Raw genomic sequence first — 140,250 nt, 5'->3', positions numbered from 1 at the left:
AGGGATTTTCACTCAGATCTTGGACCTCTGCGGAAAGTCTGCTCCACCCTACCAGTCCCGTAAACTAGAGGGGGCTATTGAGCCTTGCAAAGGGTTCCGACAGGGTGTGGAATTATTGCTATATATTTATTTATTTATTTCTGAGACTCCGCCTCCTTTTGCCGGACCCCTCCCCACTCTGTGTGCTCAGAACAGGGCTGAGGTGTGTCTTCTACAAACCTTGTCTTTCAGCTGAGACATCAAAGCTGTGCCCTGCCCCGCCCTGCCCAGAAGGTATCCAGTCTCTCCCACTACTGAGTGTGAACTCCTCGGGGGAGGGTCCCTCAGCACACAGTTCCTCTTTGACTCCCCCTAGCACGGGTCGGCCCTCCGGGAGAGCTCTCCGGTAGCTTTAATGTAGCTCCAGAGCACTCCGAGCTCCCCTCTCCCCACCGGAAATCAGTTAGGGGTTTTTCCAAACTGAGGCCCACAGAGATCGTATCTGCCTCCCAGAAACAGGGAGTTTACCTGGGGCCGACGTCCAGGGTGTGGTGGAGAGATGATCTGGGCGGGCTCCTCTTCCCTGCCCTCCCGATGCTGGCCGGGGGCTCCCCACGCTACCAGCCCCGTCAGAGATCCGTGGGGAGAGTGGGATTGTAGGCCGGTCCACAGGCCCCGGGGTGCCCCGCGTCGAGGTAAGCAAGTGGCACGTCTCAGTGAGGAGCCGTGCCAAGCAGAGATGGCTGGCCTGCCTGCTCTAAGCCGGCTGTCTCCGCCCCCACCCGAGAAAATGGAGGCAGCTCTGTGGTAGGCAGGAGCCAGGCGGGTGGGGAGCAGTCTGGCTTCGCTCCGCAAGTGGGGCTGGGCTGGGGGTGACTCACAGAGCTCGCAGAGTTGGGCTGGTCTGGCACCTTCCACTCCATTTCTATGTCGTCTCTGCTGACTTACTTGGCCTTTGTTGTCCCGGGCTGCTCGCTCGTACCCGCAGCAGGGCTTGGGCGCTCTCAGGAGTCTTCTTTTGTGTCGGCCCTAAAACCTCGAACGTGTTGTTGCTTGTTTGTCATTGTAGGTTCGTTGTTGAAAGATTTATTCGTTTTTTGTTGCTCTTGGAAATGCAAATAGTACTCTGGTATCACAGCGCACACTTCTCAGGGTCGCGCTGTCTCCTGGCACGGCCGCTCCAGACCCGTCGCCATCTTAAAAGCCATGATCACATACTCTTAACCCTCGCCTTCAATGTATCCCTTATTCCTTACAAAAACAAAGACACACTCCTGACAATAAAGGCTACAAATCTTATTTTTTCTCCAAAGGCTCTCCAAACTATAATTTCTCCCCAAAGGTCATGGAAAAGTAATGAACATAATTCAGGAGCTGGATACTTGACTAGCCAGAGGTTTCCTTCCTAAGCCAAGTTCCTAGGAGGAGAACAAACCTTGAGCAAGAATCCTGAACTAGACCCCCAAAATTCCAGATGTTCAACACTCAGATTCTATAAGGATATCTTTAAGAAGTATGAGGAGTTTAGCATCTATACAACGGGGGTCCCCATCTGTATGAAACAGAACAGCCACCTTATACTGACACATAAATGTACCACTTATTTTTCATGTCACTAGAGTCATGTAGGCAACAGGAAATCAACATTTTCAAATGTTAATTTGTCAGCATTTTCAATGTTAATGATGGGTTATTAAATAGAGAATAAAGGATTACAGTTTAAAATAAGCTCTAATATCTAATTTAAAAAAACTTAGTAAGTTAGCTATAAAGAGAAGATCACTCATTTTATTAAATGAGTGTGTTTTAATAATGTATTTTAACTGGACTCTACTAATGCAAAGAACAATTGTACCTATCTTGTCATGTTATGTCATAAAGTCAGGTTTTAAAAATGAATATGATTAGTAGATTCAAATTGCTAGGTCTATAATGGATAAAATGACATATTATTGCACAGGAATTATTTCATTATTAAAAGTCATTTTGTCTTCTATTCCTGCTGATAATAATGATTTGGCCTAAACTACATTATGAAAGAGCTGAAATGTGTTTGAGTATTTCCCTTCTCCTATCCTGTCCACCATTGTCTCCTGCAAACTTCCTTTCTCATGCTGTTCCTTCAAGGATCAAAACATCTACTATATAATCCTAACTAGACTTATTTCTCTCTAAAATAACCCCTTACTCGATCCTCCTTCCTCTCTATCTCGAGAGTAGGTATATGGAGCAATTAAATTTTCCATGGAAAGTGCTCTTTGTGTTCTCACATCATATGCTAAATAAAGTTCAATAACCAGTAATGCTATCGTGAATATAGGGTGTGTACTCTGCTGAAATGCTCTGTAAAAATAAGACATCTTTGATTATATTCATTTTCACTAAGAATCCTCATTATAACAAAGTCAGCAAAGACTGTATTGAAGGAAAGAGCAAAGACTTTAGAGGCAATCTTGGATTTGAGCTTAATTTTGACCCATACTAATTGAATGATCTGGTGGAAATTTAAAAAACTTTCTGGGCTTTAGTATCTTTATTTACAAAATGGAAATAACATCTCCTTCTTCAGGATTTTTGAAAAGATCAAAATGAAATAACATATGTAAAGTGTCTACATTTAATAGTGTTATTATTGTCATTATAATTAATAATAGCTAATGATTGAGATGAAACTGTTCTAAACACTAAGATTCACAACAACCATATACAGTAGAATTTTTAGCCCCATTTTACAGATGAAACCACTAAGGCACAGGGGATCTATCGAATTGAATCAAGGCCACACAGCTAATTTGTGACCAAGCTAGCATCTGATTACAGACACTCCTCTCTCTCTCCAGGGTCTTTATCTTCACCACCCTCCTACCCTACATTATTAATTTTAAGGTTAATGAACCCTGTGTTGAAATATTTCTTAAATATTTATTTGTTAACATCTAATATTGGGAGTTAAGCACAGAGAAAGTGAAGCAAGTTTTGGTTTGTTATGAGAATTTTCCTCTGCATATTCAATTCTACCCTTAAAGAAAAGAAACAGAAGTTAAGGCCAGATGAACATTCAGATAGGAAGCAAAACTGTATTGAGTTAAAATGCATTTTAAAATAAGAGATATTTTATTCCTGGTTAACACAAACAAGAGAGAATAATAATCTATCTCCCTAAATGTGATAAAAATTTAAACCAATAGTAGCTGATATGGATTGAATTTTGTCCCCCAAGTTTTATGTATTAGAAGGTTGATCCCCACTGTGACTGTTAAAAAGGTGGAAAATCTTATTGTGGTAATTCAAAGATGGGGCCTTGAACAGGTGATTAGATTCTGAGGACCATACCCTAATGAATGCATTAATAATGGTGGCCATGGGTGTGGTTCTGAGGGCTTTAAAAGGAGAGCACGTGAGAGTCTCTCTCTCTCTCTCTCTCTCTGCTTCCACCGTCTCGCAATGTGATGCCTTGTGTTGCTGAAGCCACTACCAAGGAAGACCCTCGCCACATGCATTCCCTGGACTTTGGACTTCCCAGACTCTGAAACTGTAAGCAATAAATTTCATTTTCTTAGATATAAATTACCCAGTTTCTGTTATTTATGTTACAAGCTACAGAAACTCGTGAATACAGTAGCCAAACCGTTACTCCTGTACCTGTCTTGTGAAGAAATAATTTAATAAAAGGCCAGCCTCTAGTGTTGGAGATAACAGCCTGTAGAGTGGAGGATTAGAGAGAAGACAGCTTTGCTCTAATACTCAAGAGCTGGGTCAGGGATCAGAAGTACTTAGAAAGTCTGACCTGTCATATATTGAGGCTGCTGTTGGTGATGGTATATCCACCTCTGGAGCTTAAGGATCTGAGATTAAATAATAAGCCCTCAGGCTTGCACCCACATGGGAAAGATGTTACCCATAGGGCTAAGCCTTGATCTAGGAGAACCATTAATTCCATAGCAGACAAGGGGTAAAAGGCACAGCTTGCCTGGATCTTCTTCCTTGGGATCAAGAATTGGAGAATGGTAGGCTTGTGTATATGGAAGGCAGGAGGCAAGTAAAGTAAGGGGAAGTGACTCTGGGATATCCAGTACCATTTCTGTTTTTCCTATCTATGTACCAAACAGACTGGTGATTCTGTTTGTGTATATACAAATATACATAAATAGGGGTATTGTTTCCTATTTTTTAAATTGATTTTTCAAAGGAATTTTGAAAGACTAAGAAAAAGTTTCATTTTATAGCAAATATATATTGCTTCTAGAAACCCTACAGGGGTATTAAGTTATTAAAAGAACTATAAAAACCTTATGTAATACAGAATAATCTAAGAGATGGTTTCTCAGAATGACCTTGGGAAAATTATTTAATTCCTTCAAGAGTATTAAGGCAAATCTCATGTTCCCTATATTCACATCCTTCATTGCTGTGTAAATTCTAAAATCCCTTCTTGGCCTTTGTCTTTTAAAAATGAAAGTGTGTATATATGCCTTCCAATTTGCAATAACACTATTTGTGAGTAATAATGCACTCATTTTTGCTTCATGTAGCAACCCATTTTCTTCTGCTCTCTTTTTGTCATCTCAAAAATGGGTAATATCAGTCTCTAAAGAAAAATGCAACATATAAAGTATGAGCACACTCTCTGGGGATGATCTGACAGTGTCTTGTGATAGATTATCCCAAGCAATACATATCACTGTTCTTATCTTTCATCATCAGATCAAATGCATCATTTATCTAGGGTTTATTCTCTGTGAAGAGTAAGTTCCAAAAGAAAGCAATAAATATCACTTGCATTTTGACATGTATTACAAATGTCAGTGGAAGATCTGTCACATGCCAGCCAACAATGCAACTGAGATACAATAAAAATTAAAATTGCAAACCAATGTTTATTGCTTACATTATTGTTTAATATTTGATAAAATAAATATATAACAATTTTATATTTACTCAGAAAGCAATATTATCGATAGTGATTATTATAAATGTAACCTGTCATTTGTTCATCTGCTTTAGGAAAAGGGAGGAAACTACATGTAACTGGCTCCCTTAATGCATTTTTTTTTTCATGTAAATATCCCACTGCAGTTGAAATGGGATGTGTCCTCAGCATGACTTGTTCACAGTAATTGCTTACATTACTAAATTATCATTTTTTATGTTTAACATGTTTGTTTACATCATTCTTTCAATTCAAACCTATAATCTAATATGTCAAACTACAATGAAGTCCATATAACAATATGCAGCGTGCATGTAATGTGAATTTTTCTTTTCAAAGTAAAACAGTAACACATGCTTTTAATGCACATTTGTTTTAAAGAGAGAAACAATATTTATTTTCAAAAAATGTTCCTCTTTTGTTATTGAACTTTATTATTTCTTGAACGCCTGTCAAGTCTTAAGTGCCATATAAATACTACAAATTTCAGAATATGATCCTTTCCTACAAATATTTTCTTCCTCATCCCTTATTTGACCCTATTAGTGCTAAGATAACCTTCTGTATAAGCATATTCAGGAGGAAAGGGGAAGTAAAATGAGGAGAGTGGAAAAGCAATGGCTAAAATATTTAACAAAAAGGAAAATAAAAAGTTATAATCCAGCAAAGATAAAGAAAACAAAATTAAATACTAAGAAATAAGAGAGTAATTGGAAAATAGGGATTGTGGAACCAAGGCGAGGGAACCACAGCCTAGAGTTCTCATGAAGAGGCTACAGTTCAGAGACAGCTACCTTGATGTGCCTATCCACAGAGAGACTAGAACTAGGAAAAAAAAAACAGGTGAGCTTTCGAACAGCAGTGAAAAGAGGAGCTAAAGGTAGAGGTTCATTAATCTATACAGAACAGCTGACTCCCTTTCAGTCCTGCTGCTCATCACTATCCCTAGCCTTACCACACTACTCCTGCAACATAGAATAATCAAGAGCCAGACATTTAGGACCTGGAGGAAAAAAATGTTCACTTCTAAAGAAATCGATCAAAATTCTGAAAAATTAAGAAATAAATCAATTAGTAATTAGTATTGGAGTTGGTGCCCTGAACAAAGTCCCCCCTGGATTCTGGCATTTAAAAGCCCCAGAGCAATGATCAGCCACACATCCACTCATCATATACCAAGCTTACCAGAGGACATTCCCAACTAATCTATGCAGAGATCCAACTCAGATTTTATATTGAACCATTCATAAAAGTAAACATAAAATCAATAACCAGAAACTATTTCCAGTAATATTACAGAAGAGAACATATTTTAAAAAATAAAAGCAAGACTCCAGATAAAAGAGTAGTGTCAGGATCAAAAGGTAATACAAAAAAATCTAGTTATTATCCTTGAAGAATATATTGCATTCATTAAGATCTATTAAACAAGAAGAGGCGATCACAAAAAAAAAATCAGACAACAAGAAACTGTTTTGAAAGCAAATGTATCATTCTCAAAACAAAAATTTCTAGTAAAAATGAAGATGTTAAATATGACAGGAAATATAAATAAAGCACAGGATTAGTTCAGGAGGACCAACAAATAACTAAGAGTTCCAGAAAAAGACAACAGATAGACTTGCTATTAGCATCATTGGATGCTAGAACACAGCAAATCTATTCAAAGTTCTGAGAAAAAACTTTTTAAACCTAGAATTTCATTTTTGGCCAAAATTGAAATTAGCATGAATTTCACATTTTCTTAGGAAGTCATTTGATAAAGTTAATTCGCAAAATGAAAGTGAATCCCAGAAAAAACAAACAAAATATCCACCCAGGAAATCCACAAATATAAGTGTCAGAGTGATACTTGGTCAGCAGATCCGGACAGTAACCACACCTAACAGGGCTAGAGGGCAGAAAGGTCTAGGAGGAAGATCTCCAGGGAAATGCAGCAGCAGAGAGGGGTGGACTTAATTAAATAGACAATATGATATGATTGAGAGTCTGGGAAAACTTTAGTACATGGTAAAGGAACATAACACAAAGAAATATAAACACAAAGAGAATCTTAAGGAAAATAAAAAGCAGCAGAGGAAAGTCAGCATCAAAGTACAAAGCAACCAACTCTCAGAACAGGAAATAGTAGACTTCAAAAGAAGAATGTAATGGACTCCAGGCAAGAGAATAAAGCATGTGTTTTTTCTTCCTACAGGAAATTAGAAAGGTAATTATACATCTGAGTGGAAAATCTATACCAAAATAAAAGCATGATACAAATACAAAGAAAACTCAAATCTGGCTAGATTTTGAGTGTTCAGTGAGGTGTAAAAACAAGACACTATCTGTGGACATTCTCTTTTGAATAGCCCCAAAGTTTTGACATAGAGAAAAAAATATGTATTTACAGCACACTTCTTAGTTTTACAGCAAACAATATTTAATCCAAGTAATTAAAAGGAAATGTATTAGTATTTAATTTTTACAAACTACCTATAGATAAAGTACAAAAGATTTAAAATATTGGTTACAGATTAGAATGTAAATATTACCAATCTTGAAACGTGTAAAAAAAAAAGCACAGCTGACAAATTTTAGGAAGTGAAAGGGGAAATGAGAAGAAGAGGAATGGAGAGTGTGCTCTTATAGAGGAAAGACACGAGAGATACTACTATAGCTGAAGAATCAAAACATAGGGGTTTAAGTATATTAGTTACTATTAAGTGTATTACTTTATTTACAATAGAGGAAATAAAGATGGTGATACAACTATACAAAGAGAGAAACAAGAAGGTTAAAAGTGTAAATAACCTAAATCTTCAACCAACAGAGCAGGATGCCAATAAATAACAGCTGAAGTTGATAAATCAAGAAATAAAATATAGGAATATTAGTAAGAAAAGAGATTTCATTACAAAAAAAAGAAGAAACACAAATATTTAGACATAGTTGCCTCTCAAAAGCAAAATCTGAGGTGGCTGAAAATGGGGCTGAACAGTTATAAGCCCTTGTGTAAAATTTCACCTTTTTTTTAAAACCATGAGCAAGCAGAACACCCAAAAAGTATTCAACAGCAAAGGACCCAATGCCTAGCAGAGTGAAAGAGCAAGGGCCTCAAAGGCAGTTGGAAAAATCCACTAGACTTCTTCCTGAAAACACTTCAGGCTTTTGCTTAGCTGCCACTTTATGCAGAAAGCCTTTAGTGACCCCACCCTCCAAAAATCTAGAATCATTATGTTTCTTTGTGTTCCTTTGACACACTACACTTCCCTCATTAGAGAAGTTTTTATAATTGTTTTGTAATTATTTACCTCTCAACTGCTTAGATTGTAAGGCTTAAAATTGACGCCAAAGATGGGCAGGAACTGTGTTTGCTTTATTCACTGCTTTAAAAAATATTTAGGATTGAAAAACGTTAAGTAACCACCTGTTGGTGTTGTACTAAAACACTGATATGAAAGAAAGTTCAAAACTACCTTCAAGCCACTAAATAAATGCCAAGTTTTCTTAGTTAATATGCTCATTTCTAACTTAATTTTCTATCTTAAGAGTAGAAGAAATGTTTTGTTTTACAAAGACAGAGGATCCTACAAAGTGAGACAAGTTTTCAAAGCAATAAACACTTTTTAGTAAAGTAAGAAACTGTTAACCTGATTCTTAGTCAAGTCTACTTTTTTACTACATCACAACATACAGATAGCACATTCTACCAAGAGTGGAGCAGTGACATCAGCTATTTATATGCATACATAGTACACTAAGAATAAACAAATTAGAGCTTACCATTTAGAAGGATCTAGGTCAAATAGCTTATCAGCGATTATTACTTATTTTATATTAAACTTAAATCAAACTGTTTTGGCTTCCTATTTAAGCACAGTGCTTAAATTTTTGCATTAGGAATAAATCACAAGGAATTTATCACTTTTGTGACACAAAATCATTTTTGTGCTAAATTAATCATCAATAGTTCTAACACAGAGGGGAGAAAGTCCCTAAACACGTCATTGGGATATTCATTATCATGTTTTAAAATAAAAACTTGAAAACCCAAGTCATAATCTTATTCAAGGTATAACTTAAACTAAAATTTAAAAAAATTAAAATACATTTTTAAACATAAAAACTAATATTTATAAATATTCTCTTGTGAAAAAAGCCATATTAATTCAGGAACTAATCTGAAAATCATGAAGAAATTTTCAGATAATCTACTTAAAAAAATTGGATTTAAAAAAAAGACAAATGTTTCCAAGTAAATAATGCTAAAAGAAAGCTAATATTTCCGCTTGTGATATTCTTATTTTTTATAACATACCATATGTGAAGGTTAATTCTAGGTGTCAATTAGACACCTATAATTAGATTAGATTAAGGAATGCTGAAAAACCAGGTAAAGCTATCTTTTAAGGTTTGTCCATGAGGGTGTTTCCAGCAGAGATTAGTATAAGAGCCTGAGTGCACCAGGTGGGAAAGACCCTCAATGTGGGCAGGAACCATGCAAACCAATGGGGGTCTGCAGAGAACAAAAGACAGAGAAAAAAGGTGACGCACTCTCTCTATCTGCTGGAGCTGGAATACACTCTTCTCTCCTGTCTGTGAACATCAGAGCTCGAGACTCTTCAGCTTTGGGTTCCAGGACTTACACAAAGGACACCATCAGTTTCCCTAGCTTGAAGCCTTCAGACTTGGACTGAGCCACGTTACTGACATCCAGTTTAAAGACAGCCAACTGTAGGACTTTTCTTCACAATCACATGAGCTAATTCCCCTACTAAATCCCCTCTCATATATTTATAACATATCCTATTGATTCTGTCTCTCTGGAGAACCCTGATTAATACACCATATTTTTTAGAGCTTCAAAGTTCTAAATCTGTATATATTATATAGATTTATAATAATCTGTATATATTATAAAAACAATCAAAATGTGTCATACCTAATGGCACAATTAAGTTAAGAATATTGCTTTTGTTAAAAGAAAACAAGGCAAAGGAATATAAAGTACAGGAATTTCCAAGTCTAAATGATTTTGAACTGATATAGTGCTATCTGCAGCACACTGTAATTTTAATGATTATGTAGGTTAGAGGTAATAACAGAAAAAGAAATGTACACTAAATCCTTACAACAAAGCATTCTGTAATAGCTGATTTGGAACCTTACATTTCTATAGTATTGTGTGCTTGCTAAACCAACATTATCTTTGTTTGAGCTTCCTAACATGGCCCCAAAGAGTATAGAAATTGTTGAAGGAACTTTGGAAAAGAAGCAGCTCGTAGATAAATCTGGAATAAGATAAATGCACATATGATGGCTTGCATATTTAAATATTTGAAGAGTTTTAGTAAAAAGCAGTAGCAGGCATATTCTACATAACTCTGGAGAGAAATCTAGGGGATATGGGGGAGCAGACTCTACAGAATAAAGAAAAGCAGATGTCTGACTTTCTATTCTAGAATAGACAGGGCTGTCTCATGAACAGTAAAATACCTCGCTCTTGGAAATGACCATAAAGAAAGGATGCTTCACTAAACCAAAGTATAAAATAGATACTGATTATCTATTATGAGTTGTACAAACTTTTTTTGTTTCTCAGAACATATAAAAGTTATGTTTACACTATACTGTGTTCTATTAAGTGTCTAATAGTTATGTCTAAGAAAATAATGTGCATACCATAATTTAAAAATACTTGATTGCTAAAAAATGCTAACAATCATCTGAGCCTTTAGCAAGTCATAATCTCTCCTGGTGGAAGGTCTTGCCTTGATGTTGATAACTGCTGAGTCATCAGGGTGGTGGTTGCTGCAGTTTGGAGTGGCTGTGGTCATTTCTTAAAATAAGACAATGATGATGTTTTCACATCAACTGATTCTTCCTTTTATGAGAGATTAATCTGTAGCATGCAATGCTGTTCAATGGGATTTTTACCCACAGTAGAACTTCTTTCAAAATTGGAGTCAATCCTCTCAAACCCTGCTGCTGCTTTATCAACTAAGTTGATGTAATAGTCTAAATTCTTTGTTGTCATTTTTAAAATGTTCATAGCATCTTCAATGAGAGTAGATTACATCTCAAGAAACTACTTTCTCTGCTCATCCATAAGAAGCAACTCCTCATCTGTTAAAGTTTTATGAAATTGCAACAACTCAGTCACATCTTGAGGCTCCATTTCTAGCTCTCTTGCTAATTCCACCACATCTGCAGTTACTTCCTCCAATGAAGTCTTGAACCCTTTAATGTCATTTATGAGGACTGGAATCAGTTTCTTTCAAACTCCTGTTAATGTCAATATTTTGACCTCTTCTCATGAATCACAATGTTCTTAATGGAATATAGAATGGTGAATCCTTTCTAGAAGGTTTTCAATTTACTTTGCCCAGATCCATCAGAGGAATCACTATCTATGGCAGTTATAGCCTTTAAAAAAAAAATAAGATGTGACAGTAGAAATTGCCCCTTGATCCATGGGCTGCAGAATGGATATTTTATTAGCAGGCATGGAAACAACATGAATCTCCTTGTACATCTCCATCAGAATTTTTGGGTGATTAGGTGTATTATCAGTGAGCTATATATAATATTTTGAAAGAAATCTTTTCTGACCAGTAGGTCTCAAGAGTAGGCTTTACATGTTCAGTAAACCATGCTGTAAACAGATACTGTCATCCAGGTTTTGTTGTTCCATTGATAGAGCACAGGCAGAGTAGATTTAGCATAATTCTTAAGGACGCTAGGATTTTCGGAATGGTAAATCAGCATTGGCTTCCACTTAAAATCACCAGCTGCATTATCCCCTAATAACAAAGTCAGCCTGTCCTTTGATGCTTTGAAGCCAGGCATTGACTTCTCCTCTCTAGCTGAAGTCCTAGATGGCATCTTCTTCCAATATGAGGTTGTTTCTGTACATTAAAAATATGTTGCTTAGCGTTGCCACCTTCATCAATTATCTTAGCTAGATCTAGATAACATGCCAAAGCTCCTACATTAGCACTTGCTGCTGCTTCTTTCCTTAAACCTCATGAACCAGCTTCTGCTATCTTCCAACTTTTCTTCTGCAGCTTTCTTACTTCTCACAGGCTTCACAGAGTTGAAGAGTTAGGGCCTTGCTCTGGACTAGGCTTTGGTTTAAGGGAATGTTGGGAATGTTGCGGCTGGTTTGATCATCTGTCCAGACCAATAAAACTTTCTTCAGCAATAAGGCTCTTTCACTGTCTTATTACTCATGTGTTCACTGGAGTAGCACTTTTAATTTCCTTCAGGAACTTTTCCTTTGCATTCACAATGTGAATAATGATATGACACAAGAGGCCTAGCTTTCAGCCTATCTCAGCCTGTTTTGACATGCCTTCCTCATTAAACTTAATCATTTCTGGCTTTGATTTAAAGTGAGAGACACGCGACTCTTCCTCTCACTTGAACACTTAGAGGTCACTGTAGGGCTATGAATTGGCCTAATGTCAATATTGTGTCACAGGGAATAGGGAGGCCTCAAAAGAAGGAGAGAGATGGGGAAACAGCAGGTTGGTGGAGCAACCAGAACACACAACACTCTCCGTTAAGTTCACCGTCTTATGTGGGCATAGTTAATGGTGCCCCAAATTAATTACCATAGTAACATCAAAGATCACTGATCACACATCACAGTAACAGATACAACAATAATGAAAAATCTGAAATATTGCAAGAATTACCAAAATGTGACACAGAGACAAGAAATGACCACATGTTGTTGAAAAAATGGTGCTAATAGACTTGCTCAATGCAGGGTTGCCAGAAACTTTCCATTTGTGAAAAATGCAATATCTGTGAAGCACAATAAAGTGAAGTGCAATGAAACAAGGTATACCTATCTAACTGCACCCCTGAGAGAAATCAACTTTTAAAATGAAGAAAAGACAATATTTACTGCAATAATGAGTGAGAATTTTGAGAAATGACAAAAGATATGCTTCCTAAATGGAGGAATCATAATTTTTCAGGGAATAAATGAAAATAAATGTAATGGCTACTATAGTAAAACTGCTGGACAAAAAACAGACAGAGATGAGATCTTAAAACAGTCAGAAAAATGAAATTAATAAATTTATAGATAAATCTAAGTAAGCATTGTCTTTAAAAAGTAAATTGCCTTTATAAAATAACAATAATTTCTATTTTGTAATGTTAAAAAAAATTACCAGACAAAAAAAATATGTAAATGAGGAGGTTTTGATCTGAATTAAAATTTTAAATATCTTTATATTATTCAAATAATTAATTATAGATTGTACTACAAGTGCATGCTAAATTTTTAAGGGTAAACAGTAAAAGAAGAGAAAAATACTTGGTAAAAAAATCAAGGTATTATAAAGCAAGAAAAGAGAATTAAAAGCATAAAAGGCAAGGTAAACATAAAGCAAAAAATAAGATGGTAAAAACAAGCACAAATACATTAATAATCATAATAAGTGTAAAACATTTAAATAAATGAATAAAATCACCAGATAAATGGAAGAGATTGCCAGCTATAGGCTATTTTTTAGATATAACAACTAAACAGATCACAGAAATGTTGAAAATAAAGGGGTGGAAAAAAATAAAAGATGAAATAGCTATAAAATAAGAGACAAAATAGACCACATGACAAAACATTACTAGAAATAGAGAAGGTTGAAGGAATAAGGAATTAATGTGTAGGAAAAAAATGAATGCAAGGAGTAGGTTTTTAAAGGAGAATTCTTTATATTTCACTTTCAAAACAAAGACTAGAAGAAAGACTTATTTATACTTTTTGATCCAATAATGTCAATTCTTGAGTTTTATCAAGAAAAACCAGAGTGATGAAAAGAGCTTAATATGCAAAAATTGACTTCATAAAATTGTTTGAAACAGCAAAACAATGGAAATAACCAAAATTAGTACATATAGGAAGATAAAACACATTATAAAATTTCCAAATAATAAAGCATTAAGACATTAAATACATTGTTCCTAAAAATACCTATTACCACACGAAGTGCCCTTGATATGTTGTTAAATGAAAAATGAATGATAAAAAACTGTATATAAAAATGTTTTAAATTACATTAACATTTCACTTGAAAAAAATGTATAGAAAACATTATTCCTATTTTATCTACTCAAATATGTACCTTACATATGTGTAAAACAAATAAACAAAGTTACTACAAAATGATAAACATTTCAATCCATCTGATTGATATACCAATTATAAACAGATATGCACCTAGTAAAATAACTTCAAAATGTGTATAGTAAATACTGATGAAATTGTTAAAAAAAAAGGACAAATGCATCAACTTACTGAATTATTAATATTGACCAAAAAACAGTACAGATACAAAAGATTTGAATTATACAAAAATCAAACTATACAGAATATGTATAGAATTCTGAGCCCTCAAATTAGACAATGCACATTCTTCTCAAGCACACACATTTACAAAAATGGACCATATACTAGCTGATAAAGAACCTGAATTATTAGAATAAATGTTAAGCTGATGAAACAAAGAGATCTCAAAAATAGAGTGGGTTGGAAAAAAATAGAAAATTATCCTCTTACAAGTAACTCTCCAAAGGTAGGTGATCAAAGTTAATGCAGAGCTGGTCAGGATTCCTTCCCATTTTTGTTCATCCATTCTATAAGGCATTTTTCTGGCCTATATGGTCAAAGATAGGTTACATCCATATCTTTGTTCCATATCAAATTGAAGGGAAATAAGTATAAAGCAGATCAAACCTGATGTTTCTTTCAGAACCAGACCATGGAAGTGGCAATGTATCAGTTAGTTAGCATCATATAATAAGCAACCACAATACCTCAGTGGTATACAAGAAGAAGCATTTAACTAGCTTGTGCATATGTGGAGGTCAGCTGATATAGTCTGGGCCCAGTTATGGCAGCACTGATGTTCATGTCTCTCATTATACCAGAAGCTAGCTGAGATGAATTCTTTTCATGTCATTAGTAGAGGTGCAAGAGAGCAAACCTAAATGTGCAAGCACATATGAAGCTTCTGTTGTGTCATATTTCTTAAATTATCACTGGCAAAAATAAATTACATGCCCCAGCTCTGCATGGCCATGGAAAGTAGAATCCTTCCTTGGAAATAAGGGGAAAGAGTAGATATTTCTGAAAAGTAATTCCACAACCACACACCAATTAAGTGCACATTCCATTGTCAAAATTTAGTTTCATGGTCACAGCTAGGCATAAAGGACACTGAGAAATATAGGTGTCTAACTATATGCTCAGCTATATCATGAAATTATAGGAATAAAGAAAACATAATTTGGTGGAAAACTAGCAATAGTTGCCATAACAAATCCCAAGAAATTTCAAGAATTGGTTTCATACAGCCCTTGTGCTCTGACCACAGATTTATTTTAACTACAAATATATAGTAACCAAAAAAAAAAAAAGATAATCCAAAACCCGTGCATATGTAAATTCGAAAATACCCTCTAAATAAACCATGAGACAAAGAACAATCACAATGAAAACCTTAAAATACTTAAAACTGAATAAAAATTAAAATGCTACATGTAAACACCTGCAGGACACAGTTAAAAGAGTATTCAGGAAAAATGTATAATATTAAATCCTTAGAACAGTAGAAAGGCCAAAAATTAATGAGCTATGTATCCAACTTAAGAAGTTGGAAAAAGAAACAAAGACTAAACCTAAATACTATAGACAAAAGAAGGTCATAACAATGAAAGCACAATTAATAAAGAAAAGAACTAAACATAATAGAGAATCATAAAACCCAAAAGTTGGATCTTCAAAAGTACCAATAAAATTCAAATATCTCCAGGAAGACTAATGAGAGGTGAGGAGGGTGTAGAGGACAGTTCAAAAGGAGTAAGAGAAATAGAATTCAAAAATAAAAACAGACTACTTATGAATCTATTTGAGATTTAAAAGATAAAAAACATGATAATACTTTTATGCTGGTCAATTTGAAACTCAGACAAAATATTCATATTAACATATTATTTTACTAAAATTTATTAAGAATAAATAATCTCTACAGTTCTAGTATACTAAAAAACAATCTGAATTCATAGTATAAAATCTACCCGTAAATACATAACATTTCCAATTAGCTTTACATTTCTACCACACATTTAAGTAACAAGTCTCCCATAAAGAATAGAATAGAGTGAACATTCCCCAATTTACTCAGTGATAACAAAATACAAAAAGATGGTGACTAAAAAGAGAAATTAAAGACCAATTTTATTCTTAAAATAGAAATAAGCATCCTAAGAAAAAATAGAGAACTAGATCCAGTGATATATAAATCAGTTAACACATGATGAATAAGTTTTATACCAAGAATGGAAGAATCTTTACATTAGAAAATCCATATCATTTACCCCATTAAAATATTAGTGGGAAAAGATAACCTCAGAAGCAGAAAATTCGATATTCATTCATGATAAAATCTTAATACTTAAACATGATTTTAAAACTTGACATTCATTTATGATAAAAAAAAATTAACATTCACTCATGATAAAACACAAACAAACATAGCAAATATGGAAAGTTAGGGAACTTTTTTTAACCTGATGAAGAATAGTTACTGAAGATAACAAATGTCATTCCCTATATGGAAACATCACAAGCATTTCCTTTTAAATCATAAACAGAATAAGAATGCCTACTCTAACTACTTCCATTTAACTCCTTTATGCAAGTCCTGGACAATGCACAAAGACAAGAAACACAAATATAATTTTCCAAGATTGGAAAAGGAAAATCACAACTATTATTGTTCACAGATGATATCATTATTAACAAGGAAAATGCCAAAAAACCTACAAACTATATAAATAGGGAGTTTAGCAAGGTCACTGTATTTCGGATCAATCTATACAAGAGCACTTCAAAAAGTTTTTGGAAAAATAGCATTGCAAGATAATACTAATTTTTCCACAAACTTTTTGAAGTATCCTCCTAGTAATTGAATGCATATCTAAACAACAGCAACAAAGAGAACACTTTTTTTTTCATTTATGCATTCATTCAAATACAGTATTTACGGGATACTTACTATTTGCCAGACATGTCTTTGGCACTGGGAACATAGCAGTAAATTAAAAAGATAAATAGGCCTGCTTTCATGGAGCTTACATTCTCATGGGAAGAGATACAATAAAAAAGATATGTAAGACATGTAAGGAGAAAAAAATAAAGAAGAAAAGAAGTCCAGGAAGTGTCAGGGAATGAGAGGCAGCATTGAAATTAAATTGGTTGACAATGGAAGGGCTCTCTGAAAAGGTGACATTTGAGTAAATCTTGAAAGGCAGTGAGGGGATGAGCCATTAGGATATCTGAGGAAAGACAACCCAGGGAGAGAAAAACCTCAAGTGCAAAAGCCTCAAGACAGAGGCATGCCTAGAGTGTTCTATAAATAGGAAGCTAGTGTAAAACATGAGTAAAACATGAAAGAATAGCAGGAGATTAGGTCAGAGAGGTAAAAAAAGGGGGGCTAGATCATATATGCCCTCAGAGTTAAAATGTCTTTAACTGTAACTCTGAATAAAATAGGAACTCACTAAAGTTTTCAGCAATGTCTCGGACAGACATGTTTTATGATCACTTTGGCTGTTTTGTTCAAAAAGAGACTCAAGGAAAACAAAGACAAAAGCAGAGACAGGTTAAGAGGCTTTTACAATAATCCAAACTAGAGATGATGGCAAAAACAAAACAAAACAAAAAACAGCAGGCAACCGTGCTGGTGGTAAGAAAAGATGAAATTGTAGATATTCTTCAAGTATAGACACCAAATAATTTCTTTTCGTATCAGATGTGAGTTATGAGAGAAAGATATGACTCAAAGATGATTCCAGAGTTATTTTTTTTTTTTTTTGGCTAAGTAACTAGAAGGATAGAGTTTCCAATAAGATAGAGAAATATTCAGAGACGTAATTATAGTGAGGAATCTACATCGAACTGCAGGTGTCTAGTTGGCAGTTGGATACATAAAACTAGAGTTCAGAGACGAGATCTCAGTTGAAGACGTAACAAGGAGTTAACATATAGGTAGAATTTAAAGCCATGAGACTGAATGAGATCACCTAGGCAGTGACAACAACAAAGAGAAGAGATCCAAGAACTGAGCCCTGAACACCACAACATGCAGAGGTTGGGAAGATGAGGAACAAACAGCAAAGGAAGTGAAAAGTTATAGTGCTTATTGGCAATAATAAGGCTTAGGAAACGACCAGGGAAGTGAGTGGCTGAAGACAGATGGAGAACAGGATCACTGGAGAAGAGGCTGCCAAGAAACTGAAAGTCCAGAATATGAGAAGGATCATCCATGTAAATATTTAAATCATCAAGGATTATTGCAGAAATCATTTTTAAGAAGTGACAATATCACAGGGATTCTTTACTTAACTTCACCATAAAATGGCCTGAAAAGAGAGTGGGATAATCTGGTGTATGAAATTCAAGGAAGGATGGGTTCATATAAAAGGAAGGGAGAAGGGACAGAAAGCTGCAATGAAAAGCAAAGGGACACTTATCTGATCTCCAGGGCCAATGTTATGATTGAGTGTGGAGTAGAGCAGTCACCCTGAAGGGTGCTGCTGTAAGATATGGTGTGCTGAAGATGGCTCATACTGGCTCAGGAGAGTTGACTGCAGACATCAATTCCAAGTTCCCCATTGAATTAAGACGGTAGCTTGAATGACTATGGTGTCACTTGAATGACTATACCACAGAAAGTTTTTTGAAAAATACTATAAATCCAGGATTTTTTTTTTTTTCCAAAGAAGTGATTGTTAAACCTTTACCAGAACACCACTGGCTGCAGGAGAAACTATCACTAACGGAAAGTTAGATTTCCATTAGCATAAAGGTGAAGGGAACATTCACAGCAGAAGATGAAAATACAGAGGATTTTGCTGTTCACTGAACCTTGAGTTCCAGAGAGTGTAAAGAAAGGGGTTTGGGAGTGAGGAAAGGGGAAGAAGAGATTGGATCAGAAAAAGTGATATATGGAAGCTTAGAGAGGATTAGAGTTCTGGAATAAATGATAAACTGGGAGTCTTGGGCTCCTTATGAAGACTGAAAAGAACATGGATAAACAGTGTTGGGTTGATGAAAGAGAAGATTAGAGGATGACAGGCCAGGAACATGTGGTGATCAGAATCTCCCATTTGGCTCCTGCTGACACAGGCATGACATCCTGTAGATGGACGGTCTTATTTGGAATGCATGTGCACACTGTTGTCTCTTGCCAATGGTGTCCTGCAGAGATGTGGTCTTATTCCAAGTTGGAGAGTACCCTCTCCACTGCTTCTGATGGAGGCGTGGACTTTGACAGAGGGCTGATCTTGCTCTGGGCTCAGAAACTCCCTCTTGATCTCTGTTACAGGAGGCCTCAAAGCCGACAAAGGAACAAATTATTTTATTTTAAAAGATACCATTTACAATAGCAAAACTATAAGGTACTTAGAACTACATTTAACAAAACATGTACAAGATATTCATTGAGAAAATTATTAAAATGTTATTGAAAGATGTTAAAGAAAGTCCAAATATATTGCGAGATAAACTATGTTTAGTCATTCATTGAAAGACCCAATATCATAAAGATGCCAGAATCGCTACATTGATCCATAAAACTAAAGATATTCCAATAAAAGTCCCAAGAAAAAAATTTTAAATAATTTGACAAGCCTATTTTAAAATTATAAGAAAAAGAAAGGCCTAAGAATATCTAAAACACTTCTCCAGAATAAGGTTGAGAAAACTGCCTTTAGACATACATAAACTTATTAAAAACCATAATGATTAGAAAGTATGGTACTGCCACAGGAGTAAACAAACTCACCAATGGAACTTGAAAGAAAGACCAGAATCAAACTTATGTATATATGGAAACTAGTTAAATGACAAAGCTGGTATAGTAGACCATTGAGAAAAAGAAGAACCATATAATAAATTGTGCTAGGGCAAGCAATTATCTGAATAAAATAAAATGAAACTGGATTCCTACTATATTTCACATTTAAAAACCAATTTCAAGGTAAATAATTCAACTAGTTTGAAAAAGAATACACTGTCTAATAAAATCCCCATTCTTAATTCCATTCCCAGGTTATTGTCCAAAGGAGAATCATCTGCAGGTGCACATGGAATTGTGTACAAGAATATTCATGGCATCATTGTTTAAGACCAAGACTTTGTAGATAACCTGAATATCCCTTAACAGAACAGAAAAGTGAATATTGTGAAATGAACTACAGCCACATACAACAACTCTGAAGACTCTTAAAAAAATACAAAAAAAAATCAAAAAAGCTAGTTGCAGAAGACTACATATGTCACATTTTATAACTTGAATTTCTGTTATATATATTTAATTAGTATACAAGGGTACTTCAAAAAGTTTTATCATATTATCTTTTAATTCTATTTTTCTACAAACTTTTTGGAGTTCCTTCATAGTTATGTATTATATTCAAATTCACACATAATATATTTCAATTAAACAAATATTAATTGAACATATTTATGTTTTAATTTTGGTATATTTAATACACAAATCCATAATTTTTCATAAAATTAATATTTAAAAATATAGATACTGCAGATACTTATATCGACTGAAATATCCAAAATGTTGTAAGTCCTGTGCATTTTTTTAATGGAATTTTATTTTTATGTTTTCTAAATTATCCATGTTTCTGTATGCAAAATTCAAATTAAGAGTTTAAAACCTGAGAATAATTAGTCTTTAATTGCTTTTATTTGATCCATACTTACTCATTTTTATGTAAGCAGCATATTTAGTGTAATAAGTATTTTTATTTATTTGATTTTCTACTCAGAACACAATTATAAACAAGTTGACTTAATCCTTGTCTATTTAACATTGTACAATATTATGAATAAATATTTTGATTAATATATTTCCTCAGGGATTTTTAAATGAATTATTTCAACTGTTGAAGACATTCAAAATTATTTTCAAATTATCAGTATTAAAATTCCCATTTGCACAAGATTATAGACTTTTTAATACCTTCCATATTGTCAAACTCTGAAAAAATACAAAACTAATTTCTTTTTTAGGAGCTTAATATATGATAAATAGAATAATTTAACACTCTGATGCAATATTTACAATTACCGGCAAAATATCAACCAGATCCTTGGTTGATGCCAGAGTCATGATAATACTTTAGGCAAAAAATAATATTAATAGCTGCTTAGCAATATTCAAAAATATTGTACTAAATACAACTAAACTCACTGCAATAAATGCAAGGTATCAACACTTAAGTGGACTAAGTACTCTTAGAGTGCACCATTGCCATGCCAATGTAGTATAACACAACACAATGACATACACTGTCATATCAGAGTTGAAGGGAACCTTTCTCTCCCCCCTCACATTTTCACAGGGTTATATTTAAACCATAATCTATATTATATAATCACTGGCAGACATCATGACAAAGATATTAAATAAGATTTCATTTTTTCATTAAATGAATCAAAATATAGAATAACCCCTAAACAAGTTGAGTTGTGTACAATTTTTATGGGTATACAAGTACTTTCAAACATATAACAAGGGACATGCAAACATCAGAACATCAGAATTAGCCACCATAATGACCTAATCTCCATATTTCTGTTCATATGTAATCTGAGTTAGGGAAACTACACCTACAATCAGGGAAACCCTTTGCTAAATTATTCATGTCATTACTTAAAGAAATGACTAAAACGGTTTAAAAAGTAATGAATCGAGAAGACTTTAAAAGTCTTCTATTCAGTGTAACTTATGTCACATTTAAAACAAAAGATAAAAAATGTACTAAAAATTAAAAATAATTTATCTTACCCTGGTAAATAATCTTTGCTGCAGAAATGCTATTATTACTTGACTATGAATTCTGTCATAGGCACTGTGTTAGACATCTTACATATATTATTTCATTGAATCCTGACAAAAACTTCTTTGATAGGCATATTATTCTTCACAGTTTATAGAGATAGAAACATATAAGTAATGTACCCTTGTTTGTACAGGTAATAAGTGGGAGATCTAGGTTTCAAATACAGATTAGGCTTCAAAATAATTCACACGCTATAATAGCATCTGCCAAATTACGTGCTACGGTATGTTAAATGACCTTATGCTGAAGGAAAATGGATTATGATAGTTAACTTATGCAAGGATAAGTTATGAAAGTATTAAATGACAGCTAAAAACTATCATTTTGTTTGCTTAACAAAAAAATATTATATATAAATACCTAAAGGAATAAAGATAAATAGTAAAAAATAAACACTCATCCATAGCTTATGAAAACTCACTCATAGCTTAGGAGAAATATGTATTGTTGATTAATAAAGTTATAAAATTAAATGATTAAAAAATAATGCATCTGAAATTATTAATAGGAACTAAAAGCTGTTTTAACAGGAACTATCTAAACTTTAGCAAAAGTTTTTTCCTATGATAAGCTATGAGTAATTGTTGCTAAACCAGCCTTTTCTTGGGCAAATAATCTAATAATTTTAGTATAGGCTTTTTAATTGCTCCTCTAAATTTTTAAAAATTTTCATTTAAATATGAAGATGATGTGAATATTTCTGAAATATAACAGGTATTTCTCTTTTTAAACTTTGACATTTGAATTATTAAGATATAAAATATTTTAAAAATTTTTGTTGTATATCCTCTAATGTTTATATATCCTCCCCAACACGTCCTCTGTTACTATCCACATGGAAAAGAAATATCTATTTTTTTTTTCAATTTTCTTATTGTGGTAAAGTGCACATAACATAAAATTTACCATATAAGCCAATTTAGGGGTATAGTTCAGTGGTATTAAATGCATTCATAACATTGTGCAATCATCACCCTCACCCAGCTCCAGAACTTGTTTCATCTTGTAAAACTGAAACTCTATACCCATTAAACAATAACTCCCTACTTCCCCTGCCCTCTGCTCAGTCCTGATAATAACCATTCCACTTTCTGTATCTATAATTTTGCCTACTCTAAGTACCTCGTATAAGTGGAATCAAACACTGTTTGTCTTTCTGTTATGGCTTATTTCACTTAGCATAATGTCATCAACGTTTATCTGTGTCGTGGCATACAAGGGTACTTCAAAAAGCTCATGGAAAAATAGAATTAAAAGATACTATGAATTTTTCCATAACTTTTTGAAGTACCCTTCCTTTTTAAAGCTGATTAACATTCCATTATATGTATAAACCACATTTTATTTATCCATCTGCCAAAGGACACTTGGTTATTTCCACGTTTTAGCTATTGTGAATAATGCTACTATGAACCTAGGTGTACAAATATTTTTTTCAACATCCTGCTTTCAATTCTTTTGGGTATATACCCAGAAATGAAATTGCTGAATCCTATAGTAATTCTACTTTAAGTTTTAGAGGAACTACCATATTATCTTCCACAATGGCTATATCATTTTACATTCTACCAACAGTGAACAAGAGTTCCAATTACTGTATATCCTTGCCAATTCCTATTTCCTCTTTTTTTGTTTCTTTGATAGAAGCCACCCTAATGGATACGAGGTGGTGTCTCCCTGTAGTTTTGACTGGCACTTCCCTAATTATTAGAACGTTAAGCATCTTTTCCTGTGCTTACTAGCCATTTGTACTTCTTTTTTGGAGAAATATCTATTCAAGTCCTTTGTCCATTTTTGAATTGGGTTTTTTGTTGTTGCTGAGTTTTATAAATTCTCTATATATTCTGGATATTATCCCTTATCAGATATATGACTTGTAAATATTTTCTACCATCCTGTGGGTTACCTTTTTACTGTGATGATAATGTGCTTTTATGCCCAAAATTTTAAAATTTTCATTAAGTCAAATTTGTCTTATTTTTTTCTTTTGTTGACTATGATTTTAGTGTTATATCTAAAAACTCACTGTCAAATCCACGTCATGAAGCTTTTGTCCTATGTTTTCTTCTAAGAGTTTTATACTTTTAGGACTTATATTTAGGTCTTTGGTCATTTTAAGTTAATTTCTATATAGGGTATTAAGTAAGGGTCCAACTTCATTCTTTTGCATGTGGAGGACTTATTTTCTCAGACCATTTGTAGTAAGACTGTCCTTTCCCCATTGAATGGTCTTGGCACCTTTGTCAAAATCATTTGACCATACACAGGAGAGTTTATTTTGGGGTTCTCTACTCTGTTCTGTTGGTCTATAAGTCTATCTTTTTTTTTTTTTCCTTTTTGTCTTTTTTCGTGTCCGGCAACGAATCGCAACCCTCAGTGTCGCGCCTGTACCGGACCGGGACCGGCAACGGGATCGCAACCCTCGGTGTTGCTCCCACACCTCGCTCAGCCAGTGAGCGGGAACCGGTCTGTATGTAGGATCTGAACCCTCGGCGGGAGCGCCACCGCACTCCCAAGCGGCACACTGTAGCAGTGTGCCACTGGGCCGGCCCTATAAGTCTATCTTTATGCCAGCATCACACTGTTTTGATTACTGTAGCTTTGTAGAAATTTGAAAATCAGGAATTGTCAGTCTTCTATCTTTGTTCTTCTTTTTTCAAGACTGTATGGCTCTTCAGTGTCCCTTGAGATTCCAAACAAACCTTACGATGGATTTTTCAATTCTGGCTAAAAAATGTCATTGGAATTTTGTTAGGGATTGCACTAATCTATAGATTGCTTTAGGCAGTAATAATATCTTAATAGTATTGTCTTCTAATTCATGAACATGGGCTATGTTTTCATTTATTTATGTCTTTTTCAATTTCTTTCAGCAATGTTTTATAGTTTTCATTGTCTAAGTCTTTTACCTCTTTGATTAATTTCTAAGTACTTTATTTTTGATACTATTGTGAATGAAAATGTCATAATTTCCTGTTCAAATTGTTAGTGTATAGAAATGCAAATGATTTTTGTGTTAGATTTTTGAGTCTGGAAATCAGATTCTCCTCCTTCTCCAGGGTTTGTTGTTTTTTGTTATTGTTTTTGTTCATTGTCTTTATTTTATTTTTTATTGTTATCGGCCATCTCTGGGCTGAGGATCAGCCTAAGGTGTAAATGTAAGGTTTCTTCAGGTCTTTTCTGAGCCTGCACCTATCTCTGGGCTTGTGTGGTCGCTTTCTATTTTTCTCCATATATGCAGGTGTTTTTTGCAAGTCCCAGACTACAATGTTTGGATCCCAAAAGGAGATAAGGAGAAAAATGAAGGGGAAGAAAGGAGCTCTAGCCCTTTAAATCCCCTGGAAGTTACCTTAACTGGAGAGGGAGGCATTGGAAACAATGGAGGGGAGATACCACAACACTGGCTGCTAGCCTCTTTGTCTGCACCTCTAGAATAAGCAGTAGTAATAAGGGATCAACACATAGATCCCTGATATTTGGGGGACAGGCTGCTTTTTGTGCACCCTGGCTCCTGCAAGCTTCCTGCAAGCTGTTCTTGGACCTCATGCACAGCTGCCTGCTTCAGGACTGGGATGGGTAAAGGGTAGCTGCTAATATGCTAAAGGCTAAAATTGACCAAAGTTTACTGTCCAAGCTATCTTATAGAAATTGCAAGGCTTCAATAGACTCCAGAGTTCCAAAGGAGTTACATCAGACAGATTCCACTAGTGCTATTGTTGTCTAGATGAGGAGACATCCCTGGTGCTTTCCACTCTGCCATCCTCCCAGAATCCTTCACTCTCTTATATTTTCTTGGTAACATCTTTACCACAGTTTAAAAAATGGTTTCGAGCAGAAATGCATAAGGGGTGTGAGGAATATAAATCTGTTTACAGATAGAAACATAACAATCTAGATAAGATTTTTTTCATTAGAGAAGAATTTTGATTTCAAAGACTATGTCTATTCCCCAAATCAAAAGAGCATAAGAATTAATTTGGGCAGCAGAAGGATGGAAAAAACAAGTTAGTAGTCCCTTACCTTTTCTAATTTTCTCCTTCCTTTCTTAAAATACTTTCAATGGTATTGTTTTTTCACCTTTCCTATGTGATCACTGAGTACTTAGGTCAAGACGCAAGGTGAGTGGCAGTTTTTAATACATAAAAATTGTAATCTAGCTCCAAGTTAAACTCTACAAGGAGTCATTAATGTAATTAATTTAAACTACAGTGGATGCCATATGATTCATTTTTCCCTCTAAAATTAAAATAAAATTCATATAAATATTACCTTTTAAAACTATTCAAATCTATATTTGAATATAGATTCAAAATATATTTTTCATTCTGCTGCTCCTTCAAAATGTCAGCACATTGAAGGTTTCACATGTATGATCACCATTCAAAGACTCAATAAAGTAGTAACTGTTTTTCTTTTAACTGTGGTGTATGTGACTGCAAAAAGCATCCAATTAATCACATCATGACTCTTATTTCCTTTAGGATAAAATATATTTCACATGTAGAATGAAATTATATTCTAATGTACAGTTATCCTTACAGAAATGAACACATTCACCATCTCAATGACCAACTGATTGGCTTAAGGACTTTCAGAAGAAAACTGCTTTCCAATGTTTACATAAATTGTTCCCCTAATTTGAGAGAAAATAATTTAAACCATAAGAATTGATTTTAACCTACAATCTAATTATGAACTTAATTTTATAGAAGGAATAAATAAAATAAGATTTTATAATGTTATGGAAATATATATAGGAATTATCATGGCATACAAGAAAGCCAGATACCTAACTGGCTTAAGAAGTAAAGATATACAACTGTCTAAGGACAATTAGACTAGTTTATCGAGGCATGTTTTAGGAAGAGTTATCATTTAACAACACACAAAATTGGCTTTCAAAGGACAGTCTAGGAGGCTGCCAATGTGGTCCGTGGAGACCAGATTTAGAAGGGTGGGAGTGAGAATTAAAAGAAAACAGAAGCGGTGTAATAGGAGTTTTGGGGTGGTTTTAGGAGGTCTCCCATAATAGCCATCAGAACACCCCCCCCCCCTGCACACACACAAACAAACAAATTCAACCAAAACAAACATTAACCTAAGTAAATTTGTTCTGTGAGTGAAACTTTAAGATAAATCCCTTAGCCCTTTTCCAACAAGATTTGAATCCGTAACCCCACACCCCCATAGAGAAATTCAGAACCTGCCAATTAATGTAGAAAAGGTATCAATGGGAGCTTCAGAGACTCTGGAAAGAACAGAATTAAAGATGAAATGATAATTTTGAACTGAATGAACTGGTAGAATACAGACATTCTTAGAAGGCATTTCAGAGATGATGAAATTAACCTACTTGTGAAATAATATAATGAGTTGTGAATTAAATCATGTTAATTCTGAGATGATGGTAGTATCTCAAAATGAAAAGTCCTCTAGATAGCTACAAATATTGGTGTAAAGCTATAGTGTGGCAATAGGTAAGTTTTAAAGTCATCAGCAAAGAAGTGAAATTTGAAAATATAAGTTAGGAAAGTCGTTTTAGGAAAACCAACTCTATTTTATAATATTGATTTTATAAAGAAAATAAATTTATTCTGAGTTACAAAAGGATTATAGAATGCAACCCAATTCGATTTGTTTAATCGATAGCACTTGTCAAATATTTTATCTTTTAATATTTTATTTTGATAACAAGAGCATAACGAAAAGAACATCTGTCTGTCTATCCACACACACCCACACACAAATATATATATACACTTGAATGTCTATCAGTAGGGGGATGGGTGAATTATAATATGTCACAATAAAACCTAGCCATGGAATTAATTAAAGATTCTGTTAGGATATGAAAAGAACTACTCCCAAAGAACTTTATGAGCTAGCCAACATATACCTGTGGGTGGCAAGAGAGTACATCTAGGGCTGAATCCTGAGGCTGTTGAGACAAGGGGAACACAAAGTTGAACAAGGGAGAGTTTATCAGTATGCGAGCTCTCACCTATGATACAGGATTTAACATCCTGGCAAGGACTCTGGTGTTAATATGATGCTAGGATGGTTCTTAGAAAAGTGATAGCCAAACTAAATAAGATAGAAATGTCTTGGCTACCCTAACAAATGGTAGAAGGAGGAACAAAAGACTCAAGAAAGTGAGCATGTGAGAGTGGATATACTATGCAAGGCTGAAGAACCCAAGAGATAACCATGTCCACAGGATGACCAGAGGATACGCCAGTTAGGAAAGCACTGGTGAGAAGGGCAACAACATCACTGAAAAGCTCACTTGTGATGATTCTCTATGATGATGGTAGGAGATATTATTAGAGAACTAGGCTCCCTGAAAGCAATGGATATTATAGGATTCTAAGAAAGGAAAGGCCAGGTGGAAGCACTTCAGTGTCAAAAGCAAGGTGGGCACAATTATGGAAAAGAGCAGCAAAGTCAGAGTAGCCGTCAGGAAAGCCTGAAGCACAGATAGCCAGGGAGATCGTTAATAGAATACATAATATCCTCGGAGACCAGAAATACGGGAAGTCAACAAGGGTAATGTTCAATCTATACAACCAGGAGAAATTGAGAATGGATGATCAGGATGATGAGAGCAGGCACCCTGTAAAAAGTCACAATCTCTTGCCTGGTTTCCAGATGAGCTAGTTTTCACAACGCTGAACCTACTGACTACAGGAGAAGACAGGTCAGAAGTCAGAGTGTAGGAGAAAAAAGAATCCTGCAACACCGTAGCAAGTGTATATAAAGATTCCTCTATTCTTTCCCCAAAGGTACCAATGACCATTTATGTGGATAACCATAAACTGGAGAAGAAGAATTACCCAAATATTGTGAGACTGTTGATGCAGAGTCTTGCATGGTATTGATACTTGGGGATTTGCAGAGTTATGATGCACTCCCCCCTCCCAGCCCCATTTGAGTTGAGGCTGAAGCATATAGGGACAAGGTAGTAAACAGAAAACTTGCCCAGGTCTGGCTCACAGTGAGACTGGATCCATGAACCCATCTGGTGGTCATTTCCTAGCCTCAAAATGAGTAATTTGAAAAGTCATACTTGATAGTTGGCAGACTCCCACATTCGTTCTTAATCTGTGGGTTACTGTAGTGGGAAATGCCATGTGGAAGCCTTTAAAACTGCTCCTTTCCCTGATCAAGATAACCAATAATAATATTGCATACTAGAGACGTTCGTGGGAATTGGTCAAAATTAAAGAATGTAAGTAGATGTAGTAGTTCTCATCATAGTTCCATGTAATTCCCCAGTCTCTCCTCTATAAAAAAACAGAGGTCCTGGAGGATGACAGAAACAACTGCAAACAACCAAGTAGTAGCCTAAATTGTAGATGATCTGCCTGATGTGGTATCTCTGCAACAACAGACTAACATGTCTTTGGGTACATCGTGTGCAGCCATTGATCTGGCAAATGTGTTCTTTTTCATCCTATCAGAAAGTAGGATAGAAGCAGTGTTCAATCACTTGGGACAGACAAGAGTACAGATTTACGTTCTTGCTCAGGATAACATTCCTACCCTCAATCATAAAATAGTCTGAAGAGATTTATACTGTCTGGAAATATCATAGAACATCACTAATCAATATATTAGGTTCATCAGAATGGATAAACAATCTATTCATAATACTTAACTTTGAATTTCATAATTAATATACAAAAGAGCTGGTTGGTGCAAAAAGGACAGTAATTCTGGCCCAAATTTTTTTGACTATCTACAGATGGGCTTCAGGAAAGGTATAATTTTTTAATGTCAGAAGAATTTAAGGCCCTATAAAATTTTAATAGGTATCCACTGCTACCACTGTGACAACTCATTCAGGTTTTATATCATTCATGAGTGCATACCACTATTCAAGATGATTCATATGATTTTTATGTACAATAATTAAGATCTATAACTTTTTAAACAAATGAACAACTAATTTAGATATTCAAGCCAACCCATAAGACCCAAATTGTTTTTGCATCTCATTATGAGAAGCCTAGGGACAAGCAGAGCAAAAAGCTAAGTCAAGATGGGTCTTGATGACTTAGCAAGATACTAAGTACTCTGCGACCTTAGCATCACATTTTTGTGATAACATGAATAATACTAGCAACATTAACAATACCTTTGTATTTATATAATGCTGTTATAATTTACAAAGCACTTGTACATATACTATATTACCCAGTAGGTCAGCTCACTGTGAAATGAGGTTGTCAAATCGAACATATGGGAGACAGGAACAAAATCTTACTGTACAACCATTATTCAAGAATTCAACCAAACACACAGAAAACAGTGAGATACAAGACTGAGAATATCATCTTAGGATCTGTAACATACAGGATGGGCTGTGCCATATGTGGTATCTTAACTGGAACAGATCAAAATACCCTCTTAGTACTTGTTATGTGGCTGCTGATATGGTGAATGTTTTCTTCTTGATTCTGACCAATAAAGACAGTTAAAACAAGTTGCCTTTGCATGGCAAAAACAGCAATACAACTTAACTCATTTGCCTCAGGGCTATATAAACTCCCCCACTCTCTGCTAAGATAAGATAATCCTGATAATTTGTATATTCCACTAAATTAATAAAATCACCCTAACTGGGCCTGTTGAGTAGGAAGTGGCAAATACCCTAGATGGCTTAGTAGGACACACGTGTGCCAGAGAAGAAATAAACATGAAGGAAATTCTGAGGCTTGTAGCATGTTGAGATAATGCTCCTAAACAAAACATAAGTCTCTGCATCTTGTATCTGCCATATTGAGAAAGAACATAGTTTAAATGATGTTTGGATCAAGAAAAGGTTTGCAACAGTTGGTTCAGGGTATGATGTAAGACATCCTGCCCTTGGTGCAGGATGGTGCTAAAACTATCTGTGGAAAATGAGGATGTTGCAGAAAACCTATAACAAGCTCCAGAGTAGGAGAACCATAGTACTGACCTCAAGGCATGCCTACTTCTGTCAATAACTATTTTTATGTATTCTTTTAAGAGTCACCTCCTAGCATTCTCATGAGCTCTGGTAGAGACTAAGAACTTATAATACCAAGTGACTACATGGCCTGAATTGTTCATCATGAACCAGAAGTGTTATTTGATCCTCCAACCCATGAGTCTGAACATGCAAAAAGCAATTCATCTTTAGATGAATTCCTTTTTAAAAGGAAGAATTTTAATTGAAATTGTGCTTGAGCCCATCAGAAAAGCACAAATAAATTACGTGAGCAGGTGGCTTAGACTCCCAAACTTATACGCTTGTTTCAATACCACATGTTCCTTAATTATACTAATGGCTTTGTGGGAAGTTCATCTTGACCAGCTGTCAGAGAGCAGAAAAAATTCTAGCTTGGTTTCCAGATGGGCTTGTACAATATGCCACCTCAACTCTGCTACAAGTGGACATTTATTGGATTATAACTCTGCCAAGGGGGACTCTGAAAAACAGAGGTGAATGGAAAGCCTTCATGTGAACAGAAATTTGGGCAGTATATCTGGTCATATATTTTGTATGGAAAAACAAACAGCATGGGGAATTGATATATACTTATTCATTGGCAGTGGTTATCAGCTTGACTGATTGATTAGTGGTTTATAGAAGAATAAGACTGGAAATCTTGGCTAGTGGCTGGACCTCTCAAAAAGTGCAAAAGCGAGTGCACTCATTACAAGACATCCACTGCAGATGAGGTTTTCAATAGTCAAGTGGATAACATGCCCTCTCCTGTGAATGTTGGCCCTTTTCCTTGGTCCCCTGCTGTGTGTTAAATTGGCCCATGTAGCCATTGTGTCAAGGATAGAAACTATGCATGGGCTCAATAAAAAAGACTTCCCCTAGGCAAAGCTGATCTGGCTACCATCAGCTTGACAACAGCAGAAGCCAATATGGAACCCTTATTATGTCACCCTACCATGGGAAACCAGCCAGCCACCTAGTTGTAAGTTTATTATATATATATATAATAAGTTTATTTATATATGTGTGTGTGTGTGTGTATATGTATTTATGCATGTATGTATTCATTGTATAATATAGGGTACATTCAGTAAAACAGAAATCTGACTGTAAATCTTCCTCCAAGCCTTCCCCAAAAGGACAGTGGCCATTTACAAGGGCAGCTCTTTTACCTCAGAACTTTGAGAGATAATTAGTAACTGGCTCTGAATGGATGCCCTTTTCTAGGGACCCGAAACACCATCTACCAGTCAAACTAGGGTGGCTTATAATCACCTCCTGATCGATAGCGTTGTGACCTAAGTCTGTTTCACAGTAAGCCCAGTGGTTTTGTGGACCCAATCCTTAGTTATTTCCTCAGTTTCTGATTGTGTACTTGGACTGGATACATTAGTCAACCAATAAAATCTCCTCATTGGCTCCCTAATTTATTAAGTAAGAGCTACTATAGTAGGAAGGATCAAGTGAAAGTCTTACACCTTCCCATCCCTACCAAAAGCAAAATACATTCCTGTGTGAACTGTAGAAATTAGTGCACCACAGAACACTTGAAAGATACAGATTATAAACACCCATCACATCTCCATTTAACTTGCCAGTTTGGCCTCAGTAGAAAGTTGACAGAGTTTATAAAAACGAATATGGATTACTATAAACTTGGAAAGGTATAGTCTACAACTGCAGCTACTAATCCAAATTGGAAATTTGTCTTCACTGCTCTCAACGCCCTACCTCCACATATTTACAAATACCCTTATTTGTTGTTATGGAATACCACACACAGTAAATGATTCTGATCAAAATACACATTTTGCAGTAAAATAAGTATGGTTATGATCTAACATCCACGGAATTAGTGGTAGACCATCATCCAGAAACAAATGGCCAAATAGAAAAATGGAATAGCTTAATAAAAAACTTACTGTGTTAGTTTAAAAACAATGTCCTCCAATGTTGTTCATACATAGTCATGGAAACCAAGGGGTTACAGAAGTAGAAGTAGCCCCTATCATTATTACATCTGAAAACCAACGTGGAGAGATTCTGCTTCCTGCCCCAACAACCTTGGGCTCTGCTATTGGATGGCTTAATTCAAAAGGGAAAAATGCTTCCATCATTGCACATAGGGAAGGCACCATCAAATTGAAAGTCTGCCATCTAATGACTCATGGATCTCTCTGACAGTTTGGCTCTCAAATACTAAGTAGAAATAGTGTTGCTACTAAATGGTGGTTTGTAGAGAACCATCTAGAGCCCAGAAAAAAAAAATCTGGGGTACATCCAGGGTGTATCAAATAGAAAATGTCAATGGAAAGTTACAAAAATCCAAGATAACAGGACCACTAAATACTCAGATCTTTGTAGACTGAAGATATGGGTCAACCCACCAGGTAAGAAACCCTAACAAGCCAAGGTTCTGGCTAAGCAAAGGCAAACATTTAATGATGACTAAAAGAAGGAAGAAGCATTTTACCTATATGCCATGACTGGAAATAAACTGTTAAGGTATGAATATTTTTGTTCTTGTTCTTCTGCTAGCATTGTATGTTAGAAGTTCCTTCCCTGATACTCATATGTCTTCCACGTCTCCATCTCCTACGAAAGAGCCCCTTACTCAACAGTACCAACTCCTACCAGATGGCCCCAGCTTCTGGATTCTGGTAAAGCTTGTTCTCCCACTGTGCCACCAATACAAAAGATGGTGGCAGTGTCCTGCCATTACCAATCTTTGAGCTGTCATCCTGTCCCCTATTTGATATCTCAGTTCTTCTATCACCTGGGTAACCACTTTCTTGTATTAATTTTGTTCAAAAGATCTAAAGTAGTTCCATTTCCTGACTGAAACCCTGAACATTTTCCTGACTTAACTCGAATGAAGATGCAAAACATCAAAGAAATTCACCAAACAACTGCTTGCAGAATTGCAAAAGCAGAAAACTGTTCCTCCTTCCTATCTCTTCCTCACTTTTATACAGAGGATACTAGATGATGCTTTTGCACACAGACTAAAGCTGTTCTCTAAGTAAAATGGGTAAACTATCTTGGGCGATATGCATATGAGTGCTGAGACTGGAGAGAAAAACAAAGCCTGAGTAACACTATCCCCCCCCCTGCAACCCGCCCCCCCCCCGCCTCCCTCCAAGTTCTGGCACCTTACCATCTGGTAGGGTGTGGAAGGATATGAGGGTGGGTGTGGGAGAGGAAAGACAACATCAGTAAAATATATGACTGCATTTCAACCTCAAAGTACCATAATTGCCCTATTTATTCTATTCACTGTGGGGTCTGCATCCTGCCCAGCCCTCCTGCCTGCTCTGCTCCAATGCCCTTGGAAGCTGACTCTACCACTGACTAACAGAGAGCCTACAGTCAGACCTCACACATCCATCACTGCAGAACACACTCAAGCCAGTTAGGGGTTTTGATTATGACACAGAACAGAATATCTTATGAACCCAAGAAGTTTATAACCTAATCTAGTCCCTAATGCATGAATATGAATTCTCGACCAAGGATCATTAGTCATTTGAAGAAAAATAATAAGGACAAAACAAAATAAAAGATAAGGATGAAGACAAATATACTCTGGAGAAAATTAAGGAGAAAATTCAGGGAACAGAAAATCATTTTTGAAAAAGTCTAATTATCATCTTTAAGGGTATTCAAGTAAATATTACATCATGAAAACATAACTGGCTTCTACAAAAAAAGGAGTAATTGGAGAACACAAAATAAATCTTGGAAATGAATTATAGAATTTTCAAAATAAAAACAAATTCAATGGATTGACAGTGATAAATTGGATAAAGCCAATTCCTAAACAGTTACCTGAAAGGCAAAGCTGAGAAGACATATTAGAATGCAAAGTAAACAGATGGAAACATGGAAGAAAAGTAATGGTTTATGAAATATTGATTTAAGAAGTTTACATTTATCTATTAGGAATTTCAGCAAATGAAAAGAAACAGTGAATTCAAATACATAATAGAAAAGAAATTCCCTGAGCTAAGGGAGCACACTAGGCTTAAGATTGAAAAGTTCTGTGTGTTATATGAGAGATAAAAAACAAAAGCAAATAAATAAGAGCTTCATCTAACTACATTCTGCTGAAATTTAACAACTCTTTAGAAAAAAAAAAAGAATACCTAAAAGAAATAGAGAAAAGAAGGATGAGGATATTAAATCAGAAATTTCACAGAAGCACCAAGATCCGGTGCTTTCTGTATTCCAAATAAGTATTAGAATTAGACCACTTGCAAAAAATTCTAAAGGGTCTAACTAAAAACAGTTAGTTGACTCTTTTAAACTTTCACACACATCAAAGATATAAGAAGATGAAGAGGATGGAAATAAAGATACGAGAGGAGGATTTGTTGAGAGAAAGCCCTCAAATGAGTCCCACCCCTCCAAGGCTTGAGGAGGCAATTCAGAGTTCTAGACCCAGTGTGAGGTCCTCTAACAGAACCCCCAGGGAGACTGATGTTTGTTCTTTGTGGTTAGAAACGGTGGTGAATCAGTGCCTAATTTGTAGTCTGTAACAGCATACATACAAAGAGCATACTCAGGGGAAAAATCATACTCCACTTCTTACAATAGATACCAGTTGAAATATTGGCCTAAAGTTGTTTTTTAAAATATCCAAGAGGGAGCCTGACAGGAAAAAGAGACTCAAATAGAAAGAACTTGTGAGGTATACTACTAGGGAGAATGTGATGAGGTTAGCCCACTGGGAAGCATTGATCTTAGAAAAGGGAGTTCTTTTGAGGAGTTGGTAGGTGCATCTGAAGGGCTCATGATAGTGCCCATCAGGGCAATAGCTTTTAGTATCTGTAGGTCCAAAGAACTCTAAGCCACCATAAGGTAGTTCGAGTTAAATAATAACTTTTCAATTCCTCTTAAACTTCCTCCCTTTTACTCCTCAACCTTGCCAGTTAACAAACTAGAGGAAAAGAAAAAGAGAAAGAATTAGGAAGGATAACACACCACTCCCATCATGATCCCTTTCCCCCTGCAAGTGTCTTACCCAAAGAAGGTCCCAGCTGAGGGATGGAAGATTTAACATTACATCAAATGTGGAGTTTTGTCGTTACATAAAGCTGGACATATCTAATTACTGATGTGAGACTCTATTTAGTAAACTAACGTGAACACAGACTAATTATCACAAAGCCTGAAATAAATTTTCACTCAAGGGTAAAGGTTGAATTATCTCTACTAAGCAGCTTAAAGTGTCAGTAGTATGTCACATAAACAAAACTGCTTTTGTGATTATACCTCAATGTCCTACTTGTTCAAAACACTGGCCTACTTGTACACTTTATTGCATATGGTAATTTGTACTTCCCTTCAAAAGAACAAGAATCAGACCAACATTAAGTATTAGTACCCTTTAAGATGATGAAACAATGCCTTCAAAATTCCACTGAAAAACTAAGTTAAACCTAGTACTCTATATCCACCAAATATTAAATCAGTGTAAGGCAAAACAAGAACAATTCAGATTTGCTAACAATGAGATAACTTATCTCCATGGGTCCTTTTTGAAAATAACTCCAGGAGATATTCCAAGAAAACAGAAAAAGCAATTCATAAAAGGACAATGAGAGAAACAGATGAGAGGCAGCTGAGTATAGGCAAAGGAAGTAGAAACAGGTGGTTGGATTTAAAAGAGAAGACTCTGGATCCGTGCACTTCAGATAGTCTCTTTCCTTCTCTATGGTCCTAGTCACATTAGTTAAGTCTGCAATAAATCATATTTACTTAAAAATAATGCACTTAAATGCTATTTTATGGAATTAAAATTTAACATTAACTTACAAAGCACAGAAAATAAATCAGTGCTACAGAATAAATGTAAATGTTATCAATTATGACAATATGCATAATAATATAACTCAAATTAGTGAAGTACTCTAAATGCCTCTTTATTTCTAGAGGGGAGTCAATAGGTATAACTTGAAGTGAATAATACAAAAAATAGAAATAGAACTCAGCCATTTGCTATAAATAATAACTACAAGAAAATTAAGAGAGAAGTATTAGCAAAAATGATTACTCAGTGAGTGTGAGGATTCACTTTATTCTACACTTTAGCCCTTTTATAAGGCCTCAGTTTTTCTATTATATTGTAGGTATTACATTAAACATTTTAATGCAATACCAAAAAAGAACATACTACGCATATATATGTAATCTGCTTGTCCTGTATGTTAGTAGCTTTTTGTCACATACTCAACCTTGCATTATTAATGTCTTACAAGCCATAAGCACTTAGTGAACGAATCAACAAATCACTTCTAAGCATGACTTACTGCATGAGAGAGAATGCCTTTACCATTAGATGATAAAAAAGCTCTTGATGACACTCCAATGAGCATCTACCTCAAATACAATAATTCATAAACTAATAGTGATGATAGAGAAACAGCCAAAACACTAATCTGAAAAATCACAAAAAAGTTTATTATCAAAACCTTAGTATAACCTAAAAGGGTTTTGTCTTTATTTGAATATTTTATATACCAGATTCTAACACATATGTTAGGAAAGAAATGTTACTGGTATTAGCTAAGTAAATGTTATGATTTGAATTCATAAAAGTCAATTCTTTTTCTAGAATTACCACAACTAAAAAGATATTATAATGGCAAATATTTTGATTTTAAAATAAATGCCAGATATTTTACTCTACCTTAAAGTAACAACTACTGTATAAGAAAATCATTACCTCAGTTAGACTTTTATGCAATTTTCGTACAAGAAACTAAACCCTCGTAGGTTTTACACAATTTTCTTTCTTCTTCTATTTGATCTCTCTCACCAGATATTTTTAATACTATTTTCTTTGTTCATTATGAAAGATTTTAAGTACTGGTCTGATTGCAAAGCAAAGGTATTCAAAATATAAGGAGATTCTTAAAAGGGACATAATTCTATTCCATTTGACTTTTTAAAGAAGACTAAAAAGTTTGAAGTTATGTTATGAGAAAAGAAACAATAGGAGATGATCTGGGAGTGATTTCTTTTGGATAGAGGTCACTTGAAGCAGAAAAGTAAAAAGGTGAGAGACATGGCCATGATTACATTGGGATAGGTGGCCAGGTCATTCATTGAGGTATCTCTGCCACTAATAAGCATGTGTCCCTGAATTAGCTAGTTACTTGTAACATTTGTGGACCCCCATTGTCCATCTGTAAACCAAGAGGCTTGGAAGATAAATATAACCTCCAAATTTTTTTCCAATAAAATAATGATACCATATATGTACATGGATCTAAAGATGTAAGAGTTAAGTATAAACTAATGGAAACAAAAATAAATATCATACCTTTGTATTGTCTTTCATTTTTGTTTTACGTTTGTTTTGTTCCCTGGCTTCACGAAGACCTTTCTGAGTAGGACCTTCCAATGTATTTCCTTTTTCACAATTGTGAGCAACTACAAGACAATACAATTTATTCTTAATATTTGTGCTGTTTATCTGTGAAAAAATGATTATAAACAAAAATATGAAAACCACAGTCTTAATAATACATGTACTTTTAAAAGCATTAATCTAATGATATTCAAACCATACCAAAATGCTTTTAATGGTGTCTCAAAATTCAGTTCCCCAAAGTGTAGGGTGACATTACTGCAAGGTTTTTGAAATGGCATGGAAAGCCAGTTACAGAGCAAAGGAGCCAGTCTCCAATCAGGTTATTTCCAAATTCCTGATATCATGAGGTTTTGTGCGTATAAACAAAGCTGAAGAGGGCCAAAGGAGAGAATGGTAAGAAATGACAAAATTTCCCAAGTGGATCTGGATAATAAATAAGATATTTTTAACAACAGAATATTGTATTAATAAAATATTATTGTCTAAAGAACAGAAAGGGGAAAACACAGGATAATATTCCAATACAGTTGTAACACTGGCCTCCTCACACTCCTGGACATAAACAGCAGTCCTAATGGAATCATCTGAGGGGAGAAAGAAGTAACAGAAAAAACCTCTTTCACATCTTTTCATATACATATACATACTTAGGTACACATAATTTCCTCCTGAATTTCTAAACAGCAAACTGATTTCAAACAACTAAAAAGGTTATAATCACTAAGACATAAATAAAACAGCAATGTTGTAAATTATAACACTAGATTTATAATAGAGAAAAAATGATCAACACAAAAATTACTGGATGATTTCAATGTCAAGGCTCTCTTGAAGAATACTAGGATTATAAATTCAAGAAAGCACATTGCTGGCCTTTAGTTTTTTTCCTGATCTAATTTTTCCTATTCAGTACCAGCTCTAGAAAATGTCTAAAATCCTCAAAATAACCCCTGCAATAAGATAAAAACAGAATGTTCCATAACCCAGAGATACATGAAAGTATTTAAAAGACTCGGGTGTCAGGACTGCCTGTCCTCCCTCAGTGGTGCTACGAATTAGGGTACCACAGCCTCTAGGATGCCTAAGTGTGGGAGAAAGGCAGCATTTACAGCTTACTGAGATTAAGGGGAAAGTTTCACGTCTAATTCTCTTTTTTTTTGTATTTTTCTCTTTAAAGACCATGAGTGTCAACCTGATAATGATAATAATTAAAAATAATAAAATTAGCATGCATACCTCACTGATATTTTACTATGTAACAGCCACTGTTCTAAACAATTTACATGTATTATTTCATGCAATTGTGTCAATAACCCTGTGAAGGTCACTACCTTTTGTTCCCCTTCATATATGAGAAGAAGAATGAATTATAATATCCACAGAGAAGAAAGAAGAAAGCAGTGGGGAGAGAAAGGCAAGACTTCAACAGATAATTCCAGAAATGTGAGCAGATCTCATGTATCATATCAGACATTACTAAGCACCACTTCATAAGAGAAACAAAATTAAAAAGAAGAAATAAACAAACATGGAAAGGATAATAAATGAAAGTGGAAAATCCAAAAGGGCTCGGTTTGTGAATATATGTTGCTCCATAAGCAAAATGAAATTGCAAAAATGCACACTTTAATAAAATTTTAGAAAAATATTCAACATTTGGAAACAAAAGTTGAGACTAAAGATTGCAGAATGTATGTGGTACAGAAAAATAACACTTCCTAATTATTTCTCAGTGTAACAAGAATAAACATGATTTCCACTTTATATCAAATAAATATCACTTTTACTTACACAAAGATTTGTAGAACAAATGAGAGGTTTAGACATCAAAGAATGTCACATTCATGGTTAAGTACATATAATTCTCAAATTCCATATATCATTTCTTAATGTTCAGTAATATCCCAGCAACATCCATGCTTTAATCATACAATCTTCATGCTTATTATCTAATGCTTGTTAATGACTGGTGTTGTGCTGTTTCCCAAATTTTACTTGGGTACAATCAAAATTTTAGGGAATGTATAATTCCTTAAGAATAAACACATACATCTTTATTTACAGAAATTTTATTTATTGTACCTTCTAGCACTAAATTTCACCCATTCTATCATTCCTTCATGTATACACACATTAATCAATGTTACCTGAACATGCTCAGGCCACCAGATAAATATCAGAGATACATGAATACTTTCAATTAAGAAATACTTATTAAGTACCTACCCATGGCAGTCCCTTACTCCTTTACACATCAAACACAACTGAAAAGAGAATTATTTAACTGAATAAAAGGTTTTGAAGAAATTATTCATAATTTAGCCCAAAGGGATAAATAGAAAATATCTAATAGATTAGGACACATGTAAGCTAAAATGAGTAGACCAAGCACACATCTATTTGGAATTCAGAAAATGGTAACAGAGTTAAAGGGGAAGATAGTATATTTGTGAAGATAGTATCTCTTTTTAAATTAGACCATAGAGTCTATATGGTCACACAGAATTGGCATTTTATAATGTAGTTCTAAGCAACAACAAAATATTAAACTTAAAAAGCAGCAATTAAACTATAAGATGTAAGGAGTACTTTGGTCTACTACGTATATAGTAAGGAGTACTTTGTTTTACTGTTAATTTAAAAGTACTAAATTAAGGGGCACTTTGCTTTACTGTATATGACACTTATTTCCTATCTAAAGCTCTGAAGTCAGCTTTCAAAATTTTTAATTTCAAACATTTCCAACTTCTAGCTGTTCATCCTGAATTCACAATTTCCTATGACAAATTATAAGATATGTTAAAATATAATTATATGTATCATAATGATCTGGTAAATAGGCATTATTTCATTCAAACTGCAACCTTAAAGCAACTCAAAGTAATATTAATTAATAACTAATAGAAGCATAACAATCAAAACCAGCATATTTCATAAAATTTTTGAAATTAATTTGTAAAAATTAGTTTTATTTCATAATATGTAATATTAAAGTACTTTCTGTATAGTTTCTTGTAAATTTTGATATATTTACCCTTCATAATAATAAAGTAAAACGTATTTGTCAGCTTTATATATAGCCAAAAATAATTAACTATTGCATAGTTTCTTCTACATATTTTTCTATTATTCTACCTCCATACAAGAATAAACATAGAATTAAAAACCCTTTTCAGATGAAAAGGTTAGGTACTAAATTACTAATATTCTCTATGTGTACTAGCAACTATAGATAATTCTCTAAAATAGATTTTACCAATGTCTAAATTTTCTATAATAATTATGTCACTTTGATAGCCAAAAAATAATATGTTTAAAATTCTTCAATAACTCTGCTCCAAATCAGTACAGTTTTTGTCTTACTTCCTAAATTTGGAATAAATAACAATTAATCTGTCTTTTTCCCAAAGTTCAGAGTAAATGACAATCAATTTGTTTTTATTAACTTCATAGTGGCTAACATTTATTTAATTTGAAGAATCTCTACTGCATACAAACTTCTGCCCAAAATAAATGGATGGATGGATGGATGGATGGATGGATGGATGGATGGATGGATGGATGGATAGCAGAGAGAGTGAAAAAGAGAGAAAAAATAACATTTTTAAAATTAAACTAAAATAAGCAAGTGAAGAAGGAGGGAGTAAAATATAAAAATAATTGTGAATTATTTCGTACATATGAAAATAATTGTGAAGAATGGCAAGATTTATAAGAAACAAACACTCAATCAACAAACTGACTTCTTATCCAATTACAGCCCCTGGCTAAGTAGGATCCCTAGTTCAGCCAATCTGTGATGACTCAGTCTAAGATCACACAGCCAAATGCTGAGACAAGAAGCTAAAGGAAAGGTACTGCAAGTCCTATATCCAAAACTAGAGTGCATGTTTATAAGGAACATAAAATTATTCGGTATAGAATTTAAGGAATTAATTATATTCAGATAACTGGGACATACAAATCAAATAACTTATTTCTTCATGTTGGGTCAGAATTTATTCCTTTTGACTAAAAGTCACTTCAAAATATAACAGATCGAAATACAGTTACAAACTTGATCTTCAAAGTAACTTGTAAATATCAGTCTAGAAAAAACATGCAATATGTTCTTTTATAAATATCAGTAAAAGACTAAATACCAGGAGATAATTTCATAAAGGAGTTATCTGTAAATCATCAGTTTATTTAAATGAAGTGTGAAGGATAAATATATAAAACCGTAAATTATTAGAGTAGAATGAGTCGATGCACAAAGTCCCTCAACACTTATACTTGTATCTATTCTTTGTCACAATCTTTAATCATTTGGGGAATTAGACTTCCTGAGATTATGACTGTTTCATACCATCCTTTCATATTTAAATCTGATTGTATTCTTCTTAAAAGTTACCTAATATGAAAACATTTTTTATGTTAACAGAAATACATATTTTTCATTAAAAATACAGTAAGGAAAAAATGTAGAAAATAGTCACATAACAGAGAAAATCATCTTAACATTTTACTGTGCATTCTCCAATTTTTTTTTTTGCATATATTTGACAGGCATGCACTTATACTATATAAATGTTTAATTCTTTAAAATTATATTAATATTATAACATAAGAACTTCTTATGTATGATTTCTTAGAGACATTGTATTATTGTATGATCAACTATACTTTAACCATTGATTTGTACTTAAAAGTTAAGCTTGCTTGCATTGTTGTGTTACTATAAATATGACTCCAACAAACATTCTCTTGCATAGTGTCTTCAAGCATCATTGAGCAAAACTGATATTTCTTAAACATAAAAGATTAGGAAAGTAGGGAGGATAGAGGGATGACTAGGCAGAGCACAGAGGATTTTTAGGGCAGCGAAATTACTCTGTATGATACTGTAATATTGAATGCATGTCATTACAAATTTATCCAAACCCATAGAACACACAACATCAAGAGTGAACGCTAATGTAAATTATGGACTTTGAGTTAAAATATGTCAATAATAACAGGTAGTTTCATCAATTGTAGTAAATGTACCCTTGTGGAGGGGGATGTTGATAATGGGGGAACCTATAAATATTTGAGGGCAGGTGGTATATGGGAAATCTCCATACCTTCCATTCAATTTTGCTATGAGCATAAAACTGCTCTAAAGAATTGTCTATTTAAAGACACAAAAAATAAAGCCAGCCCAAGAAAGATGCAGTGACCACATCCTAGGGATATCATGTTTCTGGATCTAGTTATGTCTCCTCTTCCTCCCAGCTATCTTATATAGAGAGAGAAGGAAGAGAAAAAAATTAAATATGAGACTACTACTTTTAAGCCTTAATTAGAAAACACAGTCATCTGGAAATAATAGAATGTTAATTTTATTAAGGAAATTCACCATTTTGCAGTCTTTCTATATTTTAGAGCTTCCCATCTTTCTCTTTAAAATCAACTTTATTGAAGTATAATTTAGATACAATAAAATGCATACATTTTAATTGTACAGTGAGGTGATTTTTGACAAATATAAGCAGGCATATAACCACACCAAAATCAAGATATGAAACATTTCCACCACTCTCAAATTTATTTTATCTTTTACTTTTACATTCCTAACACACATTACCTCACAATATATAATATTTGTTTTAATTAGTCAGTGTTTTTAAGAGAATAAGAAGAGGAAAACTTAGTTTTTATTTTAACCAGAGTTCAACATTTCTAATTCTCTGTATTCAGTGCTGTGGATCTTAGTTTCCTTTGGGCATAATTTCCTCTAGGCCCAAAGAAAGTCGTTTAGTATTTTCTGTACTACAGATTGGCTTACAACATAATCTTCCAGCTTTCATTTATCTTAAAATGTCTGTATTTCACTTAATTTTTGAGGAATATTTTATTGGATATAGAATTCTGAATTGAAAATTATTTCACACTTTAAAGGTGCCACTTCATTCCTTCTAGCCTCAATTATGCCTTTATTTGTGTTATTGGCCGCCTGCATATAATACGTCTTTTCTTTATTTCTGCTTTTAAGACTTTCGCACTTAGAACTGTTTGAATATGATGTGTCCAGGAGTGGCATTTGTGTTTATGGTTAGCTGCTTTTCTTGGATCGATACATTGATATTTTACATCAAGTTTGAGAAATTTTAGGCCTTTATCTATTTAAATATTTTTATATCCCATTCTCATTTTTCTCTTTTATTGTGAGACTTCAATGACGTATATATATTAAATAGCAATTTTTCTTTAATCTTTTTCTCTCTCTTCTCTAAAGTAGATAACTTTCATTGGTCTCTCTTCAAATTCACTGACACTTCTATCATCTCCAATTTGTACTGAAGTATATCCAACAAAATTATTTTTTTATTTATTGTAGTTTTCAGTTCTAGTACTTCAGTTTGCTTTTGTGTGTGTGTTTCCATTCTTCTGCCAAGATTTCCTAAGTGTTCACCTATTAATATCATATTTTCCCTTAAGTTTTTGAACATATATAAAAGAGCTGCTTTAGCATTTTTTAATCTGCTAAATCCAATACCTGGGCCATCTTAGGGTAGGTTTCCATTTATTGCTTTATGTTTTGTTGTGGATCACAGTTTCCTATTCCTGAATGCATCTAGAATTTTTAAATTACATACTAGGAAGTGTGGATAACACTTTTTCTCTGATAAGCATTAATATCTTTTCTAGAAGGCAGTTCAATGTTTGGCTGATCACCTTAAAATTCTAGGCTTAATATTATACTTTTTTAGGGTGGACCCATGGAAAGCCCTAAATGTTTCCAAAGACACTCTAACTTGTCAGGACACAAATTCCAAACTCTGTTTCCCTTAAGAATCCTGTGTAAGCTTTGTTTCTGGTTTTTATTGGGTGGGTATAGAATGCTGAATGTTAAACTGTTATTAATAGGATATGAAAGAGGTCTCTCCACTCAGGCATGGCCACACCTACGATGTCTCCCTTATCTTACTGCTAGACCTCTAGAATCTCTGATCTCCTCTTAGTCCTACAGAATTTTCTCCCTCTGATAAGGCTCAGGTAGTCTTGTGATGCATGTGCAGCCTAGCCATCAGCTAAGGACTTACAGCAAATTCCCTCACAAACTGGCCATTCCTCATTGCAGCTCCCTCTTTTCTGGTGCCATTTCCTACAGATTCTAGTTGCTTCAACAGCCGTGAAGTATAATCTCTGCCTTTCCAGTTCATCAGGACTTCCATGCCTTTCTTGTATGTATCTCCATGAAGGTTGGATTGGAAACTCCCCTAGGCACAAAGCCATGATGATGGTGGAGCTCACCTTATAAATTCTCCTTCTGTCACTTGCTTTCTGTGACTTGCACTGTCTGTTCTCCAGTGCCTAAAAGAAGTATGGTTCATCTGCATAGTATAGTTTCAGAGCTATTTATGAAGAGAGGCTAGTCTGGTACCAGGTACTCTATCATGGTCAGAAGTCCTTCCATTATGGTTGACTCATATTTTCTCCTAAAATGAATCTATACAGTATCATATCTATAATTCCTCTTACTCTTCTTATTAAATTTTTAATTTGTTAAATAGTTAACACACTACTTGCTCACTTTTAGTATCTCTAGAATGTTGATGAATGATAAGTTTAAAAAACATCAAACCAATATTAGTGTGTCATCACATTATACATTTACCTTTAACTTCAGGAACACGGTAACTATGTCCTATTTTCATGTTCTTCAATGTTCCTTGAAGTTCAGAAATCTAAAAAATAAAATGTGAAGATATACGGTTATATACTAAAAAAAGGTTAAATAAAAATACTTTTAAAAGGTTAGATAAAATGCAATGTTTAAATATTGATTGCAAAATGTCAAAAATATCCATTTCTTTTGGGTTAATGCCTATAATTTTTTAAAAATCAACCATGAATTTTAATAGGAGGAAAACATAAATTTAAGTTAATATTCAATTCCACAGGCAATTATTATTTATCTGTTATAGGCAAGCATCTGAAACACTTATTACACAATACACTTTCCTGAATCAAGAATACTCATTGCACACTTTGATAATTATTCAGTTCTCTAATTTGACAGAGGTTTCCTCTGTTCAAATTGCTTCACAGCAACTTATCTTTATATCTATAAAATATGAGGTAAGTATTATTTGAAAAGTAAAATATGAAAAGGCTATTTTTATTCCCAAAACTCTTAGCTCATTTTCCAACCACAGCTACTCCCTGTTTTATTAAACATGTCTTATAATTAAGAACCTTGATAGCTTGGTGGCATACCATTTACGAGTACTTCCCGCACAATAGACTTAAATTTAAAATTCAACCTTAAAAAGCTATCTCAGGGCCGGCCCGGTGGCGCACTGCTACAGTGCGCCGCTTAGGAGCGCGGCGGCACTCCCGCCGAGGGTTCGGATCCCACATACAGACCGGCCACTCACTGGCTGAGCGAGGTGCGGGTGCAACACCGAGGGTTGCGATCCCGTTGCCGGTCCCGGTCCGGTACGGGCGCGACAATGAGGGTTGCGATCCGTTGCCGGTCACGAAAAAAGACAAAAAGGAAAAAAAAAAAAAAAGCTATCTCATCCTCATTGTATATGATTATACCAATACAAAATACCATCTGTTTAATTATATACAGGTACATACATTTTTCTACTATCACTATATATTATAGTAATAGTTCTTTATTAATAGAAAATAGCAGATAATAAATTATAACCTATATATTAGTGCTCATGAAGTACCTGAGTTATAAAAAACTGACAGATTAATAGCTATTCTTAGAGGCCAAATGGATTATACATTTTTAAAATAAACTTATTTAGAATAGCTTAAGATTTACAGGATAGTTGCTAATATAGTACTGAGAGTTCCTATATGCCCGATAACTACTCCCCCTGTTAACATCATACTTTAAGAGGGTATATTTGTCACAAGTAACGAACCACTATTGATACATTATTATGAACTAAAGTCCATATTTTGTTTGAATTTCATTAAATTTTCCATAATATCCTTTTTGTTCCAGGATCCCATCCAGAATCCTACCTTACATTTAGTCATTATGTATTCTTGGCCTCCTTTGAACTGGGACAATTTCTTAGACTTTCCCTGATTTTAATGGCTTTGTCAATTTTGTGGAGGTCAGGTAGTATTTTGCAGAATGGCCCTAAATTTGGATATGTTTGATGTTTTTCCCATTGTTAGACTAAAGTTACAGGTTTGGAAGAAAGACTATCAGGGAAGAAGTGTCATTATTAGCATATCACACCATGTGGTACATGCTACCAACATGACTTAAAATGGATGATGTTAGCCTTAATCACCTGCCTGAAGTAGGTTGCCAGGTTTCTCCACTGTAAAGTTACTTTTTTCTCTGTTTCCATCTTACTTTTGTATGCAAGTAATTAAGTGCGGCCAACACTTAACAGCCAAGTTGTTAAGCTCAACTTCCTTGAGGGAAGAATTTTCCCATATATTATTTGGGATTCTTTCATACAGGATATTTGTCTGTTTTCCCCCATTTATTTACTCAACCATCTATTTATACCATTATGGAATCATAGATATTTATTTCATACTTCGGGTTATAATCCAACACTATATTATTTATTTTGTTGCCTAGATTGCTGGAGCAGGTTTGATCACTGGGAGCTCTTTTAGGTTGCATTCCAGTGATGAGGAATCTGACATCGTTTTTTGATGTTTGACTGCTAGCAGCTTTTAAATCTTACCCTCTCCCTCTTCCACTTGTGCCCCACACGTGGGCAGGCTGATAAGAATGCTTGGGTGCTCCTTCCTTTCGTATTGGTGGGAGATTCGAACGATGCAAGCCCCTCCCCACACATGAGAATTCTCACCCTGGCCCTAATCCCCAACCACAGTAAGAATTCCAAACCACTTCCTCTCCCTGCTCTCTCTTGAGCCATTTCCGAAATGCTTGAAGGCATGTGCTGCTCTCCTCAGAGAATTCAATTATATAAGTAATAAACTTTTTCACACCCTTTTGGTATGTGCTTGGCATCATCAATCCGAACATCCAAACCAAATCTGGTTGGGGATCCATCTACCTGTGCAGGCACCCACTACAGTTCATCTGTCCTTTGACAGATGAATTGCTTTGTAGATTTTCTTTCTCTTCTTTTCTTTTTTTTTTTTCCCACTTTTTGAGCATTTCATTACTTTCTAGCACAACAAAATGCTCTGCATGCTCCAGGCTCATTCTATATTTTCCCTGTCTACTTCTCCAAAGAGCTTTTGCTTCTTTTCTTTTTATTAGAGAGTGACATTAGAAACCAATATCTGAGCACTGGGTATGCTCATTGCTGCCAGAGTGTCACTACTTCTAGACCCTCTCAGCAAACAGACCTAGAAAATATATATATATATATATATATTTTTTTTTTTAGGAAATATATATTCTGAATTAGAGTCCCATGATACAAAAAAGATAAAATATAATTTATAATACATATATACTAACAAATCAGTCTTTTTGGGATCATGGAGTTCTAATTCAGAATTTTGAGCAATATTTTCAATAATTTTGTAAAACTGAAAATAATTTAAATTATGTTTTTATTTAAATTTTAAATAAATTTAAAACAGTTGCTTCACTGTTTATTATCTACTAATGCAACTTATAAACACACACTTACTAGATTTTTGTCATCTCACAGTATACTTTTATATACAAACTGAATAACATTAAAAAATACTTAGATTTTTGTCATCTCACACTATACTTTTACTCTTTCATATACAAACTGAATAACATTTAATAATTCTAAATTGCAACCCTTGTTTATGTTTAATGAGAAACATTGTAAACTAAACAGTCAAAAAGACAGTGAATAACAAATGCTGGCGAGGGTGTGGGGAGAAGGGAACACTCCTACCCTGTTGATGGGACTGTAAATTAGTACAGCCAGCACAGAGATTTCTCAAACAACTACAGATAGATCTTCCATATGATCCAACAATGCCACTTCTGGGTATATACCCAGAGGAATGGAAATCATCATGTCGAAGGGATACCTGCACTCCCATGTTCATCACAGCTTGGTTTACAATAGCCAAGACATGGAACCAACCTAAATGTCAATCAATGGATGATTGGATAAGGAAACTGTGGTATATATACACCATGGAATACTACTCTGCCATAAAAAAGAATGAATACTCCCATTTTCAACAACATAGATGAGCCTGGAGAAACTTATGCTGAGTGAAATAAGCAAAGCACAGAGGGATAAATATTGCATGTGCTCACAAATATGTGGGAGCTAAGAGAGAAAGAAGGAAGGGGAAAAAACCACAGTAGAGCATTGGACTTGCAGAGGGAGAGAACATTCTATGGGCTACAAAGTGGAGTGGGAGGGAAGGGGGAAGAGGGAGGGAGGTTGGGGATAATTGGGTGGGGGACACAGGGTACAAATGCAATTTGTGGTAATGGGTATGCTGCCAGTATGAATCTGGCCCCCACATCATTGGGTCAAGGGGTGACAATCAGCTTTGTATCTAATGAATATTCATAACCAATAAATAATACACTTCTAGGTGTTTATATAAAATAACTCATTGATTTTGGAGTGAAAATTGAAAATAGTCTGAAAGAAAATCTAAAAGAAACAATGGATCACATTAATCCCATGTCTATCTAGCATGGTCAAGAATTGAGTATATTAAATGTTTTATTTGCCAGTTACCACAAATGTCATACTTGAAATGATTCTAAAAGAACTTTCCAAACTTATCTAATTATACATATTATATAAGTACAGTTCTTTGTATATCAAGTATACCTCAATAAAGCTGTTTAAAAAATAAATAAAATAAAATAAAGATAGAACCTTATCTTACCATTAAGATAAGGTTCTTAAGGAAGTGCTGATCAAGAACCCACATGTAAAACATAACATTCTTCTTAACTGCTCTTAACTCACATCCTAAAAGTTTTAGTTAGAAGTGAGTTCTCAAAGCATAACTGTCAAACACTGAAATAAAGCAATGTTCAAAAACTTAACATAAAAGTTGATAGATATATCCTCTATATTGGATCATAAAGGAACTTTTCATATATTTTAATATATTTTCAATGTACAAATATTTTGAATAAATTATTTTATAGCTTCATGACATACTACTAATAGGTTCAAGTTAAACAGCTAATTCGTGGCTGTATGCCAAGGGCATACATAATAAGTATGTGCCGACAGAAAAAAGGAAGAGTAAGTAATAAATCATTCTTTGTATGAAGAGTACCCAAACATGTTTAGTTCATTAAGTGGTAACCTTGGCTTGTTCTCCGAGACACACCTAGAGAGCTGCTAGAACTAAGATTATATTTTCTGTCCTTAATTTGGAGAACAGGCTAACTGATCCTAGGATTAGACTGGTGTAAAGAATATTTGACAGTCATTTTGGCCACATAGCAACTTGTGTTTAGTGAATTATGAATCTTCCAACTTTTGCTTTAGATACCGATATTTCCACAGCCTTTCTTCTAACTAGAATACTGACATTATTGCATAGGCAATAATCATATATACCTATTCTGGATTTTGAACAAAATCTGGCTAGGTGAAAAATCATGTAGAATACAGAATTTATCTTAAGAATTGTAGTTGCTATGTCCAGTTTCCATTGACAGCCATAAAACACTAAGAGCATCAAATGCCCAGTATTAGCATCATTGTCCATAGTGAAACCTATGGTGGCAGCCCAGTGGTGGCAGCAATGGCTTCTCCTATTTATTTATTTTATTCATTTATTTTTTTAGAGGTCTCCTTGCTTTTTCTCTTGCATCTCCTATTTAAATCTGACTTTCTCAAATTGTAGTGAATCTACCATCCTGAACAGTATATTTGGTTGAGAGAGAAAAAGCTGTTTATTAATCCCAACTGTTCCATTTTAGATATCAAGAAATAACCTCTTTAGAATTGTCCCATTAGTAAATATTTTCCAAAATGAGTGACTTTTAGGATGAAAGTAGAAGCTATTAAAAATTACCCTGTGAAGAAAACCAGCATTGGCTGGAACAAAAAGAAATACAGAGTGACTCATAACGTAGAAGAGGACAAGAAGGTATCCCATCCAATAGAACAAAGTATAGAAGTTTCTGTGCCTGAGGGAGGAGATGCAACAGGTCAGACATGAGAGTCCTGGTTTAGCTCCCGAGATAAAAATCCAAGTGGGACTAGTTGGAAGCAAAAGACAAATGAAGCCAGAGAGTTTGGGGATACTCTAAGAATAAGAGTACACTTACTTGTAGTTTGTCAGGGAATAAATAGCCTAGGAAAATAGACAACCACTTACAGAGTCTTTCATATTTTTCATTGTGCTGTAAAAACATAGTACTCTCCAGGTAGTGTTTGAAAATTCACTGAAACAGGTGTGTCTGTGCAGATGGACCTAAACTGGTTTTCAAACTGCTAATGGCCTGTATTTGCAGTATAGGGAAATCAGAGCCTCAACACACCTCAGGGAGGTACACGGAAATGTTAACATTTGAAGCACTGGGCCAGAAAAAGGTCTAGTGTTAGGACAGTGGGCCACAAATGTTAAGGAGCTCACAGAAGCCATGGATCTGGCAAGGTGTGTTGGGTTCACACTCAAACGAATCACCCAGAACCATGCACCTCAACACCAGGTATATGCTCAAATCAGTCACACTACACTGAAAATTGAAGAGAGGGAAAAGCACGTAGATTCAGGTCATACAGATACATGCATGCTCCTTCTACCTGGGATCATCTGGGGAAGAATGAGAAGAGGATGCCATTTGAAGGAAGAAATTTAACACTGATAATTATGTTTTAGCTAAACAGTCAGTTACTATAATATTCAGCCTCCCTCTATAAAGCCCAAAAAGGCTGTTTTAACCCAGAAAGATCTGAACGGTCTTCAATAGACAAGTTATCTTTTCTTTTGATTTCAACAGAAGGAGGAGTTTAGGGACAAAATAAAATCAATTGCAGATAATAAAGATACAATTCTTTGTATATTTGAATATTCAACCCTGACTCATACAGCAAGTGGTTTTAACTTTTTAAACATGTTTTCATTTTAGACACATATAATCATACGGCAATTAATTTATTAAATTATCCCTGTTTAATAGGTAAGAAAACGCACATATGTAAATGAACTGAATGTTCACATGGCTATTTTACAGCACAATTGGGATTCATACCCACTAATCCCAACCCTTATCTCTTTCCACTAAGCCAGTGAGGGGCATATCCTTCATGTTAGAGATAGGGAAACTGATAACCCTTCCAAGAAGATAATTTAGCCCTGATCACCCAGCAGATGAACAGTAGTTCCAATGCTAGACAGGGTGTAGAAGCAGAAATAAACAATCTGGAAGAGACTGTAGGCACTTGCCAGCATGGATGCCTGGAAGGCCCTGGTATCCCTGACGAGAGAGAGATCAGTCTGAGTGTTCTATTATGGATGCCAAAGCATATGTGGTCACTTGGGAATGTATGCCAGGTCACTGAGGGATTCCTCTTGAAGAAGGATAACAGGAAGATAATCATGAGGCTGGTGGGACTAAGGAGAGTAAAATGGGTAGCAAAAGTCTAAGCTGGTCCTGTGGCAGGAACAAAAAATAGAAGCAAACTTGAATCTAGCTCTCAATAACCCCCAGAATGTAGCATTATGTCTCATGTTGGGAGGCTGGGAGACAGTTTAGCTAAAAAGGAGCAAGGAGATGAAATTCTGAAGGTTGGACATATAATTTCATAAAAATTTAAATTATCAAATTCATTGTATTCAACATTACTTACAATTCAAACATTCAAGGACACAAAATTAAAATTCAAGCACAAGAGACATGGAAACAAGTGACGTTTTGCATTTCGGTAGCTAAGAATTTCACTCAAAAGACAAAATAAACTTGAATAAAGCATGTCTTAAAATTATTCAAGGGGGCCAGCCCGGTGGCGCACTCTGTAGAGTGCAGCGCTTGGGAGCACGGCGGCGCCGAGGGTTCGGATCCCATATAGAGACCAGTCCGCTCATTGGTTGAGCGTGGTGCGGGCGCGACACTGAGGGTTGCGATCCCGTTACCAGTCACAAAAAAAGACCAAAAAAAAGGAAAAAAAAAAAAAATTATTCAAGGAAGAGCATTACCATTGTGCAAGCTTTTGTAGCTTCTAAAAGTTTGGCTGAAAATGAAAATCTCCAGGAAACAATAAAAGAATGTTAAGCAGAGTTGCAGTTTTATATTTCCTAATAAACTTTCATATATTTTAATGTAGCATATAAACATTTTATTTTCTTTTTCTTGAATTATATGCCAAAGGTTCCTCGCCACTGCTCTAGGCCTAGGCCTATGTAAAAACTCTGCAGGAAGAATGGAAAAGGGTGTCACCCACTAGAAAAACAACCCCCAAAATTAAGTCATTATCTAAGAATGTCAAATAGTCATTTGAGGGAAGATTGCAGGGAGTTTTTATTCATTATATCATATAACTTTTACAACAATTTTAAAAGGTAAGTGTTTGTGGCTACATTTTATATATGAGAGGTCTGAGCTCTATGTGTTAAAGTAACTTGCCTAAAGTCAATGTTTATAGGTGTCAAAGCTGGCATCTAAACCTCAGTTTGTCTGACCACAATGTCTGAGATTTTCTTCTAACTAGAGTTTAATAATCTCCTATAAAATTATTTTCCAATTAAATAATATTTAATAATAATCTTTATAGGTTTTAAAATGGATAAAATACTTTTTCTGAACATTTTCAAATGAATCTTTTTTTCATGAAAATTGGTGAGAAATGTTTTAAAATTTATCTCAGAAACAAAACCAATATTTATACTTATGTTATAAAACAAATGGTTAAAAAATTAATTTTGAGGTAGGTTTGATTGTCTCTCTTTACCTGCCCAAGTGCTCTGTCTCTTTCCAAGGAGGTCAGCATTTTCTCCTTTAGTAAAGTGTGGTGCTTCTCATGTAACACCCTGATAGTTGGTTCATAAGATGCGTAATGTAACTTCAATCTGTGAAAAATAAAAGGTAAAAGGCCAATCTCATCTTAAAGGGTAATTGAGTTAAATAAGTGATTTACATCTAATATCTAAATCTTTTTTGTTTTGAGTTTTTGTTTTTTTGCTTTGGAATAAAAATGAATAGCCATACAAAAGTCAACATACCAGAGCCAAGAACCACAGGAAATATTATTTAGCATGCAACTTGACTGCAACCTGGGGATGGGGTGCAGTGCTATGGAAAACCACATCTGTCATAACTTGTTCCCTATCTCCTACTACCACCTTTTGCTGTATTAAGTATGTACCCAGAAGATTGCTGCTATTCTTTGAGGTTTAAAAATTACAGTTCCTTTAATCAATTCAGAAACAATTTTCAAAAATACAAGGGCCACAAAAAACAGACAATTAAACAAAAAGAGTTTCATTCATATCCAAATTAACTAAAGGATGGTCCTGAAAACACGTTTGATTAACATTACATTAACAAAATTAAGTATAAAAATAGTTTGATATCTCACAGAAAAAATAGTTCAACTCATTCTATGGTACAAATAACTTTAAAAATGTTTTTTAATGCCTTCAAATTATTTTTTTATTTTGCTAAAGCGTTATTTACATGGAGTCAAATATACAGATCTTAAGTGTTACCGTTCAAAGACTTTTGAGAAATATGAATACCCATATAGTTCCACATTGTTATAAAAACACAGAGCATTTCTAACATCCCAGAAGATTTTAGAACTTGAAACATTTGGTATCATAGAACATGTTCTCTTTTGAAACTGGTTTATTTCACTCAGCATGTGTTTTAGATTATTCCGTGCTGTCTTGTACAACAGTACTTTATTCCTTTTCATTGTGAATAATATTCCTTTGTATGTATATTCTACAATGTGTTTATCCAATATTCTGCTGATAAAAATCTGAGTTTTCAACCTGGGATATCATGAATAAGTCTACTATTAACATTTTTATACAAGTCATATATATATATATATATATATAAGATAAGTTTTGGTCATATATCTTCATTTATTTTAGATAAATACCTAAGAGTTGAATTGCTGGGTTGTATTTATACTGCTAACAGCAATATATGACACTCCTGGTAACTCTAACTCCTTGCCAATATTTGGTGATGATCAATTTAGCTAGGGTTTACTAAATTTTTTATATTTTCAAATAATCAACATCTGACTTTGTTAATTTTTTCTTATGTTTGTCAATTTGCTATTTTATTTATTTCAGCTCTTATTTTTCTTTGTATGTAATTTGCTTTTCTAAAGCTTCTGAGATGAAAGTTTATATCACTGGTTTTAAAACTTTCTTCTTTTTTAATTTAAGCATCTAAAGTTATCAATTTCACTTCGAGCTGCTTTGGCTGCATCCCACAAATTTTGATATGCTACATTTTCAAACACTTAGTTCAAAATATTTTATAATTTCCTTCTTTGGCTGATAGGTTATTTGAAGTATGCTACTTAATTTTCAAACATTTGGGATATTTCCAGAGATCTTTTTGTTATTGGTTTCTAATTTAATTTTGTTGTGGTCAAAAACACTATTTGTATGACATTAATCCTTTGCAATTTATAGAGACTTGTTTTATGGCTCAGTATATGATCTATTTTGGTAAACATTTCATGTGCACTTGAAAAGTCCAAGGTAGAATTGAAGAAATGTTAATTATGTTCAACTGATTGGTAGTGTTCTATAGACTTACAGAATTGCTGCCTACATTTTCTGATAATTACTAAAAGAGGAGTGTTAAAATCTCCAATTATGACTGGAAATATTTATTTTTCTTTTCAATTTTATCAGGTTTTTCTTCATGTATTTTGAGGCTCTTATATTAGTCCTACATGTTTAACATTGTCTTTCTGATGAATTGACCCTTTTATTAATATGAGATGCCCCCTCTTTTTCTCTGGTTCTCAGGATGCCCTTGAGGATATTGGTTCTGCAGCCCCTCTTCCCAGGCCCTATGGGCATAAAGAGGTGGCCCCCCTTTCCTAGAAAGAGCTAACCCTTCAGGTGTGATGCATGCTGCTGCAGAGTTCTCTTTCCTGCAAAGTAATAGATTCCCCTCCGGAACTGTTCCTACCTTCTCTCCTAAGTGCCAAGCTGATGGCGTGACAGGGGAGGAAAGATATTATACACCTAAACTGCTGCAGGAATTATTCAGGATATACTGGCAGGAACCAGAAGAGTAGCCCAGATACTGGATTTTGAGGTACTTGATGAAAAGGGCTAGAACGTAAAACTGGATAAACGGTTAACCTTGAGACAATAGATTTAACACCCTAAGAAGAACTCCAGTGGATGAGGTAAATTCACTGCTAGGGTGCCTCTACAAACCTGGAAAAAGTGGTAGCCAACCCTCAGCAAAGCAGAAATGCCTGAGCTTCCCTGGTGGACAATAAAGCACTCCATAACATCACAGCAATTTTAAATTTTTATGATAGACTCAATTATTCTGCAAAATTGCCTATGGCCATTTACTTGAGGGGAAAGATATTCTAATGAATTGCCAGTGAAATCCAGAAACCCAAAGCAACATGATGACCACTTGTTTAGAATAGGAATCTAAAGGAGCCTGGGAATAAGTAGGGTCCTGCCTAAAATTTGACTCAACAGTTAGCTTATTTGATCCATGTACCCACACAGTAATCAATTCCAGTGTTTCTGAGTGAATAATTTGAACTGATATACTTGACAGTTGGAGTAAGCTAGCAGAATGTGAAAGTCCACTCAGCCTCTTCTTCTCGAATTGGAAACACATAAAATAGAACACGTAATATTGTCCCAGAGATTCTCTCCGGGTTTTTTTCTGCTTTTTTTTTAGGCTTTGATAATTTCTTCCCACATTTTTTTTCTTTTTGCTTCAGTTTGATTATTTTCTATTTTCTTGCTTTCAGCTTTACTGATCTTTTCACTGGCAATGTACCAATCTACTAAGGACAATTAGTGAATTTCTCACAGTAAGTATTATCTTTTTCAGTTCTATAATTTCTATTTGGTTCTTTGTTTATAGATTTCATTTCACTTCTTAAATTTCCTATCTGTTCACTCATTATATTCATCATTTTCCATAAAATCCTACGCATTTTATAAAAGGTATTTTAGAGTCTTTATCTGTTAAGCAATACTGAGCAAAAAAAAAATAAAGCCAGATACATAATACTACCCGACTCCAAATCATACAACAAATCTCTAGTAACCAAAACATCATAACAGTGCCATAAAAACAGACACTTAGACCAATGGAGCAGAATAGAGAATCCAGAAATCAACCCACAAACTTAAAGCAACTCGATTTTTTTTTTTTTTTTAGTGACTGGTAAGGGGATCATAACCCTTGGCTTGGTGTCGCCCGCACCTCACTCAGCCAGTGAGCGCACCAGCCATCCCTATATAGGATCCGAACCTGCGGCCTCAGCGCTCCCAGCGCCACACTCTCCCGAGTGAGCCACGGGGTCGGCCCAAACCAAATTGATTTTTGACCAAGGCAACAAGAACATACATTGGGGAAAAGACCGCCTCTTCAATAACTGATGCTGGGAAAACTGGACATCCGTATGTAGAAGAATGAAACTTCTTCTTTCCATATACCAAAACCAACTCAAAATGGATTAAAGACTTAAATATAAGACCTAAGAATATAAAAGTCCTAATAGAAAAAACAGGGGAAACACTCCAGGAAGTAGGACTGAACAAATACTTTATGAATATAACTGCAAAAGCACAGGGAACAAAAGGAAAAGTTAACAAATGAGATTACATCAAACTAAAAAGCTTCTGCACAGCAAAAGAAACAATTAACAGATCAAAAAGACAACCTACAGAGTAGGAAAAAATATTTGCAAACTATGCACCTGACAAAGGATTAATATCCATAATATAAAAGGAACTCAAACAACTTAACTGTAAAAAAAACAAATAACCCGATTAAAAAATGGGCAAAGGAGCAAAATTTCTCAAAGGAAGATATATGAATGGGCAAGAGGCACATGCAGAAATGCTCCATATCACTCAGCATCAATGAAATGCACATCAAAACCACATTGAGATATCATCTAACCCCAGTTAGACTGCATATTATAAAAAAGAAAGAAAATAACAAATACTGGCAAGGATGCAGAGAAAGGGGTACTCCTACACTGTTGGTGGGATTGTAAATTGGTGCAGCTATTATGAAAAATGGTATGGAGCTTCCTCAAACTACAGATATGATCCAGCAATTCCACTGCTGGATATATACTCAAAGGAATGGAAATCATCATGTTGAAGGGATACCTGCACTCCCAAGTTTATCGCAGCTAATTTACAATAGCCAGGAGTTGGAACCAACCTAAATATCCATCATCAGATGATTGGATAAGGAAAATGTGGTAGATTTACACAATGGAATATTACTCTGCCATAAAAAAAGAATGAAGTTCTGCCATTCACAGCAACACGGATGAACTTAGAGAAAACCATGTTAAGTGAAATAAGCCAGGCACAGAAAGAAATACAGCATGTCCTCACACATAAGTGAGAGCTAAAGAAATAAACAAGGAAAGAAAGAAAGACCCCACAATCCCCCCCCCCCCCACAATGGAAGATTACTCTGCCATAAAAAAAGAATGAAGTTCTGCCATTCACAGCAACACGGATGAACTTAGAGAAAACCATGTTAAGTGAAATAAGCCAGGCACAGAAAGAAATACAGCATGTCCTCACACATAAGTGAGAGCTAAAGAAATAAACAAGGAAAGAAAGAAAGATGCAACAATCACATTAATATGTTGAACTTTCAAAAGGAAAGATCAGATTTGAAGTTACCAGAGGTGGGAAAGAGGGGAAGGTAAGGGAAGAATTGGAAAAGGACCACGAAAATTGATTACATTGTATAATGTTGAATATAATAATTATCCTGATTTGAGCATCGAAAAAAATTTTTTAAAGGAAAATAAGTAAGTAAATAAATATACCAACAAATATATGCAGCTTACCCTTTGAGGTCATTAATTAATTTGTTTTTTTCCTGGACTATCCGCTTGTGATGCATTCGATGAAAATCACGTTCTTTCTGAGTTTTCAGCAGATCTTCTCTAGCCTTGCTAAAGAAAAGAGTAATAATAACTTTAAAAAATCACTCCTAATTCTTTTTTGAAAAATTATTTAGTCTTCTGTTCAAATCCACTATGGAGCAATTAAAAAGATAATTGAAAAAGAAAGATTCTGTTATAATTCTCATCAAAGGATCACATGTAGCATAATCTGTATGGGAGTCATAATGTGTATGAGGGTGGAGAATGAAAGGGTTTCAAAAATATGATTCATGCACACTTCATTTAAGTAGATAAAAATTTAAAATATGTTACTAAAATACTTCTAAAGTATAATTCATCTGATTTCAAAAATAATTTTTTGGCTGACAAAATTGAAATACATATAAAGCAGAGTAATTCAAAATGATTACAAATAAAAGCCTTTACAGAATTGAACCCTGAATTTCCTGGAATATAAGGCTAAAAGAGAATATATTGGATTATTTAGTTCTGATAATTGGGAAAAGAAAGTATATAAATTCTGGAAAACCAAAATTTTATTCCAGTAATTTGTATGAGAAATATACACCACCAGTGGATCGGATTACTAGAAATAATTGGTAACTTGATGAGAAAGTTCTTCAATATCAGTGTTGTAAAACAATAGAATTCTTTAACTGAATATATCTCCTATAAACCCCTGGCATAAAGTAAGCAACAGCATTCTTTCTAAGCCCAAGTTCTACATGAAAATTTAATGGGAATATTTCACTCACCTCCATAATATTAGTTTCAATATGATAATGTAAAATGTAATTTATAATGAAAAAGTAGTTCTCTAAAAATCTTGGATAACTGATAAAGTACTATCGCACTGAGATTCTCACAATCTAAAAAATGGACTGAGTTAGAGCACTGACATTGGAATCAAAATGGAAGAAATCTGCTTCTCTGTATCACAATATTTCAAAATTCAGATTCACATAAAATAAATGTGCACAAACAAATTTCTGCTTTAAACTATGTCATAGCAATCACTGGGGAGCAGTGTCTGGGATGCTACCAAAGAAGTTTGTGGAATGAGGTTAGGTTTTCAGGCCCCAAGGGAGCATATGTTGACCAGTGAGACTTCTTGCTGCAAGATCAAATCACATGGAGTGTATGGTGAATGTGTCTCTGATCTATTCCTCCAAGTTTCTGTCTTTCTACCCTTCCACCCCAACATTTTTTTGAATGATCTGTATTATTCTTTTTCTTTACTGCCAATTTCGTAGTTTTCATCACATGTAAACAATGTCCAAATAACTCAGAATACTCATAGTCAACTCCCTCCCTTTAACTCTCACTTCATTTTTATACCAGCAGTCTTGTAGGTTTAAGAAACAGATGACTCAAATATTCCATATTGAAAAAACATCTGAGGAATATATCAATGATCAGATAAACAATTTATTCATTCCAGGTTTCAGCCTTTTGTGTGAGTGTGTGTGTGTGTGTGTGTGTGTGTGTGTGTGTGTGTGTGTGTGTGTGTGTGTGAGAGAGAGAGAGAGAGAGAGAGAGAGAGAGAGAGAGAGAGAGAGAGAGAGAGGAGAGACTGACTTTTTTTTACTCCATGAAGGAAAGAAAAGGCAAAACCTAAGACATAAACCATGCCTTTGAAAAGTGACAATTTTCCCAGCTAAGCTAGAGTATACCAAACTTTAAGTACTATCTCCTATGTTAACTTTCTCCAAAAACTTACTAATTTACACAACATTTTAATTGCCATTTTACATTCACACACACAAAAAATCAAGATGCCAACTTTTGGAGGCAATTTTTTCTTAGTAACTAGCACAATGGCTGCTACATACTCATGGTACTCAATGACTGATATAAACTAACAGTCTTGCAGGTTTCCATGTCATAGATTTGGTTTCTCATCTGCACACACAATTAAAATTTTTTTCTATTTACTACAAGAAAAAACTTAGATAACTTTTTAAAAAGGCTTACATTGCTATTTTACCATCAAGCTGTTTGCAATTTAGCATATCTTTTCAGAAGATATTTCTGGAAAACAGTAACCAATGAAACTGAAAGTTATTAACATCCATGCTTTCACTGACTACAAAGGTAAAACCCAGTTAACAGCAGTCTCCCAACTATTGATTCAAGAATATCTTTGGAGTACATTAAGGCCATCTTTTTATTCCCTTATTACGAAGACATTTTCTAAAATAATATTGACAATGACATTAGGTGAAGATTCAACTATTTGCTTGTTTTAAAAATGTGTTAAATATTCTATTTAAAATTTAAGCATTGTTTTAAAATACAATAGTATTGCTTCTGGCCAAGATATCTCTATTGTAAAAACAAAACATAACAGTAAATTTTCTTCAAATATTCATAGTTTATTTTCCAATGTTAGTGCAATAGTTTTATTTACTCTTTGCTAACAAAACCTAATAATTAAAACTTCCTGCTTTTAATCAGAATGCAGAAATCTGCAAAGAACACTGTCCTACCTTAACAACAACAAAAAGCCAGATGGACTACAAAATCATGTTTTTCTTGAACCCTTCAGAGAGTTGAAGTGACAAAGCAACCAATTAACATGAAATCAAAATAAGGACAAGCCACTCCAAGAAAAGATAGGAATATAAATTCTGGACAAGCAGAGGAGAGAGAACACCAGAAATCACTTAAACATTTTAAAGAACTGAGTAAGGTCAAGTGATGGTTAGCATGGCAGTTTGAGATGGCTGGGTACACCTGACAAAAGAGGAGTTTGAACTCATTTACAAGTGCTTTTCCAAAAACCTCTACTAAGAGTTCATGAGAAAGATTGGGAGCAGGCCAAGAGTACACAGAGAGCTCTCTAATGGATAAACAGTGGTGCTGGGGAAAAGGCACAAAGCACTGCTTACTTCCTAGGCTCCTAGAGAAACGGCAACACACAAGGCACAAGCAAACACACTTTGCAGATAAGAGTAGAGTAAAAGAAAAGTGGGTAACCATCTTGGGCCTGATATTCCATCAAACCAAGTAGAGGTCTCCTACTCCTAGGGTAGAGATATGAAACTCCTACAAAGACCAACTGCAGATACAAGGCAGAGTTTGGCCACAACACTGAGGAGGTGAAAAGAGGCAAGAAACGTGAAAAATTCCTAACTCTCAGGGCTCAGGCACACACGGCTTCCCTAGAAGTGAAGATGGATTCAAAAAGAAGAAAATGTCTGCCACTTCCATGAAATAGAAAGTAGTAAGTGCAGGGCCGGCCCCGTGGCGCACTCGGGAGAGTGCAGCACTTGGGAGCGCAGTGGTGCTCCCGCTGCGGGTTCGGATCCTATATAAGGATGGCCGGTGCACTCACTGGCTGAGCGCGGTGCGGGCGACACCAAGCCAAGGGTTGCGATCCCCTTACCGGTCACAAAAAAAAAAAGTAGTAAGTGCAGTAGAGAGTTTAAGTAGTATGAATGAGAAAAGTAAATGGTTGATATTTTGTTGTGAAAACAAGAGAACCTCACCTAAATTCTGCTCATTCAGAAAATGATACCATTTTCTATTAGAAGTATGGGAAAAGGCTGTCAATAGAAGAAACAAATTATTCTAAAAAAGGAACAATGAATCTGTAAAAGCATTTTGCAAAAAAAAAAGAATAAGATCTTAGAACATTGATTTTAAACTCTTATTTTTAAAAAGTTCTACAGAATATCCTGATAGGCCTATCAAAACAATTAAGTTCTAAAATGTGTCAAGTTGAATGAGCATTTATCTAAAACATATTACCACATTTGCTCTAGATCTGTAAATAAAAATCGAATATTATGTCTCCATAAATAATTACCTAACAGGTCCAGTTGCTTCATTAGAGTAATTCTAGTATAAGAGCACATTCTACATATAAATTCTTCACAACAATGTGGCCTTGGCAAGCTAGGGAACCTCTATAAATATCAGATTTTTCATCTTCAAAATGGGCACACAATGGGCCTCAAAGGCTATTCAATTAAGTATTTTAGCAAAGTGGCTTATAAACTGTCTTGCACATATAAAATACTGATGTTACTGTAATCATAATCATATCATCAGTATTATCATCGTATTACTATTACTGCTTAGTATAGTAGAAAAGATATATTCAATTCTTCCAACAGCTAGACTTATCTTCCTAAAGTAGGGGGTTTGCCAATGGGTAGTTAAATCTCCTCTGATGCACTAAAAATATTAGGATACATGGTGATTAGTAACACTGTGTATCTTCTAAAAAAGGAATTTAAACTTTTATGAACATCTATTTCGAGCCTACTAAAATTGTCTTACTTGTAATAACTTGATAAATTATATAAATTAGGTTATCTTTTATTTATCTTATCTGAAATGTAAACCCACAATAGGTTAAAAATACTTTTAAAAAATAATGCTGCAGAGTTTCTTAAGCAGAATCACAAATGTGCTGCACTGCATCAACTCACTTTTTAAATACACATTTAGAAGCCTATTTGTGCTCATCCCAGGAAAGAAAGCATAGAAATTGATTGAAGTATTAGACCTTAAAGTTTTTCTGACCATTAAATTGGTTTCAGAGACTTGCTTTCCTTTTGTGCAAATGAAGTCTACTCAGTAAAACAATTTAAATTCATTTCATGGTGATATTTCTCCTATTATGACCTTCCTGCTGTCCATGTGCTTAATAAAATAAAAGTTGTACTAAAGAATAAAGCTTAAAATATTCATATAAGCAATTAATGTTTTAAACTATACAGTATTTTCTTATCAGCACAGACAGCAAAATAAGAAATTCTGTTTGAAGTACAATGAAGTAAGAGCTATTCAGTGAAAAATCTATTTAAATTTGTATATCATAAAGAACAAAATTCACATATGCTTTGTCTTAATGAAATGGGACAATGACTATCTAATCTCCCCATTCAAGGAAACCAGCACATCAAAATCTACAATTCAAGAATGCAGTATTAAGATACACATATTCCTATGATACTATAAAACTATGGCCTAAAAAATTCCATTTTTCAAATTATATGAATGTGATTTAATAATATGCTTTAAAAAATTATTTTTAAGTGAATGCTCCCAGTAACATAATTTTATCAACTGAATAATTTCAGGTACTTTGGAATAAACTTTAATAATGAATTTATTGGATTACTTTGTTATCATAATTTGGCAAAATAAAACATATAAACACTTATCTTGTTTACCTGCACCAATCAAGGTAGGCCATCTTTGCCATATATTTTTCTCATGTGCAAACTTGAGTCAAAGAAATATCTGATAACAGTAATTATATAATTATCAAATACTTCATTATCTTTAACTGGTTATAAATGAATTAATTTAAAGCACTAAAATTAATATTGCAATAATTTTGGATGTCCAAAATGGAATTCAACCAGATTAGAGAAAAATCTTCATCATATCCTTAACAAAAAAGACAGGGGTATACCATGTCCTGAAAAAAAGCCTTCTTAATTTAACAAGCAATTACCTAAACACTAAAGCATGAAATTTTATGGGCCTCATTACTATCTTTATTTTCACAGTGTTTGTTTCTGGAAGTCATTAAATTAAACGGGTCTTCACAAAAGCTGGGCACTTTTTGACCTTTTATAAAAGTGAACTTCGTAAGTGAAATTAGGGCCCCTTAGTAAAGCACCTTAATTTTTTCTCAATATTAATTGCCATTAAATTTGCTTTCTTTATGTCTATATTTTCTGGCAGAAAGTAAAATAAAGTATTTAACTATATTTAAAATGGTAATTTTTCATCTTCCAGTTAATAATCCCAGTTAGTACTATTTTCTGCCAAATATCTGGGCTCCCCATGCACCCCTTCTGGTCTGCATTGCATTTCTTTACTGTAAAAGTCCGGCCAAGGAAGACAATACCCTAAACAGGGAAAGAGTTAGCTTTACAGAATGAAAAGAAAATGATGTCTACTCCAAAGGAATACTATGAAAGGGTCAAAAATCACAAACTAACTACTCTAAAAATTATTAAAAGCTTAACTAAAGAGCCAAAATGTTAATAGCACACAATCACTTAAGCTCCTACTATGTGCCAGGCACAGTGATAGGCCCTGGGGATATACTGAACACAGGACACAGTCCCTATTACATGCAGCTCACAATGAAACAACAATATATACACATTAGATAATTATATGTGAATACTTCAAAAAGTTCATAGAAAGATTTATATTATCCTTTAATTCTATTTTCCTACAAACTTTTTGAAGTAACCTCCTATATTTACATACACATACACACATAGATATTCTTCCCAAATTAAGATTTATATTCAATTTAATCTCAATCCTAATCTTACCCATGTCTTTCTACGAAAATTGGGAAAGTAATTCTAAAGCTTACATGCAAATACAAAGCATCTAGAATAGCCAAATTGTCTCGAAAAAGAACAAAAGTGGGAGACTAACATCATCTGACTTTAAAACTTACTTAAAACTACAATAATCAAGAGTGTGGTCTTGGTATAAGGATAAACAAATAGATAAATGGAACAGAATAGAGTACAGAAATAGACCCACACTTACAGAGTCATTTGACTTTCAACAAAAGTGCCAAAGAAATTCAATGAGGTTTGAAGAAAAATGTGTCCAAGTAATGGTGCTGGAAAAATTGGATATTTTTATGGAAAATAAAATTAACTTTCAGCTCCTACCTCACACTCATATATAAAAATTAAAGACAGATCATGGGCTGAAATAAAAATCCTAAATCTTTAAAGGTTTTAGAAGAAAACATAGGAGATCATCTCTGTGACCTAAGGGTAGGCAATGATATATTAGATAAAGTATCAAAAGCAGTACCACAAACAAGATAAATTAGACTTCATCAAAATTTAAAACATCTGCTCATCAAAAAAACACCATTAAGAAATTGAAGAGGTAAGCCACACACTGGGAGAAAATATTCACAATATTCTGACACAGAACTTGTATCTAGGATATACAAAGAACTTTTATAATTCAGTAAGACAAACAATACAATCAAGAATGGGCAAAAGACAAACATATAGAAGAAAACAAGACATTGGCCAACAAGCACAAAAATTTGGGTTTCACATCACTTGATATCAGGAAAATACACATCAAAACCACAACAGGATGCCACTACATAATCACAAAAATGGCTAAAATTAAAAAGACTAATATCACTTGATGTTTGAGACTTTGTGGAGCAACTGGAATTCTCATGTATGACTACCGAGAGAGTAAAATGTCCCAACTTTAATGTTGGACTGAAAATGGACTGGAAGTTTCTTAAAAAGTTAAACATCCATCTAACCTTTTGATGCAGAATTTCCACTCCTAAGTTTTTATACAGAAGAAATGAAAACACATTCCCGCAAAAGATTCATACATGAGTGTTCATAACAGTTTAATTTACAATAATCAACAGTTGGATACAACTCAATGAAAAAAGGATAAACAAATTGTAGTAATACATTATACAAAAAAATACTACTCAGCAACAAAGAGGAATAAATAACCAATAAAAACAAAAATCATAAATTGTACAGATTTTATGCTGAATATAAGATGTCACACAAAAAAAGAACATTCTGTGATTCCATTTATGAAGTTCTCAAAAAAACTAACCAAAGGAGAAAAAAATCAGAACAGTTGATTACTGAGCCACAGAATAAGAAGCAACACAAGGAAAACTTTTGGATAGACAGAAATGTTCCATATTGAGATGGGTGTGGAGGTTTAAGAGTTTATCTGTTTGTCAAAATTATACAGCTAAGACTTGTACATTTCAATGTATGTAAATCATAACAAAAAAAGAACTGTAAAAATTATATCTTATAGAAATGTGGTATATGGTAAGGAATGGCAAATAGATAAGCATTAAAATTGTCCAATAGGCCAATACCATTCATTATTCTATATTGTTCACTTTATTTTTTGTGTGTGTGGTAAGAACACAACATGAGATCTACCCTCCCAACAAATTCTTAAGTTTGTAATACACTATTGTTGACTATAGGTACAATGATGTACAGCAGATCTGTAGAGCTTATGCATCTTGTTTGACTGAAACTTTATGCCTATTAATTAGTAACTCCCCATTTTTACCTCCCCTTAGCCTGTGACAACCACCATTCCACTCTTTGATTCTATGAATTTGACTATTTTAGATACCTCATGTAAGTGGAATCATGCAACATTTGTCCTTCTGTGACTGGCTTATTTCACTTAGCATGTCTTCAATGTTCATCCATGTGGTCGCATATAGCAGATTTTTCTTCTGTTTAAAGGCTGAATAGTATCTCATTTCATGAAGATACCAAATATTTTTTTACCCATTTATCTGTTGTTCTATATTGAGATTTGTTCCACATCTTGGCTGTTGTGAATAGTAGTGCTAATATCTCTTTGAAATTCTGATTTCAATTATTTTGGATAAATATCCAGAAAGAAGACTGCTGGATCTTATGGTACTTCTACTTTTAATTTTCAAAGGAGCCTCAAACTTTTCCATCGTGGCTACACCATTTTGCATTTCCACCAACAGTGTACGAGGGTTCCAATGACAACATTTATCCCTTTTTTCTATGAGGTAATAACTCATTTGGTTTGGTTTGCATTAATTTGAAAATTAGCAACAATGAGCATTTTTTTCATATACATCTTGGCCATTTACATGTCTTCTTTGGAGAAATGTCTTCTCAAGAACTTAGCCCATTTTTTAATTGGGTTATTGGTTTTTTTACTATTGAGTTGTGTGAGTTCCTTATATATTTTAAAGAAGGCTACTTGAAAAAAAGGTGAGGTAAAAGCCACACTACAGGATGTTAGAGTACAGTACACTGTTGCTTTTAGGAGTAAACCATCCAACTGAATGTATTAGCATTGCCTGCTATATAAAAAGAAAACATAAAATGCTAGTCAAAATACACAATAAGGTTAGGCAAATAGAATCCCAATTAATCAAACACATAATAATTATTTAAGGACCTTAGAGCAAGGTGAATATTTGGCAGGCCAACTACCAAATAAAACAAGGTTTATAACATAGTTTCTTAACAGTGAAAGGTATTATAACTCTAAGTGATGTTTTCTGGTCTTCATTCAACCACCAATTCTCTCCAACTGTGGGGCAGGTTATTTAAATTCTAGACCTCTGCATTTAAAATAACAATTGTTACACATTTCAATAGAAAACTAAAGTCATGTTCTCTTTTTCCAAGAAAGATGTCAACGTATTACTTATATCATTTTTCTCCAGTACCCATTAAGTAATATATTTTTATCTTCCTTTTACCCATTAAGTAATATATTTTTATCTTTTTTAAATAATACAGTTTCTCCTTAAAAACATCTATAAGAAAATTTTCCCACCAATTGTTTCCCAAACTTTGTATTTGGGAAGATAATCTACATTTATAGCAAACCAATTATAGCGAAACACTCTATTGTTCATAAATCAGCAATGTTTAACACAGAGAAAAAGACAATTTGTTGATTTAATTATAGCAATTCAAATGATATTTTAGCATGAAATATTTTCTCCTTTCATTTTTTCTTTCATGCTCCATTATTGCTGAATTTCAAAAATACTAATGATGTGATGATTTTTTTAAAAGACAGCTTTTCGAGACACTGATAATAATAGCTGACATTTCAAAGCATTTTGTGATTTACACAGCTCTTTAACATAGATTGTCTCGTTTAATTATCATATCATTCCTTAGGAGTTAATAATATTATGTATAATTACTCCCAGTTTAGCAATAAGAAAATTCAGAGTAACTCAGAAAACTGAGTTAAATAAGTGACAGCACTTTGGAAGCCAGATCTTTGAACTTTAAGTTCAGTACTCCTTCCATGGCAACTCTCCCCCCAGATAAATATTAACTTTATAGCTATATAATTTCTCTGATTTTCCTAGACACATCATTAAATGCCACCAGTATAATCAAGGACAATATATGACATCTGTAAACTGATTCTTTTTGCATATAATATATTAATTATTGTTAGTAAAGTATTCTACATTTACAACTATCTTACCTTAAGCAATAGTCTAATCCTAAAAAGGCAAGTGTTAGGTCAAATTCCATAAAGGGAATCTCACGTTTACACTAACTGCTAATGGAAAAATGCCCTCACAAGTCAAACTGAAAAACTTGGGTGATGAAACATTACAATTTGGAGCAATCTTGTGACATGACAGATGTAGTTTGGGAAGTGTTTTAAAACTTCATTCTCCATTTTCTGAGACTTCATCCGTAGAACTAGTCTAGAGGGATGTCACGAAAAGGTGTTGTGTGAGCACAATGTGCTCAATGTTTACTCAACAAAATAAATATTAAGCATCTACTAATGGTCAAGTGGCTTTCTTTCAAATTTGCCATGTCAAGTAGATTAGAGCAAATTAATATTTTCCTTTTCTAATTTATTAGATGTTAAATTATATTGAATGAGATATATTTGAGAAATAACCATAAACCATTGAAATTAATCTATAATCTGATACTTTAGTAAACACAAACAAGAGACATTGTATTTGAGTGATACCTGTTTTAATCATGGCTTCTTTTAACATTAAATTAATAATTTTCATGGTTAATATTTTTGATTATAGCTATTAAATATGATATTCAATAAACAACTGGTAATCCACAATGATTATTTAATATCACTGGACAAAATCTCATTTTATAAAGAGGCTGTATCTATTCAAAAGAAAATTAGCAAACTCAAGCAATAATCCAAAGGAAATCAGAAACTGAAACAGTGTGTATGTCAGGCAGCACTGTGAACAATTTGCTGTATCAAATTGCCAGTGTATCCATTAGGTGTATGTAAAATCACAGTGAGCATCAGGGCAAAGGGTGCAAACTACTTCTGAGAAACAGAACCAAGAACAGAGAGAACACTGCTTCTAGTTACATATCATTCCTGTGAATCATACACTCTATGTAAAATGTAAAATTCTAAATAGCACATCCTTAGATAATACAAAATTTGTATATCTTGTAAAAACATTTGTACAAGTGCATGTAATAATAAATGATTATACAAATTCTTTTATGTATTGCAACCTTTTAAAAGTAGTTTATTTGAAACATTTCCCCCACTTTGCAATGCAAAGTCAAGTTTCTTTACATTAAACTTTTTTTTCAAAAATCTTAAAAATATTATGTCCTTGAGTACAAAACTATGCTATCTACCCTAAGGAAATCATTGTGCAAGTATATGCATGTATTGAATCAATCAATACACCGTACCCCACAAATATGTACAAGTAAACGTAAAATATTTTGAATAAAAAATTATGTCTCTATATGCTGGCTCAGTTAATCTAATTTTAGTTTTAATATGATTTTTAAACAGAAAAAGCCCTTCCTTAAATATATTTAATAGAAATAAGTAAAACGTAAACTCTCCTCCATATCTAAGCATTGATTTTTCCAGTATAGCATTGTCTCAGATGAGTAGATTTACTCCAAGTCAATACATTCACCTATTTCTTTGCTAGAACATCACTGGTTGTTTATCTAAAATTGTTCACCAAAATTGCATGTCTTCCATTAATTTTAGAAAGAAAGATGTGGAGAGATTTGGCTTCTAAATGTTTAAGTGTCTCCTCTGTGCATAAATTCACGCCAGGAAATTACAGAACAAAGGGTTCTTTAAAGGAATTTTTAAAACTTTTTAGAATAAAAATTATTTTCATAAAAATGTATTTATCATATATTATTGAATGTAAAAGCAAGTTACAGAATATGACATAAAGCATTATTACAGTTTTTATGTAAAAGTTACACTCAAATATGTATATATGTATTGAGAAAAGTCCAAAAAGATATCCAACAAAATGCTAACACTGGGTGACGAAATTATAGATAGTTTTATATTTTATTTTTTAAACAGACTATATTTTTTAGAACAGTTTTAGTCACAGCAAAACTATTCAGAGGGTACAAAGATGTCCCTTAAATCCCTTGTCCCCATGCATGTACAGTCTTCCCCATCAAAGGGGTACATTTGTTATAACTGATGAACCTAAATATCATTATCACCCAAAGTCCCTACTTTACTTTTTTCCTTTTGGTGAATTTTCAAATTCTAAAATTCCTTTACTAGGAATAGACTAGCTCCTTCCTTCCTTCTCTGCTTTCTACAATTTTATTACTATTTCATAAATTAGTTATCCTCACAGGAGAAAATTTCACAAACCATAAAAAGATTATCAAATACATAAGCAAGTGACTGTCGTATAACAAATTTACCATCTCCTACACAACCTCCTGCATTCCATTCTCGTTACAAATGAATTGCATTTGTGAGGGTTCTGGTCATCTGTTCAATTAACTTGTTAGTGAAGCTTATAACATTCTTTACAACTAGAACTTAAATATAATTCAGTTCTCCAGAATTAAAGCTCTAATACATAACACATATCAGCCTCATTTAACACTTTACTTTTAATTAGTCCAAAATAAGAAGAAAAAAAATGTCATTTAAAAAATAACATACTCAGCTGCCTGTTTGTAGTGCTTCAAGTCCTTCTTTAATTTTTTGTTCTCATTTTCTAAAAACATAATCTGAGTGTAGACATCTGGAACATTCCCAGCAGCTCTAAGTTCAGTTACTCCTTTCTGTATTAACTCATACCTAGAATAAAATCAAACAAAAGGCTTTATGTTGTTTTTTTTCCTATCAAATTGACTTAAATTATGTACAATTCAAAAAGTATCAGGAAATTTTATAGTAATTGGTTGCTATATTATATTTATAAATTAAAATGTCAATGTTCATAATATATTTTAAAATAAAATATGAATGAATTGCTAGGTACTAATATCATCATAGTTTATCAGATATAACTGAACATCTCTTTTGTTCATGCTCTGGTCCAGACACTGATGAAGTTGACAGAACTACCCGAGTGCCTATCTCATGGATTTCCATTCCAGCAGGAATAGTGATAAACTCTATTTAGTAAAATAAAGAAGAATACGAGGAATAGAGAGTGAGGTGGGGAGACTGGTGGTGGTGTTTGTGCTATTTTATACAGGACAGTCATGACTGACAAAGTGATATTTGAGTAGAGACCTGAAGGAGATGAGGGACTGTGCCATGTGGATCTCTGGGAAGAGGAGTATCCAGGGCTGGAGAAGTAAAAGCAAAGGCCCTGAGACAAGGAAGTATTTGGCATCTACAAGAAAGAGCAAAAATCCAGCATAGATGGAATAAATGGAGCTGGAGCCAGTTAAGTGAGCAAGAGAAAGCATGGTGAGAATAAGTCAGGAAGACAGCAGGGCAGCAGGAAGCCAGGATGAGAAAAGTGATTTTACTCTGAATCAGAATGAAGCCATAGGAAGGTTTTGAGACAAGTGACAATGATCATATTTAGGTTTTTAAAGGATTAGTCTGTTTGAAGAAACAGACTCCAGAGAAAAAAGCATATGTAAAGCTAGGCAACCATGCTAATTGTCGTGGCTCTTTTACTTACTGGTAATCCTGCACCAACTGGGCCAATGGTTGAGCTAGGGGTGGGTCTGGAGCCCACAGACCCCTCAAGCCCATTCACAGACTGGGTCACAAACCCTTCACATCCCAGGCTGGGTCATCAGACCCCACACACGCCAGGCTGGGTCACCAGACCCCTTCACGCAGGTCTATGAGTTGGGTAACCAGCCACACGGTCCTTGGAAGCTGCAGGGCTAGAAAAAACATGGCTGGACAGGGAAGACACCCGAGGCAGTAAACATCAGCCAAAGCGGTGGCCACCTTGCAGGTGCACTTACTCCACCCATACACAAAATGTGACCGAACAACCCTGAACTGGCTCTGAGACGAGGGGAGCCTGACCAAATTGTTCCATTTTCCCAACAGTGTAGAACCAGAGAGATCAGTTAACCAGCCACTGCAATAGTCCAGAAGAGAGAAAATGATGGCAGGAACAAAGTTTATAGCAGTGGAGGTTATAAGAAGTTGGTACCTTCTGGGCATGCTTAAATGTACAGCTGATACAGCTCTCCGATGGATCAGCTGTCAGGTGTTGATGAAACAGAGAAGTAAAAGATGACCCCAAGGTTTCTGGCTGAGCAACAGAAAGCTGGGTGGCTAGAGGAATCAAGAAATAGTTTCCACTCATGTTAAATATGATATGTCTAGCAGACATTTGAGTGAAGATGAATGTCAGTTATACATGCTCAGAGTTCAGGGAAAAAGTCAGGGTAGGCAATCATCAGTATATCGATACTATTTAAAGTCACGAGACTGCAAGAGACCAGCCAAGCAGTGAACATAAAGAAAAAAATGAAGAAGTCCTAGGAGTGAGCCATAATACACTCCATAGTTTCAAGGTTGGAGAAAAAATGGAAACTCTACCAAAAGAAACTAAAAAATAAAGGCCAGTGATGTAGTGGGAGAATATGAGAGAAATGTGGCCCAGGGAAGAAGTGAGGAAAGTGTTACAAGAAGGAAGGAATGAGCAACAGTGACCAATGCTACCAGGAGATTGAAAAAGAGTACTGAGAATCAATAACTGAACTTGGCAATGTGAAGGTTACTGAAAAAAAGGTTCAGTAGAGTCATAGGGATGAAAGCCAAATTACAGCAGGTATGATGGAGGAGGAAATGAGAAACTGGCAACAAAGTTTTTCAAGGAGATATACTATAAAGCAGAGCCTAGGAAATCAAAATATACTTAGAAGAAAATTTTGAGTCCAGGGTGTTTTTTTTTTTTCCTTTTGTGAAATGTAAGATACTACTGTAAATCTATATGCTTATGGGAATGACGCAGCAGAGAAGGAAAAAACTGACAATGCAGGAAAGGGACAATTACAGGAGCAATGTATTTGAGTAGGTGAGAGGAGCTGGGATCCAGTAGACAAGAGGAGCATTGGCCTCAGATGACAGCCTGTATGGTTCAGCGTCTGTGACAGGACAGAAAGAATGCCTGAGGACAGATGGAGCAGGTTGGTAAAGAGGGAGGTGGGAGGCATGGAATTTCTATTTTCTCATCAGAGAATCATTTATAGATTGTAAATAATTACAATTTTAATCACTGTATTTAGCAATCAATGAAGCTAAATAAAGAACTATTTGAGCATAGGAAAATATTTCAAGTAATAAATTTATTAACAAAGAAACTCCTACAAAGCTTGCTCTAGATGAGCTAAATATTAGAGTTTAATTATCAGTATTTTCATATTATAAATCATAATTTTAGAGTTTAATTACCAGTATATTCATATGACGAATTATGTTTATAAATATATTACATATTAATAAAGTCATATATTTTTGTGTTTTATACCTTATGTAATATTTTAGAAACCAGCAAGGGACCCCTGTAGAATATCTTAAAGGTTAATATAATTAAATATTATGTAATATTTTCCATAATTTATAAAACAGCAAATAGATAATCATTTAATCATATATTCAGTATATTATACATATTTAGAAAGTGATTTATAGTAATCTCAAAAGAGAAGACATAGGGATGGATTGAAGTATTGGACCATAAAATTGGTTTTCAGCAACTTGCTTTATTTAGTGCAGAAAAAAATCACTGAAACAATTATTTCTATAAGGAAAAAAAGAGATTTACTAAATTAAATACTATGCAAATAAAATAACATGTGGTAAAAGAAGTACAAATCAAAACATAGCATATATTATATCACATTTATCTTAGGACATTCAAAAATCATTTATCATGCAAAATTTCTGCCATCATTGTAAAATTATGACAGATGAGTTTAAACTCACAATTAGATAATACTATAAGTAATTGGGAATCTTGATCTACAAACTCAAGAAATATATCTCTCAATAAAACCCACATTCTCCTACATAAGACTTTTTAAATTTGTTTCAGTTTTGTGTGTATGTGTTTTGTTTTGCTTTAAGAAATATCCTGGCCTTTTTATTTCTTCCTTCTTATTCCCTCACCCTTAGAAGAAGACTGAAAAGTGTATATGTAGGAAAAAAATATTGTTTTAACTGTTAGAAACTTGTAATAAAATTTACTCCCAACAAAATTGCCAATAAAAGTATTGCCAATAAATTACATAACTATTTTTAATACAACATTTACCATAAGTTCCATAAACTACTTAGAAATAAGGTCTGTAAACAACTTATGTAGAAATGGAGAATGTGTATGCATTTCAAGGAGAAAACACATAGGGTGTTTACAAGACTTATCTATATTCCAAGTGAGTTTAAGACCCACTGTCACAAATGATGAATAGAATGATAGAATTCCTGTACACATACAAATGGCGTCAGAAGAGTAAGGACTATTTTTATACCTTCATGATGGCACTCAACGCATAGGATGTAGAATTCAGGGAAAAGGTTATCTATCTAAATAATAAAAAGCATCAAATGAGAATTTTTCCTCCATGTTTTCAGAGAGAGTTAGGGAAATATTTTACCACCAATGACAAAATCCTTTTAATTACCACCCAAACATAGGATGCTGGAATCCCCAGCACCACCACGACTTATCACTGCAGAAGCAGAGTACTCATGGGAAAAATGTAGTACAGGTGAAAAGGTTAGTACTGTCCTCATGATTCCTCAAGCTGGTATGGAAAATCGGAATGAATTTGGATTCTACATCAAGTTATTCAATTTCTTTCAGTCTTTAGCCAAGCCATAAGGCACCTTTATTAGATTAAAAACTAGGTTAATAATTAATTTAAAAATTAATTAAAATTAATTATTTGTTTCCAAGATTCCCTTATATAGTTACACAATACAACATTGTGATTAAGATACTGATCTTTATGATCAGTCTGGCCTGGGTTAACTCTGCTACGTACTGGCTGTGACTTGCTGAAACTTAGTGAGGCCTCCATAAATCCCTTTCCTCATCAATAAAATGGAAATATGATAGTGCCCACCTGCTACATACAGTTGTTAGTATAAGTAAATGAAAAAATGCATGAGAACATACTTTACCTATAAAATGATACAAGGTAAATTTCTAAGTGATAAACCTAAAGCATCATCATCTTAAATATTTTTAAATCCTTCACATTATAAACACCATATTAATTTTGTTTAAAACATTTAAGTTAAATACTCACCTACAAGGATGCCTTCTTGATATCAAGGTACATAAATCTATGGAGATATACGAAGGGACTTCAAAAAGTTCATAGAAAAACAGAATTAAAAGATAATATGAATCTTTCCATGAACTTTTTGAAGTACCCTCATATCTACGGTGCTCAAATTTAGCATACTGTGGCTTGATAAAACTTAGCATTAAATAAGAGTTCCAACATTCCTGTGTTTAACTTAATACTGATTGGGGAAAAAAATTTTTACATGACACGTAACCGGAAGCCAACTCCTCATCAATTCAAAAAACAGCAATAGGTTTAAATGATGAAGGAACAACTAGTTGTGTTGTGTTCATTGAGTCAGTAATGTATACACAACACCACACAGACTTCCTTCACATACTGGGCAACATAAGGGTTTTCTCAATGGTAATTTCAATTCCAGACTCTGGCTTTAAAACCTAACTGTCCCCAGAAAGTTGTAACTGCACTGCCCACATTCGAGTAATTAAATATTATATCAAATGTTACTGGCTAAAAGCTGTAATATTTATCTTTTTTGCAAATTATAGAAACACAATCCTAATTTGCAATCTCATCTATAATTAATAAAAAATTAAATTAATAATTAAATGTTACAAATAATTGCACTGTTGCCTTTGACAGCATTTTTATTAACAGTCTACCTTCAGTGAAATGCTAAGAACAGAAGCCAAACTGGAGAGAATCAAGGATCGAATAGGAAGTAAAAAAGTAAAGAAAGAAAAAAATAAAAACCCTATTTTGAAAACATTGGCTGGAAAGGGAAGAGGAATTCAAGAAAGAAGGTGATAATAAGAGAAAAAGTCAAAGAACAGCAAAATGTTCCTTTAATAAGCAAGTAGTGACAAGCCAGGGGAGCAGTCTCAGGTGTGAAGGGAGAAGGATGACTATATGCTCAGGTAAAGATACTTAAATTACACTACTATTATTTTCTCCATTTTTACCCCTTCTTTAATTTTGCTCCCTGGGAAATTAGCACTTTCCACAAAGTACTTCTCAACAGATATAAATACTGCATTGATTAAACCCACAATGAGAACTTTTTAGTGGTTCATAGACCAAATTCCTACTATATTCACCTATATATAATATATAAGGCAGGGTTTGTCAACTTTTTTTGTAAAGGTCCAGAAAATAAATATTCTAGAATTTGCAAAAAAGTTTTTTGGGCCAAACTGTCTCTTTCGTAACTAATTAACTTTGCTTTTGCTATAGACAATACCTACAAGAAAGGTCATGGCTGTGTTCCAATAAAATTTTATTTACAAAAACAGGAGGCAAGCCAGATTTGGCCCAAAAGTATTAGTTTTCTGACCCTGTATTTAAAGGAATTTACCGCATTTCCTATTTGAGGATGGAAAAATATAAGTCAAATTCTACTGCCCAGTTTTTTGTTTATTTTTTACAGACAGAGGAAAAACCTTGCTGAATTCACCACCTTTTATAAGATTAAGAGAATTCACAGCAATGATAAATTCTAAGTGTTTTTCTTCTCTAACAAAATGATGAAAACACTATATTTAACATTCTTATAATCCTTTATAGAATAGGTAGCTTTCTTATCAAAATAAAAAATATTTCAAGTAAAACAAAATATCCGAGACAGTATAATCTCACTGCAGACTGGCAGCTAGGGAAAAGGATAAAATTATTTACTAAAACCCTATTATAACGAGATACTTTATACAAATTTTACCTTATGATTGTAATATTATGCCAAATAGTGTGCTTATTTAGAGGCTCTTTAAATCCTAACATTATTGAAGTTTTCTGAAATTTCATCTCACCGATACAGATTGCTAAATATAAAAGAATAATATAACAAAACAACAATCAACTAATTGCTAAGAGTATGTTTGGACCCAGATTTTTCTACGGAAATCATTTCACACTTTGGACTGGCCTAACATGTAAGCAATACAAGTCCTAACACAAACTCATAGAAAATAAAATGGTAATTGAATCATACTAATCTTTCATTTCATTAATACTGCAAATTAAACATGGACCAACTTTTACAAAAATGTATTTTCTAATATATTTGTAATTACTTCTTAGGGACATTTTATAAATAATGATTTTTATAAATCATTATTTAATTATTCACACAATTTCCAGATTTAAGAGAAGCAGTATTATTTTCCACCACCAAACTTGCTCTTTTTCTTAGACTGTACTAACTAAAAATGATTTTCCTCAATAAATTTATTAACATTAGATGTACAGTTTAAAATAACAAAACTGATTATTCTTATGTGCATGTTCTCAATAGATGAGAACAAAAAAAAAAACAATTACATTGATAGCTGGAATAGTAGAAATTGCAAATTACTCTATATTTAAAATTGAGATTTAGTCTAAGAACACTATAAACATCTTTATATAGCATAGTAATACCTCTTTCCATAATATGCGATGGCTTTTAAAGATATAATATATCTTCATATCTAGTTATTTAATAATGTTTCTTTAAAGAATCTTATGAATCTGAAAAGATGCCTGGTGACATTATTGCTATAGCAAAGGAATAAAGACAGCATTCCTCCTGATTTTCATAACCAATAAATTACTTAAATTTTCAATTATAACAAGAAAACCTTCTCCTTAGTTTTTCTTGAAAATACAATTCCACTTACTTCTAAATGAAAGAATACTTATAGAAATAGTATCAATCATCTGTGTGAGTAGAGAAAGGCTGGACATTACGCTATAAATATGCAAACTAAGTAGTTCTGTAAATAGGATGTCTAAATACAGGAAATAATACCCTTAATAATAATGCAAAAATATTAGAAAAGGATATAATAAAATAGTTTGTGTTATATAACTCCAAAAGATACTCTACTTTACTGATTTTTTTGAAAATAACTTAAACTTGAATATTTGAGGAAGTTATTTAATAAAAAAATTTTTGCAATTGATATCCTGGTGTGTGTGTGTGTGTGTGTGTGTGTGTGCGCGCGCGCACGTGCATGCACGCTATTTGTTGTGATTTCAGGGGTGTAGATAGGGAAGGTTTCCATCCATTTTACATAAACTGAGTCATTTCAAAGTCTTTTAAGACAGTTAAAACTATACATGTTAAATGTTGTTAGCATTTCCAGAAGCTTCTCTACATCAGAACTGTTTACCATTCAGACTGAAAGCAATCAAGAGTTCTGGTCATTCCCATTTTGATCAGGAAATTGCAGAGAAAGTCTTCTACTGCTTCAGGTATTGCATGTCTTGAAGGAAGAACTGTTTTCTGCTCCTGAAATTTAAATATGCAATTATTTATTTTGAAAACACCAATGCTTTGATTAATGGTACAGATAGGTCTCTCATCCATTCATTCATTCATTTCAACAGTTTTTGTTGAGTGCTATGTGCCAGGGATTATTTTAATCACTAGGGAAAACAAAATAGTTTCTTGCCTCATTTCTAATAGTCAAGTGGATGCAGACAGAATATGAACAGCTAAATAAAAAATATATAGTATGGCAGATGGTACCAAGTGCCTTGCGGAAGGGGAGAGGAGGGAGAAGCAGAGGATTGAAGATAGGGAGAGCCAGGGACAGAGCACATAAATATGTGGAGCTGGGTTGCTATGTACGTAGAGCAGTGGAGGAATATTTCATCGATAAAGTGCAATTTGAGCACAAATCTAGATGAACAGGTAGAGTGACTCATATTCCAGACATACCATCAGCAAGTGTAAAAGCCCTGAGACGAGAGTGTGATTGGATTGTCTGAAGGACAATAAGGAGGTCAGCTTGCCCCTTCACTAGCATATAACAAATTTTAAAAAGAAAAAATGTATGAACCTTTTAACTCCTTTAAACATCATTATAAAAAGAAATACAACAATTTTGGTACCTTGATTTTTAGAAACACTATGGAAAAATAATGTGTTATGGAAAGAGCTTGTTCTACTCTTCCATAATGGAAGTAAATAAGTCTATCAACTAGATGGGGGTCAGATAACAGTTCTTGTAAATAATGTTTATTAGAACGCAGCTATGCCCATTTGTTTACATAATGTCTATGACTGCTTTTGCACTATATGAGACAGTTGAACTAGTTGCCACAGAGACCTTGTGGCCCTCAAAATCAAAAAATATTTACTATTTTGACAGAAAAAAATTGCAGTCTTCTAAACTAGAAAAATTGAGATTTTCAGCAAATGACATAGGAAATTAGCATAGCCATAAAACTACCATACCATATAAGTCGTTGTGCAAAATAAATCAAATAATGGGTAGGTTCTTAAAAATATCAAAGCATCATTGTCTCTCTAGTTCTTTCATTTTCTTTGCATTGGCAAGAACTCACTAATTTATCTGCTGATCATTTGGATAATCAGATATATTTTCACCAACAGAAACTTGGCAGCAGTCTTTCCTTCCTACTTCTTTTTCCTAACTTTGGAATGGTTATGTACCAGATTATAAAGAATGCACAAGATGCTTACATAAAGATGCACTGAGGAAAAAGGATCTCTGTTTCCTCAAATAGTTGTTTTCAAAAGTTCTATACATAACTTAACACTGATGTTCATTACCAGTAGTTGCTATGATGTTCATAATAGTGATGGGCTGAGGCAGATTTGGGGATACAGAAAAATTCTGACAAATGTGCAGGGTCTTAAAATGATTTTTTTAATCATCAAGTAGAATAATTTGGACTATTCTTCCTAAGATCATTAAAAAGATGATATAACAAAGTGCATGACCCTATATCAAATATCGTGAGAGATGCCGATGTTGCAGGGTATAGCATGCCTGCCTTCAAGTCTTTACAGTGTGGGTGTTACTATGTATAATTATGATTATACATAATTGTTCAGTGAAGGCATAATATAGCTAAAAATAAACATTTATTTTATGATAATAAATGCTACCTTGGCTTTTTTGGTCAATAAATTTGAAAATGATACTGTAGGATGAGATGGACAATAGTTGAAAGGAATTTAGAAAGCAGGAGGAGGACAGACAGAATGAAGGGAGTGTACCTACTCTAGTTTCTAAAGATACCTATGTGCTTCTTATAGGATGTTTGTATGTATGGTTGCAATACACATGGTAGATTCCTGCCCTCTCAAATAAATGTCTTCATTCTATCTCTTCCTGAACATGTCTGATGCACACACCTTGAAACATTCACAAGGAACAGAAATAAAACCACCTTAAACTTCTATGGTTCTTACATAAACATTAAGATATATAATCCTATCAATACACATATGCCTTAATCTACAGTCCTTCTGCATTTGTACATAACACACACACATATACACATATTACACACACATGCATACACACATATTCCAAGCTGTAATGTGATCATAAACGTCTCTTCTATCTTTACATACGATATTAATTCAACACATATTTGGTGAATACCTTCCATGTGCCAGGCACTGCCAAAGGCACTAGGTATCAAATATAAATAAGACAGAGTCCTGTGTCAAGGTATTGAAAGTCTAGTTGAGTCAAAAGCAAAACTCTACAATACAGAAGTTGTATTGTAGTGTTGAGTAAAAAGCAAAACACTACAATACAGAAGCTCTTCTATTTGTGATGTTAGGTTACAAAAACCTGTTCATAAATTTACAAAGACATGATACAAACAACCAATATGTACATTTATGTAATTTGAGATGAACTTTTATCTCAATTATACATTATATACAACTTTCACTCTGTTCTTGTAACTAACTTAATTATGAGGTTAATAAAACACCTCAGAATAAGCACCAATAAAGCAAGCATTCAACAAGGTACCTAAATGTGCCCCACTTGCTGAATTATAAAAAAATACTCTACCCACATGTGATCCAGAGATCTGCTGAGGACAAACAGAAGTGACTCTAGCACATGACTTTGTTTTATCTATGAAAATTCTAAGGTTGACATATCTAAGTAGAGAGGTTTCTATATTGTGTTATGATTGCAACATAGATCTGCTACATAAAGTGATGCATAAAGGAGAAGAGTATTCAGTGGGTTTTGATAGGAGAACACAGGCTTTGTTAAGGAGACTCCTAAATTGGAATTTATAGAGGATGAGAAAGTTCAACAGCTAAAGAAGAACAGAAGGAAATTCTAGGCAAGGAAAATATCTGAGGCAAAGACAAGGAATGACAGTTCAGTACATTTGGGTTCAGAGTCTTATGGAAAAAGGGCCAAAGATAAGGTTGAAAAGCCAGACAGGAAGCATATCAAGAAGGCAAAGGCAGGAGAAAGCATGTAGACATTGGGAATTTAAGTAGAGAAGAGATCAATTCAAATTTTCATTTATAAACTTTTTAGGTTAGAGTTGAAGGAAGCACCGTACCAGCAGCATGCTAGCTCAGATGACAGAGGAAAGAAGGTGGACCTAAGGTAGACTAAGCGAGGGATGAAGGTGAGAAGGATATGAGAGATGTTGAGGACAGAAAAACTTACAGGATTTAAGAACTAATTGAGTATTGAACTGCACATTTGATATACTTTGAACTGTTCCATAGTCAATGTGTTCCTTGGAAAACGGTTGTTAACTAGTAAGAAAAGAAAATAAACACTAAAATCCAAGTGGTCTTCAACATAAACCTTATTTTATTTGGAATTTCATTTCATCGACTCCTTAATTTACATTAAGTCAAATATACTGGTTTGGATAATCTATGTGCAAGGCTTTGGGCACAAGGAGTCTGATTCCTTAACTGAAATTAACTGTGTACATCAAGAGACTGGGAACTCAACAATGACAAACAGCTATTTTTACTGTGAGTAATTGAGCCTATAAAAGTAATGAAAATTGTCATTATGAAATGTAAGATTTTAAACTCAACGGCACTGATCCCTCATAAGATCAAGATCTAAATAAAGTTATACAAATTTATTAATCCCAGCTTTACTAATCCTACTTTTTTGTTATACCAACGTAATTCTTAGCAAGAAAATTATTCTATTTTAATACTTAATGAATATATTTTTTAAAATATCTCAGTATACAATTCTATAAAACTTCTCAAACTTTATGTTCTCAGAACACATTTATTTATTTATTTATTTATTTATTTATTTATTTATTTATTTTAGTTTTATCAATATACAAGTTGATTTTTGTGTCCCTTTACTGATTCCTCCCTCCCTCCTCCCACCCACCAACATGTATCTGTTCACTTGTGTTAACAAGTTCAAGGAATTGTACAACAATCAGAACACTTTTATACTCTTAAAAATTATTCAAGATTCCAGAAAGCTTTTGTTTATGTGGGTGATATGTATTAAGAGTCACCATATTAAAAATGAAATTTTAAAATATTTATTTACTTTAAAATAACTATAATAGAACTTTTACATGGTAACACAGATTAACATACTTTCATGAAAAATAACCACATTTTCCAAAACAGAAAAAAATAGTGGGAAGAGTGACACTGTTACAAACTTTTGCAAATCATTTTCATGTCCAGAGGAAACAGCTGGATCCCCATCTTTGCTTCTGCATTCAAACAGTTGTGATAGGTTGCCTTGGTTGAGCTATATGAAGAAAATCCAACATCAGGAAGATATGTAGTTGAAAACTGGAGGACAACATAAACCCCCTGAAAACGGTACTGGGGGCCCCCGAAGGACCTCCAACAGTACTTTGAGAACTACTGATAAATGTAGTAAACAACATTGTAGCTTGGGCTGGTTATCGGTTGTTCTCCAAAATTACTTGAATAGTCCAAAGAAATGCCTTAAATTCTACTTAAATTCTCAGAGGAGGAGAAGGCATAAGAGGAAGGGGAGGAGGAGGAAAAATGTGAGGAAATTTAAGTTATATGATGTGAGTGCCTTGCTACTCTTATTTTTAAAGATCAAAATTCTAATTTTATATAAATTGGAAATCATTATAGAATGATAGCCATACCTTTGTAGATTACACCTCAAAAATTAACAAAGCAAAAAGCAAGAACCAAAGAGGCTGAAGAATTACAAAAAAAAATGCAATAATACACTTAGAAAAAGGCTTACAGTTTAGAAGGGAAAACTCAGCTTAGATATAAGTAGACCTTCCATACAAATACCTCTAAGGAATATATATGTGTGTGTGGGGGGGTATGTGTTTGTGTATATATGTGTGTGTGTGTATATATATTCGTATCTCTACTTATGTTTATACTTGGAAAAGACTTCAGTTTCAAGAAAGAATTGATGACATAACTAAACTACATGTTATAGATTAATAACATTTCCTATCTTCTAAATTTTTTTCAAGAATCACTTTACATATAATGAAAATATCTTTTACTCAGAATTCAGACAATTGCACATGCTAAGAAACTGATAATGTACCAAACACACAGTTAAAATGGTTTATAAAATAAACCATGCAGTCAATTCTCAAATTGTTAATCTATATTACTAAGGTTTAAAGAAAATCATAAGAACTTATTTAAATGTCAACTATTCAATAAGTAGTCTTTGTAATTTTATAATAAATAAGACTACTCACATTATTTCTATTTAACTTTCCTATGAGTATGATCACCTTTTACCTGAAGTCTTTAATGAAAATTTTAACTCTTCATTGCATAGGGACTACTGCATCCTCTAACATGGAAGGAAATATATCTAGTTTATAAACAAATGTAGTAAGATCATAACAAAAGAAAATTGATTTCATAAACATTAAATATCCTTTAAAACAGAAAGCCCATGACATAATTCAAAACTAGTATTTGAAGACTAAAATACTATAGAAATATGGGGCCGGCCCGGTGGCACACTGGAGCGCGGCGGCGCTCCCGCCGAGGGTTCGAATCCCACATACAGACCGGTTCCCGCTCACTGGCTGAGCGAGGTGCGGGCGCGGTCCTGGTCCGGTACGGGCGCAACACTGAGGGTTGCGATCCGTTGCCGGACACGAAAAAAAGAGACAAAAAGGAAAAAAAAAAAAATACTATAGAAATAAAAAGCAAGTTAAAAAAATAACTGATATGCTTTTGAAAAAATGAATCTATATTTATTTTAACAGTTTAAAAGCAAATATTGTGGATTTTCTGCCCAGCACTGTTTCTCCAAAGAACTCAAAAACCAGGTAAAGAATGTAAATGAGTCAACCAGCTACAAATATGCCAGAAGTCTAGAAAGTTAATTCTTGTAAAATTCTGATTTTAAAAAGCTTCTGAAAAAATAATGAAGAATTACTGATATTTGGCTCAGCAGATATGGCACTTACTACATTGTATTTCTTCCCCAATTTTGATTCATCTTTGCATTTGCAAACAACTTCTAGCATGATACCAGATACAAAGAAGCAATTATAGTTTGGTTCATAATTTTTTCATCCAAGGATTCATTTATTCATTCACTTACTAAACTGCTATTAATTTAGTACCTACTATGTGCCAAGCACTGGTAGGCATATCTACTTTACCAAACACCAATACAAACAAGTTGTACATAAAGTATTTTTTAAAATCCTTTTTAAAGATGTAAAGCAAAATGCAGGATAAGGAGCAGTAAATAAACATATCAGTCGCACTTCATTCAAAATGCTACATTTTAAAATTATTTCTATAAATTATTGCATTGAGATATCCAACAGACTAAAAGTCTGTATAGCACTTTGTGTCTAAATAGAAGGAACTATATCCATAGGATACATTAGAGAACACAGTTTACTATGAGCTGAAGCCCTCCACTTATAACCAGAATGGTGTCAATTCCGGCTTCATAAAAAAATTTCCTATTGAACTTTTTTTTTAATTTTGAGTGGACAGATATTTTGGAAAGGAGTTACTGGATTACTAGACTGAGAAAGTCTGCAAAATGAGAAAAGACTGGCAGAGAACATAATATGGGATGACGTCTCACGTATTATTTTGCACAGAAGTCAAATTTGCAACTAAATAAGAGTAACAAATTTCCTTCACATTTCTCAATAGGAAAAGCTTATTCAATGAAAAAAGCATCCTTCTTAATTAATGCTGGTATGAAAACAAAGTGATTTTTAAATATTTTTGCTGTCATCATTAAATTATTGCTATTTTTTAAATGAGTTTTCAATTGTATAGGAATGCCATCAGTTTTATGTATTTTTAATTGATACAACGACCAAAAAGCATCATCCCCCGTCATATTCCTTAACAAAAGTTCATAAGCCTCTCAAGAAAAAGTCATAATAATACTAAGCATTCCCTATAAGATGAATAATTCTATGAAAGAAAAAGACACAAAATGGTTTACAAAACAGATTGTAGAATCTGTATATAGAAATTCTTAACAAGTGCTGATAAATCCTTGGTTTAATCTGCAGTGAGATTAAACAAGCAGAGTTCTGAGGGAAGGTGTCACTTGTTACAACGTCATGCGAAAGTGACTATGATGTGGAGAATGACAATCCAAAAGAGAGTAAATACGACTGCTTACCTTAAGTGAAGCCTTGATGACAAATAAGAAATGAAAAAGACATAGCTGCTACATTTAGTATGTAAGGTAAAGTATTTAAAGTTTAAGTGACCTTCAAAACTTCATAGAAAACATATTACTGCTAAACTACAGGCCGCAACAGTGTTCAAAATTCTCACCAAAATTTGAGTATCTGTAGCCTGTTCTTGGACCATCTGAATTGCTTTTGCCAGATCTTCTTCACCTTCTGGAATGCTAAAATTGTCATCCGGTATCTAGATCACAGAGAAAAAGGATAGGAATAATGAGGAGAAATATAAAGTACCTTATTTCATTTCAGAAATAATTGCTCTTCACAAAGCAAAAGATCAAAGAAATACACTATTTAAGATACCATGTCATTCTGAAGAGCTAAGAAAAATGGATAACTAACAAGCAGGCAGCTTTTTGACTTCCTTGCAAACATCACTCAATGTCACTTCTAATAAACTCAAGATTAGTTTATAGGCAACTGCTTTTATCTATAATGGCAAATGTAGTCTAACAATTCTGCTGAGAAAAAAGTCAGACTATCTAAATGCCACCATTCTCTCCCTGTCCCAGGTTTTCTCCACCATTACTTTTTCATAACTACAAGCAACCAAAATCTCTAGTTTATTAATAAAACAAAACTCACTGTCTGAGAGTTAATATTTTGGAAGAATGCAATGGATTGTAATTGTGATATTAATGATAGTTAACATTATGTGCTGATCAATATTTTAAGCCCTTCACATGTATTAACTCATTCAGTAACTGCATGTGGTACATATTATTTCCATTTTATCAGCAGTAATAAAAAGCCTGTCTCCTATGTTTTTCCTGTCTCTTGCTCACCAAGGCCACAAATTGTCAGGCTTGCTCCCACACAGTTTTATTCACAACTTCTGTCATGTAGGAGTGGCTTTATCCTCTAAGCCTCAGAAGTAATGATAGCTCTCATGGAAACAATCAATTAAAGGAAAGCCTTTGAAACAGAAACCACATTAGACCGAAGCACAGTTAAGCTTGAAGGAAGCATGAGGCCTAAGCCCAACTAGGTAGTGGGAATCTGGAAATCTCTGCCAAGAACAAACTAGATGATGGCAGAGAAAGTCTATGGTATGGATCCACAATGTAGGAGATAAGGCGCTGCATCTGCAGGACAAGCAACAGGAAAACCAAAAGAGCTAGACGTACTCTCCAATCTAAATGTTTAATCTAAATGTTTAACATCTCACTCTTAATCAGCTGATATTAGCTAAATTCAGTGAAAACTAGTATCTTTAAAGGGAAGAAAAAATTTGCTTACATGTTTCAGAAAACAAAATGAATATTTCATGAGAATGACTGCAATAAATTTACAGAATACCTAAAATTTACAAATTACCTCTTCATATTCATAATCATCTTCAGATGCTTCAGTTATGGTGACCTCTGGATATCTTGTCAAGATTTAATATCAAAAAATATGAAATAAAATTATTACTTTTAAAATCTATCTAACCTTAAAATACAATATTGAATCCAATTATCTCACCAGGAAGTTGGTAAAATTTTTCTTCCTCATATAGCCTACAAACCTGGATATTTTAAAATTAAATATTTTAATTAGTATTTTTAATTATTGTTTTACACAACTCAAATCTGTGAAAAACTACATTTCTGTGTACTATCTATTTCCAACTTGATTCTAAGAAGGCTTACAAAAATATACATAGTATCATAAGTTAACATAAATTAGAAAGAGATAAAACAGTAAACCTTTCAAATTTATTTTAAACCACATTAAATTTTCTAGAGTTCCTGACTCAACTATTCACAATGCAATGCCACTTTGTTTCATAGTATTGGGAATAAACAAAACAAAAAGCACACCAATATTTAAATGTAAGTGATCAACACATTTTAATGTTTTCATTAATAAAATCTAATTAAATCTCTACTTTTTTCTTATATATTTCAATTTATAATTTAAATTTTCCTTATAAGAAAGGTAGCCTATTTTTTAAGCAAATATATACTATATAACAATCATAATTAAATATTTCATAAATATTCGAGAAATTAAAAATCAGTAGAAATGATTCTAAAAAAAAGAATTCTAAGAGCATTGCTGTAAGACTTTCAAATATTGCAGGATTACTCTAATTATAAATAAAAACTTCAACATAACATTTCACATTAAAAGAAAATCACAACACACACACCAGTAATGCTTTTTTTTTTTTTTTTTTTTTGCTGGGAGGTTTACATTTCTTTCAGTTATACTGACTTGGTTATGCCAAGTTTAAAAGATCTGAATTAAACACTTTAATACACAGTAATGCTTATAAAACTCAAAGATGAGATCTTTTTTTTTTTTTTTTTTTTGGCTGGTAGGTTTACATTTCTTTCAGTTATACTGACTTGGTTATGCCAAGTTTAAAAGATCTGAATTAAACACTTTAATACACAGTAATGCTTATAAAACTCAAAGATGAGATTGGTCCATTTTTCATTTTGCTGCTGGTTACAAGAAATTGTTACTTTATCTTCCAAGAGTGAGCTAAAAGTGCATATGACAACTTCTGTTGTTTGTAACAAGGATAGATAATACTTACGTAATACTTAGTAGGAGCCAGGCACTGTTCTAAGTTTTCCATGTATTAAATCAGTTCATCCTCACCCTGCCTATGAGGCTACAACTATTGATATCTACATTTTACAAATCAGGAGTAAGAGGCATAGCCTCCACAGCAGGCACCTAATAGAGCTGAGAATCAGCCCTAGAAGTTCAGGCTTCACTATGTTATACTGCCTCTCCATATTCCATACTATATAAATATTTGAAGTGTTTGCCAATTATCTCCCGCAGAGTTCTAAACCTCGAAATGTATTCTTGCTACTCAGCTCCATCATAAGTAATCACTCTTTGCTGTTTGCCTTCTCCTTATTACTTGCAGGAGACACTTAAAGCCTAGTTCAGTTATGACCAATCCTCAGATACCAGATACCTGTCAAAAGGCAAGAACTTTATTGTCAAGCATGAGAGTCTCTTCCAATGATATGGTGAAAAGTAACTAGATTCAAAAATAGCTAGTAAAAACATTAAGCAACACCCACACAAAAATAGTTGCACATCTGCAGTGTATCCCATAACCTTAATTCACCCCTATTAAGTACCTACTTGTATTAATTTATCTTATTGCTGCAGAACAGAATCCAATAGCATTTGCCGCACTCTCTTTCAATCCCTGTCAGCAGCCACCTTAAAGACCACCAGACTTCTACTAGAAATCCACTCAAGGTATTTTACCTTTCACTAACACCCAACTTAAAGTACTTCCAACATCTAACCAATGCCCAGTTCCAAAGTCACTCTGATATTTAAAATACTTCTTACGTTAGTATCATGTTAGCAGTACCCCCCACCAGGTACCAAAATCTGTATTTGTTATTTATTGCTGCATAACAAACTCCCCAAAACTTAGGGCTTAAAAGAACAATGAGCTGCCATTTGTGACTACATGGATGAACCTGGAGGATATTATGGTAAGTGAAATAAGTCAGACACAGAAAGACAAATATTTCATGATCTCACTTAGATACGGAATCTGAAACACAACTCACAGAAACAGTAGAAGGATGGTTACCAGGGGTAGAGAGGTAGGGGAAACTGGGAGGTGTTGATCAAAAGGCACAAAATTCCAGTTATAAGATGAATAAGTTCTGGAGACCTAATGTTCAGCATAGTTACTATAGTTAATAATAATGTATTGAATATTTGAAATGTGCAAAGAGAGTAGATGTTAAGTATTCTCACCACCAAAAAAAAAAAAAAAAGGTAACTATGTAAGGTGAATATATTAATTAGCTTGATTGTGGTAATCACTTCATAATGCATATGTATATCAAAACATCACATTGTACACCTTGAATATATGCAATTTTTAGTTGTCAATTACAACTCAATAAAGTTGAAAAAAGGAACAATAAGCTCGTATTCTCACATAGTATTTGTGGATCAAGAATGCAGTACTGGTGTAGCTGCCGGATTTTAACTTGAGGTCTCTCATTAGGTCACAGTCAAATGACAACAAGGTCACAGTCACCTGAAGGTGGAGCCAAGGCGGCAGGATCCACTTCCAAGATGGTTCACTGACACTATACTAGTCATTGGCTGGAGGCCTCAGTTTCTTCCCATGTGGGTCTTTCCACAGGCTGCGTGAGCATCCTCAAGATACAGAGGGTGGCTACCCCCAGAATTAGCAGTCCAAGAGAACACGGTAGAAGTCACAATATCTTTCATGACCAAGCCTCAAAAGTCACATATCACTTCTTCAATATCATATTGGTTACACAAAGCAAATCTATTCAGTATATGAGCACTACACAAGAGCATAAATAACAGGAGGTGGGGATCTCTGGGTTTCAAGAGCATTATAAAAATTAATATATGTAAAGCATTTAGAATGGTGTCTGGCTCAAAGTAAGTGTTACACAAGTGTTTGTGGTTATCTTCCTCATGGAAAGAGACAAGTATCTCAGAGAAGTCTCAAAAGTCCCCCATACCCCAATTTCCTTATGAATGGATTAATAAAAAACATTCTAAACTTCCCTCCAGCTCTAGATTTATATTTTTCTGATACATTTTTACTTAATGAGATAAAATTTCCTGAAGTTCAGCTAGAAGAAGTCAGCCTTTTTTCTATGGAAAAGTATGCCACCTTCCAAGAGAAAGTTACTAGAAGGTGATTTTGTAAGTAGTCACTTATCTTTAAGTCTCCAGAAAAGCAATTCCATCCTTCATCATGTTGATACCATAATAAATTTCAAAAGGAAGTAAATGTACTAAAATCATCAGGACAGACTAAAATTGTAAATAAGCCAACCACTGACAAGGTTATACGAGGAAAAGATGTCACACGTAGGTTGTTAAACACAACAATATAGAGAAAAAAAAAAGTGATTTGTCCTCAAAGCACTGAAAAAAACAACACTTGTATACTCCTACCCAGCCAATATTCTAGGCAACAACTTTTAATAACTAATAATATATTGTTTACCCATAATCGAAAAAGATTAAGAGAAAAAATAACCACCGTTTTATAAAGCTTCCAAGTATTTTCACATGGACCTTAACCATATTTATTCTCACAACAACCCTGTGAGATTAAATGACACAGATATAGTCATCTCTAAATCGAAAATAAAGGAACTGAATCAGGAAGAGTAAGAGATTTGCCCAAGATCGCACAGCTATCAGTGACAAAGACAAGTTTCTTGAATACAATCATCATGAATTTTCTACTACACCATATTGTTTCTACAGTGACACAATAGGAATATTAAATGTTTTATCAATATCCTAGGTAATAAACTCACCTATTTTTCCAAATTCTCAAGTGTGACATCACCAACAGCTAAATCAAATTACTTAAATAGCTCAATTTGAAGACCCCAGAGGAAGGAGACGTATAAAAGAACTACAGGCTATAGACCCCAAAATAAATTTAACCAACAGCAAAAGATCAATGCGACAAAAGGTCAGGTGGAAGACAAAATACCCAAAATAGGAACAGGTATCCTCTTTAGTATCAACTCTTTTTAAGTATCCACAATATTACTCGTTACCAAAAATCTGTATGCAGGGGTCTTCGAAGTGTTCATGGAAAGATTTATCTTATCTTTTAATTCCATTTTTCTGTGAACTTTTGGAAGTACCCTCATAAGTTTGTATGCACCTGTCTATCTGGCTAGCAGTAGCTAGCAACACACGGACAAATGCAAAAAGTAATCATAAAGTGATTCTGTGGCAGTTTACAAATATGCACATTGTACAAAATATAATAATAAATGAATGTGGAAATTGAAGGAAAAAGGAAAATAGTATAGTAATATAAAGGTAAAGATAAATAACGTAAAGGTAAACATGCCATAGGTCTCGTGAGCTTTGTTAAACATAAGACACAGATTTGACTCAAAGCTTCCCAGCAGTCAAAGAGGGGAATGTAATCAGTATCCACCCAATAAAAACAGTTCAGTATCTACCCAATAAAATCAGATGAGCTTCTCAGGAGATGTACAGCAACCTCTGGTTGCAAAGCCTGAGAGAAATTAAACTCTCGGGTTCTCAAAAAGAGAATACTGTGTACTATACAGATACTGATCCCCTCAGCCCTTGAGACAACCAAAAAAGTAAAGTAGGATCTGATGGAGCACAGTATGTGAAAAAGTTTGGAAAGCACTGCTTTGAACAGAAATCTTGACAGACTAGAAAAGGCCAAGTCATCAAGAATTGTTGGAAAGATAAAACCCTTTACTCTCTTTCCAGTTTTACTGAATAATTTTCTCATCTGTAATTTAATGTCTTAGGTAATACTACTCTTCAGGCAACATCCATACAACTAAGCTAGTCACAGTTCTCATGCAAAGTTATTTTTCCACTGGGATAATAAGCTGGCATTCTGTCTTGAAATCAGTTTCTTAATGCCAAGCTAATTCTGAGCCCTTACAAAATTTCCTTCCAGCTATCTACCTACCATTCATTCAAAGAACATCATTTAACTCCATTTCCAAAATTCATTTTTTTTCCACCCTGTCTATTCCCCTGAGATCTTGTGCTGGCCTTTCTGCTTGTTTGACTTTCACTTGACAATACTGTGCCTGGTTTTCTAGTCTGCTCTACCCCAGGTTATTAGCTGTGGCTCCCCTTTCCTCCCTTCCCTGAAGCCATAGCCCACAGAACCAACTACTTTCAGGCCTGGTTCTGTATCATAGAGTCATGATGTAGACACAAACAGAGAGTCTCACTCCTCCACATTTCCACTTCCTCTAGAAATAATTTAGTAGCACTTGTGAGTTTACTTGGTATAAATCAGTTCCCTGGTAACATGGTCACCATGGACGAACTAATTGGTAGTTTGTGCACTAGCAAAATCTTCACCAGGGGCCGGCCCGGTGGCGCACTGGATAGTGCGCCGCTTGGGAAGCGCGGCAGCGCTCCCGCCCGAGGGTTCGGATCCCACATACGGACCGGTTCCCGCTCACTGGCTGAGCGAGGCGCGGGAGCAGCACCGAGGGTTGTGATCCCGTTGCCGGTCCCTGGTCCGGTGCGGGGGCGACACTGAGGGTTGCGATCCGTTGCTGGACACGGAAAAAGACAAAAAAAGACAAAAAAAAAAAAAAATCTTCACCAGACCTTAACACTGTAGATCCTATCAGAAAATAGGCCAATACAATACCCACACTGAAACTGCCAGGGACCCCTAACCCCATCCCAGTACTACAGAAGACACAACATCTAGAAGCCTCAGAGAAGCATATCAGCTGGCCTAATGAAGCAGAGCTGGAGGTGACAGTTGGCATGAGGGGGTCACAAGTAATGTCCTGCAAATGGACCAGAGCCAGAAACCAATGAACAATTTTCAGATGTCAGCAGCATAGAAAGTTCCTCACACTGCTGCATTTGTAGGTAGTGATCACTGCCGGGAGCAGCACCTTTATAAAGAAGTGAAGTGAAACATATAGCTAATTATATTTTACATGATTTCCCAAAGCAACCATATCCAGAAATCACTCTGTAATCTTTGCCATCTCTACAGAGCCGATGTACACAGAGGCAATCTAAAATCTAGCCTGGATCCTCCAAGATCAACATTTTACTTACTAAATTGAAATAGAAGTAGCAAATATCATAGTCATGTTCCCTTTCTTAGGAATGCCAGTTTAAATAAAGTAAGTTAACTGAATAATACAGACCAAAGAGGGTAAATAACTGGTATGCTTGCTGTCACTTTCTCTATGGCTGTTTTCTCCCTGCAGTCTTTACCACCTAGTCTTCATGAAGTCTCAGAATTGTTACTAACACCACATACCAGGGAGCCACTACCAATTCAACACTATTGGCCACAGTGGAAATTTATTGGCCACTCCATCCACTAAATAGCTATTGCATATCTTCCTCCTCAGAAGCTAAAATATAACTTTCTTTTAACATTTAAGATTCTTAGTTCTCCTGGTGGGTGGTGGTATCAGTCTTTCCAACTTCTAAGCCAGGAAATCCAAAGATATGGGCTCTACATACTATACTTCTATCTGAAAATATAAAGACTAAAGGTTAAAATATTTGTCTGCAGGCTTGCTACTATAATTATTGTACTCAGATGAGCTGCACCAGCATCACCTAGGAGCTTATTAGTAAGGCAGAATCTCAGTCCCACACAGATTTATTAGATTAGAATCTTCATTTAGAGATCCACAGTGATTTAAGAACATGGCTCTTTGTCTAAATTTCCATTCTCATGTTGTCTGTCCTTTTTGTTTGAATATATATAGGGTACATATATTCTAATATCTAAGCACCCATAAAAAAATTAAGTGTTTCATTGATAAAAAGAAATATACTATTTGAGTACATAATGATTATTAAGGATTTTACAAATGTCTTTTCACTTAATACTACAAACATCTCAGAGAAGAATCATTTTATAACAGAAAAGAGATTATAACATTTATCTAAGATAATGACTAGTAAAAGAAAAGAGAAGGAAAGAAAAGAAAAAAAATCTACACATCTGACTTTCTGATTCTTTTCACTTAGCTACAACAATGTTCAGTTTTACAAAAAAAAAAAAAAACTAAAAAACAAAAATGACAAAACTTTGATTTTAATTAAACAAAGTTATCAGTGAACATAACTATTACAGTAAAAGATTGGCTAGAGATGTCACTTAAGAAGACAAGCATGCATCTTAGATGGGTCATCAGCCTAGTGTGATCTCCATATTTCAGGCTCTGGGATCCTTAATTTTGCTGTTTTATAAACAGTTGACTTTGGCACTGAGTCCAGTGCTGATTAGCCTCAAAGGACTGACTTAAACTCACTCAGTCCTCAGAAATGCTGCTGGGGGCAGGAGAGAGCTTGTCGGTAGCCAGCAAACTTACATCCACAATCTAGGCAGCCAAATCTTTACAGTTAGGATGCCCAGAAGGATGAAATAATCAAAAGCTAATTAGGAAAGCAGAGAGTCTGTGTAGAGGAGGCAGGTAACCAAAACAATACTTTGAGGGCTCCACTACCCTAGGGTCCATACATTCCATTACTCTTCCTTGAACAAGGCCTTTCTTTAGATAACAACAAAATCAATTAACCTTTATAGCTTTCTTAGTAAAAATTCATTGCAGCCCTGCATCTCCCAATTGGAATTGGGCATTTCCCAAATGTCCACAGCCACACATTAATATGTAGCCCCAGTCACCACTATAATTTAAAACTTCACCCAAGTTATATTGATTTCTTATAGAGGATTCTTTCATAAAAGACAATTAACCCTATTTCCAAGTTCTGCAGACACTTACTTGGCCTTTTAAAATATCACATAGTTAAAATCTAGTCTTGTATTTCACTATTTTTCCAATGAAAAGTTCTACAGAGGATTCGTGTACTCCATTATTAGATTCCTTAAAGCTCCGATGAAAGCTAAATAAGATAAGAACTATTTCATGTTTGTTTGTATCTTACCTTGTGGAAATTTACGACATGACAGCATTGATATTTTAAAGTTCGTCAGAAGAAAATAAGTGGCACTGTTACAGCTAGGAAATTACAGGGAAGTGGTGTTAGAAGAGTTAAATTCTTTCTCCTGAACACATTCTCCAAATTATTATAAAGAACATGGGGCCTTTATTCATGAAAGCATTCCCCTCATGGTGGTCCCTGACTATATTTCTGGTTTGGGCCACATTGGTCTATTCATGCTCTTTGTACTTGAATGTTTGAGAGCAGAAAAGTGGGTGATTTCCTGTAGAATTCAAGGCAACCTCCTTCATAGCCTTACTTGATATGATAGCTTGTTGTTTAGTGTACTAGGAGAATCTGTTCAGTCATAAAAAGGGAAGTCCAGGGCCAAATGCAGTAGATTAGAAATGATTAAGTATATGCGCAAAGTAGGGGACATCAGATTTCTGACTCATTTGTGAATATTATAACTGTTATTTATCCACTGCAGTAGCTCAGTTAAATTACCTGAAAGCTAAAGACTTTAAATCCAAGAAAGTTTCACTTCGTCAACTATCATAATTGCCTTAAGAAAAAATGTCAAATAACATTATACAGCCAACTCTTAATTATGCATGTGAAGAGAGCCCAGGGATACAGGGATAATTGGCATTCACAAGTAATCCTCAAACTTTCATTTTAACTAAGAGTTAAAGCCTCTCCCATGACTAAACCTCTCCCCTAAACACTGAATATAGCAAAATTGACTGGTTAAATGTTTAATGTTACTATCCCCTAACTACCCTTTGATTGAAACAAAAAAATAGTAATCAGTCAACCAAAAAAGAAATGGAAGAGGAAAGGGGCAAGATAATTCACAAACTGCAGAATAAAAACCTGAACAATTGCAGTTGCTTATCTTTGCAAATAGGATTATTTGAAGAAGTCTTCAGGAGACAACCTTGCAAACTGCTACATGTTGGCAGTTGTGACTCAGTGATCTCCGCGCAAATTAACTAAACCTGATTTTCATTGCTGAAAGTTGCCTTATGTTGGAATCCTACCATTTATTTCACAAAGACGTTCACAAAATGTTACCTCATGGTATTAGTCTCATGTTAACAATTAAACTATGTATTAAGAGAAATCATTTTAATGCAAACAAAAATGACAAGATGTCTGGTTACCATTCACTAGAAGAACAGTAGACAACTTTATAATTGATGTACAAAAGCTCAAAAAAAAAAAAAAAAAAAAGACCTGAATCATTTTTGAACTTAAAAAGAAAATAAGACAACCTGTTAGAGCTACAAAAACAGAGTACAAAATCTCATTTATTACACTAAAGCATCCATAGATTTCATTCAAATTGATTTCAAACTCTTCTAATTTATTTCCTGTAAAAATCATTTTTGCACCCAATAAAATACTGCATATTTTCTCTAATCTTTCAACTAAATTCTTCAACTCTCCCTGTAGCATGGACACGTACTAAGCCTCAGTCAGGACAGGTTAATGGCCTGCCAACGCTCACAAAATGAATCATCGATGTATCTCCGAAATCTTGAATTAAATCTGGGCGGATTATAGCTGAACAAGAAAAATAAGATAAGGGAGATTTTGGAATTTCCTTGATATCTTTAAGAATAAAACATAACTATCTCTCTTCTACCTGCCTGTAGAAAGAAAGGAGTGGATGTCTTTTCACGAACCCTCCCCCTCTCTCTACTATGATTAATCTATATACCTAGAGGAGAGGAGCTCTAAAATCTTACACAAGAAATAGTGGACCTAGTTACCCACATATAGTTATGCAATTTTTCTGGTATTTCCCTTAATAACTGCTCATCACTACCTGCTTTCTTCTTAACATCTCTGAGCCTTGTCAGCTCACCAGATCATCGTTTATTTGCTCAGGCGGGGGCGGGGAAGGGGGAGTGCTGAAGCCATTATTACTTAATTGTTATTATTAAATGGCCAACTTGAAACTACCCAAGAAGGTGATGCTACCGAAACAAATCATTTAAGCACTGGAAATGGGACCATCTACAGGATCATGGGGTGGGTATTCGGAGCCCATGGGGGTAAAGCCCAATGGCAGAGGTCTTACTCGTCTCCTAATGTTCCCCGATTGAATTCATTGCCAAGGTATGCTGAAAGCCTGAGGGCTTTTTTAGGAAAACCATTAAGCGAAAGAAGGGTTTGAATCAATCTGTGCCGCGTTAACATAAAAAACAACCCTCCATTCAAAAGTTATTGAGCGGTTACTATGGACGAGGCCCTGGAAAGTCTCCCAACTCTTCTGAAAGGAACGGAGCTGCCTTCACTCCTAAAGGCGAGAGATTCAGTGGGAACCGCGCTGGCCACGACGCCACCTTCAGGTCCCACAGACGCTCGGCCGGCCCGGTGGCCCCCACGTGGGAAGCCCCCGCCTTCGCCCCCCAAACGGTCCCCGCGGCCGGCACCTGCAGGCCGCGCCCACACGGGAAGGATACGCTCCAGGTAGTAGGCGCCCTCGGCGGCCACCCCGTCCGCCGCGTCCCCGGCGTCCCCCAAACCCACGCCCAACGCTTCTTCCAGGACCCGCAGAGCGGGGTTGTGCAGCTCTTGCTGAGCAGCCATCTGTGGGGCACCGGGCCCCCGCCCCCCACCGGCCCACCGCCGTCCGTAAGGGAACAGCGAAGACGCTTCCCAAGGCCCCACGCAGCTCTCGCGAGATCCCAACACCCTCTCTCCCCCTCCCCTCAGGCTAGCCCAGGGGTGCGGAAGAGCTGCCCAGAGCCCGAGGTGTTGGTGTCCTCGGAGCTTCCCCGGTTACCATGGCAACGTAGTTGCTTAGTTACCCCGAGAACTCAGGACGCAGCTCCCCGGAGTGGACAAGATGAAGGACACATTTGGCCTGGATTACATTTTGCCTGCCGAGGCATCTTGGTTTTCTTTCACTTTGACCCTATCATTTCTTTCTTTCTTCGTTTTCTTTTCTAAATTGCCTTTCTCTTGGTTCTCACATGCCTATTGTCAGCCTCTGAATTTTGGATGTTTTAGAGCCCCAAGTATTCCCAGGAAAAACTTTTAGAAAAAAGGAAGATACTCATTGCCTGAAGAAGAGGGGCGGGGCGGAAAGGAAAGGAAAAAAAATGTCCTAGAAATCATAACTGAGAGAGACTGACCCAGGGAAGCTACCAGACGCTCCTCAGACCCTTACAATAAACAACTAGGGGGATCACCTTAGATAATTCCTTTCTTGGGATCCTTAATGCATTTATGTGGACATTTATTTTGACTTTGGTTTCATACACAGTGACTTGGAATACTATTTGTAGCACTGATTCTTGCCAAGATAAAAATTATGAGCTACAAACGGCCCTAACATAATGTATAATAGATGATATTTGCACAATCATGTGTAGTCCTATTGCTACGGCAGGGTCTTCCTCGGGTTTACATTGTGTATGTATCAGAAGCATCTTCAAGACCCTTTCAGATTCTTTTTCATTCTACATTTCTTTATGAAAATTGGATGCTAAACAGTGACTCTATAAAAACTCCCATTTATTACGAAAAATAGTGGTAAATTCCCAAGGAGGTGATTGAGAGCCTGTGTGTTGGAGCCAGAAAGGCTTCATTCAGAGCCTGGTTTCACCACTTATTATGAAACCTTGGGCAGACTACTTAATTCCTCTGGGCCTCTGCTTCCTCATTTGCAAAATGCAGATAATAATATTTACTTACCTCAGTGTTGTTGCCAGCAGTAAAACAACATAAAACATTAAGAACTTACCAGGCACATAGTAGACACTAAGAAATGTTAGCTATATTTCTATTAAATTTAATTGGTCTGTTTTGTATTTTAGAATAATCAAGGGTCACAATTAGACATAATAGTTGGAGAATTTATTCCTGGTATTTATACTTTTACTAACTTATTCTTTGTCCTTGACTTCTCACATCAAACATATCCTGAGTACTCATTAAATGCAAGGAACAATTATGCGAGGCTGGAAATTCAAGAGTAAGGTTTTTATTCCTTTTAGAGAAAGTCTGCTCTTTGTTTCAGAAAGAGGCATTACCTCATCCCTCAAGGTTGTTTCCTGTAAACCAAGCCCCGAGAAATGACCTGGATAAGGAGTAGTCAGGGCCTTGCATTTTTGGCAAACTCAGCAGTACTGGTAAGAGCATGTGAGAAACATGGAGCAAGGTCTCTCAGAACAATTAATGTTTACTTTTTTTTTTTTTAATCTATACAATGGCTCTTCTTTTTTTTTAGTTTTTAAATGTAGTATATTATCTTCTACAGGTAGGTTTGTATCTTGGCTCTTCTGAATGACCTTAATTAACTTAAACTCTCTGAGACCTGTTTCCTGTTCCCTAAAACAGAGATTTCAATGCCTTCTTAACTAAAATAAAAAGAGTACAGGAAACGAAATATGCAAAAAGTACTTATCACTATGGCTGATGTATCGGATGTTTTCAATAAGTTATTGTTAATAAAATCTGCTTAAAATGTTCAGTGAATATACCACGCCCAAATTGGATATTATATTTGTAAGGAACTTAAATATACAAGAACAGTTTAAGATAAAACTTAAATATTTTTAGAAGTACTAAGCACTCAAAAAACGAGTCTAAAAAAAAAAAATTATAGCCAGAATCCACTGCTTAAGGTAAAGAAGTGGGAAAGATTCTCATCAAAAGAACTCCAAAAGAGAAATCTTGTAACTCAAAGAAGTAACATTAACTACACTCCTTACATAATAATAACCATAATAATAATAATAGTCTGTAAGTCTAATTCTATAAAGTTTCCAAATAACCAAAGTTTTAATTCAGAGTTACCAATTTGATTATGTCCACTTCATAGATTTCGAATTTAGGAGTCACCCAAGATATATGTGCCTCAACTACAACTTGAAACACATTTCACAGGGTCCTAAGAAACAGTGCTTTTAAAAATTCAAATTAGGAGCAACTGTAACATTTTATTTTGTAAAACTTTTTGTCTCTGCAATAGATGAGCAATATTTTTAAAAGCAATGAAATAAAAGCAAAGAAAAAAATTTAACAAATATTTCCATAAAATAATAATTACCTTCTAATAAAAATGTTATCCAACTATTTGTGGTGACTGCTAATATCTTAAAACTAGTATGTCTTTGCAAGGAATGAATTTGAAAATAAACAGTTTACATGTGAATTCTTATTCTGTTAATTGCTACTTTAATTAAAAAGAGGTTGTGACAGGCTTACTAAGAGAAAACAGAAACTTCCTATTACAGTAGCGGGTTGATTTATAATCCATTTTCATTCTGTAATATTTTCTTTTTAATGTATTTTATAAACTTCCTTGAAGTGGGAAAAAAGTGTCTTAATATTTCAATGAATGAACAGAAAACTGTCTACTTTCCCTTTGAATGTGTTCCTGAAAGAGGTAAATAAGGAAAGCCAATAAGACAATATAAATAAAGCAGCAACCACAAAGGACAACAAATTTTATCTCCTCCCCGTCTAAATGCTACATTTGTGTAAAAGTGAAATTATTTTTAAAAGCAAAACCAGAAAGGAATCTGACAATGGATGCACTCTTCACATTTTTAGTTTCAAAGCAAAAAATACTCATATGCAAGGATATAGTAAAGTACTATTCAATTTTCAGAAGTTACTTGCTGTGGATAGAGCCCAAGCCATTCACTGATGCATCTTTTATAAAAGTGGCTATCTTATTTTCTTTCAAAACTTCACAGTAAGTGGCAGCCAATTTTAGAATTTCTGAATTCATAGAAGTAGTAGTAATTGACTTTGATGGAAAATTATCACTTTTCAACCATATAGAATATATTTTCCCTTTTAAACTAGCAATCATTTGAAAATCCATTTCTCTCATGTTCTTAGCTCCTGTGGTTCAAACAGAGTCAATCCTTTGTCTCTGTAGAGGAACACATGACAGAGGCTTAACCCAAAGGAACATCTCATTTGTCTTGCCTACAGTGATCAGTTCTGGAGTTGGCATATGTCCTAAAATGACCTAGATTAGATTTGGTAGGAATTTACTGGGAATTTTGGCAAAGATAGTATTACTCTGTCACTTGGGACTTAAGTTCAGGATTTAAGTTCTACCTTGCATGTATGAAGAAAATTTCTATCTAAGAATTGAATCAACATGGAGGACCTGAGTGAAGACAGAGAAAACATGAACCCAGATAAAATCACTTAAACCTTTAATATAATCAGATATATATATTTCTTTGCTCTGTCAGCTGAGAGGGTGTAGAAGCAATAACACCCCATAGCAATGAGCACCCCTAGCACCCTGATCTTGGTTTTTAATATCATTCTCCAAGAAATGGAATGGGGCCTCCTTGGAGAAATGGCTGATTTTAGGGCTGAGTTGGGAATATACAAGATCACCTTGAAGAATCTTATGGTGCCAGAAAGCAAAAAAGTTTTCCCAACTAAAAATCTCACAATGAGAGGAATATATCAAAGGGACATGAAAGCTCTCAATAAGCAAAGTAGGACAATTTGAGCAACAAAAATGAATAAAGAAGTATTGGAGTATAAATCAAAGTATAAAATAACTATGAATCCATACAAATACAAATAAGTGATTGAATAAATGATTGAATAAATAAATATAGGAAGGAATGAAGGAAAATGGATAAATCTGTGAAGAGAAGTTTCAAATAATTTATGTGGATACTCCACATTCCAGGAGAAGGAGCATAACTTCCCACTCCTTAAGTGTGCACTACACTAGTGAGTTCCTTCTCAAAAGCACAATGTAGAAAGGGCGGGAAAGCCCAACTTTACTGTGGAAAAAGCTCACCAACACTCCCCCAGCCAGGTGAGATTAACATCAGCAGTGGTAAATCATGTTCACAGCATGTACCCTTGAAATGATCGGATGAAAATGGCACTTCAACTCTGTGGTCTCACTCCCTAAAACTCATAACCCCGGACTAATCATGATTAGACACCTGACAAATCTCAACTGAGGGACTGTCTACAACGTACCTTACCAGCACTCCTCAAAACTGTCAACATCATCGAAAACAAGGAAAGTGTGAGAAACTGTCACAGCCAAGAGACACCTAAAGAGGCATGATGACTAAATGAAATTTGGGGTCCTAGAACAAAGAAATGGACATTAGGTAAAAACTGAAGACATCTGATATATGGACTCTAATTAATAATAATGTGTCAGTACTGGTGATGAGATGGGACAAATCTAACATATTAATGTAAGATATTAATAGCAGGAAAAACTGGACATGAGTATATAGGGACTTTTTATACTATCTTTGCAACTTCCTGGTAAATCTAAAACTATTCTAAAGTAAAAGTTTCATTTTTTAAAAAAGTACTTGAACTATGATTTTGACATTGCCTTAAACAAGTCTCATCCCTTGACCTTTCTTTTTTTTTTGAAACAATAAATACTGCTTAAGGTCGATTTCTGCATTTCTGCTGAGCTTTTGTCACTTGCAATTCAACAAGACCTACCTTATAAATTGATTCTGTAGAGAATCTTTATTATTTCCATATGATTTGAAGGTATATTTTACTGATAAGTTTTTTTTTTCTTAAAATATCTGACAAAGAACAATACAGTATTGCTCACTTAAAAATGTGTTGAAAGCGGGCCGGCCCGGTGGCGCACTGGAGAGTGCGCCGCTTGGGAGCGTGGCGGCGCTCCCACCGAGGGTTCGGATCCCATGTGGAGACCGGTTCCCGCTCACTGGCTGAGCGTGGTGCGGGCGCAACACCGAGGGTTGCGATCCCGTTGCCGGTCCCCAGAATGGGCGCGACACCGAGGGTTGCGATCCCGTTACCGGTCAGTAAAAAAGACAAAAAGGAAAAAAAAATTTTGTTGAAAGGGAAGATGATGTAGATTGAATGTTCCCCCAAAACTTAGCCTTCCACAGTAACGGTGTTAAGAAGGTGGGAAATCCTATTATGATAATTGAAAGGTGGGGCCTTGAAGAGGTGATTAGATTGTGAGGCCCATGCCCTAGTAAATGGATTAATACGTTGATGGTTATATGGGTGTCATGGACCTGGTTCTGAGGACTTTAAAAAGAGCTGTGAGGAGTTAGCTCTCTCTCTCTCTCCACCATTCTGCCATGTGAGACCCACTGTATCACTGTCACCAGCAACACAAGATGTGTTCCCTGGATTTTGGAATTCCCAGCCCCCAAAACTATAAGCAATAAATATTGTTTCTTTACAAATGCCAAATGTCGGGTGTTTATGTTATAAGCAACAAAAACAGACTAATACAGTAGACCTCATGTTAAACATTTGTACCACACACACAAAAAAAGTCTGATATGATATACCTTTGTGCCTTTAGACCTCAAAGTGCTTTTCTCCCCACATAGATGGAAGAAAAACAGTTTGCTTTCACAGATAGGAAAAAACTGAGTGGACCACTTTGGAAGGCCCGGGTACCCTCCTCTATTTTGTCCGCTAGTCAGGCACTTGTCATTTGTAAACCAAGAAGAGAAAGATAAAAAGTAGTAGTAAAGAGAGTAATAATGGCAGTGACTGGAATGAGAGATGAATTGTGCAGAGAGCCCTGGCAGGCTAGAGGCAAGAGTTAGAAAAGGAGTAGGAAGAAAAGGAAGCCCTGACTTGGGAGAGCATCCTAACAATTCTGGCATTGAACATCTAATACACATCTGATAACCACTTCTGGCAGAGGAGACTTGCTTATGGATAATCCACTGTTCAATACACAGTGGGGTATACAGCAATTTCCAAAACAGCCTTGTTAGATGGAGACTTTTTCCAGGCTTCGCACTTTCCCCTGATCCCCAATTATCACATCATCTACCCAAAGCAACAGAGCAAATGTATCCAAAGCATTTTATAATCCTTGCTTGACTATAACTTTTTAGGATGTGCAGAATTACCAATACCACCAGAAAGAAAGTAGAAAAAAAGAGAGAAGTGGGGGGGAATGAAAGAAGGAAAGAAGGAATGAGAAGAAAAGAAAACTTTTCCTCTAAGACATATTATGCACTGCTCATTATTTTTAAGATAATAGGAAGCAGAGTTTGAATATTCCCTTTTTAAAAGATAATTGTTTTTTTCATTTCATTCCTTTCCCCTAGTGGGAAAGCAGGTCTGGTAGTTGATAGGCCAGTTAGTACCTTATGTCCAGGCTGGTCACTTCCTGGGACTGTTGGGATAGATAGTTGTATCTCAAAGGATTTAGCAAAGCAAGGGACCTATTAAGTTGAGTGTACAGGGACAAAGCACAGAGCCACACAACTCACAGATTCAGGGGAAATGAGAGTGATGGATTAAATAGGAAAAAATCCAAGACCCATATGTGAAATGCAAAAGGATTAGTAAGACTTTAATTACTATTATGAAAAAAAAATGTATTTTTATTATAAGTTCGTTATTTGGTTCAATATCTGTACTTGCTTTAAATGCTACTTTGAATCTAAATAACGCTTATGGTGTTAATCAATTGAGTTAAATTCTTGATGTATCTTCCTGTAACTGGACACAGACACACCCTGATTTCCAGATCTTACACATTTGATAAGTCATTATCAATAATTTTATAAATTAATTGGTCACAAGCAGGAGCTTCTAAAGTTTTGGTAAAATCTGTAGAACAATAATCTGTCATTTACAAGAGTCACTGGGACTTCAGAGACAACAGTCGCTGATGACACAGGAGAAAGGTTTCCTGAGGCAAGGATAACACAACTACGCTGACAATAATGAAGCCTCCAATTTTCCCTACTTTAACAGCAAACTATGAAACCCTAAATTCTATCAATATTCTCTCACATTACTCTTGCATTTACTGCAGAATATTATTTTTAAATTCTTTAATAATTCCAATATCCAAAGTTTACTTATGTAAATCTACTCATTCATTACCCTTTTTTCATATTTACATACTTTAAGCAGCCAACACCTTGTGATCATTTTTTGTTTTTACATAGAATCATTCAAAACATTAAAAAAGAAATAGAGTATAAAATATTCAGATGAGTGAACTTAGCAGTCAGTGAACATCTGAACAAATAACAATTTTTCCAGAGACTGAGGAAGTTAAAAATCACTGCTGGATGATCAAGAATTTTTGATAAACATCCCAGAAAGCCCAATGGCTACTGGACTGTAAACTTGAATTTAGGGGAAAATAAATATTCTATTTTCTAAGAAAGCTTCAGTCATGAAAAACTGACTCTTTTTAATAAGATTATTTACAATTTTGGCTTCTGAGAATGAAAAGTAATCTGGAAAATGTTTCTGAAAAGTCTTTCTGCATGACTTTACTACTATGGAGACCACACAACTAACTTCCCACCACCACCCACGGCACTCCTGGCCACTGTTACCCACACAGCATTACACCTGGGCTTTGGTAATACCACCCCCATGAAGGCATCTACTCCCTGGAGTGGTGAGCCAGGCACAAAGTAGAGCCTTAAATGAGGAGCAATTTCATGATCTTTGTTGGTTTTCCAGTGCTGAGAATGAGAACGATGATGGCTAGCACTTACTGAGCGCTTTATCTGAAATATTTCATTTGATCCCACAAAAGTCCTTGGAAGCAGTTATTGAAGGGAGAGACAGGGAAACACACATGCAGACAGAAGATATCTTGCACAATTCCCTAACTTAGGCAGTGTTGACTTAGATAAAATCTTCGCCCCTGTAACATCCAATAGTCTCTGATACAAGAGGATAGCCTGGTGGCGAGGTCCACCAGTATCCCCCTCCTTTCACTCCACATTGGAACAGTCTTTCCTCTTACTTTTAATATGTACATGCAGAAATGAAAACACCTTCTCTGAAGTTAACCTGTTCACTCAAGGTCGAGATGCTCTATCACATTAACCTATACAACTTCTAAACAAATAAAAGGGTTAGAGAGTGGTGATTCAGTTTTTCTCCTCCTAACCAATTCATTCTTTTCTTCATACAAAACATGTTTCCCATTTTTGGTAAGTCTTTTCAAAGACATTCTGCTGTGTATAGTAGGCTACCAATTACATAAATAATAATAACATATATGCTTGCATAGTCTTGTATACTTTTTCTTAACAATGTGTTTCAGACATTGATCCATGTTAGTGTATAGAGAAATGGCACATTCTTTTTAGTGCCTGTGTAGTACTCCTCTAGGTATATCCATTGTGACTTATGTAAGCAGATTTCTGGCCGTTTTTCTCTTCTATTTATACCTGGCATTTCACCAAAGCTGGTAATGAGAACAATTATCTTCTCTTCATCTAACCAAAACTGACCAGAGTGGAAGGGTCAGTAATGTACTATATGCTGCCCAGGAAGTGCTCCTCCTTTCATTTTCTGTCCCTGGAGTTCCGTAAGCCAATTCATTGTTGATTATTATTTGTGGTTGATTATTATTTGGAAGTTCTCCTGCACACATAATAAAATATTTAACATCTAGAGTTTTATAATGAGAATGTATATTAAAATGTTAAAAAAAATGTAACTCAACTAAAGATTCAGAGAGAATTCTGAAATTCTCTCTTCTAGAAAAAATTGTTTTATCATTTTCTTACTGTTTTTTCTTTGTTTTCTTATTATTAGTATTTGTGAATACACTTCTTCAATGTAAAAATCATTACCTTTTAAAAAGCTAACGCTTAGGTCATAGTGATTGGCCAACTTTAACAGAAGTGCCAAGTTATTTATATGTTCAGCATAGCTCTTTTTGTACCATTCTATGAAACAATGATGAAACTCAAAATTGCAATAAGGGAAGGCATATATCTTCTGAAAGTCACATTTCTTAATCCACTGCTACACCACTGAGGGTTAGCATTTCAATAAGTGGGCATGTGACTTTTTGTGCTTCACGATCTTTGGCATAGTCGCAATATGTAGAATGTCTGGTGTAGATCACTGGACGCAGCTGAAGGTGAGGGTGAACAGTCAAGCAGGAAATACATATGGAAGTCACTACAAATCATATTTAGGCATATGGACCTCATCTTAAAATAAATAGGAAGCCACTGAAGGATTTAAATAAAAGGGTAAAACGGCCAGATATTAGGGGTCTTAACATTTTTAAAAACTACTGTAACTTACACTTCTAATTAAAAATATAATTATAAATAAATGTGTATATATATATGTATATATATATACATATATGTGATTATCTATGTGTTTATTAAATGCAGTCTTTTTCATTTCTTTTTTCTTTGCCTCATCTTTCCACATCGTCTCATCCTTCCTCTCACATTAGCTCACTCCCTCCAAGGTTACCTAGGTTGAAAATATGATACATGTTCTGTATTCTTCTCCATGCTCATTTGCAACCCACCATGGCCCCTAAACAGCACTTCATGTTCCGGTTGAGTGTGCAAGATTGCAAGGCTCATCCGGTTCCTGCTACTGAGCAGTTTCTTTTTCACATATGTAACTAAGTAGATCAAGGAGACCACAACCTGATGCCCTACTGGGTAACTCCTTGCTCCCAGGAGAAGGAGGACTGGCTTATTTGCTGCATGCTACAATGTTTTCTACTTATTCAGAAAGTGTGGGACTTGAACCTATGTTTACACCCTATAATATAACCCACTTCTGGTGCAAGTGTCACGGGGCCTTTTATGTCACTTCTGTAGGACTCCAGGAAAAGGGAGCTATTACAAGCATGATAATGCTCATGCTGTTTACTGTGCCATGAATAATAAAACTGTAAGTTTCTGACCCAGGAGTCTCATGTTTTCTACCAGCACCCATGAAACATAAGCAGGCTAACTTGTCAGTTTGTAAGTAGAGGAAAATCTTTGCAATTCTTAGCATTCATATCATCTTTTATGCATATTCAAAAATAAACAAACAGAGGGCTTTTTGATTATTGTATGTCTTACAAAACTGGGATGGCATTATATTTATATTTTCTCCTCTTTCTTTTCTTACCCAAAAATACCTTCTAGAAAATCACCCAAGTCAACTTGCTTAATAAAGTTCTTTTTTTAGTGGTTGTGTTTTATTATTTAATGTGCATACAATAGAATGTATCTAATTTTCTCTATATAATACCACCATGTGTGCTATTGCAATAAAGTCCATATACTATGCATAGAATCTTAATTAATGATACTTTGATTTCTATGGTATAGATTCTGTGGAATTGTGGAAAAGCTGAATAAAAGGATATATTTACTTTTAATTTCAATAGCTATTGCTAGATTATTTGTTTTTTAAAAGAACAAAACCTCATATTTATATCTGCATCGTATGTGCAATTTTTAACATATATGTATACATTGCAGGTATGAAAGGAGGTAACACGATATCTCGATATTACCTTAATTTTCATTCCTCAACAAATAGAGAAATATGTAGTGTCTTTTTTTAATGTCTGTTTCCATCTCAATTTGCAATATTATAAAGCGTCTTTTATTCTTTTCCTATTTTCTATACTTTTTCATCAATTTGTAAATCATTGACATTAGGCCTTGGACTACAAATTCTGCTACAGATATTCATTCACATTTATCATCTTGTTATTGACTTTATTCATAATATATTTTGAAATAAAAAATCTTTCAATATTCTTACAGTCAAAAATGACTATCTTTTCTTTTATGTCTTCTGGGTTTACAGTCTTAATTATGAATGTTTTAACGAACCTTAAATTACGTAAACATTCTCCTTGATATTCCTACAAGGATCTTACTTTTTATTTTTCATATTCAAGTGTTTAATTTAACTGAGGTTTATTTTTGTGTAGGAGATTAAACAGATTTTAATTTAATTTCTTCCAGATGAATAGCCAAAACAATACCAGAACATTTTTTAAATGTTTTTTCTTTTTTATTGAATATGTCATTTTATAAATTAAATAATCTTTTTTATTGAGATTTGTTTATGATGTAAACAAATTTCTGGAATCCATTTGTCTGTTTCTATACCAATACCATATTGATTTGTATTTCAGTTTTGATCCTTTTGCATACTCTCTTAGCTCTTTTCAGAAAATAATCATTAATATTATTTTATAAATCCTTCCCCAAAAAGAAGCACTTTGGAATTCTAACCAGAACTATATTAAGTTTATATATTAATTCTGGAAGAATTGACTTCCTAATGATATTAGGTCCTCCTTCCAAAGACATAGTAGCCCTTTCCATTTGTTCAATACTGTTTTATGTCTTGCAATAACATTTTATATTTTCATGTTATAAAATGTTGCAATTTCAAACATATATAAGAGTAATAAAAATCATTTACTATATACTTTTTACAGAGATTAAACATTTCTCACTTGAGAAAAAGTTTTTTATATAACTCTAAGTTACTATAATGAGTTCCTTGATATAAATCATTTCATTTTGTCATGTGAGGTATTCTCTAATTTCATTTCATTTGACCTATTTAATAGTGATTGGATTTAGCCAGTGTCCTCTAAAATATATTTTCAAGTAAAATTCTATTTAATTTTTTTATTCTGCTCTTACTCATTTCTGATTAATATATTTTCATTCGTTGCTTCCTCTTGATATATTGTACTATAAAACACCAAATAAATAACAAAGAAACATGGTAAATTCAAGTAAAAAAATTAATAATTTTAGATCCTGATGGATTTAGGTTTAATCATTTCATACTACCTTCTCTTCCTGCAGATCCCTATTCGCCTGCTATTTTTCCCTTCCTCATTTCTTTGCCTTCCTTATATTTAAATTTCAGACTATTTAAAATTCTCTATGTGACATTTTTGGTCTTCAGAAGAAAGAAATAGAGTCAAAATATAATAATATTCAATTCAATACCTATTTATTTATTTATTCTACGTACAATGCTCAGCGCTATGCATTTTTGATAGGAATGGAGTAGGGATTCAAAGATGAACAGCACGTGGTTACTTGTGTCAGGAAGCTTATAGTCTAATAGATAATTCTAATCTGAAAAAATCATTCAAGAAAGAATTACTGTTTCAGTAATATATAATAGCCATAAAACTTTAAAAATACTACCAGAACCATGACAGGGAGGGTAAAAAAAAAAAAAAAAAAAAAAAAAAAACACAGCTTGAGTTAAGAATAAAATGAAGAGGTGGCAGGAGCATGTCTAGGGAACTCAGAAGCTATGGGCAGGCTCCACCACTGCCACAGACACTGATTCTGTGTGGGTAGTTTGCCACAGCACAAACAAGAAATCTCAAGTTAGTTCTGCATCTGGAATCCAAAAAACAATAATCACTACCATGAATATATAAGAAAGAACAACACCCACTGGTAGAACAAAAACGTAAATGAGAAAGATAAAGAAATTATATCTTACCACCTAAAAAAAATAAAATAAAAAAAACCCAAAGGCAAACAGTATAAGGGAAAGAAGGGAACAAAAGATATTTAAAACATCGAATAAAAATCAATAAAATGCCAGGAGTAAGAAAATACCTTTAAATAACAACACTAACTGTAAATACATTAAATTTCCCCACTCAAGAGATACACACTGACTGATTGGATTAAAACACTATACCCAACTATATGTTGTATTCAAGAGACTCATCTCCCATGTAAAGACACACACAGATTAATAGTGAAGGTATAGAAAAAGATATACCACACAAATTGAAACCCAAAATGAGCAAGAGTAGCTATTCTTATGGGATAAAATGGACTTTATACCAAAAACCATAAAAAGAGACAAAGAAGGCTATTACCTAATGATAAAAGGATCTATCCAGCAAGAAGATGTAACAATCATAAAAAAGTATGCTCCTAATACCAGAACACCCAGATATATAAAGCAAATGCTATTAGACCTAAAGAAAGAAAGAGACCCACATACGATAATAGTTGACGCCTGAACATCCCTCTATCAGCATTGGACAGATCATCAAGGCAACAAATCAACAGAAAGACACAGGACTTAAACTACACTTTAGATCAACCTGACCTAGCAGATATCTTCAGAACATTTTATTCAACAAATACAGAGTATACATTCTTCTCATCAGCACATGGACATTCTCCAGGATAGAACACATGTCAGTCTACAGATCAAATCTCAACAAATTTCAAAAAATTGGAATCGGGCCGGCCCGGTGGCGCACTGCTATAGTGCGCCGCTTGGGAAGCGCGGTGGCGCTCCCGCTGAGGGTTCGGATCCCACATACAGACCGGTTCCCGCTCACTGGCTGAGCGATGCGCGGGAGCAACACCGAGGGCTGCGATCCCGTTGCCGGTCCCAGTCCGGTACGGGGGCGACACTGAGGGTTGCGATCCGTTGCCGGACACGGAAAAAGACAAAAAAAAAATTGGAATCATTTCAAGTATCTTTTCAGATGAAAACAGGTTAAAACTAGAGATCAATAACAAGAAAAACTCTAGAAACTATACAAATACATGGAAATTAAACAACATGCTCCAGAATGGCCTATGGGTCCAAGAAGAAATTAAATAGGAAATCAAAAAATTTCTTGAAACTAGTGAAAGTAAAAAACCATACCAAAAACCTGTGGTATACTGCAAAAGGAGTACTAAGAGGGAAGATTACAGCAATAAATCCTTTCATCAAAAGAATAGAAAGATTTCAAATAAACAACCTAATGCTATACCTCAAAGAACTAGAATAACAAGAAAAATCCAATCCCTAAATTAGTAGATGGAAAGAAATAAGATCAGAGCAGGACTAAACGAAATAGAGACCAAAAAAAAAAAAAAAAACATGATACAAAATGTCAATGAAACAAACAGTTGGGTTTTTGAGAAGATAAACAAAATAGGCAAATATTAGCTAAGCTAACTAAAAAAAGAGAGAAAATCCGAATTTTAAAAAAAATCAGAAATAAAAAGGAGACATTACAACTTATACCACAGAAATGCAAAGAATCATTAGAGAATATTATAAACAACAATACACCAACAAATTTGAAAACCTGGAGGAAATGCATGAATTTCTAGACACATCCAATCTACCAAGGCTGAACCAAAAAGAAATGGAAAGCCTGAATAGACTTATAACAAGCAATGAGATTAAAGCTGTAATCAGCCATCTCCCAACAAAGAAAAGCTCAGAAATGGATGGCTTTACTGCTGAATTCTACCAACCCTTAAAGAGGAATTAACACCAATTCTCTTCAAACAATTCCAAAAAATTGAAACAGAGGCCATTCTCCCAAACTCATTCTATGAGGCCAGCATCACCTTGAAAAATATTTGCAAACTACACTTATGACATAGGATTAATGTCCAGAATATACAAGGAACTCAAACAACAGTAAAAAAACAAGTAACCTGATTTTGAAAATGGGCAAAGTAGCTTCACAGGCATTGGGAAGACACACAAACGGCCATCAGACAAATGAAAAAATGCTCACCGTCACTCAGCATCAGGGAAATTCAAATCAAAACCACATCGAGATATCATCTCACTCCAGTTAGACTGGTTATAATCCAAAAAACAGAATAAAAAATGCTGGCAAGGATGTGGACAAAGGGGAACCCTCCTAGACTGTTAGTGGGACTGTAAATTAGTGCAACCACTATGGAAAACAGTGTAGAGATTCCTCAAACAACTACAGTTAGAACTGCCATAGAATCCAGCAATTCCACTGCTGGGAATATACCCAAAGGAAAGGAAATAATCATGTCGAAGGGATACCTGCACTCCCATGTTTATTGCAGAGTCAAAACCAACCTAAATGTCCATCAACAGACAAACTGATAGGGAAAATATGGTGTATATATACACAATGGAATACTACTCTGCCATAACAGAGAATGAAATTCTGCCATTCACAGCAACATAGATGAACTCATAGAAAATTATAAGTGAAATAAGCCAGGCATAGACAGAGAAATATCACGTGTTCTCACTCACAAGTGCAAGCTAAAAAAATTAAACAAATGAATTTAAAAAGAAAGAAAGATACAACAGTCACAATAATTCATGGAACTTTCAAAAGGAGAGAACAGAACTTAGGCCACCAGAGGTAGGAAAGGGGGAGGGGAAGGAGATTTAGCAAGAAGTTGGTAAAGAGCCACAAAATAGTGATTATATTGTATAATGTTGAATACACTAATTGTCCTGATTTGAGCATCACATATTGCACACAGGTATTGATATTCAGTGCTGTACCCCACAGATATATATAACCAATTACGTTGCAATAAATAGCAATAAATAAATAAAATAATGCCCAGAGCATTAGGCCTTTTTGAAAAATACAAAAATAAATAAATAAATAAAATGAAGACTAATAAGGAGGAAAAAAAAACCCAAAAAATTAAAAGAGGAAAAGTGGATTCCATATGATGGTATTTGAAAATAAATTTAAAATATCGTGCTATCATAGATGATTTCCATTTAAAACTGTAATACTGGGCATAGTGCTCACACTAGCAGCAGCAACCTGACTTGGGAAGTTATTAGAAATGCGAATTCTGGGGCCCAACATGAATTTACTGAATCAGAATCTCTGAGGCAGGGCCCTGTAATCTGTATTTTAACAAGCTTTTCATGTGGTCACTAAAGGTTGAGAACCACTACCTCCCCACATTTTTCCTACTAGTTTTCCAACAGGTGTCCACAGGATGTGTGTGAGTGTAAAGGATGCAAAAACAGTGCTTGTGAACATATGTCTGGTATATTGCTTTCTTCCAGACTCACTGGAGTTGTCACTAGCCAATCATTAAGTAGTTTTGGGGGCCACCAATATGTGCAGATCATCTGGTTAACAAACTTTGATCTCTAGATAACCCAGCCCAGTTTTTACTTCCTAATCACAAAAACTTTTCCCAGTAGGTAACTATGCCCATGTTATTTTAGTTACCACACAGAAGGGGTCAGATGACATTGCCTACAAATTGAGACAATTACATTAATTCCACCTCCAAAATGGTTATTATTTACAGTGCCCTGAGGAGTATCTCTAAAAGGTAGAAAAAGCAATGAGCAGTTTCAAGAAGAAGACAAACAAGAAAAATAACAAGAACAAGAAGAAGAATGCATTTCGACAGCCTTGTTATCACACTTCCTAAATAACTGGTAATCTGAGCAAGACAAGTACAAGAACAACGCTGCTTTTGCTAGTGAAATGATGCGCATGAATGCTTTGGGAGTATTTGAACAGATTCCATCCAGGTGAGATATGCAGCTATGTTAAGTAAAATGACACAACCCTTAAGGTTAAAAAAAATACTTATACAGAAATATGTAGTGTTTTGTCTATTCATACTACTGATTTTTAAATAAAAGTATCTTAAGCATATATGCCTCTTAATGAAACCATCATCACCACCACCTGGCAGGTGAAGTGGGACAAAGGTTGAAGAAGATCTAGAAAGAACTTTTCGAACTGGCATTGGATGCCTGTTGGAGTCATAATAATTAGGAAATTGAGGAAAATCCTCAGGGCAGGAAGAGAATATCATTGACAACAGTAAGTAAAGTGTAGTCATGAATAGTTCAAGCTCTGTAGCAACAATTTACCAGCAGGGTAGCATTGGGAAAGTTACTTAACAGTTGTGGGCCTCGTTTACTAACCCATAAACTAGATTATAAGATAACCTATACAGAGTTGTAGCAAAGTTTCTGGAATGCTGTAAGAGCTCAATATATCTTATATATTATTAATAATTTTTATAGACTAATCTAAGACTGAGATGCCTCCTAGGACCCAGCAAATCTGCCAAATTTCAGATATTGGCATAATGATAAACTGAGAAGTTTCTTCTGAAGCATCCCATATGTCTCCACCTGGGTTTCTGTTGCCCTAGATTTTCTCTCAACTTTTGGGGGAAATTGAGCAAGAGAGAACAGGAAGGCTGAGGGCAATGATTTTCAAAGTGTGTTCCAGCCATCGGTAAAATAAATTTCACTAAAATCATTTCTGTATTTCTGTTTATATCTGTTTTTAACGAAAAGATAATTCTTCCCAACAGAGCTTGAATCTTAGTGAGGAAATAGTCTAACAACCAAAGGTCATTCAGGGAGGTGACATTTCTACAACTTCTCTAATAAATGTATCAAAATTCAGTAAAATTTTCAATGAATTAGCAATACAGTTAATTTGGATTTCATCACACTCAAAATATTTAAATATAATCTAATTATCTAAACATTAAGTAAGAAATGTGAATTATAACGTTGCACTTAATCAACTTTTTGTCTTGAATTTCTGAGGCCACAAGAAGCATCCATTTAATTTTCTGATAGTAAAATTCTAACGTACTATTTCTACTTCATTTAAATTTGACATTTAAGTAAATGTGTGGGCACAAATAATATTTGGTATAAAAAGGACAAAATAGACTTAAGTAAGTAAGAAGTGGAGTATGACACCACCCAAAAATGAAAATTAGTGGGTAGTTTTGTAGAAGTTAGTGTGTTGTTGTTTCATTTATTTTAAAATATATGTGCTTTTTTTTTTTTTTGGACCGGTAAGGGGATCACAATGCACGGTGTTGCCTGCACCACGCTCAGCCAGTAAGTGCACCAGCCATCCCTATATAGGATCCGAACCCACAGCCTCAGTGCTATCAACACCATACTCTCCTGAGTGAGCCACGGGGCCGGCCCAAAATATATGTGCTTTTAAACAAATATAGCAACAATATACCTATAGAGCTACTGTAATGATGCTTATAAGGTAGTATTTTTATTATTCAGCCTGTCAGAAAATATTTAATAATTGCAGTGTATTTAAAAAATAAATCAATTGCCCAAACCATTGTTAATTGAAAAAAAAAAAGAAAGAAAAGAAATAATCAAGAAATAAATCAGCATTATGTTAGAAATATATCAGCCCTTTTTTTGGTTGATGAATGTTTCCTTTTGACACAGCCATCATTATTATGCTAGGAAATTTCCATTTGTAAATTTGAAACTATAACTTCTTTTCTTCTTCATCCATCTCATCTATCATCTATTTGAAGTACAAATTTTTTTCTTTACCTCTTTTCATCCATTTCTGTATTCATCTACATGGTGCTAAGTAAAGCTAGAAAAAGTTTAAACTCTTACTATTTAAAAGCTTCTTGTAAGTTGTTTAAACATCCTAGTTATTTCACATATGAAAGATATTGCAGTTAAGCTACCAAAAACTGAAAGAGGGCAACACCTCACTCAAAAATGACCTTCTAATGAAGTCTTCTCCAAGGAGACCAGACTATTTTCTGCTGAGGCTATGGATTCAGTACAACTGGAGAACAAGGTGCAATCAATCTATATCTTATTTATGAGAAATGAAAGTTTTTGACTTAGAAGAAAAAAAAAATCTCTCTTAATTGAATTTACTTTCACACCAGAAATAGACTAAATCAAAAGCGTAACATTTTCCTATTTAGAATTGACCTTTGCTCATTGAATCACATATAAGATCCCCCTGATATAATTGAAAAAATAAGTTTTGAAAGGAAAAATGAAAGGTGGAAATAAAAGGAAATAGAACTAAAAATAAAAGACAAAATTTAATTCTTGCCAATGTGAAAACATTGCTTATAAAATATTAAAATAATATATATATAATGAATAAAATTGTGAATCAAACAAAATTGGTATAAAAGTAAGAGAAAGTAAACCAGAAAACATTTGAGAACATTCAAAAAGCTAAGTATTGAAAAACTCCAGCTATATAGAACTCTTTGAATAATTTATTATTTTGGATAGTTAGGTTTTCAGGCATATAATGCTTTACCTCTAAAAGTTAAAAAGCAAAATTTTGGTATGTGAATAAATGTTTCTAAAATGTATTATACACAACTCTGAATCCTTAAATAAAGAACTCTGCTGAGATTCTAAATCTGCATCAAGATAAAATGTCATTATTATAAACATCTGCTATTTCACTATCCATAAATCAAAGACATATAAGACTGTTTGGCCCAATTTAAATGTCTCTAGACTTCGTACTTTATTATCATACAGCTAATTTTAATAATTATGTGGTTTCCTCTGTCAACCTGAATAACGAACAGAGAAAGGCTCTCTAAAAGAAAATATTTATTCCTGGAATAGGGCATTGCAATGGGAATGCACATGGCATAGTAAACTATTTGTATATTTAGGGAGGTAGTAAAAGACAAAGGATTTTAAAGGAAAAATGATGGAGGGTTACATAATTGTTTTGGGGTAATTATCCTTGGCTACAAAGATCAATAACAAGGGTGATGCCAGTCTGAAGTTAGACAGACAGTTGGTGGGCTGATTTCCTTGCAGATGTACTTTTTTATTAAGGTTGAGGTGGCCTCTGTGCAAAGTTGTAGCATTGCAGAATCCTTTGTGATAGTTCTTATCAGGCGTGCATGCATAAAAACCCTCCCCTTCGTGGCCTTCCCCAGCTGTATTTGTCAGGGTTATTTTGTTTTTGTTTTGTTTTTGTTTTGTTTTTAACACAAGTGACCCCATTTAGAGTCTGAAAATTTTCACCCCTCTGTTGTGGTTAACCTGCTCTCTCATATTTCTACATGTATTAATGTACCTGCATATGTCATCCATCTCGAGTTTATTTGTTGTTTCTAATCTGTAAAGGATGTATTAGAATTTTGTACAGAATAATAAAAAATGTCTTCTGAAAGAAGACCAAATAAAACAAGTTGTCACTAACCTACATGTTATTTCTTTGGCAGAAGACTCTTTTGCTTACCTCCTGATGGTAGGTAGAACTTCTATTCAGGATAGATAATGTTGCTTACCAGAGAATTCAAAACGGGGGAAATTCAACAGTTGATGATAATACACTTAACATCAGAAAAATAATATATTTTGATTTAGACTCAATGTAAACAAATTTGTATAACTGGAAAAGCCTTTAAAGAATAAATTACACCAAGGTTTTTTTTTAATTGGTTATGAATATTCACAAGATCCAAAGCTGATTATCACCCGTTGTGCCCATAATGTGAGGGCCAGATTCATACTGGCAGCATACCCATTACCACAAATTGCATTTGTACCCCCTCTCACCCACCCAATTATCCCCAACCTCCCACTCCTTCTCCTTCTTCCCCCGACTCCACTTTGTAGCCCAAGGAATGTTCTCTCCCTCTGCAATTCCAATGCACTACTGTGGTCTTTCTTTCCTTTGTTCTTTCTCTCTTAGTTCCCACATATGAGTGAGCACATGCAGTATTTATCCCTCTGTGCTTTGCTTATTTCACTCAACATAAGTTTCTCCAGGCTCATCCATGTTGTTGCAAATAGGAGTATTTCTTTCTTTTTATGGCAGAGTAGTATTCCATAGTGTATATATACCACAGTTTCATCCATTTATTAACATTTAGGTTGGTTCTATGTCTTGGCTATTGTAAACAGAGCTGCGATGAACATGGGAGTGCAGGTATCCCTTCAACATGATGATTTACATTCCTCTGGGTATATATCCAGAAATGGAATTGCTGGATCATATGGAAAATCTATCTGCAGTTGTTTGAGAAACCTCCATACTGTTTTCCATAACGGTTGTACTTATTTACAGACTCACCAACAGTGTAGGAGTGTTCCTTTCTCTCCACACCCTCACAAGCATTTGTTATTCACTGTCTTTTTGATCATAGCCAGTCTAAATGGGGTGAGGTGGTATCTCAATGTAGTTTTAATTTGCATTTCCCTGATGACTAGTGATGTTGAGCATTTTTTCATGTACCTGTTGCAGACAAAAAAAAAAAAAAAGGAAAAATGAATTAAAAATAATAAGGAAAATCTAAGAGAGATAGCAGACAACCTCAAGCACTCTAACATCCAAATTGTGGGTATTCCAGAAGGGGAGGAGAAAGGAAAAGATATTGAAAACTTATTCAAGGAAATAATAACAGAAAACTTCCCAGAGGTAGGGAGAGATGCAGACCTTCAGATCCAGGAAGCTCAAAGGTCCCCAGACAGATTCAATACAAAAAAATCCTCTCCAAGACAAATTATAGTCAAATTTTCAAAGCTCAGAGACAAAGAGAGAATTCTAAAAGCAGACAGAGGAAAGCATCAAGTCACCTATAAGGGAACACCTATCACACTAACAGCAGACTTCCCAACTGAAACCCTACAGGCCGGAAGAAAGTGGAATGATATATTCAAAACACTAAAAGAAAAAAATTGCCAGCGAAGAATTCTTTACACAGCAAGGTTCTCCTTCAGAAATGAAGGAGAAATAGTGTATTTCCCAGACAAAAAAAAAATTGTGGGAGTTCACCACCACACAAACAGCCCTGCAAGAAATTCTCAAGGGAGTCCATCTGCAATCTGAATAGTGAATGTCACTATCACAGATACACAAGAAAGAGCAAAACCTGCTATTGAAACAAAAATGCCAGGGAGAAAGAGCAAGAAGCTAAATCATGCCACCTCGTATATCCAGCAGTGAAGAAGAGAAATAAAAGGGGAAGTAAGGATCAAAAGATTTTTAAAACATCTAAATAAAAGAGCAATTAAATGACAGGAATTAAACAATATCTGTCAATAACCACCCTAAATGTGAATGGATTAAACTCCCCATTCAAATGGCACAGATTGGCTGATTGGATTAAAAATGTAGACCCAAGAATATGCTGTCTTCAAGAGACCCATCTCACATATAGAGACACACACAGACTAAAAGTGAAGGGATGGAAAAAGATATACCATGCAAATGAAAACCAAAAATGAGCAGGAGTAGTTATTCTTAAACCAGATAAAATAGACTTTAAACCAAAAAACATAAAAAGAGACAAAGAAGGCCACTACATAATGATAAAAGGATCTATCCAGCTAGAAGACATAACAATCATAAACATGTATGTACTCAATACTGGAGCACCCAGTTATATAAAGCAAACACTCTGACACGTAAAAAAAGAAATAGGCCCTAATGTGTTAATAGTGGGTAATCTGAACACCCCTCTCTCAGTATGGGACAACAGGCAACAAATTAACAAAGAGACACAGGATTTAAACTACACATTAGACCAACTGGACCTGGCAGATATATATATAGGACATTTCACCCAACAACTAAAGAATATACTTCATTCTCATCGGCTCATGGAACATTCTACACCAAGGTTTTTAAAAGAACTTATAGTAGGTAAAAAAATGAAAGAAAGCAATAATAAAATAATCTTATTTAAATTGTTACAATTTGTGCACTTCCTATGAAGAGAGATTTAAAAAAGAAAATTTTCAGGGCCGGCCCAGTGGCGCACTGCTACAGTGCGCCGCTTGGGAAGCGTGGCGGCACTCCCGCCGGGGGTTCGGATCCCACATACAGACCGGCTGCTCACTGGCTGAGCGAGGAGCGGGGGCAACACCGAGGGTTGCGATCCCGTTGCCGGTCCCGGTCCGGTAAGGGTGCGACACTGAGGGTTGCGATCCGTTGCCAGTCACGAAAAAAGACAAAAAGACAAAAAAAAAAAAAAAAGAAAAAAGAAAATTTTCCAGTAAGTTTTTTACATATGTGTTTGAAAACCTCAGAACTTTAGAACCTTAGATTTAGACCTGGAAACTTTTAAGATGATCTTTCTAAATCCTTTGCTTTATAGGTGACAGCTTGATGCAAAGGTCAATTTCTAAATTCACGGTGGAACAAAGAGAACTAGAAGCCAATAAACTCATATCTAGGTTATTTCTATTTTCACTAATATATCTATTAATGCTCGATAGAATATATATAGCTAATCTATCTATTAATATATCTATTAATGCTCGATAGAATAATTCTAATGTATGTCGATTGTCAATTCTTATACCAACACCACCCAAAAAAACTGTCAAGCAAGCACAGCTGACTGCATTAAATTTACTTCAGAAAAGGTGAATACCATGTTGACAGTCTTAGAAATATTTCAAAGGCAGATGTTAGGGAAGAATATTTAGAGAGTTTTATTCAAGTCTGTGCTTAAGTGATTTAAAGAATGTCTTCTAGGAAGGAAACTAGTTAGATTTGGTAGTTAATGTCCTAATAGTTTAGGATTAGAGAAATATGTCTTAAAGTAGGTCTTAATAAACTAATTAATGCCCTCATAAGTGAGTTGTTTGTTCAGGTAACAAACTGGTGTTCTGACTAGATAGTTATTTGCCCAGATGAGGAAACTGTTTGCCCAGAAAAATTGCTTTGCAAGAATTTTTTCGAAGTAAACAGCCAAGATGTTTATTGGTTTAGAGTCTGATTTCAAATGTCCTGGCTCAAGGTAAAGTAATATTGACATAGGTAGTCTCATTATTTTCTGAAGCTTGGTCTGACCTCAGGAAAAACCACTTAATCAGTTAGTGTCTCATTTTTCTCATTTGCAAAATGAAGCAAAAGCTCTTACTAAGCAACCAGACAACTTTAACCCTTTGACAGTCAGCTATTGCCACAAAAATGTGTCTTTACAAACCACCCCAAAACTCAGGACAGACAACAATAAGACTTTATTTCTTGCATATACGAATGTGGGTCAGTTGTGTTTCAGCTGATCTAGGCTAGGCTCAGCTGGCCTTGACTCCAAACTGTGGGTTGCATCAAAGCATTTGCCATGTGTCTTTCATCCTCCTTGGACAAGAGGCTATATAAAGCATGTTCTTTGGCAAAAAGCAAGAGCACAAGAGAGCAAATTCAACCATTCAAGCGTATTTCAGGGCTTTGCACATGTCACATAAACAAAAATCCCCATTGACCAAAGTAAAACTCAAAAATTAAAAATCAAACTCAAAAATCAAACCAAAAATACCTACCCAAAATAAAGCCCTAAAATCAAGCCAAAAAAACAGCTGCCATTAGGTCATCTCAAGGACTGAAGAATTGGGGCCCAGAAATTCAATCTACAAAATCTTTTGAAAGAAACACTCAGTTTTAGTTCTCAACCAGTCTCAGAGACATGAGAAGATTGTCTAATGCAATATAGTTTGGCAAATTAGAAAACCTCTATGGAGGCATAAGAAAGTAGTCAAATATGATTAACATGGATAATTTCTCCCCCACATCATTCATTATATCATTTCTACACGTTAGTTTCTGGCCTGTTAGAATCTAATGAAAATTTTGGAATTGTGTCAATTAAGGAAAATAGAAAATCTGAAATTCTGATTTTATATGAGATTGTTTCTGTGTTAAATCACTTAAATGTACCCAATAAAATCTATCAACTTATAATAAATATGTAAGAATCTTACAAAGATTACATAACTCTACGCATGAGATAAAACAGCTCCAATGCCCCATGGTTATTGAAGTAGGCCCAAAAGAGCTATCACTGTTCAAGTTATATCCTTACTTCTTTATTTCCAAGCTTTCAATTGCTACTTCCAAAACAACAATGTTATTTTTCTCCCTTGAGCATACACTATGTTTTTGGTTTAACTTCTATAACAAAACTAATGAGTACAGGGTGAACTATAAAGTACCAAATAGCTATTTAAAGTTCGCATTTAAGTAATTAATACTTCAAGTCAAAATTATCAATGCACAGTTATAGTTTAAGTGTTATTTTTAAAGAAGATAATCCTGAAGTGGTTTTGGCCTTAAGATCAAGTGTCAGCCCAAAAAAGATAAGGAAGTTATATTATTGTACCCACAGTCTACCTATCGTCAGGACACTATACTAGCATAACTCATGACCTGGAGATAAAGCACTTTTTCAATGACAATTGCAGTAATTTATTAATCCAACTTAATGAATAAATGATAAGAATAAACAGAAGAATAGGCAATATTGCTGAGATGAAATCTCATACTTGGAAGATAACTATTCTAAAGATAAATTTTAATTCTAAAGTATGATAGAATTTGTTATCTCTAGAAAACAATAACATCAATATTCCCATATTGTTCCAGAATCTTCTACCATATCCTTATAAAAATTATTCATATTTAATGTGAAAACAGAGAAGTGTGGTGTGTCATGACTATTTTTTACCCTCTCCATATTATCTATTATTATTGAAACCTTATATAATACTTCTATTAAATTTTAATAATGCTAATAATGAAATATTCCCTTTCTCCTGTTAGGATAGCTATTACTGAAAAAAACAAAAGATAAGTGTATGTGAGGATGTGGAGGAATTGGAAACTTGTATACTGTTGGGAATGAAAAATGGTGCAGCCACAATATAAAACAGTATTGCAGTCCATCAAAAAAATAAAATTAAAGCTATCATATGATCCAGCAATCCCACTTCTGAGTATATACCCAAAAGAAATAAAATCACTATCTTAAAGAGATCTCTGTATCCCATGTTCATTGCAGCATTATTCACAATAGCCAAATATGGGAAAAAACTAAGTGCCAACTGATGGATAAACTGAATATATATATAAACAATGGAAGGTCATTCAGCCTTGAAAAGGGAGTTCCTGTCATTTGAGACAACATGGATGATCTCGGAGGACATTATGCTAAGTGAAATAAGCCAGACACAGAAAGAAAAATAGTGAAGGTATTATATGTGGAATATAAATGTATTATACATACTAAATGTATTATATGTGGAATCTAAACATATTATATGTGGAATCTAAAAAAAATTCAAACTCATAGAAACAGACAGAAGGGTGGTTACTAGAGGTCAGGGGGTGGGGAAAATGGGGAGATGTTGGTCAAAGAGCACAAACATTTGGTTAAAATATGATTAAGTTCAGGAGATCTAATGCACAGCATGTTACTATAATTAATAATAGTGTATTGTATACCTAAAATTTGCAGAGAGAATAGATCTTAAGTACTCTCACCACACACACACACAAAAAGGTAATATGTGAGATAATGATATGCTAATTAGCTTGATTGTGGTAATCATTTCACAATGTATATGTATATCAAAACATTACTCTGTACATGTTAAAAATACAAACAGTTTTTATTTCTCAATTATACCTCAATACAGCTGGGGAAAAAAATTACTCCAAGGTTACTTGATATGTCACAGACAACTGGATTTACAAATCATATGCATTTCACTTTACATATGTCTAGCTATAACTAACATACCTTATGAAATTAATATGCTTGAAAGTTTCCTTATATAAATGCTCAGGTTACTGGTACAGGCGTACTTCAAAAATTTGTGGAAACATAGTATTAAAAGATAACACAACTCTTTTTGTGAACTATTTGAAGTACCTTTGTATATGCTATTACTAAAATCAGGATCATGATCTACTTCTCGTACCTAGGATAATAAAATGAAAATAGAGACACTGTGGCTTGCAAGAAAAACTAAGGATATTTTACTGTCAACAGCCTCAACAGCCTCAACAGCCTCCTGGGACCCGTTTATGCAATATCTCTATTCTTGCTAAAAGAAATAATTTTCCATGGGAGCTTATGTAAGCAAGGTTCTTTTTTCTGCATCATAGTAGCTCCTCAGATTCCATGTCAATCCAGCTACATCCAATACCATCACAACTTATACTCAGGGAGTGTCACCGCCAGGTGAAACAGAATTGGAAATTTTGTTATTTTATGTTCTACAACAATTAGGCTATAAAAACTCTAGATGCACCATCACTCCTGAACGTTTTGTGTCTGAGTGTACCATTACAATTCCATGTCCTTCCACAGCTGTCAGAAACCTTGCAACAAAATCATAAATTACATAAATCTCACAGAGCAGCTGAGAATAAAATGGTCCCCATCAACTCATTCCAATAAATACCCTCCAGGTTGTAAAAAGAAGAAAAATCTCCTTGAGTAAATGCTTTGATTGAATGAAACCAAGAAAACTTTTGATTATAGGGGAAGGTGTTCTCCAGTATAAAGGCAAGGAAAAACAGAGGGAGACAATCCCTTACACTTATAGAATACCTTTACTATACAAGTCAATTACCAAATGCAGTTCACCCTATTCCGTTTGAATATCAGGCTGTGTGAAATCTGTTGGAACAATATGTCTTTCCAATATAAGGAATTCCTTTAAAACGTAAATATTATAGGGAAATCATGATAATAGTGGTACTATTAATAATAGTAAACACTATGAGATACAGGGTTTTCTCCAGCTTTACAGATGTGGAAACTGTACAGAGAGTTTAAGAACTTTCCTAAGGACACCAAGCCAGCAAGTGATTGTACTAGGAGTAGACGAGGTCAGGCACATTCAGTAGATGATGTTAGGATTAGACTGCTGACAGCCAGTTCCAAAGAACTTGCATCACCTTTTGAATCTAGTAAGCAACCAATAACTCCAGTCACTGGAGTCTCAATCTGTCCTAGAGAATATCCTTAGCTAAGAATAACTCTCATTATTTCATATATTGAATGTTTACTTTGTACCAGACATCATGCTAAATGCTTTGCATGAGTTAGATTTATCTTATCCTATAAATTAGACCCTAATATCTCCATTTTACAGATTAGGAAATGAAAGCATAGAGAAATGAAGTAATTTACCCATGATATTCCCTTAAACATATGTGTGCCATATGACCCAAGTTAGGTGCTGACCCAAGTGAATAAGAAGATTTAGTCGCATAAGGACTTGTATATAAACATTCATAGCAGTTTTACTTATAGTACCCACTAACTGGAAATACCCCAAATGCCCAACGGCAGACAGATAAATAAACAAATCATGGTTCAATATTCAGCGAAATACTACTCAACTATAAAATAAACAATTGACACAACATGGATGAATCTCAAAAACATTATACTGAGCAAAAAAATAGACAAAACTGTACATACTCTATGATTCCATTTCTATGAAATTATAAAATATGTAAAACTAATCAAGAGTGCTCTTAATCCAGTGGGAATCCACCCTATGTGTAATCAGTGCTACAAAAACTTTTTTTTTTTCCTCTATGTGTTTTGGAGGGAGAGTTATATTAGCTTTACTGTGGAAAAGTAAAACTTCTATGTTGACTATTGCTAGGAAATTTTCCTTTCATTTTTTAGAAAATATGATCCCATAATTCTCTGCTTGTTTCCTGTGACCGAAAATAAATCTCCTGCCTGGGTCTTTCCTCTTCCTTCATCTTCCCCACCATCTTCCCCTGTAGCAACAGGTATGGTTAAATGCATTTGTCTTAAATTAATGAAGTTATATTTCAGGGTCCATCATTTGCATGTCACTTCTAGGGCCCTGGGAGAGATTCTAGGAATGGATTTCCAGTGCAAAAAATATATAAGATGTTTTAGCTTTGATTAATTAAGATGTCTATCTCCTTTCACTCTAACATCCACCCATTACATTTCCATCCTGTACTGTATACTGAAGTGGCCACTGGCATTTTTGGTGTACTGTACCCACTGCTTCCCCTTGCTGACTTACCTAGAGTTGGGACAGCAATGTGAAAGAGTAAAGATTGTATTTCTATATGAATATGTTCTATGGTACTGAGAACTGAAAGAATATGTAGAAAAGAAAAAGGTTTGAAATGTGTGGATCCAGAAGCTAGTCCATGGAAAATTCTTCCAATAATCAAACCTGTAAAATCGTAAGCAAAGGATTTTATTCTGACAGTTAACAAGTCAAAACAAATGTCCTTCTGTCATGAGTAAACTCAATAATGCAACATTTACTATTATGCACACTCTACACATTTTAGATGTTTTGTGATAGGAATTATAAGAAATAGGATTTATTGGAATTCCCATATAGGACAACAGCCTGTAGTGACATTAAAAGTAGAGAGATGTCTGTGTGTAAAATAATGTTTTATGCATTACAATATTTTGAATCATGGCATAACAAGCTGTGAGGCTGAAATAAACTTTTCTGAAATATCTGTAATAACAAACAAATGTCAATTTAACTATGGTAGAGAAAACCTAAATTACCTATTCTCTGTATAAAAAATAATGTTGAAAACTCATCATACAAAGAGGTTGTCAAAAAATAGGCAGCCAAAAGTGTAGGCCAAAAGAAGTGTTATAAATAGCTAACTAATAAAAATACTGTACTTTTCCTGGGTTTTACAATATTTGTGTTTGTCAGCTTTTCAAAATTTGTGATTGATTGTCACTTCTTTTGTATCATTCAAAATAATTATTGAGTTGTATGCTAAGTTTTATCTTCATATGCTGTACTCTTTTTCATAAAGAGGGAACCCAAAATGATATAAAATTCAAGTCCTAACCTGGATTCTCAAGTAGAGAATAGAAATAATACTGGAGGAAAGGAGACATCATCAAAATGGCAGTATAGACAGTCCCCTGCCTCACTCTCCCACAACCAATCAGTTTACAACTATTAAAAACCATGGGGCCGGCCCGGTGGCGCACTGGATAGTGCGCCGCTTGGGAAGCGCGGCGGCGCTCCCGCCCGAGGGTTCGGATCCCACATACAGACCGGTTCCCACTCACTGGCTGAGCGAGGCGCGGGAGCAACACCGAGGGTTGCGATCCCGTTGCCGGTCCCAGTCCGGTACGGGGGCGACACTGAGGGTTGCAATCGGTTGCCAGACATGGAAAAAGACAAAAAAAAAAAAAAAAAACCCAAAGACTGCCAACCTGGGACCACTAGAGCTAGAGGGGAGAGGAGAGACCCACAGAGTTTGTGAAGGTAAGAGAAGCCAAGGCAAGAGAAAGAAGGAACTGCTCCAACTGTTTCGAGTCCCAGGCAACTCAGGGCTGGCTCTAGTAACGGGCAGAAAGAAGTTTTAGCACATGGTCCAAGAGCTGACAAAAGCCACAGCTGTGCCCTTTGTGTGAAGTCATTTGGTGAAAAATAAGAGGGCTTTGGAGTGCAACGTACCAGCCCCCAAACCAGCAAGACCACTGACAGGGTTCCCATGGATCCACATAGAAGCAACGAGCAGCAGCCAACCAAAGAAAGTAGCTACCCAGAGGCCAGTGAGTCATCACAAAAGACTAGCACACAGCCCAATCCATGGAAAGCTTTTGAAGTATGGAGGGAGGCTGGCCCACTGGGGAAACATTGGAATATAGTATGGGTAGATGATCTGCCTTCCAATCAGCACAGACCCACTCAGTGGAGACTGGTCAGGAAGGTATAACTGCAGGAGTTGCACTTTGCTTGGAAGACTATGTCCCAGCCAGAGTTACTACACAACCCAAGTGTGACTGATCTCACAAGACTCAGAAGTGATTAAAAAGCCAACAATTTAATTAATCAATCAATCAATTAATTAATTAATTGATTAATAAGCCTTCCCCAGAGAATCAGCAGCAAAGCAGCAATTTAGCTCAAACACAGGGCTCAAATGCTGGACCCCACAGGAAGTCCCCCCAGTTTTGGAATTAACCAAAGGACAACAAATTAATTCCAGTGCAGACATAAAGTGGTGGTGGTAGCTAATAATCTAACACAAAACTGGAAAAAAAAAGATCAGAGACAAATCTCTGATATTAACCAGTAAAAGTCTAACACCACCAAAGAACACCTATAAAACCTAGAAGAGATTTCATTCTCCTCAAATGCCCAGGCATCAACATAAAAACATAATGATCAAGAAAGAACAGAGAAATATTACACCATCAGAGAAAACAAACCAAGCACCAGCAATGAACCCAGAAGAACAGAAGATTTCAAAAGTGAATTCAGAATAAACCTCTTAAGGATATTCAGGGAGTCACAAGAAAATACAGGTAGAAAATTAAATGATATCTGGAAAATGACCCAGGAGCAGAATCAGAAACTTGACAAAAGAATTGAATCAATTTAAAAGAAGCCAAATAGAAATTCTAGAAATAAAGAATACATTATCTGAACTGAAAAACTCCATAGAAAGCTTAATCAAACAGAGGAAAAAATCAATGAGCTAGAAGATAAAATATATAAAATTATCAATTCAGAGGAGCAAAAAGAATAAGAAAAAAATGAAACAAAAATACAGGAAACATCGGATTCCCTCAAGCAAAATAACCTCTGCATAAGCAGTATACCTGAAAGAGAAAAAAAAGGGAGAGATGTACACAGCATATTCAAGGAAATAATGGCTAACAATTTCCCAAGTATGGAGAAAGTGACAGTAGCCAGGTACAGGAAGCTCAAGGTCACTAATCAAACCTAATTCAAGGAGGAACACCCCAAGGCACAACATAATCAAATTATCAAAAACCAAAGACATAGAAAGGATCCTGAAAACAGCAAAAGAAAAGAAACACATAACATTCAACCAAGCCCCAATATGTCTCTTGGCAGATTTCTCGGTAGAAACCCTACAGGCCAGAAGAGAGTGGGATGATATATTCAGAGTGCTGAAAGAAAAAGACTGTCAGCCAAGAATTCTCTATCCATGATACTAACTTTCATATATAAAGGAGAAATAAAGTCTTTCCCAGATAAACAAAAGCCAAGGGAATTTACCAATATTAGACCTGTCTTACAAGAAATGGTAAAGGGAGGTCTTCAATCTGAAAGAAAATGATGCTAAGGAGAAGCAAGAAAACATTGGAAGGTACATATCTCATCAGTAAAGTAAGTCCACAGCTACCTCAAAATACTCCAAAGTCATAAGGGGAGGGGGTGAATAAAGTGCTTCATTCTTTATGAAAATTAAAAGACAAACCTAAGAAGACAACAAAAAATATAACAACTGTATAAGAAATAGATAGGCAATATTAAAAGATGTAACTTGAAACAACAAACTGTGAAAACATGTGGGGGGAATGATGCCAAAGTGTAGAGTTGGCTTTGGTTCTTTATTTTTTCTTAGATATCAAAGTTAAGTTATTAGACTACAAAAAATCTATTACAATTATAACATGATTTGTGTAAGCCTCATGTAGCTATAACACAAAAACCGATGAGATGTACTAAAAATAAGTAGCAAGAAATCAAAATACACAGCTAGAGAAAACCACTGAATCACAAAGGAAGATAGTAAGATCAGGAAAAAAATTAACAAAACAACCTGGTAACAAAATGGCAGTAAAAAGTCCTTATGTATCAATAATAACTAAATGTAAGTGGATTAAATTCCCCAATTAAAAGACACAAAGTGGCTCAATGGATTATAAAACAAGTACCAACAATCAATATGCCGCCTACAAGAAACTCACTTCACCTATAAAGAAACACACTGATTGAAAGTGAAGGCATGGAAAAAATATATTTCATGAAAATGGAAACAAAAAAAGAGCAGGAGTAGCTATACCTATAACAGATAAAATAGACTTCAAGCCAAGGAAAGTAAAAAAACAGGTAAGGAAGGTCATTATATAGTGATAAAGGAATCAATTGAACAACAGGATATAACAATTCCAAATACACCCACACCCAACTCTGCAGTACCCAGCAATTACTATTAGACCTAAAGAAAGAAAGAGACTTCAACACACTAATCATTGGGAACTTTACCACCACACTTAAGCAAAGGACAGATCATCCAGACAGAAAATTAACTAGGAGACATCAAAATTAATTTCTACTCTAGGCCTGTTGGACCTAAAGGGCACATATAGAACATTTCATCCAACAGCCACGGAATAAACATTCTTCTCAGAAGCACATGGGACATTCTCTAGAATAGAATGTATGTGAGGTGACAAAACAAGCCTCAACAAATTTTTTTAAAAATTAAAATCATATCAACTACCTTGTCTGACCACAATGGAATAAAATTAGAAATCAACAACAAAATGGACACTAGAAATTGTACAAATGCATGGAAATTAATCAACATGCTTCTAAACAATGAATAAGTCAACAGAATAAATCAAAAAGGAAATTAATAATTCCTGGAGACAAATTAAAATGAAAATGCAATATACCAAAAAGCAGTTCTAAGAGAGAAGTTTACAGTAATAAATGCCTACATCAAAAAAGAAAAAAGACTTCAAATAAACAACCTCACATCACACCTCAAAGAACTAGAAAAACAAAACAAACTAAACCCAAAATTAGAAGAAGGAGAAAAGTAACAAAGATCAGAGCAGAAATAAATGAACTAGAAATTTAAAAAAACAAAACAAAGAGTTGGTTTTTCAAACAGACAAACAAAATGGGTAAAACTTTAGCTAGACTAATGAAGAAAAAAAGAGAAAACTCAAGTAAATAAAATCAGACATGAAAAAGGAGATATTATAATTGATACCACAGAGATACAAAGGATCATAAGAGACTACTGTGAACAACCATATGTGAACAAACTGGAAAACCTAGAAGAAATGGATAAATTCCTGGACACACACAACCTACCAAGGATGAATCATGAAGAACCAGGAAACTTAAAGAGACCAATAATAAGTAATGAGATTGAAGCAGTAATAAAAAGTCTCCCAACAAAGAAAACCCCAGGACCACATGGCTTCACTGCTGAATTCTACCAAATATTTAGAGAAGAACTAATACAAATTCTTCTCAAACTCTTCCAAAAAATTATAGAGGAGGGAATACTTCCAAACTCATTCTATGAGGCCAGCACTAACCTCATACCAAACCTGGAAAAAGATACAACAAAAAAAGAAAACTACAGACCAATATCCCTAATGAACACAGATGTGAAGATCTTCAACAAAATACTAGCAAACAGAATCCAACACACATTAAAAAGATCATTCACCATGATCAAGTGGGATTCATCCCAGAGATGCAAGGATGGTTCAACGTAGCAAATCAATAAACGTGATACATCACATCAACACAATGAAGGAAAAACAAATAAAATTATCTCAACAGATGCAGAAAAAGCACTTGATAAAATCCAACATTCCTTCATGATAAAAACACTCAACAAACTAGGTGGAGAAGAAATGTACCTCAATACAATAAAGGACATACATGACAAACCAATAGCTAATAACAAACTGAATGGACAAAAATTGAAGGCTTTTCCTCTAAGTTCTGGAATAAGACAAGAATGCCCCTTTCCCCACTTATTCAACATAGTACTGGAAGTTCTAGCCAGCACAGCAAGGCAATAGAAAGCAATAGATGAAGGGATGAAGTCAAACTGTCCCTATTTGCAGATGACATTATCATATACATAGAAAACCCTAAAGACTCCACCAAAACATTACCAGAATAAATAAATGAATTCAGTATAGTGGCAAGATACAAAATCAGCACACAAAAATCAACAGCCTTCCTATATGCCAATATGACATAACTGAAGAAGAAATCAAGAAAGTAATCACATTCACAATATCTCCCCCCAAAATGAAATACCTAGAAGTAAATTTAACCAAGGAGATGAAAGGCCACTACAATGAAAACTATATAAAACTGCAAGATACAAAATCAGCACACAAAAATCAACAGCCTTCCTATATGCCAATATGACATAACTAAAGAAGAGATCAAGAAAGTATTCACATTCACAATATCTCCCCCCAAAATGAAATACCTAGAAGTAAATTTAACCAAGGAGATGAAAGGCCACTACAATGAAAACTATATAAAACATTGGTGAATAATTTGAAGAGGACACAAATAAATGAAAAGATATACTATGTTCATGGATTGGAAGAATTAACATCATCAAAATATCAATATTACCCAAATCAGTCTACACATTCAACTCAATGCCTATCAAAATACCAAAATGACATTTTTACAGAAATAGAAAAGATGATCTTAAGATCTGTAGCACAAAAGGTCCTGTATAGGTAATGCAACCTTGAACAAAATGAAAAAAGTTGGAGGCATCACACTTCCTGACTTCAAAATATACTATAAGCTACAGTAACCAAAACAGCATGGTACTTACATTAAAATAGACAAGTAGACAAGTGGAACAGAATAGATAGCCCAGAAACAAACCCACACACAGCATATAATTTTTGATAAAGGCACCGAGAATATACAGTGGGGAAAGGGTAGCCTCTTCAATAAATGGTGCTGGGAGAACTGAATATCCACATGCAGAAGATTGAAACTAGATCCCTATCTCTCTCCATGCACAAAAAATCAACTTAAGATGGATTACAGACCTAAATTTAAGAACTGAAACTATGAAACTATTAGAAGAAAATATAAGGGAAACACTACAAGAAATGGGAGTGGTCAGCCCTTTTTTGAGCAAGACTATAAAGGCACAGGCTACTACAGCAAAAATATACAAATGGGACTACATCAAACTGAAAAGCTTCTTCACAGCAAGGGACACTATCAACAAAATGAAGAGACAATTTACAGAATGGAAGAAAGTATTTGCAAACTACACATCTGACAAGGAACTAATATCTACAACACATAAGAAACTCAACAGCAAGGAAACAAATAACCCAATTTAAAAAATGGGCAAAAGACCTGAATAGACATTTCTCAAAAGAATACATACAAATGGCCTCAGGCACATGAAAAAATACTTAAAATTACTGTCATCAGGGAAATGCAAATTAAAACTGCAATGAGTTATCATGTCAGTCCAGTTAGAATGGCTATTATCAACAAGACAGAAAACAAATCCTGGTGAGGATGTGGAGTAAAAGGAACCCTCCTGCGTTGTTAGTAGGAGTGTCTATTGTTACAGCCACTGTGGAAAATAGTATGGAGGTTACTCAAAGAATTAAAATACATCTTCTTTACAATCCAGCTACTCACTACTGGGTATAAACCCAAAGGAAATGAAATAGGTATATTAAAAAAAGACACCTGCATTCCCTTGTTCATCACAATGATATTCACAGTAACCAAGAGATGGAATCAACCTAAATGCCCATGAACAGATGAATGGATAAAAAATGGTGGTGTATATAACTGAGCATAATACTTACTATCCAGTTATAAAAAGAAATGCTATCATCTGCAGCAACATGGATGGAACTGGAAATCATCATGTTAAGTGAACTATGTCAGGCACAGAAAGACAAATACAAGCACCACATGGTTTCATTCATATGTGGAATCAAAAAAAAAGAGAAAAAAAAAGTGGGGTCATAGAAGTAGAGAGTAGAACAATGGTTACCAGGGGTGGGGGCCTTAGGGGTTCAGGGAGGAAAAGGAGTGGGGTAATGGGTACAAAACTATGCTATCTACCTTAAGTGAATCACCATGCAGTATGTGCACATATTGAAACAACACACTGTATGCCACAAAAATAAACATAAGTAAAATGAAAAAAAAAAAGAAATAATACTGGAGCAATAAAGCTACAGATCAAAATAAAACAAAAACAAAAGCCCTCTGCAGTAGTTCTTAATGAAGGTTGAGTAATTTCCCCCACCAGGGGACATTTGGCAATGTCTGGAGACATGTTTGGTTGACATGATTGGAGACAGTACTACTGCCATGCTGTTAGAATACACAAGATGGCCTTCCACGACAAAGAACTATCTGTTTCAAAATGTCAGCACTGTCAATGTGGAGAAACCCTGGCCTATCCTAAGAATGCCAGAAAGAAGATGGAATTGCAGTTATTATGTCAGTGCTGGTACAAGGAAATAGCCATTCTGACATGAACCAGTGTGAATCAAAATGAGATGTGGACCATCCCAGATTGCAGATTATGTAGAACTGGGCTTAGAGAGGAGACAATCAGACAGACTAGAATTAGAAAATCTGTATATCTGGCATAAAATTTTAATTTTATATTAAAATTTTCATTAATATCCTAATGAGAGAAGATTGATTGATAACGCTGAATTTACACTGTCCTCGTGGCACTCTGTAATTTGTTGTTGACACATCTTTGTTTTTCTAAATCACAAGTTTCTCACCTGTCAAAAGGAGATAATAATCCTTTACAGAGTTGTTATAGAGATTTAAAAAGTGCCAAGTGCCCCTTCCTGAGAGAGTTTATGGCACTGTTAGAACTGGGGGGCACATGAGGCATTAGCTGACATGCCTCCCTCCACATCTCACACTCCCACACAGACCTTTACTGCTGAAGACCACTATTGCCAGAGGGAGAGATATCAATGGAAAAACCAGAAAACCTGGAGCAAATTCCATAACTCTTAAACTTTAAAAGCCAGCATTGGAGTATTTAGAAGAGTGCTCACCGAGAAGGGTTTTGCTTTGCTTTCCCCTTCCTTTTAGAGCAGATAAGACCTTCCAAGATGGGTGGAAGAAGGGGACGCAAGGAGTCAGAACAGGAGATGGCACCCTAGTACAGCAGTCCTGGGTCCTGTGTTCCTTTGGGTCAAGTAGGGGATGACGGATCAAGAAAAAGTAGGGAAACTAGTAGACCCTAAATAAAGTTAATGATTCGAGAGGACAGAAGAATAGTCTACCGTTAGTCCCTCTGGAACTCCTACAAGTAGTAGCATCACTCGCACTTCTGGTGCCCCAGTGCCATGCAGTGGAAGCGTAGACATGGCTGCAGAAGGTGCAGGATAGAGTTGGACAACCTGAGGCAGCCCCAGCAACTTTTCCAAAGTCCTATGACTTGACATCGAATTCAGACAAAAGGAAAGACAACACAGAAAATCTTGAATTTAACTGAGTTTAAACCTCAAACACCCCCAGAGAAATCTCGGACATGACTAAAATTGCCTGGACATATCTAGATTACATTTTCTAAGTTTAGTTATGTGATGGCACACATGGGTTTATAGCTTGTGAAAAACACACACCACATGTACCTGGTTTCTGCAGTTCTCAGCTAATCTTTTGTATTATCTCAGTGAAGTCTCAAATTAAAAAATAAAAGCAGCCCAGCTACAAGAATTTCCAGGCATTTTTTTTAAAAAGTCACGTAAACCAAGTAGAATGGAATAACGTTTTAGATAACTTCTTGGTCCCAAGAGAGGGTGAAAGAGAGGATCAATACTCTGCTTGAAAGACAGCCTGATTGGATAGCTCCTGACAGATTAAACTTTGAAGAGCAAATTGTCAGGCTTATCAGAGAGCTAGCTATCCTGTTTAAAGCTTTAACAAATAATTTACTGAGCAACACACTCGCCTGTGGAAGGCATTATACGAGTCATGTGGCTCAAAGAAGAAGAACATTCTTTGACCCCAAGGAACACACATGGGTCTTTCGTATTTAATTTACAGTACAGTACCTAAAACATCTACAGAGAGAAAAATGCCATGTCTATGTGGATTCTAATGAAAACAAAGAGCTAAAAGCCTTGAACCTGATTGACTTGAACCAATTTGAAATAGAAATTAGTGATAATTTTGTCTCAACAGCTCTAATTATTAATAAAGCTAAGGCATTCAGCTCCAGCTGCATGCGATTTGGACTCTAATACCAATTGTAAACATAAAGAATAGCAGTAATTTGGTCCTGATTCAGCAATTCCTATAGGGTCGTATAGTTGAATGATGCCAGGCATCTAAACGAAATGCGGTGTTGGATCTCTTTGAATCTCCCTATAAAACATGTTTCACGGGCCGACCCCGTGGCGCACTCGGGAGCATGCAGCGCTGGGAGCACAGCGACGCTCCTGCCACAGGTTCGGATCCTATATAGGAGTGGCCGGTGCGCTCACTGGCTGAGCGCAGTGCGGGCGACACCAGGCCAAGGGTTGTGAAAAAAAAACATGTTTCACCTTTGTTTATACCATTTCTGTTTAAATATGAAATTGTCAAATCACATATCTAGAATTCAGCTTTTTTCTTGGCTCTTGAGGCAGATGAGATATAATGAAATGGGGAATCATAGTGTGCACTCTTTACACCCAAATTTCTTGGAATAAAAATATATCTTTGTAGCAGATGAAAGACACCACAAGTGTGTTGAAGAAAATCATATACGTATACACAGGACCAAATATAATAGTAATCTGGCAGTTTTCTGAGTTAGATGGAAGCATAACAGCAAATAAAAACAGAAAATATTCCTGGAGTTGTCTTGAAAGTATTTTTTATCAATGCATCATTTCGCACCATCAATCAACCATGAAAATCCTAGGAAGGCAAATTAGGTCTCCAAGACTGAACTAAAATGAAAACCCTAGGATGGCATACCGCTATTTTTTTTTTTATTTTGTTTATATTTATTTTGTGGGGTACAGTGTGCTGTTTCAGCACATGCATACACTGTACNGCCGACCCCGTGGCGCACTCGGGAGCATGCAGCGCTGGGAGCACAGCGACGCTCCTGCCACGGGTTCGGATCCTATATAGGAGTGGCCGGTGCGCTCACTGGCTGAGCGCAGTGCAGGCGACACCAGGCCAAGGGTTGTGAAAAAAAAACATGTTTCACCTTTGTTTATACCATTTCTGTTTAAATATGAAATTGTCAAATCACATATCTAGAATTCAGCTTTTTTCTTGGCTCTTGAGGCAGATGAGATATAATGAAATGGGGAATCATAGTGTGCACTCTTTACACCCAAATTTCTTGGAATAAAAATATATCTTTGTAGCAGATGAAAGACACCACAAGTGTGTTGAAGAAAATCATATACGTATACACAGGACCAAATATAATAGTAATCTGGCAGTTTTCTGAGTTAGATGGAAGCATAACAGCAAATAAAAACAGAAAATATTCCTGGAGTTGTCTTGAAAGTATTTTTTATCAATGCATCATTTCGCACCATCAATCAACCATGAAAATCCTAGGAAGGCAAATTAGGTCTCCAAGACTGAACTAAAATGAAAACCCTAGGATGGCATACCGCTATTTTTTTTTTTTATTCCTGGAGTTGTCTTGAAAGTATTTTTTATCAATGCATCATTTCGCACCATCAATCAACTATGAAAATCCTAGGAAGGCAAATTAGGTCTCCAAGACTGAACTAAAATGAAAACCCTAGGATGGCAAACCGCTATTTTTTTTTTTAATTTTGTTTATATTTATTTTGTGGGGTACAGTGTGCTGTTTCAGCACATGCATACACTGTACTACCTGTCTTTTTGATTGGACCAAAACCAAACATTGCAAGAAGGGATGATGTGCTAAACTGCCTCTGTGAAAGGAACATTAGTAAGAAATTTTAGAGGAATGCTTAAATACCCATTTGTGCCTCTCAATAACATCCTCCTTTTCAAGCTACCAATCTGTTAGTGACTAATGTCTGAGTAGATATTCAGATGAACAATAGAAACCTTCATTGCAGGGAAAAGTGGTAAACTAAGCTATTATTGTTTGCTTTAGAGAAAAAAAAGTAGCAGTAAATGGATTTGGGTTTGACAAAAGAGCTGGTGGGAAGTAACGTCAACAATTTGTAAGAAAATGTATTGCAGATAATCTTCCCAGTGAAAATCAAGTTGACTCTAAGCTTCATGATCACTGCCATGTTATAGATGAGAGATAATAAATAACAAAGATGAATAAAGAATATTATTATCCTTGTCATGAAAAGTTTGGTTTTTCTTAGCCTCATTTATGTAAGACTTTGTTCTGTTGTACCAGCAAAAGCCCTGAAATCATTTAAAAGAAAATCATTATACATAAAAGAATTTTAGGCTACCCTAAAGATAACTGTTAATAGCAAAGGTGTGAAAGAAATTTTGTTCTTTTAAACCAGAGAGCAGCAAAAGAGTGAAACCTTGGTGTTATTTCAAATAATGACTTTCGAGATTGATTTTGGGATGGTAGTCTTTCTCATGTGAGCACAACCCACTCTGACTCAGCATATAATTAGGAAATAGCAAGAGTGCCACCTACTGTCCAAGGACTGTAGCACTTATTTCAAACTGACTTCTTAAGTTTTCCATCTAATACTATGATAGAAATCTTAAAATTATGTAATAACAAATATAATTTCTCTAAAATATTCCAGAACATAAAGAGACTCTTTATGCACAGATAAGAGCTTCATTCTGTGCTTTTTTCCACCAGTTATTTTTGTATGCACTTACATATTATTTAAAGCACTGTTTTACAAATGTTATAAAAGATAAATTGAAAATGTACCTTATATGGTAGCAGTAAAGGTTTCATGAATAACTTTGGACTAATTTCCCTCTCTTTCTAAATTTATTTTTCCATTAGTTTTCAGACTGTTTTCTAAATCTAATTAGCAATGTAATTTTCCTTGTTAAATTTGGAGAATTTGTTTTTGTAGACAACTGCACAAAGCCAGATAGTAAAAGAAAAATATTGATGTGTTTACATCTTTACCGTATTGCTGCTAAGCATTGCCAATAATGAGTTTTAAATGGTAACTGTGAGTCCCTTAATGTACTTTATATATTAACTATCCTATAGAAGAGATAAAGTTTGAAGTCCCTAAATAGACCACACACATAGAGATCTAATTAAAAGGGATACAGATTAATTGAATTCGTTATGTAAATCATGAAGGCCTCATAGACTTACACAATGGCAAAAAGCAAACAGGCCCAGAAGAAAATAGGCTTTAGTCAAATAATATTTTTTTAAAAAATATACAGTGTGACTGGAAAGAGTGTATATGCTTGCCAAGCCT

General features: G+C 34.7%; 1 protein-coding gene across 5 annotated transcripts; it reads right to left on the bottom strand.

The window, feature by feature from the left end:
• Positions 1–18,688: 18,688 nt before the first annotated feature.
• SPAG16 (sperm associated antigen 16) lies at positions 18,689–98,852 on the bottom strand. Of its 5 annotated transcripts, XM_008589079.1 has the most exons (10): positions 98,659–98,852; positions 88,073–88,119; positions 86,844–86,939; positions 79,432–79,550; positions 71,703–71,840; positions 59,148–59,255; positions 54,042–54,159; positions 45,827–45,896; positions 38,134–38,243; positions 18,689–19,301 (listed from the first exon to the last, which is right to left on the bottom strand). In XM_008589079.1, the coding sequence occupies exons 1-10, from the start codon at positions 98,783–98,785 to the stop codon at positions 19,065–19,067; spliced, it is 1,170 nt and encodes a 389-aa protein (XP_008587301.1). In that variant the 5' UTR covers positions 98,786–98,852; the 3' UTR covers positions 18,689–19,064. The 5 variants fall into 5 exon arrangements, with proteins under 5 accessions (XP_008587301.1, XP_008587303.1, XP_008587302.1 ...); XM_008589080.1 differs by lacking the exons at positions 18,689–19,301; positions 38,134–38,243 and adding an exon at positions 45,457–45,522; XM_008589081.1 differs by lacking the exons at positions 79,432–79,550; positions 86,844–86,939; positions 88,073–88,119; positions 98,659–98,852 and having other exon boundaries at positions 59,148–59,251; positions 71,703–71,727.
• Between the last annotated feature and the right edge of the window lie 41,398 nt (positions 98,853–140,250).

Source organism: Galeopterus variegatus, unplaced genomic scaffold, assembly GCF_000696425.1.
Source record: "Galeopterus variegatus unplaced genomic scaffold, G_variegatus-3.0.2 Scaffold5194, whole genome shotgun sequence".
Classification (NCBI taxonomy): Eukaryota; Metazoa; Chordata; class Mammalia; order Dermoptera; family Cynocephalidae; genus Galeopterus; species Galeopterus variegatus.
The sequence above is the reverse complement of the archived record's forward strand: the minus strand, read 5'-3'. Positions and strand labels throughout refer to the sequence as shown.

Coding starts and splice junctions, on each gene's coding strand:
- SPAG16 (XM_008589079.1), bottom strand. CDS start 98,785: ATGGCTGCTCAGCAAGAGCTGCACAACCCCGCTCTGCGGGTCCTGGAA. Junction 71,841..79,431: donor GATTGCTTTCAGTCTGAATG/GTAAACAGTTCT, acceptor ATTTTATTCTAG/GTATGAGTTAATACAGAAAG. Junction 19,302..38,133: donor AAATGAAAGACAATACAAAG/GTATGATATTTA, acceptor GTCGGCTTTGAG/GCCTCCTGTAACAGAGATCA.